The 144,179-nt window shown below is 43.8% G+C and overlaps 1 protein-coding gene across 1 annotated transcript; it reads left to right on the forward strand.

The window, feature by feature from the left end:
- The first annotated feature begins 50,082 nt into the window (after positions 1-50,082).
- LOC138481605 (vomeronasal type-2 receptor 26-like) lies at positions 50,083-119,464 on the forward strand. Its single transcript, XM_069613802.1, has 4 exons — positions 50,083-50,151; positions 53,344-53,571; positions 99,415-99,538; positions 118,563-119,464. The coding sequence occupies exons 1-4, from the start codon at positions 50,083-50,085 to the stop codon at positions 119,462-119,464; spliced, it is 1,323 nt and encodes a 440-aa protein (XP_069469903.1).
- The last annotated feature ends 24,715 nt before the right edge of the window (positions 119,465-144,179 follow it).

A 144,179-nucleotide genomic window follows, 5' to 3' on the forward strand; every position in this document is an offset into this window, starting at 1 on the left:
AGTGTGGCATATGCTAACAGTCACATTTCTGACATTCCATCTAAGTGTGGCATATGCTAACAGTCACATTTCTGAAATCCCATCTAAGTGTGGCATATGCTAACAGTCACATTTCTGACATTCGATCTAAGTGTGGCATATGCTAACAGTCACATTTCTGACATTCCATCTAAGTGTGGCATATGCTAACAGTCACATTTCTGTCTAGATTTGGCGCAGACTAAACTTGAGAAATTCCATCTAGGTGTGGCAAATGCTAACAGTCACATTTCTGAAATCCCATCTAAGTGTGGCATATGCTAACAGTCACATTTCTGAAATCCCATCTAAGTGTGGCATATGCTAACAGTCACATTTCTGACATTCCATCTAAGTGTGGCATATGCTAACAGTCACATTTCTGTCTAGATTTGGCGCAGACTAAACTTGAGAAATTCCATCTAGGTGTGGCAAATGCTAACAGTCACATTTCTGAAATCCCATCTAAGTGTGGCATATGCTAACAGTCACATTTCTGAAATCCCATCTAAGTGTGGCATATGCTAACAGTCACATTTCTGACATTCCGTCTAAGTGTGGCAAATGCTAACAGTCACATTTCTGAAATCCCATCTAAGTGTGGCATATGCTAACAGTCACATTTCTGAAATCCCATCTAAGTGTGGCATATGCTAACAGTCACATTTCTGACATTCCGTCTAAGTGTGGCAAATGCTAACAGTCACATTTCTGAAATCCCATCTAAGTGTGGCATATGCTAACAGTCACATTTCTGAAATCCCATCTAAGTGTGGCATATGCTAACAGTCACATTTCTGACATTCCATCTAGGTGTGGCATATGCTAACAGTCACATTTCTGACATTCCATCTAAGTGTGGCATATGCTAACAGTCACATTTCTGTCTAGATTTGGCGCAGACTAAACTTGAGAAATTCCATCTAGGTGTGGCATATGCTAACAGTCACATTTCTGAAATCCCATCTAAGTGTGGCATATGCTAACAGTCACATTTCTGAAATCCCATCTAAGTGTGGCATATGCTAACAGTAACATTTCTGAAATTCCATCTAAGTGTAGCATATGCTAACAGTCACATTTCTGAAATCCCATCTAAGTGTGGCATATGCTAACAGTCACATTTCTGAAATCCCATCTAAGTGTGGCATATGCTAACAGTCACATTTCTGACATTCCATCTAGGTGTGGCATATGCTAACAGTCACATTTCTGACATTCCATCTAAGTGTGGCATATGCTAACAGTCACATTTCTGTCTAGATTTGGCGCAGACTGAACTTGAGAAATTCCATCTAGGTGTGGCAAATGCTAACAGTCACATTTCTGAAATCCCATCTAAGTGTGGCATATGCTAACAGTCACATTTCTGAAATCCCATCTAAGTGTGGCATATGCTAACAGTCACATTTCTGAAATCCCATCTAAGTGTGGCATATGCTAACAGTCACATTTCTGACATTCCATCTAACTGTGGCAAATGCTAACAGTCACATTTCTGAAATCCCATCTAAGTGTGGCATATGCAAACAGTCACATTTCTGTCTATATTTGGCGCAGACTAAACTTGAGAAATTCCATCTAGGTGTGGCATATGCTAACAGTCACATTTCTGACATTCCATCTAAGTGTGGCATATGCTAACAGTCACATTTCTGTCTAGATTTGGTGGAGACTAAACTTGAGAAATTCCATCTAGGTGTGGCATATGCTAACAATCACATTTCTGAAATCCCATCTAAGTGTGGCATATGCTAACAGTCACATTTCTGACATTCCATCTAACTGTGGCAAATGCTAACAGTCACATTTCTGAAATCCCATCTAAGTGTGGCATATGCTAACAGTCACATTTCTGTCTAGATTTGGCGCAGACTAAACTTGAGAAATTCAATCTAGGTGTGGCATATGCTAACAGTCACATTTCTGAAATCCCATCTAAGTGTGGCATATGCTAACAGTCACATTTCTGAAATCCCATCTAAGTGTGGCATATGCTAACAGTCACATTTCTGAAATCCCATCTAAGTGTGGCATATGCTAACAGTCACATTTCTGACATTCCATCTAACTGTGGCAAATGCTAACAGTCACATTTCTGAAATCCCATCTAAGTGTGGCATATGCTAACAGTCACATTTCTGTCTAGATTTGGCGCAGACTAAACTTGAGAAATTCCATCTAGGTGTGGCATATGCTAACAGTCACATTTCTGACATTCCATCTAAGTGTGGCATATGCTAACAGTCACATTTCTGACATTCCATCTAACTGTGGCAAATGCTAACAGTCACATTTCTGAAATCCCATCTAAGTGTGGCATATGCTAACAGTCACATTTCTGTCTAGATTTGGCGCAGACTAAACTTGAGAAATTCCATCTAGGTGTGGCATATGCTAACAGTCACATTTCTGACATTTCATCTAAGTGTGGCATATGCTAACAGTCACATTTCTGACATTCCATCTAAGTGTGGCATATGCTAACAGTCACATTTCTGTCTAGATTTGGTGCAGACTAAACTTGAGAAATTCCATCTAGGTGTGGCATATGCTAACAATCACATTTCTGAAATCCCATCTAAGTGTGGCATATGCTAACAGTCACATTTCTGACATTCCATCTAACTGTGGCAAATGCTAACAGTCACATTTCTGAAATCCCATCTAAGTGTGGCATATGCTAACAGTCACATTTCTGTCTAGATTTGGCGCAGACTAAACTTGAGAAATTCCATCTAGGTGTGGCATATGCTAACAGTCACATTTCTGACATTTCATCTAAGTGTGGCATATGCTAACAGTCACATTTCTGTCTAGATTTGGCGCAGACTAAACTTGAGAAATTCCATCTAGGTGTGGCAAATGCTAACAGTCACATTTCTGAAATCCCATCTAAGTGTGGCATATGCTAACAGTCACATTTCTGAAATCCCATCTAAGTGTGGCATATGCTAACAGTCACATTTCTGACATTCCATCTGAGTGTGGCATATGCTAACAGTCACATTTCTGTCTAGATTTGGCGCAGACTAAACTTGAGAAATTCAATCTAGGTGTGGCATATGCTAACAGTCACATTTCTGACATTCCATCTAACTGTGGCAAATGCTAACAGTCACATTTCTGAAATACCATCTAAGTGTGGCATATGCTAACAGTCACATTTCTGTCTAGATTTGGCGCAGACTAAACTTGAGAAATTCCATCTAGGTGTGGCATATGCTAACAGTCACATTTCTGACATTCCATCTAAGTGTGGCATATGCTAACAGTCACATTTCTGTCTAGATTTGGTGCAGACTAAACTTGAGAAATTCCATCTAGGTGTGGCATATGCTAACAATCACATTTCTGAAATCCCATCTAAGTGTGGCATATGCTAACAGTCACATTTCTGACATTCCATCTAACTGTGGCAAATGCTAACAGTCACATTTCTGAAATCCCATCTAAGTGTGGCATATGCTAACAGTCACATTTCTGTCTAGATTTGGCGCAGACTAAACTTGAGAAATTCCATCTAGGTGTGGCATATGCTAACAGTCACATTTCTGACATTCCATCTAAGTGTGGCATATGTTAACAGTCACATTTCTGTCTAGATTTGGCGCAGACTAAACTTGAGAAATTCCATCTAGGTGTGGCAAATGCTAACAGTCACATTTCTGAAATCCCATCTAAGTGTGGCATATGCTAACAGTCACATTTCTGAAATCCCATCTAAGTGTGGCATATGCTAACAGTCACATTTCTGACATTCCATCTAAGTGTGGCATATGCTAACAGTCACATTTCTGTCTAGATTTGGCGCAGACTAAACTTGAGAAATTCAATCTAGGTGTGGCATATGCTAACAGTCACATTTCTGACATTCCATCTAAGTGTGGCATATGCTAACAGTCACATTTCTGAAATCCCATCTAAGTGTGGCATATGCTAACAGTCACATTTCTGACATTCCATCTAACTGTGGCAAATGCTAACAGTCACATTTCTGAAATCCCATCTAATTGTGGCATATGCTAACAGTCACATTTCTGTCTAGATTTGGCGCAGACTAAACTTGAGAAATTCCATCTAGGTGTGGCATATGCTAACAGTCACATTTCTGACATTCCATCTAAGTGTGGCATATGCTAACAGTCACATTTCTGTCTAGATTTGGCGCAGACTAAACTTGAGAAATTCCATCTAGGTGTGGCAAATGCTAACAGTCACATTTCTGAAATCCCATCTAAGTGTGGCATATGCTAACAGTCACATTTCTGAAATCCCATCTAAGTGTGGCATATGCTAACAGTCACATTTCTGACATTCCATCTAAGTGTGGCATATGCTAACAGTCACATTTCTGTCTAGATTTGGCGCAGACTAAACTTGAGAAATTCCATCTAGGTGTGGCAAATGCTAACAGTCACATTTCTGAAATCCCATCTAAGTGTGGCATATGCTAACAGTCACATTTCTGAAATCCCATCTAAGTGTGGCATATGCTAACAGTCACATTTCTGACATTCCATCTAAGTGTGGCATATGCTAACAGTCACATTTCTGAAATCCCATCTAAGTGTGGCATATGCTAACAGTCACATTTCTGACATTCCGTCTAAGTGTGGCAAATGCTAACAGTCACATTTCTGAAATCCCATCTAAGTGTGGCATATGCTAACAGTCACATTTCTGAAATCCCATCTAAGTGTGGTATATGCTAACAGTCACATTTCTGACATTCCATCTAAGTGTGGCATATGCTAACAGTCACATTTCTGAAATCCCATCTAAGTGTGGCATGTGCTAACAGTCACATTTCTGACATTCCGTCTAAGTGTGGCAAATGCTAACAGTCACATTTCTGAAATCCCATCTAAGTGTGGCATATGCTAACAGTCACATTTCTGAAATCCCATCTAAGTGTGGCATATGCTAACAGTCACATTTCTGACATTCCATCTAGGTGTGGCATATGCTAACAGTCACATTTCTGACATTCCATCTAAGTGTGGCATATGCTAACAGTCACATTTCTGTCTAGATTTGGCGCAGACTAAACTTGAGAAATTCCATCTAGGTGTGGCATATGCTAACAGTCACATTTCTGAAATCCCATCTAAGTGTGGCATATGCTAACAGTCACATTTCTGACATTCCATCTAGGTGTGGCATATGCTAACAGTCACATTTCTGACATTCCATCTAAGTGTGGCATATGCTAACAGTCACATTTCTGTCTAGATTTGGCGCAGACTAAACTTGAGAAATCCCATCTAAGTGTGGCATATGCTAACAGTCACATTTCTGACATTCCATCTAGGTGTGGCATATGCTAACAGTCACATTTCTGACATTCCATCTAAGTGTGGCATATGCTAACAGTCACATTTCTGTCTAGATTTGGCGCAGACTGAACTTGAGAAATTCCATCTAGGTGTGGCAAATGCTAACAGTCACATTTCTGAAATCCCATCTAAGTGTGGCATATGCTAACAGTCACATTTCTGAAATCCCATCTAAGTGTGGCATATGCTAACAGTCACATTTCTGAAATCCCATCTAAGTGTGGCATATGCTAACAGTCACATTTCTGACATTCCATCTAACTGTGGCAAATGCTAACAGTCACATTTCTGAAATCCCATCTAAGTGTGGCATATGCAAACAGTCACATTTCTGTCTATATTTGGCGCAGACTAAACTTGAGAAATTCCATCTAGGTGTGGCATATGCTAACAGTCACATTTCTGACATTCCATCTAAGTGTGGCATATGCTAACAGTCACATTTCTGTCTAGATTTGGTGGAGACTAAACTTGAGAAATTCCATCTAGGTGTGGCATATGCTAACAATCACATTTCTGAAATCCCATCTAAGTGTGGCATATGCTAACAGTCACATTTCTGACATTCCATCTAACTGTGGCAAATGCTAACAGTCACATTTCTGAAATCCCATCTAAGTGTGGCATATGCTAACAGTCACATTTCTGTCTAGATTTGGCGCAGACTAAACTTGAGAAATTCAATCTAGGTGTGGCATATGCTAACAGTCACATTTCTGAAATCCCATCTAAGTGTGGCATATGCTAACAGTCACATTTCTGAAATCCCATCTAAGTGTGGCATATGCTAACAGTCACATTTCTGAAATCCCATCTAAGTGTGGCATATGCTAACAGTCACATTTCTGACATTCCATCTAACTGTGGCAAATGCTAACAGTCACATTTCTGAAATCCCATCTAAGTGTGGCATATGCTAACAGTCACATTTCTGTCTAGATTTGGCGCAGACTAAACTTGAGAAATTCCATCTAGGTGTGGCATATGCTAACAGTCACATTTCTGACATTCCATCTAAGTGTGGCATATGCTAACAGTCACATTTCTGACATTCCATCTAACTGTGGCAAATGCTAACAGTCACATTTCTGAAATCCCATCTAAGTGTGGCATATGCTAACAGTCACATTTCTGTCTAGATTTGGCGCAGACTAAACTTGAGAAATTCCATCTAGGTGTGGCATATGCTAACAGTCACATTTCTGACATTTCATCTAAGTGTGGCATATGCTAACAGTCACATTTCTGACATTCCATCTAAGTGTGGCATATGCTAACAGTCACATTTCTGTCTAGATTTGGTGCAGACTAAACTTGAGAAATTCCATCTAGGTGTGGCATATGCTAACAATCACATTTCTGAAATCCCATCTAAGTGTGGCATATGCTAACAGTCACATTTCTGACATTCCATCTAACTGTGGCAAATGCTAACAGTCACATTTCTGAAATCCCATCTAAGTGTGGCATATGCTAACAGTCACATTTCTGTCTAGATTTGGCGCAGACTAAACTTGAGAAATTCCATCTAGGTGTGGCATATGCTAACAGTCACATTTCTGACATTTCATCTAAGTGTGGCATATGCTAACAGTCACATTTCTGTCTAGATTTGGCGCAGACTAAACTTGAGAAATTCCATCTAGGTGTGGCAAATGCTAACAGTCACATTTCTGAAATCCCATCTAAGTGTGGCATATGCTAACAGTCACATTTCTGAAATCCCATCTAAGTGTGGCATATGCTAACAGTCACATTTCTGACATTCCATCTGAGTGTGGCATATGCTAACAGTCACATTTCTGTCTAGATTTGGCGCAGACTAAACTTGAGAAATTCAATCTAGGTGTGGCATATGCTAACAGTCACATTTCTGACATTCCATCTAACTGTGGCAAATGCTAACAGTCACATTTCTGAAATACCATCTAAGTGTGGCATATGCTAACAGTCACATTTCTGTCTAGATTTGGCGCAGACTAAACTTGAGAAATTCCATCTAGGTGTGGCATATGCTAACAGTCACATTTCTGACATTCCATCTAAGTGTGGCATATGCTAACAGTCACATTTCTGTCTAGATTTGGTGCAGACTAAACTTGAGAAATTCCATCTAGGTGTGGCATATGCTAACAATCACATTTCTGAAATCCCATCTAAGTGTGGCATATGCTAACAGTCACATTTCTGACATTCCATCTAACTGTGGCAAATGCTAACAGTCACATTTCTGAAATCCCATCTAAGTGTGGCATATGCTAACAGTCACATTTCTGTCTAGATTTGGCGCAGACTAAACTTGAGAAATTCCATCTAGGTGTGGCATATGCTAACAGTCACATTTCTGACATTCCATCTAAGTGTGGCATATGTTAACAGTCACATTTCTGTCTAGATTTGGCGCAGACTAAACTTGAGAAATTCCATCTAGGTGTGGCAAATGCTAACAGTCACATTTCTGAAATCCCATCTAAGTGTGGCATATGCTAACAGTCACATTTCTGAAATCCCATCTAAGTGTGGCATATGCTAACAGTCACATTTCTGACATTCCATCTAAGTGTGGCATATGCTAACAGTCACATTTCTGTCTAGATTTGGCGCAGACTAAACTTGAGAAATTCAATCTAGGTGTGGCATATGCTAACAGTCACATTTCTGACATTCCATCTAAGTGTGGCATATGCTAACAGTCACATTTCTGAAATCCCATCTAAGTGTGGCATATGCTAACAGTCACATTTCTGACATTCCATCTAACTGTGGCAAATGCTAACAGTCACATTTCTGAAATCCCATCTAATTGTGGCATATGCTAACAGTCACATTTCTGTCTAGATTTGGCGCAGACTAAACTTGAGAAATTCCATCTAGGTGTGGCATATGCTAACAGTCACATTTCTGACATTCCATCTAAGTGTGGCATATGCTAACAGTCACATTTCTGTCTAGATTTGGCGCAGACTAAACTTGAGAAATTCCATCTAGGTGTGGCAAATGCTAACAGTCACATTTCTGAAATCCCATCTAAGTGTGGCATATGCTAACAGTCACATTTCTGAAATCCCATCTAAGTGTGGCATATGCTAACAGTCACATTTCTGACATTCCATCTAAGTGTGGCATATGCTAACAGTCACATTTCTGTCTAGATTTGGCGCAGACTAAACTTGAGAAATTCCATCTAGGTGTGGCAAATGCTAACAGTCACATTTCTGAAATCCCATCTAAGTGTGGCATATGCTAACAGTCACATTTCTGAAATCCCATCTAAGTGTGGCATATGCTAACAGTCACATTTCTGACATTCCATCTAAGTGTGGCATATGCTAACAGTCACATTTCTGAAATCCCATCTAAGTGTGGCATATGCTAACAGTCACATTTCTGACATTCCGTCTAAGTGTGGCAAATGCTAACAGTCACATTTCTGAAATCCCATCTAAGTGTGGCATATGCTAACAGTCACATTTCTGAAATCCCATCTAAGTGTGGTATATGCTAACAGTCACATTTCTGACATTCCATCTAAGTGTGGCATATGCTAACAGTCACATTTCTGAAATCCCATCTAAGTGTGGCATGTGCTAACAGTCACATTTCTGACATTCCGTCTAAGTGTGGCAAATGCTAACAGTCACATTTCTGAAATCCCATCTAAGTGTGGCATATGCTAACAGTCACATTTCTGAAATCCCATCTAAGTGTGGCATATGCTAACAGTCACATTTCTGACATTCCATCTAGGTGTGGCATATGCTAACAGTCACATTTCTGACATTCCATCTAAGTGTGGCATATGCTAACAGTCACATTTCTGTCTAGATTTGGCGCAGACTAAACTTGAGAAATTCCATCTAGGTGTGGCATATGCTAACAGTCACATTTCTGAAATCCCATCTAAGTGTGGCATATGCTAACAGTCACATTTCTGACATTCCATCTAGGTGTGGCATATGCTAACAGTCACATTTCTGACATTCCATCTAAGTGTGGCATATGCTAACAGTCACATTTCTGTCTAGATTTGGCGCAGACTAAACTTGAGAAATTCCATCTAGGTGTGGCAAATGCTAACAGTCACATTTCTGAAATCCCATCTAAGTGTGGCATATGCTAACAGTCACATTTCTGTCTGATTTGGCGCAGACTAAACTTGAGAAATTCCATCTAGGTGTGGCAAATGCTAACAGTCACATTTCTGAAATCCCATCTAAGTGTGGCATATGCTAACAGTCACATTTCTGAAATCCCATCTAAGTGTGGCATATGCTAACAGTCACATTTCTGACATTCCATCTAACTGTGGCAAATGCTAACAGTCACATTTCTGAAATCCCATCTAAGTGTGGCATATGCTAACAGTCACATTTCTGTCTAGATTTGGCGCAGACTAAACTTGAGAAATTCCATCTAGGTGTGGCATATGCTAACAGTTACATTTCTGACATTCCATCTAAGTGTGGCATATGCTAACAGTCACATTTCTGTCTAGATTTGGTGCAGACTAAACTTGAGAAATTCCATCTAGGTGTGGCATATGCTAACAGTCACAGTTCTGAAATCCCATCTAAGTGTGGCATATGCTAACAGTCACATTTCTGACATTCCATCTAACTGTGGCAAATGCTAACAGTCACATTTCTGAAATCCCATCTAAGTGTGGAATATGCTAACAGTCACATTTCTGTCTAGATTTGGCGCAGACTAAACTTGAGAAATTCCATCTAGGTGTGGCATATGCTAACAGTCACATTTCTGACATTCCATCTAAGTGTGGCATATGCTAACAGTCACATTTCTGTCTAGATTTGGCGCAGACTAAACTTGAGAAATTCCATCTAGGTGTGGCAAATGCTAACAGTCACATTTCTGAAATCCCATCTAAGTGTGGCATATGCTAACAGTCACATTTCTGACATTCCATCTAAGTGTGGCATATGCTAACAGTCACATTTCTGTCTAGATTTGGCGCAGACTAAACTTGAGAAATTCCATCTAGGTGTGGCATATGCTAACAGTCACATTTCTGACATTCCATCTAAGTGTGGCATATGCTAACAGTCACATTTCTGACATTCCATCTAAGTGTGGCATATGCTAACAGTCACATTTCTGACATTCCATCTAAGTGTGGCATATGCTAACAGTCACATTTCTGAAATCCCATCTAAGTGTGGCATATGCTAACAGTCACATTTCTGACATTCCATCTAACTGTGGCAAATGCTAACAGTCACATTTCTGAAATCCCATCTAAGTGTGGCATATGCTAACAGTCACATTTCTGTCTAGATTTGGCGCAGACTAAACTTGAGAAATTCCATCTAGGTGTGGCATATGCTAACAGTCACATTTCTGAAATCCCATCTAAGTGTGGCATATGCTAACAGTCACATTTCTGTCTAGATTTGGCGCAGACTAAACTTGAGAAATTTCATCTAGGTGTGGCAAATGCCAACAGTCACATTTCTGAAATCCCATCTAAGTGTGGCATATGCTAACAGTCACATTTCTGAAATCCCATCTAAGTGTGGCATATGCTAACAGTCACATTTCTGACATTCCATCTAAGTGTGGCATATGCTAACAGTCACATTTCTGTCTAGATTTGGCGCAGATTAAACTTGAGAAATTCCATCTAGGTGTGGCAAATGCTAACAGTCACATTTCTGACATTCCATCTAAGTGTGGCATATGCTAACAGTCACATTTCTGACATTCGATCTAAGTGTGGCATATGCTAACAGTCACATTTCTGACATTCCATCTAAGTGTGGCATATGCTAACAGTCACATTTCTGTCTAGATTTGGCGCAGACTAAACTTGAGAAATACCATCTAGGTGTGGCAAATGCTAACAGTCACATTTCTGAAATCCCATCTAAGTGTGGCATATGCTAACAGTCACATTTCTGAAATCCCATCTAAGTGTGGCATATGCTAACAGTCACATTTCTGACATTCCATCTAAGTGTGGCATATGCTAACAGTCACATTTCTGTCTAGATTTGGCGCAGACTAAACTTGAGAAATTCCATCTAGGTGTGGCAAATGCTAACAGTCACATTTCTGAAATCCCATCTAAGTGTGGCATATGCTAACAGTCACATTTCTGAAATCCCATCTAAGTGTGGCATATGCTAACAGTCACATTTCTGACATTCCATCTAAGTGTGGCATATGCTAACAGTCACATTTCTGTCTAGATTTGGCGCAGACTAAACTTGAGAAATTCCATCTAGGTGTGGCAAATGCTAACAGTCACATTTCTGAAATCCCATCTAAGTGTGGCATATGCTAACAGTCACATTTCTGAAATCCCATCTAAGTGTGGCATATGCTAACAGTCACATTTCTGACATTCCATCTAAGTGTGGCATATGCTAACAGTCACATTTCTGTCTAGATTTGGCGCAGACTAAACTTGATAAATTCCATCTAGGTGTGGCATATGCTAACAGTCACATTTCTGAAATCCCATCTAAGTGTGGCATATGCTAACAGTCACATTTCTGACATTCCATCTAAGTGTGGCATATGCTAACAGTCACATTTCTGAAATCCCATCTAAGTGTGGCATATGCTAACAGTCACATTTCTGACATTCCATCTAAGTGTGGCATATGCTAACAGTCACATTTCTGAAATCCCATCTAAGTGTGGCATATGCTAACAGTCACATTTCTGACATTCCGTCTAAGTGTGGCAAATGCTAACAGTCACATTTCTGAAATCCCATCTAAGTGTGGCATATGCTAACAGTCACATTTCTGAAATCCCATCTAAGTGTGGCATATGCTAACAGTCACATTTCTGACATTCCATCTAAGTGTGGCATATGCTAACAGTCACATTTCTGACATTCCATCTAAGTGTGGCATATGCTAACAGTCACATTTCTGACATTCCATCTAAGTGTGGCATATGCTAACAGTCACATTTCTGAAATCCCATCTAAGTGTGGCATATGCTAACAGTCACATTTCTGACATTCGATCTAAGTGTGGCATATGCTAACAGTCACATTTCTGACATTCCATCTAAGTGTGGCATATGCTAACAGTCACATTTCTGTCTAGATTTGGCGCAGACTAAACTTGAGAAATTCCATCTAGGTGTGGCAAATGCTAACAGTCACATTTCTGAAATCCCATCTAAGTGTGGCATATGCTAACAGTCACATTTCTGAAATCCCATCTAAGTGTGGCATATGCTAACAGTCACATTTCTGACATTCCATCTAAGTGTGGCATATGCTAACAGTCACATTTCTGTCTAGATTTGGCGCAGACTAAACTTGAGAAATTCCATCTAGGTGTGGCAAATGCTAACAGTCACATTTCTGAAATCCCATCTAAGTGTGGCATATGCTAACAGTCACATTTCTGAAATCCCATCTAAGTGTGGCATATGCTAACAGTCACATTTCTGACATTCCGTCTAAGTGTGGCAAATGCTAACAGTCACATTTCTGAAATCCCATCTAAGTGTGGCATATGCTAACAGTCACATTTCTGAAATCCCATCTAAGTGTGGCATATGCTAACAGTCACATTTCTGACATTCCGTCTAAGTGTGGCAAATGCTAACAGTCACATTTCTGAAATCCCATCTAAGTGTGGCATATGCTAACAGTCACATTTCTGAAATCCCATCTAAGTGTGGCATATGCTAACAGTCACATTTCTGACATTCCATCTAGGTGTGGCATATGCTAACAGTCACATTTCTGACATTCCATCTAAGTGTGGCATATGCTAACAGTCACATTTCTGTCTAGATTTGGCGCAGACTAAACTTGAGAAATTCCATCTAGGTGTGGCATATGCTAACAGTCACATTTCTGAAATCCCATCTAAGTGTGGCATATGCTAACAGTCACATTTCTGAAATCCCATCTAAGTGTGGCATATGCTAACAGTAACATTTCTGAAATTCCATCTAAGTGTGGCATATGCTAACAGTCACATTTCTGAAATCCCATCTAAGTGTGGCATATGCTAACAGTCACATTTCTGAAATCCCATCTAAGTGTGGCATATGCTAACAGTCACATTTCTGACATTCCATCTAGGTGTGGCATATGCTAACAGTCACATTTCTGACATTCCATCTAAGTGTGGCATATGCTAACAGTCACATTTCTGTCTAGATTTGGCGCAGACTGAACTTGAGAAATTCCATCTAGGTGTGGCAAATGCTAACAGTCACATTTCTGAAATCCCATCTAAGTGTGGCATATGCTAACAGTCACATTTCTGAAATCCCATCTAAGTGTGGCATATGCTAACAGTCACATTTCTGAAATCCCATCTAAGTGTGGCATATGCTAACAGTCACATTTCTGACATTCCATCTAACTGTGGCAAATGCTAACAGTCACATTTCTGAAATCCCATCTAAGTGTGGCATATGCTAACAGTCACATTTCTGTCTAGATTTGGCGCAGACTAAACTTGAGAAATTCCATCTAGGTGTGGCATATGCTAACAGTCACATTTCTGACATTCCATCTAAGTGTGGCATATGCTAACAGTCACATTTCTGTCTAGATTTGGTGCAGACTAAACTTGAGAAATTCCATCTAGGTGTGGCATATGCTAACAATCACATTTCTGAAATCCCATCTAAGTGTGGCATATGCTAACAGTCACATTTCTGACATTCCATCTAACTGTGGCAAATGCTAACAGTCACATTTCTGAAATCCCATCTAAGTGTGGCATATGCTAACAGTCACATTTCTGTCTAGATTTGGCGCAGACTAAACTTGAGAAATTCAATCTAGGTGTGGCATATGCTAACAGTCACATTTCTGACATTCCATCTAACTGTGGCAAATGCTAACAGTCACATTTCTGAAATCCCATCTAAGTGTGGCATATGCTAACAGTCACATTTCTGTCTAGATTTGGCGCAGACTAAACTTGAGAAATTCCATCTAGGTGTGGCATATGCTAACAGTCACATTTCTGACATTCCATCTAAGTGTGGCATATGCTAACAGTCACATTTCTGTCTAGATTTGGCGCAGACTAAACTTGAGAAATTCCATCTAGGTGTGGCAAATGCTAACAGTCACATTTCTGAAATCCCATCTAAGTGTGGCATATGCTAACAGTCACATTTCTGTCTAGATTTGGCGCAGACTAAACTTGAGAAATTCCATCTAGGTGTGGCATATGCTAACAGTCACATTTCTGACATTCCATCTAAGTGTGGCATATGCTAACAGTCACATTTCTGTCTAGATTTGGCGCAGACTAAACTTGAGAAATTCCATCTAGGTGTGGCATATGCTAACAGTCACATTTCTGACATTCCATCTAAGTGTGGCATATGCTAACAGTCACATTTCTGTCTAGATTTGGTGCAGACTAAACTTGAGAAATTCCATCTAGGTGTGGCATATGCTAACAGTCACAGTTCTGAAATCCCATCTAAGTGTGGCATATGCTAACAGTCACATTTCTGACATTCCATCTAACTGTGGCAAATGCTAACAGTCACATTTCTGAAATCCCATCTAAGTGTGGAATATGCTAACAGTCACATTTCTGTCTAGATTTGGCGCAGACTAAACTTGAGAAATTCCATCTAGGTGTGGCATATGCTAACAGTCACATTTCTGACATTCCATCTAAGTGTGGCATATGCTAACAGTCACATTTCTGTCTAGATTTGGCGCAGACTAAACTTGAGAAATTCCATCTAGGTGTGGCAAATGCTAACAGTCACATTTCTGAAATCCCATCTAAGTGTGGCATATGCTAACAGTCACATTTCTGACATTCCATCTAAGTGTGGCATATGCTAACAGTCACATTTCTGTCTAGATTTGGCGCAGACTAAACTTGAGAAATTCCATCTAGGTGTGGCATATGCTAACAGTCACATTTCTGACATTCCATCTAAGTGTGGCATATGCTAACAGTCACATTTCTGACATTCCATCTAAGTGTGGCATATGCTAACAGTCACATTTCTGACATTCCATCTAAGTGTGGCATATGCTAACAGTCACATTTCTGAAATCCCATCTAAGTGTGGCATATGCTAACAGTCACATTTCTGACATTCCATCTAACTGTGGCAAATGCTAACAGTCACATTTCTGAAATCCCATCTAAGTGTGGCATATGCTAACAGTCACATTTCTGTCTAGATTTGGCGCAGACTAAACTTGAGAAATTCCATCTAGGTGTGGCATATGCTAACAGTCACATTTCTGAAATCCCATCTAAGTGTGGCATATGCTAACAGTCACATTTCTGTCTAGATTTGGCGCAGACTAAACTTGAGAAATTCCATCTAGGTGTGGCAAATGCTAACAGTCACATTTCTGAAATCCCATCTAAGTGTGGCATATGCTAACAGTCACATTTCTGAAATCCCATCTAAGTGTGGCATATGCTAACAGTCACATTTCTGACATTCCATCTAAGTGTGGCATATGCTAACAGTCACATTTCTGTCTAGATTTGGCGCAGATTAAACTTGAGAAATTCCATCTAGGTGTGGCAAATGCTAACAGTCACATTTCTGACATTCCATCTAAGTGTGGCATATGCTAACAGTCACATTTCTGACATTCGATCTAAGTGTGGCATATGCTAACAGTCACATTTCTGACATTCCATCTAAGTGTGGCATATGCTAACAGTCACATTTCTGTCTAGATTTGGCGCAGACTAAACTTGAGAAATACCATCTAGGTGTGGCAAATGCTAACAGTCACATTTCTGAAATCCCATCTAAGTGTGGCATATGCTAACAGTCACATTTCTGAAATCCCATCTAAGTGTGGCATATGCTAACAGTCACATTTCTGACATTCCATCTAAGTGTGGCATATGCTAACAGTCACATTTCTGTCTAGATTTGGCGCAGACTAAACTTGAGAAATTCCATCTAGGTGTGGCAAATGCTAACAGTCACATTTCTGAAATCCCATCTAAGTGTGGCATATGCTAACAGTCACATTTCTGACATTCCATCTAAGTGTGGCATATGCTAACAGTCACATTTCTGTCTAGATTTGGCGCAGACTAAACTTGAGAAATTCCATCTAGGTGTGGCAAATGCTAACAGTCACATTTCTGAAATCCCATCTAAGTGTGGCATATGCTAACAGTCACATTTCTGAAATCCCATCTAAGTGTGGCATATGCTAACAGTCACATTTCTGACATTCCATCTAAGTGTGGCATATGCTAACAGTCACATTTCTGAAATCCCATCTAAGTGTGGCATATGCTAACAGTCACATTTCTGACATTCCGTCTAAGTGTGGCAAATGCTAACAGTCACATTTCTGAAATCCCATCTAAGTGTGGCATATGCTAACAGTCACATTTCTGAAATCCCATCTAAGTGTGGCATATGCTAACAGTCACATTTCTGACATTCCATCTAAGTGTGGCAAATGCTAACAGTCACATTTCTGAAATCCCATCTAAGTGTGGCATATGCTAACAGTCACATTTCTGAAATCCCATCTAAGTGTGGCATATGCTAACAGTCACATTTCTTACATTCCATCTAGGTGTGGCATATGCTAACAGTCACATTTCTGACATTCCATCTAAGTGTGGCATATGCTAACAGTCACATTTCTGTCTAGATTTGGCGCAGACTAAACTTGAGAAATTCCATCTAGGTGTGGCATATGCTAACAGTCACATTTCTGAAATCCCATCTAAGTGTGGCATATGCTAACAGTCACATTTCTGAAATCCCATCTAAGTGTGGCATATGCTAACAGTCACATTTCTGACATTCCATCTAAGTGTGGCATATGCTAACAGTCACATTTCTGAAATCCCATCTAAGTGTGGCATATGCTAACAGTCACATTTCTGACATTCCATCTAAGTGTGGCATATGCTAACAGTCACATTTCTGAAATCCCATCTAAGTGTGGCATATGCTAACAGTCACATTTCTGACATTCCGTCTAAGTGTGGCAAATGCTAACAGTCACATTTCTGAAATCCCATCTAAGTGTGGCATATGCTAACAGTCACATTTCTGAAATCCCATCTAAGTGTGGCATATGCTAACAGTCACATTTCTGACATTCCATCTAAGTGTGGCATATGCTAACAGTCACATTTCTGACATTCCATCTAAGTGTGGCATATGCTAACAGTCACATTTCTGACATTCCATCTAAGTGTGGCATATGCTAACAGTCACATTTCTGAAATCCCATCTAAGTGTGGCATATGCTAACAGTCACATTTCTGACATTCGATCTAAGTGTGGCATATGCTAACAGTCACATTTCTGACATTCCATCTAAGTGTGGCATATGCTAACAGTCACATTTCTGTCTAGATTTGGCGCAGACTAAACTTGAGAAATTCCATCTAGGTGTGGCAAATGCTAACAGTCACATTTCTGAAATCCCATCTAAGTGTGGCATATGCTAACAGTCACATTTCTGACATTCCATCTAACTGTGGCAAATGCTAACAGTCACATTTCTGAAATCCCATCTAAGTGTGGCATATGCTAACAGTCACATTTCTGTCTAGATTTGGCGCAGACTAAACTTGAGAAATTCCATCTAGGTGTGGCATATGCTAACAGTCACATTTCTGACATTCCATCTAAGTGTGGCATATGCTAACAGTCACATTTCTGTCTAGATTTGGTGCAGACTAAACTTGAGAAATTCCATCTAGGTGTGGCATATGCTAACAGTCACAGTTCTGAAATCCCATCTAAGTGTGGCATATGCTAACAGTCACATTTCTGACATTCCATCTAACTGTGGCAAATGCTAACAGTCACATTTCTGAAATCCCATCTAAGTGTGGAATATGCTAACAGTCACATTTCTGTCTAGATTTGGCGCAGACTAAACTTGAGAAATTCCATCTAGGTGTGGCATATGCTAACAGTCACATTTCTGACATTCCATCTAAGTGTGGCATATGCTAACAGTCACATTTCTGTCTAGATTTGGCGCAGACTAAACTTGAGAAATTCCATCTAGGTGTGGCAAATGCTAACAGTCACATTTCTGAAATCCCATCTAAGTGTGGCATATGCTAACAGTCACATTTCTGAAATCCCATCTAAGTGTGGCATATGCTAACAGTCACATTTCTGACATTCCATCTAAGTGTGGCATATGCTAACAGTCACATTTCTGTCTAGATTTGGCGCAGACTAAACTTGAGAAATTCCATCTAGGTGTGGCAAATGCTAACAGTCACATTTCTGAAATCCCATCTAAGTGTGGCATATGCTAACAGTCACATTTCTGAAATCCCATCTAAGTGTGGCATATGCTAACAGTCACATTTCTGACATTCCATCTAAGTGTGGCATATGCTAACAGTCACATTTCTGAAATCCCATCTAAGTGTGGCATATGCTAACAGTCACATTTCTGACATTCCGTCTAAGTGTGGCAAATGCTAACAGTCACATTTCTGAAATCCCATCTAAGTGTGGCATATGCTAACAGTCACATTTCTGAAATCCCATCTAAGTGTGGTATATGCTAACAGTCACATTTCTGACATTCCATCTAAGTGTGGCATATGCTAACAGTCACATTTCTGAAATCCCATCTAAGTGTGGCATGTGCTAACAGTCACATTTCTGACATTCCGTCTAAGTGTGGCAAATGCTAACAGTCACATTTCTGAAATCCCATCTAAGTGTGGCATATGCTAACAGTCACATTTCTGAAATCCCATCTAAGTGTGGCATATGCTAACAGTCACATTTCTGACATTCCATCTAGGTGTGGCATATGCTAACAGTCACATTTCTGACATTCCATCTAAGTGTGGCATATGCTAACAGTCACATTTCTGTCTAGATTTGGCGCAGACTAAACTTGAGAAATTCCATCTAGGTGTGGCATATGCTAACAGTCACATTTCTGAAATCCCATCTAAGTGTGGCATATGCTAACAGTCACATTTCTGACATTCCATCTAGGTGTGGCATATGCTAACAGTCACATTTCTGACATTCCATCTAAGTGTGGCATATGCTAACAGTCACATTTCTGTCTAGATTTGGCGCAGACTAAACTTGAGAAATTCCATCTAGGTGTGGCAAATGCTAACAGTCACATTTCTGGAATCCCATCTAAGTGTGGCATATGCTAACAGTCACATTTCTGTCTGATTTGGCGCAGACTAAACTTGAGAAATTCCATCTAGGTGTGGCAAATGCTAACAGTCACATTTCTGAAATCCCATCTAAGTGTGGCATATGCTAACAGTCACATTTCTGAAATCCCATCTAAGTGTGGCATATGCTAACAGTCACATTTCTGACATTCCATCTAACTGTGGCAAATGCTAACAGTCACATTTCTGAAATCCCATCTAAGTGTGGCATATGCTAACAGTCACATTTCTGTCTAGATTTGGCGCAGACTAAACTTGAGAAATTCCATCTAGGTGTGGCATATGCTAACAGTCACATTTCTGACATTCCATCTAAGTGTGGCATATGCTAACAGTCACATTACTGTCTAGATTTGGTGCAGACTAAACTTGAGAAATTCCATCTAGGTGTGGCATATGCTAACAGTCACAGTTCTGAAATCCCATCTAAGTGTGGCATATGCTAACAGTCACATTTCTGACATTCCATCTAACTGTGGCAAATGCTAACAGTCACATTTCTGAAATCCCATCTAAGTGTGGAATATGCTAACAGTCACATTTCTGTCTAGATTTGGCGCAGACTAAACTTGAGAAATTCCATCTAGGTGTGGCATATGCTAACAGTCACATTTCTGACATTCCATCTAAGTGTGGCATATGCTAACAGTCACATTTCTGTCTAGATTTGGCGCAGACTAAACTTGAGAAATTCCATCTAGGTGTGGCAAATGCTAACAGTCACATTTCTGAAATCCCATCTAAGTGTGGCATATGCTAACAGTCACATTTCTGACATTCCATCTAAGTGTGGCATATGCTAACAGTCACATTTCTGTCTAGATTTGGCGCAGACTAAACTTGAGAAATTCCATCTAGGTGTGGCATATGCTAACAGTCACATTTCTGACATTCCATCTAAGTGCGGCATATGCTAACAGTCACATTTCTGACATTCCATCTAAGTGTGGCATATGCTAACAGTCACATTTCTGACATTCCATCTAAGTGTGGCATATGCTAACAGTCACATTTCTGAAATCCCATCTAAGTGTGGCATATGCTAACAGTCACATTTCTGACATTCCATCTAACTGTGGCAAATGCTAACAGTCACATTTCTGAAATCCCATCTAAGTGTGGCATATGCTAACAGTCACATTTCTGTCTAGATTTGGCGCAGACTAAACTTGAGAAATTCCATCTAGGTGTGGCATATGCTAACAGTCACATTTCTGAAATCCCATCTAAGTGTGGCATATGCTAACAGTCACATTTCTGTCTAGATTTGGGGCAGACTAAACTTGAGAAATTCCATCTAGGTGTGGCAAATGCCAACAGTCACATTTCTGAAATCCCATCTAAGTGTGGCATATGCTAACAGTCACATTTCTGAAATCCCATCTAAGTGTGGCATATGCTAACAGTCACATTTCTGACATTCCATCTAAGTGTGGCATATGCTAACAGTCACATTTCTGTCTAGATTTGGCGCAGATTAAACTTGAGAAATTCCATCTAGGTGTGGCAAATGCTAACAGTCACATTTCTGACATTCCATCTAAGTGTGGCATATGCTAACAGTCACATTTCTGACATTCGATCTAAGTGTGGCATATGCTAACAGTCACATTTCTGACATTCCATCTAAGTGTGGCATATGCTAACAGTCACATTTCTGTCTAGATTTGGCGCAGACTAAACTTGAGAAATACCATCTAGGTGTGGCAAATGCTAACAGTCACATTTCTGAAATCCCATCTAAGTGTGGCATATGCTAACAGTCACATTTCTGAAATCCCATCTAAGTGTGGCATATGCTAACAGTCACATTTCTGACATTCCATCTAAGTGTGGCATATGCTAACAGTCACATTTCTGTCTAGATTTGGCGCAGACTAAACTTGAGAAATTCCATCTAGGTGTGGCAAATGCTAACAGTCACATTTCTGAAATCCCATCTAAGTGTGGCATATGCTAACAGTCACATTTCTGAAATCCCATCTAAGTGTGGCATATGCTAACAGTCACATTTCTGACATTCCATCTAAGTGTGGCATATGCTAACAGTCACATTTCTGTCTAGATTTGGCGCAGACTAAACTTGAGAAATTCCATCTAGGTGTGGCAAATGCTAACAGTCACATTTCTGAAATCCCATCTAAGTGTGGCATATGCTAACAGTCACATTTCTGAAATCCCATCTAAGTGTGGCATATGCTAACAGTCACATTTCTGACATTCCATCTAAGTGTGGCATATGCTAAAAGTCACATTTCTGTCTAGATTTGGCGCAGACTAAACTTGATAAATTCCATCTAGGTGTGGCATATGCTAACAGTCACATTTCTGAAATCCCATCTAAGTGTGGCATATGCTAACAGTCACATTTCTGACATTCCATCTAAGTGTGGCATATGCTAACAGTCACATTTCTGAAATCCCATCTAAGTGTGGCATATGCTAACAGTCACATTTCTGACATTCCATCTAAGTGTGGCATATGCTAACAGTCACATTTCTGAAATCCCATCTAAGTGTGGCATATGCTAACAGTCACATTTCTGACATTCCGTCTAAGTGTGGCAAATGCTAACAGTCACATTTCTGAAATCCCATCTAAGTGTGGCATATGCTAACAGTCACATTTCTGAAATCCCATCTAAGTGTGGCATATGCTAACAGTCACATTTCTGACATTCCATCTAAGTGTGGCATATGCTAACAGTCACATTTCTGACATTCCATCTAAGTGTGGCATATGCTAACAGTCACATTTCTGACATTCCATCTAAGTGTGGCATATGCTAACAGTCACACTTCTGAAATCCCATCTAAGTGTGGCATATGCTAACAGTCACATTTCTGACATTCGATCTAAGTGTGGCATATGCTAACAGTCACATTTCTGACATTCCATCTAAGTGTGGCATATGCTAACAGTCACATTTCTGTCTAGATTTGGCGCAGACTAAACTTGAGAAATTCCATCTAGGTGTGGCAAATGCTAACAGTCACATTTCTGAAATCCCATCTAAGTGTGGCATATGCTAACAGTCACATTTCTGAAATCCCATCTAAGTGTGGCATATGCTAACAGTCACATTTCTGAAATCCCATCTAAGTGTGGCATATGCTAACAGTCACATTTCTGAAATCCCATCTAAGTGTGGCATATGCTAACAGTCACATTTCTGACATTCCATCTAAGTGTGGCATATGCTAACAGTCACATTTCTGAAATCCCATCTAAGTGTGGCATATGCTAACAGTCACATTTCTGACATTCCATCTAAGTGTGGCATATGCTAACAGTCACATTTCTGAAATCCCATCTAAGTGTGGCATATGCTAACAGTCACATTTCTGACATTCCGTCTAAGTGTGGCAAATGCTAACAGTCACATTTCTGAAATCCCATCTAAGTGTGGCATATGCTAACAGTCACATTTCTGAAATCCCATCTAAGTGTGGCATATGCTAACAGTCACATTTCTGACATTCCATCTAAGGGTGGCATATGCTAACAGTCACATTTCTGACATTCCATCTAAGTGTGGCATATGCTAACAGTCACATTTCTGACATTCCATCTAAGTGTGGCATATGCTAACAGTCACATTTCTGAAATCCCATCTAAGTGTGGCATATGCTAACAGTCACATTTCTGACATTCGATCTAAGTGTGGCATATGCTAACAGTCACATTTCTGACATTCCATCTAAGTGTGGCATATGCTAACAGTCACATTTCTGTCTAGATTTGGCGCAGACTAAACTTGAGAAATTCCATCTAGGTGTGGCAAATGCTAACAGTCACATTTCTGAAATCCCATCTAAGTGTGGCATATGCTAACAGTCACATTTCTGAAATCCCATCTAAGTGTGGCATATGCTAACAGTCACATTTCTGACATTCCATCTAAGTGTGACATATGCTAACAGTCACATTTCTGTCTAGATTTGGCGCAGACTAAACTTGAGAAATTCCATCTAGGTGTGGCAAATGCTAACAGTCACATTTCTGAAATCCCATCTAAGTGTGGCATATGCTAACAGTCACATTTCTGAAATCCCATCTAAGTGTGGCATATGCTAACAGTCACATTTCTGACATTCCGTCTAAGTGTGGCAAATGCTAACAGTCACATTTCTGAAATCCCATCTAAGTGTGGCATATGCTAACAGTCACATTTCTGAAATCCCATCTAAGTGTGGCATATGCTAACAGTCACATTTCTGACATTCCGTCTAAGTGTGGCAAATGCTAACAGTCACATTTCTGAAATCCCATCTAAGTGTGGCATATGCTAACAGTCACATTTCTGAAATCCCATCTAAGTGTGGCATATGCTAACAGTCACATTTCTGACATTCCATCTAGGTGTGGCATATGCTAACAGTCACATTTCTGACATTCCATCTAAGTGTGGCATATGCTAACAGTCACATTTCTGTCTAGATTTGGCGCAGACTAAACTTGAGAAATTCCATCTAGGTGTGGCATATGCTAACAGTCACATTTCTGAAATCCCATCTAAGTGTGGCATATGCTAACAGTCACATTTCTGAAATCCCATCTAAGTGTGGCATATGCTAACAGTAACATTTCTGAAATTCCATCTAAGTGTGGCATATGCTAACAGTCACATTTCTGAAATCCCATCTAAGTGTGGCATATGCTAACAGTCACATTTCTGAAATCCCATCTAAGTGTGGCATATGCTAACAGTCACATTTCTGACATTCCATCTAGGTGTGGCATATGCTAACAGTCACATTTCTGACATTCCATCTAAGTGTGGCATATGCTAACAGTCACATTTCTGTCTAGATTTGGCGCAGACTGAACTTGAGAAATTCCATCTAGGTGTGGCAAATGCTAACAGTCACATTTCTGAAATCCCATCTAAGTGTGGCATATGCTAACAGTCACATTTCTGAAATCCCATCTAAGTGTGGCATATGCTAACAGTCACATTTCTGACATTCCATCTAACTGTGGCAAATGCTAACAGTCACATTTCTGAAATCCCATCTAAGTGTGGCATATGCTAACAGTCACATTTCTGTCTAGATTTGGCGCAGACTAAACTTGAGAAATTCCATCTAGGTGTGGCATATGCTAACAGTCACATTTCTGACATTCCATCTAAGTGTGGCATATGCTAACAGTCACATTTCTGTCTAGATTTGGTGCAGACTAAACTTGAGAAATTCCATCTAGGTGTGGCATATGCTAACAATCACATTTCTGAAATCCCATCTAAGTGTGGCATATGCTAACAGTCACATTTCTGACATTCCATCTAACTGTGGCAAATGCTAACAGTCACATTTCTGAAATCCCATCTAAGTGTGGCATATGCTAACAGTCACATTTCTGTCTAGATTTGGCGCAGACTAAACTTGAGAAATTCAATCTAGGTGTGGCATATGCTAACAGTCACATTTCTGACATTCCATCTAACTGTGGCAAATGCTAACAGTCACATTTCTGAAATCCCATCTAAGTGTGGCATATGCTAACAGTCACATTTCTGTCTAGATTTGGCGCAGACTAAACTTGAGAAATTCCATCTAGGTGTGGCATATGCTAACAGTCACATTTCTGACATTCCATCTAAGTGTGGCATATGCTAACAGTCACATTTCTGTCTAGATTTGGCGCAGACTAAACTTGAGAAATTCCATCTAGGTGTGGCAAATGCTAACAGTCACATTTCTGAAATCCCATCTAAGTGTGGCATATGCTAACAGTCACATTTCTGTCTAGATTTGGCGCAGACTAAACTTGAGAAATTCCATCTAGGTGTGGCATATGCTAACAGTCACATTTCTGACATTCCATCTAAGTGTGGCATATGCTAACAGTCACATTTCTGTCTAGATTTGGCGCAGACTAAACTTGAGAAATTCCATCTAGGTGTGGCAAATGCTAACAGTCACATTTCTGAAATCCCATCTAAGTGTGGCATATGCTAACAGTCACATTTCTGAAATCCCATCTAAGTGTGGCATATGCTAACAGTCACATTTCTGACATTCCATCTAAGTGTGGCATTTGCTAACAGTCACATTTCTGTCTAGATTTGGCGCAGACTAAACTTGAGAAATTCAATCTAGGTGTGGCATATGCTAACAGTCACATTTCTGACATTCCATCTAAGTGTGGCATATGCTAACAGTCACATTTCTGACATTCCATCTAAGTGTGGCATATGCTAACAGTCACATTTCTGACATTCCATCTAAGTGTGGCATATGCTAACAGTCACATTTCTGAAATCCCATCTAAGTGTGGCATATGCTAACAGTCACATTTCTGACATTCCATCTAACTGTGGCAAATGCTAACAGTCACATTTCTGAAATCCCATCTAAGTGTGGCATATGCTAACAGTCACATTTCTGTCTAGATTTGGCGCAGACTAAACTTGAGAAATTCCATCTAGGTGTGGCATATGCTAACAGTCACATTTCTGACATTCCATCTAAGTGTGGCATATGCTAACAGTCACATTTCTGTCTAGATTTGGCGCAGACTAAACTTGAGAAATTCCATCTAGGTGTGGCAAATGCTAACAGTCACATTTCTGAAATCCCATCTAAGTGTGGCATATGCTAACAGTCACATTTCTGAAATCCCATCTAAGTGTGGCATATGCTAACAGTCACATTTCTGACATTCCATCTAAGTGTGGCATATGCTAACAGTCACATTTCTGAAATCCCATCTAAGTGTGGCATATGCTAACAGTCACATTTCTGACATTCCGTCTAAGTGTGGCAAATGCTAACAGTCACATTTCTGAAATCCCATCTAAGTGTGGCATATGCTAACAGTCACATTTCTGAAATCCCATCTAAGTGTGGTATATGCTAACAGTCACATTTCTGACATTCCATCTAAGTGTGGCATATGCTAACAGTCACATTTCTGAAATCCCATCTAATTGTGGCATGTGCTAACAGTCACATTTCTGACATTCCGTCTAAGTGTGGCAAATGCTAACAGTCACATTTCTGAAATCCCATCTAAGTGTGGCATATGCTAACAGTCACATTTCTGAAATCCCATCTAAGTGTGGCATATGCTAACAGTCACATTTCTGACATTCCATCTAGGTGTGGCATATGCTAACAGTCACATTTCTGACATTCCATCTAAGTGTGGCATATGCTAACAGTCACATTTCTGTCTAGATTTGGCGCAGACTAAACTTGAGAAATTCCATCTAGGTGTGGCATATGCTAACAGTCACATTTCTGAAATCCCATCTAAGTGTGGCATATGCTAACAGTCACATTTCTGACATTCCATCTAGGTGTGGCATATGCTAACAGTCACATTTCTGACATTCCATCTAAGTGTGGCATATGCTAACAGTCACATTTCTGTCTAGATTTGGCGCAGACTAAACTTGAGAAATTCCATCTAGGTGTGGCAAATGCTAACAGTCACATTTCTGAAATCCCATCTAAGTGTGGCATATGCTAACAGTCACATTTCTGTCTGATTTGGCGCAGACTAAACTTGAGAAATTCCATCTAGGTGTGGCAAATGCTAACAGTCACATTTCTGAAATCCCATCTAAGTGTGGCATATGCTAACAGTCACATTTCTGAAATCCCATCTAAGTGTGGCATATGCTAACAGTCACATTTCTGACATTCCATCTAACTGTGGCAAATGCTAACAGTCACATTTCTGAAATCCCATCTAAGTGTGGCATATGCTAACAGTCACATTTCTGTCTAGATTTGGCGCAGACTAAACTTGAGAAATTCCATCTAGGTGTGGCATATGCTAACAGTCACATTTCTGACATTCCATCTAAGTGTGGCATATGCTAACAGTCACATTTCTGTCTAGATTTGGTGCAGACTAAACTTGAGAAATTCCATCTAGGTGTGGCATATGCTAACAGTCACAGTTCTGAAATCCCATCTAAGTGTGGCATATGCTAACAGTCACATTTCTGACATTCCATCTAACTGTGGCAAATGCTAACAGTCACATTTCTGAAATCCCATCTAAGTGTGGAATATGCTAACAGTCACATTTCTGTCTAGATTTGGCGCAGACTAAACTTGAGAAATTCCATCTAGGTGTGGCATATGCTAACAGTCACATTTCTGACATTCCATCTAAGTGTGGCATATGCTAACAGTCACATTTCTGTCTAGATTTGGCGCAGACTAAACTTGAGAAATTCCATCTAGGTGTGGCAAATGCTAACAGTCACATTTCTGAAATCCCATCTAAGTGTGGCATATGCTAACAGTCACATTTCTGACATTCCATCTAAGTGTGGCATATGCTAACAGTCACATTTCTGTCTAGATTTGGCGCAGACTAAACTTGAGAAATTCCATCTAGGTGTGGCATATGCTAACAGTCACATTTCTGACATTCCATCTAAGTGTGGCATATGCTAACAGTCACATTTCTGACATTCCATCTAAGTGTGGCATATGCTAACAGTCACATTTCTGACATTCCATCTAAGTGTGGCATATGCTAACAGTCACATTTCTGAAATCCCATCTAAGTGTGGCATATGCTAACAGTCACATTTCTGACATTCCATCTAACTGTGGCAAATGCTAACAGTCACATTTCTGAAATCCCATCTAAGTGTGGCATATGCTAACAGTCACATTTCTGTCTAGATTTGGCGCAGACTAAACTTGAGAAATTCCATCTAGGTGTGGCATATGCTAACAGTCACATTTCTGAAATCCCATCTAAGTGTGGCATATGCTAACAGTCACATTTCTGTCTAGATTTGGCGCAGACTAAACTTGAGAAATTCCATCTAGGTGTGGCAAATGCCAACAGTCACATTTCTGAAATCCCATCTAAGTGTGGCATATGCTAACAGTCACATTTCTGAAATCCCATCTAAGTGTGGCATATGCTAACAGTCACATTTCTGACATTCCATCTAAGTGTGGCATATGCTAACAGTCACATTTCTGTCTAGATTTGGCGCAGATTAAACTTGAGAAATTCCATCTAGGTGTGGCAAATGCTAACAGTCACATTTCTGACATTCCATCTAAGTGTGGCATATGCTAACAGTCACATTTCTGACATTCGATCTAAGTGTGGCATATGCTAACAGTCACATTTCTGACATTCCATCTAAGTGTGGCATATGCTAACAGTCACATTTCTGTCTAGATTTGGCGCAGACTAAACTTGAGAAATACCATCTAGGTGTGGCAAATGCTAACAGTCACATTTCTGAAATCCCATCTAAGTGTGGCATATGCTAACAGTCACATTTCTGAAATCCCATCTAAGTGTGGCATATGCTAACAGTCACATTTCTGACATTCCATCTAAGTGTGGCATATGCTAACAGTCACATTTCTGTCTAGATTTGGCGCAGACTAAACTTGAGAAATTCCATCTAGGTGTGGCAAATGCTAACAGTCACATTTCTGAAATCCCATCTAAGTGTGGCATATGCTAACAGTCACATTTCTGAAATCCCATCTAAGTGTGGCATATGCTAACAGTCACATTTCTGACATTCCATCTAAGTGTGGCATATGCTAACAGTCACATTTCTGTCTAGATTTGGCGCAGACTAAACTTGAGAAATTCCATCTAGGTGTGGCAAATGCTAACAGTCACATTTCTGAAATCCCATCTAAGTGTGGCATATGCTAACAGTCACATTTCTGAAATCCCATCTAAGTGTGGCATATGCTAACAGTCACATTTCTGACATTCCATCTAAGTGTGGCATATGCTAAAAGTCACATTTCTGTCTAGATTTGGCGCAGACTAAACTTGATAAATTCCATCTAGGTGTGGCATATGCTAACAGTCACATTTCTGAAATCCCATCTAAGTGTGGCATATGCTAACAGTCACATTTCTGACATTCCATCTAAGTGTGGCATATGCTAACAGTCACATTTCTGAAATCCCATCTAAGTGTGGCATATGCTAACAGTCACATTTCTGACATTCCATCTAAGTGTGGCATATGCTAACAGTCACATTTCTGAAATCCCATCTAAGTGTGGCATATGCTAACAGTCACATTTCTGACATTCCGTCTAAGTGTGGCAAATGCTAACAGTCACATTTCTGAAATCCCATCTAAGTGTGGCATATGCTAACAGTCACATTTCTGAAATCCCATCTAAGTGTGGCATATGCTAACAGTCACATTTCTGACATTCCATCTAAGTGTGGCATATGCTAACAGTCACATTTCTGACATTCCATCTAAGTGTGGCATATGCTAACAGTCACATTTCTGACATTCCATCTAAGTGTGGCATATGCTAACAGTCACATTTCTGAAATCCCATCTAAGTGTGGCATATGCTAACAGTCACATTTCTGACATTCGATCTAAGTGTGGCATATGCTAACAGTCACATTTCTGACATTCCATCTAAGTTTGGCATATGCTAACAGTCACATTTCTGTCTAGATTTGGCGCAGACTAAACTTGAGAAATTCCATCTAGGTGTGGCAAATGCTAACAGTCACATTTCTGAAATCCCATCTAAGTGTGGCATATGCTAACAGTCACATTTCTGAAATCCCATCTAAGTGTGGCATATGCTAACAGTCACATTTCTGACATTCCATCTAAGTGTGGCATATGCTAACAGTCACATTTCTGTCTAGATTTGGCGCAGACTAAACTTGAGAAATTCCATCTAGGTGTGGCAAATGCTAACAGTCACATTTCTGAAATCCCATCTAAGTGTGGCATATGCTAACAGTCACATTTCTGAAATCCCATCTAAGTGTGGCATATGCTAACAGTCACATTTCTGACATTCCGTCTAAGTGTGGCAAATGCTAACAGTCACATTTCTGAAATCCCATCTAAGTGTGGCATATGCTAACAGTCACATTTCTGAAATCCCATCTAAGTGTGGCATATGCTAACAGTCACATTTCTGACATTCCGTCTAAGTGTGGCAAATGCTAACAGTCACATTTCTGAAATCCCATCTAAGTGTGGCATATGCTAACAGTCACATTTCTGAAATCCCATCTAAGTGTGGCATATGCTAACAGTCACATTTCTGACATTCCATCTAGGTGTGGCATATGCTAACAGTCACATTTCTGACATTCCATCTAAGTGTGGCATATGCTAACAGTCACATTTCTGTCTAGATTTGGCGCAGACTAAACTTGAGAAATTCCATCTAGGTGTGGCATATGCTAACAGTCACATTTCTGAAATCCCATCTAAGTGTGGCATATGCTAACAGTCACATTTCTGAAATCCCATCTAAGTGTGGCATATGCTAACAGTAACATTTCTGAAATTCCATCTAAGTGTGGCATATGCTAACAGTCACATTTCTGAAATCCCATCTAAGTGTGGCATATGCTAACAGTCACATTTCTGAAATCCCATCTAAGTGTGGCATATGCTAACAGTCACATTTCTGACATTCCATCTAGGTGTGGCATATGCTAACAGTCACATTTCTGACATTCCATCTAAGTGTGGCATATGCTAACAGTCACATTTCTGTCTAGATTTGGCGCAGACTGAACTTGAGAAATTCCATCTAGGTGTGGCAAATGCTAACAGTCACATTTCTGAAATCCCATCTAAGTGTGGCATATGCTAACAGTCACATTTCTGAAATCCCATCTAAGTGTGGCATATGCTAACAGTCACATTTCTGACATTCCATCTAACTGTGGCAAATGCTAACAGTCACATTTCTGAAATCCCATCTAAGTGTGGCATATGCTAACAGTCACATTTCTGTCTAGATTTGGCGCAGACTAAACTTGAGAAATTCCATCTAGGTGTGGCATATGCTAACAGTCACATTTCTGACATTCCATCTAAGTGTGGCATATGCTAACAGTCACATTTCTGTCTAGATTTGGTGCAGACTAAACTTGAGAAATTCCATCTAGGTGTGGCATATGCTAACAATCACATTTCTGAAATCCCATCTAAGTGTGGCATATGCTAACAGTCACATTTCTGACATTCCATCTAACTGTGGCAAATGCTAACAGTCACATTTCTGAAATCCCATCTAAGTGTGGCATATGCTAACAGTCACATTTCTGTCTAGATTTGGCGCAGACTAAACTTGAGAAATTCAATCTAGGTGTGGCATATGCTAACAGTCACATTTCTGACATTCCATCTAACTGTGGCAAATGCTAACAGTCACATTTCTGAAATCCCATCTAAGTGTGGCATATGCTAACAGTCACATTTCTGTCTAGATTTGGCGCAGACTAAACTTGAGAAATTCCATCTAGGTGTGGCATATGCTAACAGTCACATTTCTGACATTCCATCTAAGTGTGGCATATGCTAACAGTCACATTTCTGTCTAGATTTGGCGCAGACTAAACTTGAGAAATTCCATCTAGGTGTGGCAAATGCTAACAGTCACATTTCTGAAATCCCATCTAAGTGTGGCATATGCTAACAGTCACATTTCTGTCTAGATTTGGCGCAGACTAAACTTGAGAAATTCCATCTAGGTGTGGCATATGCTAACAGTCACATTTCTGACATTCCATCTAAGTGTGGCATATGCTAACAGTCACATTTCTGTCTAGATTTGGCGCAGACTAAACTTGAGAAATTCCATCTAGGTGTGGCAAATGCTAACAGTCACATTTCTGAAATCCCATCTAAGTGTGGCATATGCTAACAGTCACATTTCTGAAATCCCATCTAAGTGTGGCATATGCTAACAGTCACATTTCTGACATTCCATCTAAGTGTGGCATTTGCTAACAGTCACATTTCTGTCTAGATTTGGCGCAGACTAAACTTGAGAAATTCAATCTAGGTGTGGCATATGCTAACAGTCACATTTCTGACATTCCATCTAAGTGTGGCATATGCTAACAGTCACATTTCTGACATTCCATCTAAGTGTGGCATATGCTAACAGTCACATTTCTGACATTCCATCTAAGTGTGGCATATGCTAACAGTCACATTTCTGAAATCCCATCTAAGTGTGGCATATGCTAACAGTCACATTTCTGACATTCCATCTAACTGTGGCAAATGCTAACAGTCACATTTCTGAAATCCCATCTAAGTGTGGCATATGCTAACAGTCACATTTCTGTCTAGATTTGGCGCAGACTAAACTTGAGAAATTCCATCTAGGTGTGGCATATGCTAACAGTCACATTTCTGACATTCCATCTAAGTGTGGCATATGCTAACAGTCACATTTCTGTCTAGATTTGGCGCAGACTAAACTTGAGAAATTCCATCTAGGTGTGACAAATGCTAACAGTCACATTTCTGAAATCCCATCTAAGTGTGGCATATGCTAACAGTCACATTTCTGAAACCCCATCTAAGTGTGGCATATGCTAACAGTCACATTTCTGACATTCCATCTAAGTGTGGCATATGCTAACAGTCACATTTCTGTCTAGATTTGGCGCAGACTAAACTTGAGAAATTCCATCTAGGTGTGGCAAATGCTAACAGTCACATTTCTGAAATCCCATCTAAGTGTGGCATATGCTAATAGTCACATTTCTGAAATCCCATCTAAGTGTGGCATATGCTAACAGTCACATTTCTGACATTCCATCTAAGTGTGGCAAATGCTAACAGTCACATTTCTGAAATCCCATCTAAGTGTGGCATATGCTAACAGTCACATTTCTGACATTCCGTCTAAGTGTGGCAAATGCTAACAGTCACATTTCTGAAATCCCATCTAAGTGTGGCATATGCTAACAGTCACATTTCTGAAATCCCATCTAAGTGTGGTATATGCTAACAGTCACATTTCTGACATTCCGTCTAAGTGTGGCATATGCTAACAGTCACATTTCTGAAATCCCATCTAAGTGTGGCATATGCTAACAGTCACATTTCTGAAATCCCATCTAAGTGTGGCATATGCTAACAGTCACATTTCTGACATTCCATCTAAGTGTGGCATATGCTAACAGTCACATTTCTGAAATCCCATCTAAGTGTGGAATATGCTAACAGTCACATTTCTGTCTAGATTTGGCGCAGACTAAACTTGAGAAATTCCATCTAGGTGTGGCATATGCTAACAGTCACATTTCTGACATTCCATCTAAGTGTGGCATATGCTAACAGTCACATTTCTGTCTAGATTTGGCGCAGACTAAACTTGAGAAATTCCATCTAGGTGTGGCAAATGCTAACAGTCACATTTCTGAAATCCCATCTAAGTGTGGCATACGCTAACAGTCACATTTCTGACATTCCATCTAAGTGTGGCATATGCTAACAGTCACATTTCTGTCTAGATTTGGCGCAGACTAAACTTGAGAAATTCCATCTAGGTGTGGCATATGCTAACAGTCACATTTCTGACATTCCATCTAAGTGTGGCATATGCTAACAGTCACATTTCTGACATTCCATCTAAGTGTGGCATATGCTAACAGTCACATTTCTGACATTCCATCTAAGTGTGGCATATGCTAACAGTCACATTTCTGAAATCCCATCTAAGTGTGGCATATGCTAACAGTCACATTTCTGACATTCCATCTAACTGTGGCAAATGCTAACAGTCACATTTCTGAAATCCCATCTAAGTGTGGCATATGCTAACAGTCACATTTCTGTCTAGATTTGGCGCAGACTAAACTTGAGAAATTCCATCTAGGTGTGGCATATGCTAACAGTCACATTTCTGAAATCCCATCTAAGTGTGGCATATGCTAACAGTCACATTTCTGTCTAGATTTGGCGCAGACTAAACTTGAGAAATTCCATCTAGGTGTGGCAAATGCCAACAGTCACATTTCTGAAATCCCATCTAAGTGTGGCATATGCTAACAGTCACATTTCTGAAATCCCATCTAAGTGTGGCATATGCTAACAGTCACATTTCTGACATTCCATCTAAGTGTGGCATATGCTAACAGTCACATTTCTGTCTAGATTTGGCGCAGATTAAACTTGAGAAATTCCATCTAGGTGTGGCAAATGCTAACAGTCACATTTCTGACATTCCATCTAAGTGTGGCATATGCTAACAGTCACATTTCTGACATTCGATCTAAGTGTGGCATATGCTAACAGTCACATTTCTGACATTCCATCTAAGTGTGGCATATGCTAACAGTCACATTTCTGTCTAGATTTGGCGCAGACTAAACTTGAGAAATACCATCTAGGTGTGGCAAATGCTAACAGTCACATTTCTGAAATCCCATCTAAGTGTGGCATATGCTAACAGTCACATTTCTGAAATCCCATCTAAGTGTGGCATATGCTAACAGTCACATTTCTGACATTCCATCTAAGTGTGGCATATGCTAACAGTCACATTTCTGTCTAGATTTGGCGCAGACTAAACTTGAGAAATTCCATCTAGGTGTGGCAAATGCTAACAGTCACATTTCTGAAATCCCATCTAAGTGTGGCATATGCTAACAGTCACATTTCTGAAATCCCATCTAAGTGTGGCATATGCTAACAGTCACATTTCTGACATTCCATCTAAGTGTGGCATATGCTAACAGTCACATTTCTGTCTAGATTTGGCGCAGACTAAACTTGAGAAATTCCATCTAGGTGTGGCAAATGCTAACAGTCACATTTCTGAAATCCCATCTAAGTGTGGCATATGCTAACAGTCACATTTCTGAAATCCCATCTAAGTGTGGCATATGCTAACAGTCACATTTCTGACATTCCATCTAAGTGTGGCATATGCTAACAGTCACATTTCTGTCTAGATTTGGCGCAGACTAAACTTGATAAATTCCATCTAGGTGTGGCATATGCTAACAGTCACATTTCTGAAATCCCATCTAAGTGTGGCATATGCTAACAGTCACATTTCTGACATTTCATCTAAGTGTGGCATATGCTAACAGTCACATTTCTGAAATCCCATCTAAGGGTGGCATATGCTAACAGTCACATTTCTGACATTCCATCTAAGTGTGGCATATGCTAACAGTCACATTTCTGAAATCCCATCTAAGTGTGGCATATGCTAACAGTCACATTTCTGACATTCCGTCTAAGTGTGGCAAATGCTAACAGTCACATTTCTGAAATCCCATCTAAGTGTGGCATATGCTAACAGTCACATTTCTGAAATCCCATCTAAGTGTGGCATATGCTAACAGTCACATTTCTGACATTCCATCTAAGTGTGGCATATGCTAACAGTCACATTTCTGACATTCCATCTAAGTGTGGCATATGCTAACAGTCACATTTCTGACATTCCATCTAAGTGTGGCATATGCTAACAGTCACATTTCTGAAATCCCATCTAAGTGTGGCATATGCTAACAGTCACATTTCTGACATTCGATCTAAGTGTGGCATATGCTAACAGTCACATTTCTGACATTCCATCTAAGTGTGGCATATGCTAACAGTCACATTTCTGTCTAGATTTGGCGCAGACTAAACTTGAGAAATTCCATCTAGGTGTGGCAAATGCTAACAGTCACATTTCTGAAATCCCATCTAAGTGTGGCATATGCTAACAGTCACATTTCTGAAATCCCATCTAAGTGTGGCATATGCTAACAGTCACATTTCTGACATTCCATCTAAGTGTGGCATATGCTAACAGTCACATTTCTGTCTAGATTTGGCGCAGACTAAACTTGAGAAATTCCATCTAGGTGTGGCAAATGCTAACAGTCACATTTCTGAAATCCCATCTAAGTGTGGCATATGCTAACAGTCACATTTCTGAAATCCCATCTAAGTGTGGCATATGCTAACAGTCACATTTCTGACATTCCGTCTAAGTGTGGCAAATGCTAACAGTCACATTTCTGAAATCCCATCTAAGTGTGGCATATGCTAACAGTCACATTTCTGAAATCCCATCTAAGTGTGGCATATGCTAACAGTCACATTTCTGACATTCCGTCTAAGTGTGGCAAATGCTAACAGTCACATTTCTGAAATCCCATCTAAGTGTGGCATATGCTAACAGTCACATTTCTGAAATCCCATCTAAGTGTGGCATATGCTAACAGTCACATTTCTGACATTCCATCTAGGTGTGGCATATGCTAACAGTCACATTTCTGACATTCCATCTAAGTGTGGCATATGCTAACAGTCACATTTCTGTCTAGATTTGGCGCAGACTAAACTTGAGAAATTCCATCTAGGTGTGGCATATGCTAACAGTCACATTTCTGAAATCCCATCTAAGTGTGGCATATGCTAACAGTCACATTTCTGAAATCCCATCTAAGTGTGGCATATGCTAACAGTAACATTTCTGAAATTCCATCTAAGTGTGGCATATGCTAACAGTCACATTTCTGAAATCCCATCTAAGTGTGGCATATGCTAACAGTCACATTTCTGAAATCCCATCTAAGTGTGGCATATGCTAACAGTCACATTTCTGACATTCCATCTAGGTGTGGCATATGCTAACAGTCACATTTCTGACATTCCATCTAAGTGTGGCATATGCTAACAGTCACATTTCTGTCTAGATTTGGCGCAGACTGAACTTGAGAAATTCCATCTAGGTGTGGCAAATGCTAACAGTCACATTTCTGAAATCCCATCTAAGTGTGGCATATGCTAACAGTCACATTTCTGAAATCCCATCTAAGTGTGGCATATGCTAACAGTCACATTTCTGAAATCCCATCTAAGTGTGGCATATGCTAACAGTCACATTTCTGACATTCCATCTAACTGTGGCAAATGCTAACAGTCACATTTCTGAAATCCCATCTAAGTGTGGCATATGCTAACAGTCACATTTCTGTCTAGATTTGGCGCAGACTAAACTTGAGAAATTCCATCTAGGTGTGGCATATGCTAACAGTCACATTTCTGACATTCCATCTAAGTGTGGCATATGCTAACAGTCACATTTCTGTCTAGATTTGGTGCAGGCTAAACTTGAGAAATTCCATCTAGGTGTGGCATATGCTAACAATCACATTTCTGAAATCCCATCTAAGTGTGGCATATGCTAACAGTCACATTTCTGACATTCCATCTAACTGTGGCAAATGCTAACAGTCACATTTCTGAAATCCCATCTAAGTGTGGCATATGCTAACAGTCACATTTCTGTCTAGATTTGGCGCAGACTAAACTTGAGAAATTCAATCTAGGTGTGGCATATGCTAACAGTCACATTTCTGACATTCCATCTAACTGTGGCAAATGCTAACAGTCACATTTCTGAAATCCCATCTAAGTGTGGCATATGCTAACAGTCACATTTCTGTCTAGATTTGGCGCAGACTAAACTTGAGAAATTCCATCTAGGTGTGGCATATGCTAACAGTCACATTTCTGACATTCCATCTAAGTGTGGCATATGCTAACAGTCACATTTCTGTCTAGATTTGGCGCAGACTAAACTTGAGAAATTCCATCTAGGTGTGGCAAATGCTAACAGTCACATTTCTGAAATCCCATCTAAGTGTGGCATATGCTAACAGTCACATTTCTGTCTAGATTTGGCGCAGACTAAACTTGAGAAATTCCATCTAGGTGTGGCATATGCTAACAGTCACATTTCTGACATTCCATCTAAGTGTGGCATATGCTAACAGTCACATTTCTGTCTAGATTTGGCGCAGACTAAACTTGAGAAATTCCATCTAGGTGTGGCATATGCTAACAGTCACATTTCTGAAATCCCATCTAAGTGTGGCATATGCTAACAGTCACATTTCTGAAATCCCATCTAAGTGTGGCATATGCTAACAGTAACATTTCTGAAATTCCATCTAAGTGTGGCATATGCTAACAGTCACATTTCTGAAATCCCATCTAAGTGTGGCATATGCTAACAGTCACATTTCTGAAATCCCATCTAAGTGTGGCATATGCTAACAGTCACATTTCTGACATTCCATCTAGGTGTGGCATATGCTAACAGTCACATTTCTGACATTCCATCTAAGTGTGGCATATGCTAACAGTCACATTTCTGTCTAGATTTGGCGCAGACTGAACTTGAGAAATTCCATCTAGGTGTGGCAAATGCTAACAGTCACATTTCTGAAATCCCATCTAAGTGTGGCATATGCTAACAGTCACATTTCTGAAATCCCATCTAAGTGTGGCATATGCTAACAGTCACATTTCTGAAATCCCATCTAAGTGTGGCATATGCTAACAGTCACATTTCTGACATTCCATCTAACTGTGGCAAATGCTAACAGTCACATTTCTGAAATCCCATCTAAGTGTGGCATATGCTAACAGTCACATTTCTGTCTAGATTTGGCGCAGACTAAACTTGAGAAATTCCATCTAGGTGTGGCATATGCTAACAGTCACATTTCTGACATTCCATCTAAGTGTGGCATATGCTAACAGTCACATTTCTGTCTAGATTTGGTGCAGACTAAACTTGAGAAATTCCATCTAGGTGTGGCATATGCTAACAATCACATTTCTGAAATCCCATCTAAGTGTGGCATATGCTAACAGTCACATTTCTGAAATCCCATCTAAGTGTGGCATATGCTAACAGTCACATTTCTGACATTCCATCTAAGTGTGGCATATGCTAACAGTCACATTTCTGTCTAGATTTGGCGCAGACTAAACTTGAGAAATTCAATCTAGGTGTGGCATATGCTAACAGTCACATTTCTGACATTCCATCTAAGTGTGGCATATGCTAACAGTCACATTTCTGACATTCCATCTAAGTGTGGCATATGCTAACAGTCACATTTCTGACATTCCATCTAAGTGTGGCATATGCTAACAGTCACATTTCTGAAATCCCATCTAAGTGTGGCATATGCTAACAGTCACATTTCTGACATTCCATCTAACTGTGGCAAATGCTAACAGTCACATTTCTGAAATCCCATCTAAGTGTGGCATATGCTAACAGTCACATTTCTGTCTAGATTTGGCGCAGACTAAACTTGAGAAATTCCATCTAGGTGTGGCATATGCTAACAGTCACATTTCTGACATTCCATCTAAGTGTGGCATATGCTAACAGTCACATTTCTGTCTAGATTTGGCGCAGACTAAACTTGAGAAATTCCATCTAGGTGTGGCAAATGCTAACAGTCACATTTCTGAAATCCCATCTAAGTGTGGCATATGCTAACAGTCACATTTCTGAAATCCCATCTAAGTGTGGCATATGCTAACAGTCACATTTCTGACATTCCATCTAAGTGTGGCATATGCTAACAGTCACATTTCTGTCTAGATTTGGCGCAGACTAAACTTGAGAAATTCCATCTAGGTGTGGCAAATGCTAACAGTCACATTTCTGAAATCCCATCTAAGTGTGGCATATGCTAATAGTCACATTTCTGAAATCCCATCTAAGTGTGGCATATGCTAACAGTCACATTTCTGACATTCCATCTAAGTGTGGCAAATGCTAACAGTCACATTTCTGAAATCCCATCTAAGTGTGGCATATGCTAACAGTCACATTTCTGACATTCCGTCTAAGTGTGGCAAATGCTAACAGTCACATTTCTGAAATCCCATCTAAGTGTGGCATATGCTAACAGTCACATTCCTGAAATCCCATCTAAGTGTGGTATATGCTAACAGTCACATTTCTGACATTCCGTCTAAGTGTGGCATATGCTAACAGTCACATTTCTGAAATCCCATCTAAGTGTGGCATATGCTAACAGTCACATTTCTGAAATCCCATCTAAGTGTGGCATATGCTAACAGTCACATTTCTGACATTCCATCTAGGTGTGGCATATGCTAACAGTCACATTTCTGACATTCCATTTAAGTGTGGCATATGCTAACAGTCACATTTCTGTCTAGATTTGGCGCAGACTAAACTTGAGAAATTCCATCTAGGTGTGGCATATGCTAACAGTCACATTTCTGAAATCCCATCTAAGTGTGGCATATGCTAACAGTCACATTTCTGAAATCCCATCTAAGTGTGGCATATGCTAACAGTCATATTTCTGACATTCCATCTAAGTGTGGCATATGCTAACAGTCACATTTCTGAAATCCCATCTAAGTGTGGCATATGCTAACAGTCACATTTCTGACATTCCGTCTAAGTGTGGCAAATGCTAACAGTCACATTTCTGAAATCCCATCTAAGTGTGGCATATGCTAACAGTCACATTTCTGAAATCCCATCTAAGTGTGGCATATGCTAACAGTCACATTTCTGACATTCCATCTAGGTGTGGCATATGCTAACAGTCACATTTCTGACATTCCATCTAAGTGTGGCATATGCTAACAGTCACATTTCTGTCTAGATTTGGCGCAGACTAAACTTGAGAAATTCCATCTAGGTGTGGCATATGCTAACAGTCACATTTCTGAAATCCCATCTAAGTGTGGCATATGCTAACAGTCACATTTCTGAAATCCCATCTAAGTGTGGCATATGCTAACAGTCACATTTCTGACATTCCATCTAAGTGTGGCATATGCTAACAGTCACATTTCTGAAATCCCATCTAAGTGTGCATATGCTAACAGTCACATTTCTGACATTCCGTCTAAGTGTGGCAAATGCTAACAGTCACATTTCTGAAATCCCATCTAAGTGTGGCATATGCTAACAGTCACATTTCTGAAATCCCATCTAAGTGTGGCATATGCTAACAGTCACATTTCTGACATTCCATCTAGGTGTGGCATATGCTAACAGTCACATTTCTGACATTCCATCTAAGTGTGGCATATGCTAACAGTCACATTTCTGTCTAGAATTGGCGCAGACTAAACATGAGAAATTCCATCTAGGTGTGGCATATGCTAACAGTCACATTTCTGTCTAGATTTGGCGCAGACTAAACTTGAGAAATTCCATCTAGGTGTGGCATATGCTAACAGTCACATTTCTGAAATCCCATCTAAGTGTGGCATATGCTAACAGTCACATTTCTAACATTCCATCTAAATGTGGCATATGCTAACAGTCACATTTCTGAAATCCCATCTAAGTGTGGCATATGCTAACAGTCACATTTCTGACATTCCATCTAAGTGTGGCATATGCTAACAGTCACATTTCTGAAATCCCATCTAAGTGTGGCATATGCTAACAGTCACATTTCTGACATTCCGTCTAAGTGTGGCAAATGCTAACAGTCACATTTCTGAAATCCCATCTAAGTGTGGCATATGCTAACAGTCACATTTCTGAAATCCCATCTAAGTGTGGCATATGCTAACAGTCACATTTCTGACATTCCATCTAAGTGTGGCATATGCTAACAGTCACATTTCTGACATTCCATCTAAGTCTGGCATATGCTAACAGTCACATTTCTGACATTCCATCTAAGTGTGGCATATGCCAACAGTCACATTTCTGAAATCCCATCTAAGTGTGGCATATGCTAACAGTCACATTTCTGACATTCGATCTAAGTGTGGCATATGCTAACAGTCACATTTCTGACATTCCATCTAAGTGTGGCATATGCTAACAGTCACATTTCTGTCTAGATTTGGCGCAGACTAAACTTGAGAAATTCCATCTAGGTGTGGCAAATGCTAACAGTCACATTTCTGAAATCCCATCTAAGTGTGGCATATGCTAACAGTCACATTTCTGAAATCCCATCTAAGTGTGGCATATGCTAACAGTCACATTTCTGACATTCCGTCTAAGTGTGGCAAATGCTAACAGTCACATTTCTGAAATCCCATCTAAGTGTGGCATATGCTAACAGTCACATTTCTGAAATCCCATCTAAGTGTGGCATATGCTAACAGTCACATTTCTGACATTCCATCTAGGTGTGGCATATGCTAACAGTCACATTTCTGACATTCCATCTAAGTGTGGCATATGCTAACAGTCACATTTCTGTCTAGATTTGGCGCAGACTAAACTTGAGAAATTCCATCTAGGTGTGGCATATGCTAACAGTCACATTTCTGAAATCCCATCTAAGTGTGGCATATGCTAACAGTCACATTTCTGAAATCCCATCTAAGTGTGGCATATGCTAACAGTCACATTTCTGACATTCCATCTAAGTGTGGCATATGCTAACAGTCACATTTCTGAAATCCCATCTAAGTGTGGCATATGCTAACAGTCACATTTCTGACATTCTGTCTAAGTGTGGCAAATGCTAACAGTCACATTTCTGAAATCCCATCTAAGTGTGGCATATGCTAACAGTCACATTTCTGAAATCCCATCTAAGTGTGGCATATGCTAACAGTCACATTTCTGACATTCCATCTAGGTGTGGCATATGCTAACAGTCACATTTCTGACATTCCATCTAAGTGTGGCATATGCTAACAGTCACATTTCTGTCTAGATTTGGCGCAGACTAAACTTGAGAAATTCCATCTAGGTGTGGCATATGCTAACAGTCACATTTCTGAAATCCCATCTAAGTGTGGCATATGCTAACAGTCACATTTCTGACATTCCATCTAGGTGTGGCATATGCTAACAGTCACATTTCTGACATTCCATCTAAGTGTGGCATATGCTAACAGTCACATTTCTGTCTAGATTTGGCACAGACTAAACTTGAGAAATTCCATCTAGGTGTGGCAAATGCTAACAGTCACATTTCTGAAATCCCATCTAAGTGTGGCATATGCTAACAGTCACATTTCTGAAATCCCATCTAAGTGTGGCATATGCTAACAGTCACATTTCTGACATTCCGTCTAAGTGTGGCAAATGCTAACAGTCACATTTCTGAAATCCCATCTAAGTGTGGCATATGCTAACAGTCACATTTCTGAAATCCCATCTAAGTGTGGCATATGCTAACAGTCACATTTCTGACATTCCGTCTAAGTGTGGCAAATGCTAACAGTCACATTTCTGAAATCCCATCTAAGTGTGGCATATGCTAACAGTCACATTTCTGAAATCCCATCTAAGTGTGGCATATGCTAACAGTCACATTTCTGACATTCCGTCTAAGTGTGGCAAATGCTAACAGTCACATTTCTGAAATCCCATCTAAGTGTGGCATATGCTAACAGTCACATTTCTGACATTCCATCTAACTGTGGCATATGCTAACAGTCACATTTCTGAAATCCCATCTAAGTGTGGCATATGCTAACAGTCACATTTCTGAAATCCCATCTAAGTGTGGCATATGCTAACAGTCACATTTCTGACATTCCGTCTAAGTGTGGCAAATGCTAACAGTCACATTTCTGAAATCCCATCTAAGTGTGGCATATGCTAACAGTCACATTTCTGAAATCCCATCTAAGTGTGGCATATGCTAACAGTCACATTTCTGAAATCCCATGTAAGTGTGGCATATGCTAACAGTCACATTTCTGAAATCCCATCTAAGTGTGGCATATGCTAACAGTCACATTTCTGAAATCCCATCTAAGTGTGGCATATGCTAACAGTCACATTTCTGACATTCCATCTAGGTGTGGCATATGCTAACAGTCACATTTCTGACATTCCATCTAAGTGTGGCATATGCTAACAGTCACATTTCTGTCTAGATTTGGCGCAGACTAAACTTGAGAAATTCCGTCTAGGTGTGGCAAATGCTAACAGTCACATTTCTGAAATCCCATCTAAGTGTGGCATATGCTAACAGTCACATTTCTGAAATCCCATCTAAGTGTGGCATATGCTAACAGTCACATTTCTGACATTCCATCTAAGTGTGGCATATGCTAACAGTCACATTTCTGAAATCCCATCTAAGTGTGGCATATGCTAACAGTCACATTTCTGACATTCCGTCTAAGTGTGGCAAATGCTAACAGTCACATTTCTGACATTCCATCTAGGTGTGGCAAATGCTAACAGTCACATTTCTGAAATCCCATCTAAGTGTGGCATATGCTAACAGTCACATTTCTGAAATCCCATCTAACTGTGGCATATGCTAACAGTCACATTTCTGAAATCCCATCTAAGTGTGGCATATGCTAACAGTCACATTTCTGAAATCCCATCTAAGTGTGGCATATGCTAACAGTCACATTTCTGACATTCCATCTAAGTGTGGCATATGCTAACAGTCACATTTCTGAAATCCCATCTAAGTGTGGCATATGCTAACAGTCACATTTCTGACATTCCGTCTAAGTGTGGCAAATGCTAACAGTCACATTTCTGACATTCCATCTAGGTGTGGCAAATGCTAACAGTCACATTTCTGAAATCCCATCTAAGTGTGGCATATGCTAACAGTCACATTTCTGACATTCCATCTAAGTGTGGCATATGCTAACAGTCACATTTCTGAAATCCCATCTAAGTGTGGCATATGCTAACAGTCACATTTCTGACATTCCATCTAAGTGTGGCATATGCTAACAGTCACATTTCTGAAATCCCATCTAAGTGTGGCATATGCTAACAGTCACATTTCTGACATTCCATCTAAGTGTGGCATATGCTAACAGTCACATTTCTGAAATCCCATCTAAGTGTGGCATATGCTAACAGTCACATTTCTGACATTCCGTCTAAGTGTGGCAAATGCTAACAGTCACATTTCTGACATTCCATCTAGGTGTGGCAAATTCTAACAGTCACATTTCTGAAATCCCATCTAAGTGTGGCATATGCTAACAGTCACATTTCTGAAATCCCATCTAAGTGTGGCATATGCTAACAGTCACATTTCTGACATTCCGTCTAAGTGTGGCAAATGCTAACAGTCACATTTCTGACATTCCATCTAGGTGTGGCAAATGCTAACAGTCACATTTCTGAAATCCCATCTATGTGTGGCATATGCTAACAGTCACATTTCTGAAATCCCATCTAAGTGTGGCATATGCTAACAGTCACATTTCTGACATTCCATCTAACTGTGGCATATGCTAACAGTCACATTTCTGACATTCCATCTAAGTGTGGCATATGCTAACAGTCACATTTCTGACATTCCGTCTAAATGTGGCATATGCTAACAGTCACATTTCTGACATTCCGTCTAAGTGTGGCAAATGCTAACAGTCACATTTCTGACATTCCGTCTAAGTGTGGCATATGCTAACAGTCACATTTCTGACATTCCGTCTAAGTGTGGCATATGCTAACAGTCACATTTCTGACATTCCGTCTAAGTGTGGCAAATGCTAACAGTCACATTTCTGACATTCCATCTAAGTGTGGCATATGCTAACAGTCACATTTCTGACATTCCATCTAAGTGTGGCATATGCTAACAGTCACATTTCTGACATTCCATCTAGGTGTGGCATATGCTAACAGTCACATTTCTGACATTCCATCTAAGTGTGGCATATGCTAACAGTCACATTTCTGAAATCCCATCTAAGTGTGGCATATGCTAACAGTCACATTTCTGACATTCCATCTAAGTGTGGCATATGCTAACAGTCACATTTCTGAAATCCCATCTAAGTGTGGCATATGCTAACAGTCACATTTCTGAAATCCCATCTAAGTGTGGCATATGCTAACAGTCACATTTCTGACATTCGATCTAAGTGTGGCATATGCTAACAGTCACATTTCTGAAATCCCATCTAAGTGTGGCATATGCTAACAGTCACATTTCTGACATTCCATCTAAGTGTGGCATATGCTAACAGTCACATTTCTGAAATCCCATCTAAGTGTGGCATATGCTAACAGTCACATTTCTGACATTCCATCTAGGTGTGGCATATGCTAACAGTCACATTTCTGACATTCCATCTAGGTGTGGCATATGCTAACAGTCACATTTCTGTCTAGATTTGGCGCAGAGTAAACTTCAGAAATTCCATCTAGGTGTGGCAAATGCTAACAGTCACATTTCTGACATTCCATCTAAGTGTGGCATATGCTAACAGTCACATTTCTGAAATCCCATCTAAGTGTGGCATATGCTAACAGTCACATTTCTGAAATCCCATCTAAGTGTGGCAAATGCTAACAGTCACATTTCTGACATTCCATCTAAGTGTGGCATATGCTAACAGTCACATTTCTGAAATCCCATCTAAGTGTGGCATATGCTAACAGTCACATTTCTGACATTCGATCTAAGTGTGGCATATGCTAACAGTCACATTTCTGAAATCCCATCTAAGTGTGGCATATGCTAACAGTCACATTTCTGAAATCCCATCTAAGTGTGGCATATGCTAACAGTCACATTTCTGACATTCCATCTAAGTGTGGCATATGCTAACAGTCACATTTCTGAAATTCCATCTAAGTGTGGCATATGCTAACAGTCACATTTCTGACATTCCATCTAAGTGTGGCATATGCTAACAGTCACATTTCTGACATTCCATCTAACTGTGGCATATGCTAACAGTCACATTTCTGACATTCCATCTAGGTGTGGCATATGCTAACAGTCACATTTCTGACATTCCATCTAGGTGTGGCATATGCTAACAGTCACATTTCTGACATTCCATCTAGGTGTGGCATATGCTAACAGTCACATTTCTGACATTCCATCTAGGTGTGGCATATGCTAACCATCGTATTTCTCTCTAGATGCGACGCGGGCTAAGCTTGAGAATTCCATGCAAGTGTGGCACATGCTAACAGTCACATTTGGCGCTTCTATCTAAGAGTGGACATGCTAACATTTAAAGATTTAAAGCTCTATAAAGAGTGGACATGTAAGTATTATGGCAGTCTATGTTCTTGGTAGGTAAGATAGAGTGGCAGGGGTTTTCTGGGGTAGAGTGATTGCTCTATTCCCCACCCATACCACACTCACGGTTTTTGTTGCTGTCTGTTGGCTGCTGGCTTCCTTGGCGTCCCCTGCAGACACCTGCAGACACATCTTGGGGCCGTCCTTAGCCTCGGGGTCCTTCGCCGCAGTGCTGCCGGGCAGAGGGCTGCCCTTGGATGTCCTTGAAGTGGTGTAGGGGGACCAATCCGGTTGGAGTGGGCGTGTTGGGAGGCGGGTACAGGGGAACCAGGAAGCGGGTGGGCTGGGGAGAGGAACCACGCGTCGAGTGCGCTATGGTGCTTTTAGGCACCTATGCAATATTACATTGCAGGGTTTGGGGAGGAGGGGGTCGGGAGACTCCTTACCTTGGCCTGGGTCACTGCAAATGGCGGGGACGTCGGCTGCAGACCCTCGCCACGGCCTCGTTATTTTATTTTTATTTTATTTTATTTTTTTTTCTATGGACCAATCCGGACAGTGGGGAGGCGGGCACAGGGGAGCCAGGAAGTGGGTGGGCTGGGGAGAGGGACCACGCGCCGAGTGCGCTATGGTGCTTTTAGGCACCTATGCAATATTACATTGCAGGGTTTGGGGAGGAGGGGTTCGGGAGACTCCTTACCTTGGCCTGGTTCACTGCAATGCTAAATAGGGAATGGGGCTTCATGTCTACTTCAAAGTAACATACACAGTAATTAACACCGCCTGCAATGTGAGTGTTTTACCACATAACAGCCACAGTAGCTCTTTTAGAGTGTTGTGGTAAGAGACAGTCCGCCAATTATCTGTAAATAAACCATCCGAATAGTGCTGGTAGAGAGAACACCATCTTACCGCCAGTTTTCTGAAGTGGCTGTGATCCTATAGCTCATCCTCCTGGGTTGGAGATGGTTTGTGCTGGGGGGTTAACCTCTGCAGCGGGGTGGTGCATTCTTTCCTTCATTCTCTCGATCCTGTAAAGCTTCTGGCTCAGAAGGTCTTCTGATGGCCTGTCTTCCTCTGCAGCATTGCACCCGCCTCTGAGGTGCATCTCACGTCTGTGTGCAGGCTCTTGAGCGTGTGTGTGTGTGTGTGAGTGACAGCTCGATCTCTGTGGCATATGCTATGTCGGTGGCGCTCCCGGCAATGTACCTTTGCATTACCGTGTCATGCTGCTTGTCAGTCCTTCTGTGCTATGTGGCCTGTGCGTGTGCAGCATTAGGCCCGTTGGATTGCTCTGATGTGCTGCTTGCATGAAGGAAACCAGACATGGAGGTGACACGTATTTGCACAGGTGGTATTTTAGCCTCTCTATGTTTGCCTGCACCCTGCATGATGTGTATGACTTTATGGTATTGCGTGAATTCTGCAACCCTTGCATGGCCATGTGTTGGGTTTGCAGAGGGGTTGGACTATGTCCATAGTACACTTGGGGGCTGAACGTATGCTCTGTGTGGGGGGGTGTACTGGTTGACATGTTTCTATGTTGCTCCTACACTTGTGTTTGTTGGGGAGTGTTTGAGGGTGTGTGTGTGTTTGTGGGTGGATGCGTGCATGCATGTGCATGTGTGTGTATGCTTGGTTGCATGGTACATGGGAAGAGTTGTTGGTGTCTCACTCGTCTGTGTATTGCTCCTGGTCTAGGCCTGTGACTTCCCAGTTAGATTAGTGGCAGCCCCTTCTTTTCCCGGGCGCCCATGCAATGGTACCAGCTCTTCCCTCGGTAATGCTGTCTTTGGCTTCCTGGGTCTTTGAGGTTGTCTTACAAGGTGTTGGGAGCACCCGACACGGACCCTTCGTGTGGCGATCACGCCATGGACAAAGGAGCGGGGATCACCCCACCCGCTCCGGATCACCGGAGCACCCCACATGGCTGGGATCACCCAGCACACGGCAGCCCCGGCTCTGGGAGCACCCAGGCCGGGGTTGCCCCATCTGCCATGATCACATGGCTAGTCTGCATAGAGGTCGGCGTTGCCCAGCAGGGGCGCCGGCCTCGTGGAGGACCCCGTCCCTGGGCCTACTCCACGCGGTGTGGCACCGGCCAGGTGCAGGACAATGAACACACCGAGCCGGAAACGGCTCGTTGCTTTTAATAGGTTGGTCACGTGGCTACGGCCACGTGACCTATTACAACTTCCTGGGAACTACCATGCTCCCAGGAGGGATGGCATGCAACACACAGGGCACACGTGAGGCCGTTCCATATAATACATAGGTCTGTTTCGTGTGTGCATTCTAGATACTTTAGCAGTACCATCCAAATGTTCTCCTTTCACTGGCACGTGCTTCATGGCACCAAGGTCTTCTTCCTCCACCAGCATCAAGTTGTCCCCCAACACCTGCAGCATGTATCAGTGCTGTCCACATGTTATTCGTTTCACTGGCTTTTGATGAATGTTTTATGGCACCAAGGAGTTGCACCCCCCCAACACCTGTAGTCCTGTGCACCTGCCGTGCTTCTGCCATTGTCCTTCTGGGACTTGGTGGCGATCTCCTCTGGTGCTTCTGGCAGCTTGACTTCCTGATGTGGTCATGCCAACGCCAGGTCGTGTTTGACGTCACTTCCGTCAGGGCTTGGACCAGTGCTGGAAGGTGTACCATGTGGCTTCTTCCAGCAGTGGTGGGGAGCCATCCTTGCGTTGATAAGTGCACCATCGTGCATGGCCCGCTGTTCTGAGTTCCAATGATGTTGCGCTGCGGCGGTGCAAAGGTCATGATCCAGCGGTTCTCCGTCAGTGGCCAGCAGAAGTCTTCATTGCTGGACTTCTGCTGGACTTCACACGAGAACCCAGATGAGCTCCATTCTGTCTTCAGACCCGACCCGAAAGCTGCCAGAATAAGAATCTATTCTTCATGTTTACACACATTGTAGAGTGAGAGTGTTGTGAAGATTGAAGTGGGCACCAAGCCCAGTGTGCATTGTGTTCTTAGTTATTCAAGCACGCGATCCTGCTGACACAGGCCAGGGTGGGTCAAATAACAAAGGCCTGCGGTCATGGTCAAGTTCCCAGAATGCTCTTGGATTTTATGGACAGAAAGCTGGAATCCTCCCACCTTCTCCTCGGTGATTTCAGAAAGATCCCAGGGGAGTGCATGCGTCTGTACATCCTGACATGATAAGGTATCAGGGAAGAGTCTATATGGCCATTCCTGGGGGTGATAAGGTGCTCCGCTCAGCAAGAATCGGGTTACACTCCTATTATGACTGCAATACATAGAAATGCACATTGTAACATTGTAAAGCGGGCCAAGTTACCATGTTGGTACTAATAATTCATGCTCCTTTTTGTTTGTTTTGTAAAAGCTACTTTAGACACAGTCCTCCCCCATCAAGTTCAAGGTTTTTTGGTGGGTCTAGCAAGCAGGCACCTAACAGCACCCCTCTCACCAAAAAGAGAGAGACACAGACATAGGGCCCGATTCATGGAATTCTTGGCACGAGCAAAATGACTTTGCACTAATGAAAAGTGACTTTGCACTGCCGACACAAACCCTGAGTCATGGAACTGTGCAAAGTGTATTTTTGGATTGCAAAGTCCTGGAAAAGTCATTTTGTACTGCAAAAAAGACTATGCACTGACTTTTCACGGACTTTGCACTGCAAAAATAGACTTCACACAGTTCCATGAATCAGGGCTTGTGATGGCAGTGCAAAGTCACTTGTCATCAGTGCACCGTGCAAAATATTCCATGAATCGGGCCCATAGTGTGAGCCAGAAAGAGAGTAAAAAGAGAGAGAGAGTGTAAGTGTGAGAGAATGAGGGCAAGCACGCGAGAGAGAGTGCAAGCACGAGAGAGCGAGGGCAAGCGTGCGAGAGATAGTACAAGCGCGAGAGAGCGAGGGAAAGCGTGCGAGAGAGAGTGCAAGCGCGAGAGAGCGAGGGCAAGGTGGTAATGATGAAATGCCAGGTGCTGCGAGCGCCATGTATCTCTCTAAGAGCTTTGGCTCATATTATTGTATAGTTCCGGTAGTTACGCACTGCACTCTAGTGCAATACACGTTTTCCTAGTGCCTTGAGTGTGTGTCTTAGTGTCCTGCACTCTAGTGCAATACACGTTTTCCTAGTGCCTTCAGTGGTTGCCTTAGTGTCCTGCACTCTAGTGCAAAACACGTTTTCCTAGTGCCTTCAGTGGTTGCCTTAGTGTCCTGCACTCTAGTGCAATACACGTTTTCCTAGCGCCTTCAGTGTTTTCCTAAGTGTCCTGCACTCTAGTGCAATACACGTTTTCCTAGCGCCTTGAGTGTGTGCCTAACTGTCCTGCACTCTAGTGCAATACACGTTTTCCTAGCGCCTTCAGTGGTTGCCTTAGTGTCCTGCACTCTAGTGCAATACACGCTTTCCTAGCGCCTTGAGTGTTTGCCTTAGTGTCCTGCACTCTAGTGCAATACACGTTTTCCTAGCGCCTTGAGTGGTTGCCTTAGTGTCCTGCACTCTAATGCAATACACGTTTTCCTAGTGCCTTGAGTGGTTGCCTTAGTGTCCTGCACTCTAGTGCAATACACGTTTTCCTAGTGCCTTGAGTGGTTGCCTTAGCGTCCTGCACTCTAGTGCAATACACGTTTTCCTAGTGCCTTCAGTGTTTGTCTAAGCGTCCTGCACTCTAGTGCAATACACGTTTTACTAGTGCCTTCAGTGGTTGCCTTAGTGGCCTGCAATCTAGTGCAATACACGTTTTCCTAGTGCCTTCAGTGTTTGCCTAATTGTCCTGCACTCTAGTGCAATACACGTTTTCCTAGTGTCCTACTGCCTTGAGTGGTTGCCTTAGTGTCCTGCACTCTAGTGCAATACACGTTTTCCTAGTGCCTTCAGTGGTTGCCTTAGTGGCCTGCACTCTAGTGCAATACACGTTTTCCTAGTGCCTTCAATGTTTGCCTAAGTGTCCTGCACTCTAGTGCAATACACGTTTTCCTAGTGCCTTGAGTGTTTGCCTAAGTGTCCTGCACTCTAGTGCAATACACGTTTTCCTAGTGCCTTCAATGTTTGCCTAAGTGTCCTGCACTCTAGTGCAATACACGTTTTCCTAGTGCCTTCAGTGGTTGCCTTAGCGTCCTGCACTCTAGTGCAATGCACGTTTTCCTAGTGTCCTATTGCCTTCAGTGTTTGCCTAAGTGTCCTGCACTCTAGTGCAATACACGTTTACCTAGTGCCTTCAGTGGTTGCCTTAGTGTCCTGCACTCTAGTGCAATACATGTTTTCCTAGTGCCTTGAGTGGTTGCCTTAGTGTCCTGCACTCTAGTGCGTTTTCCTAGTGCCTTCAGTGGTTGCTTTAGCGTCCTGCACTCTAGTGCAATGCACGTTTTCCTAGTGTCCTATTGCCTTCAGTGTTTGCCTAAGTGTCCTGCACACTAGTGCAATACACGTTTTCCTAGTGCCTTCAGTGGTTGCCTTAGTGGCCTGCACTCTAGTGCAATACACGTTTTCCTAGTGCCTTCAGTGTTTGCCTAAGTGTCCTGCACTCTAGTGCAATACACTTTTTCATAGTGCCTTCAGTGGTTGGCTTTGTGGCCTGCACTCTAGTGCAATACACGTTTTCCTTGTGCCTTCAGTGGTTGCCTTCAGTGGTTGCCTTAGTGTCCTGCACTCTAGTGCAATACACGTTTTCCTAGCGCCTTCAGTGTCCTGCACTCTAGTGCAATTCACATTTTCCTAGCGCCTCCAGTGGTTGCCTTAGTGTCCTGCACTCTAGTGCAATACACGTTTTCCTAGTGCCTTCAGTGGTTTCCTTAGTGTCCTGCACTCTAGTGCAATACAGGTTTTCCTAGTGCCTTGAGTGTTTGCCTAAGTGTCCTACACTGTAGTGCAATACACGTTTTCCTAGTGCCTTCAGTGGTTGCCTTAGTGTCCTGCACTCTAGTGCAATACACGTTTTCCTAGTGCCTTCGGTGTTTGCCTAAGTGTCCTGCACTCTAGTGCAATACACGTTTTCCTAGTGCCTTCAGTGGTTGCCTTAGTGGCCTGCACTCTAGTGCAATACACGTTTTCCTAGTGCCTTCAGTGTTTGCCTAAGTGTCCTGCACTCTAGTGCAATACACGTTTTCCTAGTGCCTTCAGTGTTTGCCTAAGTGTCCTGCACTCTAGTGCAATACACGTTTTCCTAGTGCCTTGAGTGTTTGCCTAAGTGTCCTGCACTCTAGTGCAATACACATGTTCCTAGTGCCTTACGTGGTTGCCTTAGTGTCCTGCACTATAGTGCAATCCATGTGTTCCTAGTGCCTTGAGTGCTTGCCTGAGAGTCCTGTGGTTTCTGATTCCAGGTGCTGCCCTACGTGAGGCGTGTGCGCTTCAACACCAGCTCTGGGGAGGAACTCTTCTTTGATGAGAACGGGGACGTGCCACCGGCTTTGGATTTTATAAACCTGCAGATTTTCCCTGATGGCGCTGACCGGCTGGTGAAGGTGGGGACGTACGACTCAAGATTCCCAGAAGAGTCCCAGATCAGGATGAAGGCTGGTTCCATGATGTGGAACACAGGAAGCACCCAGGTAAGATTATGGGCGGGATTCCTTCATGGGGGTGGCACACAAGGAGCAGAAAGATAGAAGCAAACCCTTCACACGCATTGATTCCTGTTCCATTTGATGGAGTCACAGTGACGGTCCTGTGAGAATGGGTGACACATTATTAAGGCAACACATCCTAAACACTTTTGTTTCAGTGTGTCTTGGCAAAACTTCTCTAAACTGCTCCGTACACATTTCCAAATCCATCACACCATAACCAGGAAGGTTATGCCAGCTCTGGGAATGAACAGGAGTGTAACTTATGGAGCAAGTAAAACATCTGCACTAGGGACTGGGCTGTAATGGGGGCGTGAAGGGGGCAAACTGCCCCGGCCTCAGCCTTGTGAGGGAACTGGACCTCTGAGTTTCAGGCAGCACAGTGCCAATGGGCCTCATTAGTTACACAGGGGACTGTGGTGCCTTTCTCTCCGCAGGGGTGCACGAGCCCCAAAACACATTTTGTGTTTGTTTGTTGTGGATCCTTTTGGGCCCCACAAGAAGCATATGAAGATAATGAGAGACGCCACCTCCCATTATTGTGCTGACAGCGTAGACACGTTGATTGACAGGAGATGACTCCTCTCCCGCCCACCAGCATATTCACATTGCATAGAGGAGGGTCACCCGGTCCTCTTCCAGGGGGGTGCAGGCATGTGTGGTGGCTGTTAAGCTGCTAGCAGGTAAGAAAGGTGTCATTTGTTTTTGTAAAGGTCTATGAATGTACATGTATGTGTTCACGTATTTAGGGTTGTTGTTTTCATGAATGTGTGCATGCAAGAAAGAGTTGTTTGAATGATGTCTGAATGTGTGGATGAAAAGTTTTGTACGTGAGTTTGTGTGTGCTAGTTCTCACCCTTATATTTAGCCGCCCCGCTAAAATTAGGGGTGGGGGGTGCTGGGGGCCTTGGTATTCTCTTTTAGCTTTACCCTTGATGCACAGTGCTGTGCATCAAGGGTAAAGCACACATGACAAATCAAGTGTTATTACACGACTAGATAGTCTAGCAATGTAATAACTCTTATTTTCCCTTTACCCTTCATGCATGGTAACCATGTATCAAGGGTGAAGGAAACACAGGTGTTATTTTTTGGTTACATTGGCCTACATTTAATGTAGACCAGTCTAGCTACCTAGTGACAATGATACTATGCACCAACGTTAAAGCAAACCTCCTAAGTTTTATTACATGGCTAGAGTGGCCTACATTCAATGTATGCTTTACGTCATGTTTTCTTTACCCTTGATGCACATTAACTGAAGCTCCTCGGACTGCTATATTGCTGCCTCAATGCTGCACACCATCTTCGACAGATGCTGCTCTAACCCTCACATGTATCTATTAGTAAAGCCCACATTATGTGACGGGCCCTCTTCTTAGCGCTTCAGCGGAACATAGCGCATGTGACAGATGCTGTTCATACATTCATATTGGTCTATCAATACAGCACACAGTTTAATATACACACTCACATTGGCCCCCTGTGGCAGCCTACTGTATGTGGCAGGCACTGCTCTGACCTTCACATTTGCCTCTGAGTTCAGCACAGAGTTGTGATAAACCCTCACATGTGTAGCTCAGTATGGCACAACGTATGTGAAAGACCTTGATCCCTCGCTGAAGGGCACTGCATGCGACAGATGGGACTCTGATCGCTCAGAAAAGCACACTGTGTGATAGACCCTCACATAGGCCCCGCAGTGCAGTGCACTGCATGCGACAGATGGGACTCTGATCGCTCAGAAAAGCACACTGTGTGATAGACCCTCACATAGGCCCTGCAGTGCAGTGCACTGCATGCGACAGATGGGACTCTGATCGCTCAGAAAAGCACACTGTGTGATAGACCCTCACATAGGCCCTGCAGTGCAGTGCACTGTATGCGGCAGATGGGACTCTGATCGCTCAGAAAAGCACACTCTGTGATAGACCCTCACATGGGCCCCGCAGTGCAGTGCACTGTATGCGCAGATGGGACTCTGATTGCTCAGATAAGCACAAAGTGTGTGATAGACTCTCACATAGGCCCCGCAGTGCAGTGCACTGTATGCCGTAGATGGGACTCTGATCGCTCAGAAAAGCACACTGTGTGATAGACCCTCACATAGGCCCTGCAGTGCAGCGCACTGTATGCGGCAGATGGGACTCTGATCGCTTAGAAAAGCACACTCTGTGATAGACCCTCACATGGGCCCCGCAGTGCAGTGCACTGTATGCGGCAGATGGGACTCTGATCGCTCAGAAAAGCACAAAGTGTTTGATAGACTCTCACATAGGCCCCGCAGTGCAGTGCACTGTATGCCGTAGATGGGACTCTGATCGCTCAGAAAAGCACACTGTGTGATAGACCCTCAAATAGGCCCTGCAGTGCAGTGCACTGTATGCGGCAGATGGGACTCTGATCGCTCAGAAATGCACACTGTGTGATAGACCCTCACATAGGCCCCGCAGTGCAGTGCACTGTATGCGGCAGATGGGACTCTGATCACTCAGAAAAGCACACTGTGTGATAGACCCTCACATAGGCCCCGCAGTGCAGTGCACTGTATGCGGCAGATGGGACTCTGATCGCTCAGAAAAGCACACTGTGTGCTAGACCCTCACATAGGCCCCACAGTGCAGTGCACTGTATGCGGCAGATGGGACTCTGATCGCTCAGAAAAGCACACTGTGTGATAGACCCTCACATAGGCCCCGCAGTGCAGTGCACTGTATGCGGCAGATGGGACTCTGATCGCTCAGAAAAGCTGTGATAGACCCTCACATAGGCCCCGCAGTGCAGTGCACTGTATGCGGCAGATGGGACTCTGATCGCTCAGAAAAGCACACTGTGTGATAGACCCTCACATAGGCCCCGCAGTGCAGTGCACTGTATGCGGCAGATGGGACTCTGATCGCTCAGAAAAGCACACTGTGTGATAGACCCTCACATAGGCCCCGCAGTGCAGTGCACTGTATGCGGCAGATGGGACTCTGATCGCTCAGAAAAGCACGCTGTGTGATAGACCCTCACATAAACTAAACTAAACTAAACTAACAGGCCCCACAGTGCAGTGCACTGTATGCGGCAGATGGGACTCTGATCGCTCAGAAAAGCACAAAGTGTGTGATAGACTCTCACATAGGCCCTGCAGTGCAGTGCACTATATGCGGCAGATGGGACTCTGATCACTCAGAAAAGCACACTGTGTGATAGACCCTCACATAGGCCCCGCAGTGCAGTGCACTGTATGCGGCAGATGGGACTCTGATCGCTCAGAAAAGCACACTGTGTGATAGACCCTCACATAGGCCCAGCAGTGCAGTGCACTGTATGCGGCAGATGGGACTCTGATCGCTCAGAAAAGCACACTGTGTGATAGACCCTCACATAGGCCCCGCAGTGCAGTGCACTGTATGCGGCAGATGGGACTCTGATCGCTCAGAAAAGCACACTGTGTGATAGACCCTCACATAGGCCCTGCAGTGCAGTGCACTGTATGCGGCAGATGGGACTCTGATCGCTCAGAAAAGCACACTGTGTGATAGACCCTCACATAGGCCCCGCAGTGCACTGTATGCGGCAGATGGGACTCTGATCGCTCAGAAAAGCACACTGTGTGATAGACCCTCACATAGGCCCCGCAGTGCACTGTATGCGGCAGTTGGGACTATGATCGCTCAGAAAAGCACACTGTGTGATAGACCCTCACATAGGCCCCGCAGTGCAGTGCACTGTATGCGGCAGATGGGACTCTGATCGCTCAGAAAAGCACACTGTGTGATAGACCCGCACATAGGCCCCGCAGTGCAGTGCACTGTATGCGGCAGATGGGACTCTGATCGCTCAGAAAAGCACACTGTGTGATAGACCCTCACATAGGCCCCGCAGTGCAGTGCACTGAATGCGGCAGATGGGACTCTGATCGCTCAGAAATGCACACTGTGTGATAGACCCTCACATAGGCCCCGCAGTGCAGTGCACTGTATGCGGCAGATGGGACTCTGATCGCTCAGAAAAGCACACTGTGTGATAGACCCTCACATAGGCCCCGCAGTGCAGTGCACTGTATGCGCCAGATGGGACTCTGATCGCTCAGAAAAGCACACTGTGTGCTAGACCCTCACATAGGCCCCGCAGTGCAGTGCACTGTATGCGGCAGATGGGACTCTGATCGCTCAGAAAAGCACACTGTGTGATAGACCCTCACATAGGCCCCGCAGTGCAGTGCACTGTATGCGGCAGATGGGACTCTGATCGCTCAGAAAAGCTGTGATAGACCCTCACATAGGCCCCGCAGTGCAGTGCACTGTATGCGGCAGATGGGACTCTGATCGCTCAGAAAAGCACACTGTGTGATAGACCCTCACATAGGCCCCGCAGTGCAGTGCACTGTATGCGGCAGATGGGACTCTGATCGCTCAGAAAAGCACACTGTGTGATAGACCCTCACATAGGCCCCGCAGTGCAGTGCACTGTATGCGGCAGATGGGACTCTGATCGCTCAGAAAAGCACACTGTGTGATAGACCCTCACATAAACTAAACTAAACTAAACTAATAGGCCCCACAGTGCAGTGCACTGTATGCGGCAGATGGGACTCTGATCGCTCAGAAAAGCACAAAGTGTGTGATAGACTCTCACATAGGCCCTGCAGTGCAGGGCACTGTATGCGGCAGATGGGACTCTGATCGCTCAGAAAAGCACACTGTGTGATAGACCCTCACATAGGCCCCGCAGTGCAGTGCACTGTATGCGGCAGATGGGACTCTGATCGCTCAGAAAAGCACACTGTGTGATAGACCCTCACATAGGCCCAGCAGTGCAGTGCACTGTATGCGGCAGATGGCACTCTGATCGCTCAGAAAAGCACACTGTGTGATAGACCCTCACATAGGCCCCGCAGTGCAGTGCACTGTATGCGGCAGATGGGACTCTGATCGCTCAGAAAAGCACACTGTGTGATAGACCCTCACATAGGCCCTGCAGTGCAGTGCACTGTATGCGGCAGATGGGACTCTGATCGCTCAGAAAAGCACACTGTGTGATAGACCCTCACATAGGCCCCGCAGTGCACTGTATGCGGCAGATGGGACTCTGATCGCTCAGAAAAGCACACTGTGTGATAGACCCTCACATAGGCCCCGCAGTGCAGTGCACTGTATGCTGCAGATGGGACTCTGATCGCTCAGAAAAGCACACTGTGTGATAGACCCTCACATAGGCCCCGCAGTGCAGTGCACTGTATGCGGCAGATGGGACTCTGATCGCTCAGAAAAGCACACTGTGTGATAGACCCTCACATAGGCCCCGCAGTGCACTGTATGCGGCAGATGGGACTCTGATCGCTCAGAAAAGCGCACTGTGTGATAGACCCTCACATAGGCCCCGCAGTGCAGTGCACTGTATGTGGCAGATGGGACTCTGATCGCTCAGAAAAGCACACTGTGTGATAGACCCGCACATAGGCCCCGCAGTGCAGTGCACTGTATGCGGCAGATGGGACTCTGATCGCTCACAAAAGCACACTGTGTGATAGACCCTCACATAGGCCCCGCAGTGCAGTGCACTGAATGCGGCAGATGGGACTCTGATCGCTCAGAAAAGCACACTGTGTGATAGACCCTCACATAGGCCCCGCAGTGCAGTGCACTGTATGCGGCAGATGGGACTCTGATCGCTCAGAAAAGCACACTGTGTGATAGACCCTCACATAGGCCCCGCAGTGCAGTGCACTGTATGCGGCAGATGGGACTCTGATCGCTCAGAAAAGCACACTGTGTGATAGACCCTCACAAGTATGTGATAGATTAAACTCTCCCCATCCCCTGATTCCCTCAGTGTGGCGCTGGCCCTTACATGGTTCCCATCAATGTGTGATTGAACAGGCACTAGACCAATACATGACCTCAGGCTGAGGTCACGCGCATGCTATGGTTTATGTCGGACAGATGGTGCCACCCGTCCCTCGTCCTGGAGACTGACACAACTGAAGTAACTGGCCAAAGTGTGTTGGGGGCGATGGTGGTTTGGCGTGGGCGATGGGGAGTACTCTTTTTATTAGTTGCTGCATGTTCTAGGCCATGAGTACTCATTAAGTGGCCCACCAGATGATTTGGACTTCAACTCCCATTAGGCCCTCTGACCCTTCCTAGTGACACCCCTGGGGGTGACCAGGGGTGTCTCAGAAAGACTGTCTGGATGTGGACTTGTTTAATGTTTGGAGTTCAGTGATATGGTTTGTATATATTTCTCACCTGTGGCACTCCTCAGTGTGTTACTCCTTTACTGTTCTTTTCTCTTTAATTGAATCACTGCTCTCACAGTGTTGAGCCTATTGTCCCTTCATGCGAGGATTGTCCTGGAACTTTATATAAACTCCTGATCAATTAGCGTCAATGTGTTGCTTTCTTCTCATTTTGCTCATCTGCTCTCTTTATATGGTAGATTGATGTATTGGTAGATTGATGTATGGGTAGTTTGATGTATGGGTAGATTAAGGTATTGGTAGATTCATGTATGGGTAGATGAATGCATGGGTAGATGAGTGCATGGGTAGATTGATGTATGGGTAGATTGATGTATGGGTAATTTGATATATGAGTAGATTAATGTATTGGTAGATTAATATATGGGTAGATTGATCTATGGGTAGATTAATCTATTGGTAGATTGATGAATGGGTAGATTGATGTATGGGTAGATTGATGTTTGGGTAAATTGATGTATGGGTAGATGAATGTATTGGTAGATTAATATATGGGTAGATTGATCTATGGGTAGATTAATGTATTGGTAGATTGATGTATGGGTAGATTGATGTATGGGTAGATTAATGTATGGGTAGATTGATGTATGGGTAGATTTATGTATGGGTAAATTGATGTATGGGTAGATTAATGTATTGGTAGATGAAAATATGGGTAGATTGATCTATGGGTAGATTGATGTATGGGTAGATTAATGTATGGGTAAATTGATTTATGGGTAGATTAATGTATGGGTAGATTGATGTATGGGTAGATTTATGTATGGGTAAATTGATGTATGGGTAGATTTATGTATGGGTAAATTAATGTATGGGTAGATTGATGTATGGGTAGATTAATGTATGGGTAGATTTATGCATGGGTAGATTGATGTATGGGTAGATTAATGTATGGGTAGATTTATGTATGGGTAGATTGATGTATGGGTAGATTAATGTATGGGTAAATTGATGTATGGGCAGATTGATGTATGGGTAGATTTATGTATGGGTAAATTGATGTATGGGTAGATTAATGTATTGGTAGATTAATATATGGGTAGATTGATCTATGGGTAGATTGATGTATGGGTAAATTAATGTATGGGTAGATTGATGTATGGGTAGATTAATGTATGGGTAGATTTATGTATGGGTAGATTGATGTATGGGTAGATTAATGTATGGGTACATTGATGTATGGGTAGATTGATCTATGGGTAGATTTATGTATGGGTAAATTGATGTATGGGTAGATTAATGTATTGGTAGATTGATGTATGGGTAGATTGATCTATGGGTAGATTGATGTATTGGTAGATTGATGTATGGGTAGATTAATGTATGGGTAGATTGATGTATGGGTAGATTGATCTATGGGTAGATTGATATATGGGTAGATTGATGTATGGGTAGATTAATGTATTGGTAGATTGATGTATGGGTAGATTGATCTATGGGTAGATTTATGTATGGGTAAATTGATGTATGGGTAGATTAATGTATGGGTAGATTGATGTATGGGTAGATTGATCTATGGGTAGATTGATGTATGGGTAAATTGATGTATGGGTAGATTGATGTATGGGTAGATTAATGTATGGGTAGATTGATGTATGGGTAGATTTATGTATGGGTAGATTGATGTATGGGTAGATTAATGTATTGGTAGATTAATATATGGGTAGATTGATCTATGGGTAGATTAATGTATTGGTAGATTGATGTATGGGTAGATTGATGTATGGGTAGATTTATGTATGGGTAAATTGATGTATGGGTAGATTAATGTATTGTAGATTAATATATGGGTAGATTGATGTATGGGTAGATTGATGTATGGGTAGATTGATGCATTGGTAGATTGATGTATGGGTAGATTAATGCATCTGTAGATTGATGTATGGGTAGATTGATCTATGGGTAGATTGATGTATTGGTAGATTGATGTATGGGTAGATTAATGTATTGGTAGATTGATGTATGGGTAGATTGATCTATGGGTAGATTGATGTATTGGTAGATTGATGTATGGGTAGATTAATATATTGGTAGATTGATGTATGGGTAGATTGATCTATGGGTAGATTGATGTATTGGTAGATTGATGTATGGGTAGATTAATGTATTGGTAGATTGATGTATGGGTAGATTTATGTATGGTAAATTGATGTATGGGTAGATTAATGTATGGGTAGATTGATGTATGGGTAGATTGATCTATGGGTAGATTGATATATGGGTAGATTGATGTATGGGTAAATTGATGTATGGGTAGATTGATGTATGGGTAGATTAATGTATGGGTAGATTGATGTATGGGTAGATTTATGTATGGGTAGATTGATGTATGGGTAGATTAATGTATTGGTAGATTAATATATGGGTAGATTGATCTATGGGTAGATTAATGTATTGGTAGATTGATGTATGGGTAGATTGATGTATGGGTAGATTTATGTATGGGTAAATTGATGTATGGGTAGATTAATGTATTGTAGATTAATATATGGGTAGATTGATGTATGGGTAGATTGATGTATGGGTAGATTGATGCATTGGTAGATTGTTGTATGGGTAGATTAATGCATCTGTAGATTGATGTATGGGTAGATTGATCTATGGGTAGATTGATGTATTGGTAGATTGATGTATGGGTAGATTAATGTATTGGTAGATTGATGTATGGGTAGATTGATCTATGGGTAGATTGATGTATTGGTAGATTGATGTATGGGTAGATTAATGTATTGGTAGATTGATGTATGGGTAGATTGATCTATGGGTAGATTGATGTATTGGTAGATTGATGTATGGGTAGATTAATGTATTGGTAGATTGATGTATGGGTAGATTGATCTATGGGTAGATTGATGTATTGGTAGATTGATAGATCATCACCATAATAGATGATGTCAAAATAACCTATGATAATACTCGATTGCCACACTCTTGTAAAAAAACTGTGAACAAAGATACATGTTGCTGTGATTAATGTAATATAAATATACACATGTACACACTCTTTCAAATGTCTTGCATAACATAGAAATTACACAAAATTAGCATGATGACACATAAGCAAGCTGCTTAAAAACGTGTTATTGAAAGTTTCATCCAAAACGATTTACAGTAAAGTGTGATAAATACAGAGGTCACTGCTCATTACACTGACAGGTATGACCCCAGAAAAAGCGATCTATTTGCTGCATTTGAATGCCATTATGTAGACCCAGAAACGGCTATTGCAAAAACACAACATATGATAAATACCTTCTAAATGTAATGAAATACTGGAATTGAATTCAATGGAAGGTGAGGATCAACATGTTTCGGTTGATGCCCTCCATCAGGAGCAGCAGTGGCTGTACAAAGAATACATGTCAGACTGCAAGTAAGAGCCAATCCACAAGAAGCACATATCAGGCGAGACATTGACAGGCAATAGCCAAATTATATGGTATTAAAAAAACAATATGTTAACAAAAATGCCTGATTCTATACAGAGGCAATGAAATCTCAAATGTGCTTCAACAACAAAAGACTAGTCTATAAAATAACCAACTGCAGAATATGTGCTTCTTCATAATGGGCAATAGTATCAAAACTCGATTGAGCATAAATATAAAAAATAGAGATACAAGTATTAAAGTTAAATTAAGAATCAATACAATCCATCAAGAATGTTAGCCCTCTACAGTATCAATATAAAAGAAAAGCAACTTAGTGCCCTCAATACAAGAACACAGAACAGAGCCTGTGCTCACTGGAGCCGAATCTGCAACATACGCATGATGAAGGGATGTCAAGGCGCTGCATACAAGAAACTATGGCGATACAAGAAACACAACCTTGAGAGCTAATACTGTGCTTGGAATAAATGGTGTGTGTGACGGGTGTGAAACTAATCAGCACCGTGTCGTTAAGCTGTATAATGTCTCAAAAAACAGTGTCACACAATAAAAACTCACAGGAACAGAATACAAATGACCAACCCTGTGAAGTTAGTAAAATACATGAGGAAAGATACCAACAAATACACAGTAAACAAGGACTAAAAAGACAGGCATAACCAACAGGGATAAACACAAAAGTAGACTATTGACAATGAAAAAATTAAAAGAAGACCACCCACAGAACTAGAACATGAAGGGTATACATCTAGTTCCCATGCAGTAACAAGTACTTAATAAGTGAGCCAGTGAAAAGAAGGACACAAAGCAAAGGGAGAAGGAAGGAGAACAGGAATTGTAATGAAGAAAGAAAGCAGAGAAGGGAATAGAAAATAAGAACAATAACAAAAGAAATAAAAACTAAAATCAAATGAAATTACAAAATGTAGGAATTTAAAATCAATTATAAAGTAATAATAAATGAGACAATGATAAAGAAATGCAAAATAAATATGAACATTATATTCAAAAATTAGAAAGAGGAATTAAATGATAGATAAAATTGAAATGAAATAAACAACTATAAAAGGCAGGTACAAGAAAACAAATATATATAGACAATAAGAACACATCTAAATATATCACCCTAAAATAACTACTGAAGGAAATAAATTATGCAAACTCATATTTACTTACGAACGTATCTATCTATCTATCTATCTATCTATCTATCTATCTATCTATCTATCTATCTATCTATCTATCTATCTAAGTTTGTTTTTACATAGCTCTTTATCGCCCATAGGCCTCAGAGCGCATACCAATACAGACAGACATTGTATGTAAAAACATTAGTGCAGCAGGTATCTTGTGATCTAAGAGCTGAGGGGGGGGTGACAGTTGCTTAAACTGTTCCCTCATCAAACAGCCAGGTCTTAAGTTGTTTCCTGAACGTGACAAGAGATAATCAGTTCTTAGTAGGGAGCGGAAGGGACTTCCAGACCATAGGTTCCCAGAAATTAAAGTTAGTGCCACCAACTCTTTGAAGGAGTTGTCCGGGTTGGAATGAGTCATGATTATTATTGGACCGAAGATGTCTTCTGATGGGTGCTTTCTTTATCTATCAGTTAGGTAGTAAGGAGAGGTACCTGCTAAACATGGCTGCACCTTTGATTTTATCCTTCACACTCACCTCCTTGTCTTCGGACTATTCTCTGCCCAACGGGCTCTCAGTTCTGCTAAGGCGTACGCCACACGTCCGCAACAACTGAGTGAAAGAAGGACGGGGGGCGTGGCCCAGCCCACGTTATGAATGGCGCCAGGCTCATGGTCAAGGGCTTACCTGAAACAGACCATGCTGCTAACTTACCTGAGGCAGACCATGCTGCCAGTGACCAGAAGTCAAATGAGGCCTAGGAGGGACTATTTTTCCCTAGGAACTATTTTTTACTCGGGTGAGGCCTACTTCGAAGGCTATTTAAACCACGCCCTGACAGCAACCCATGCTTCGCGTTATTCTGCACCTGCAGGGTAACGCTCACCGTGCCTGAAGCAGCTTCCAGTCTTCAGCCATGCCCGCCTAGATGCCGGAGCTCCTGAAAACCTGAAAGAAAGCAAAGGGAAGGTTAGAACCGGAGTTTTACCTGCAATCCTTACCTGAATCCTGAATCTTCTTGGCTCTGACTTAGAAGGAAGAAATCATCAGACGCGCGCCGCTTCGCATCCTGCAGCGCTGTGCGGGAACTCACCTGAAGCAATCCTCTGCATTCCATCGTGCTTTTCAGCATCCAGCGGCCGCTCTCCAACACCTGTGGAAATAAAGACAATAAGGTGAGCAAGGGAGCATTCCCAGACAATAAAGGCAATCCCCAGGACTTACCTGATACCACAGGGAGTACTTACCTCATCTCAGGTCGGCGCGGCCTCCACAGCTTCTCTGCCGTACCCCAGCCCCAAAGGGGAAACTAAAGCAACACAAAAGCGCAAGTAGGGGAAACCGAATTCCGCTACAGACTTACCTGGTTACTGCCTGAGGCCGCAATCACCGGAACCTCCACCGATTCAGCGCCTGCAAAAGGAAAGGGTCACAGGTTAGACCAGGTCCTCATTATCGAACTGAACAGAATCCATAAACACTTACCTGCATCTTACTGGTTGCCACTTGGAACTCTTCTCAAGAACTATTAAGGCAACCTAGGGAATTTGGACAGAGTGAAGGCCAGACGTTTTTGAACTCTTTTTCTAACTATTTCCTTACGGAGTCAATACCGTTCTGCAACTCTCCAACATCCCACACCAGTGAAGTAACTGGTCATCTACGCGCCCCTGCGCTTGAGGCAGGATGGAGAGCTCATCTTTCCAAAATATCAGGTGAGAACATAGCAAGAGTTCGGAAGTAATTTGTGGGAAGAGATCGCAGGAGTGGGGAAAGGTCGGGTTGGCGCCCAGTCCGCGCAGGTGGCTAATTCCCTTTTCTCCATTACAGAAGAATATTCATACAGGCAAAACAAGCTAAACTGGGTGGTCCGGTCCAGTCCATCATTTCGGCGCCCCGTGTGTCGCTGGAAGAGGTAACAACAGCCCAGTTCAGATTGACGCCCCCGTGGACACCAGGTGAGCGTAATAGAACGCAAAGCCTACCCACAAAAGGCCACCTGGGCGTTATGGAGACCTCAGAGATGGATCAGTTAGCCCAATTATTAGGGGAGCTAAGAGCTGAAGTGCACTCCGCCCGCCAGGAAACTAATGCCCTTAGAAGGGAACTGATAGTTTCAAAGGAACGGACAGATGATTTGGCCAGACAGTTATTGCAAAACCAGGCGGGGCAAACACCACTACCTGGACTCGGGGTTAGTCCAGCTCCTGTACCATCAAGTAACCCAGTACAAATAAATTTGCCAGGAACTGTTGCATTGGCTCCCCCGAACATTTTGCCGGAGACCCTAAAAGGTTTGCCGTATTCATGAATCAGTGCCACTTACACTTTTTATGCAGACCTGCAGCATTCCCAAGTGATCAAGCCAAGGTAGCCTTTGTACTGTCCTTTCTCAGCGGCAGTGCAGCAGATTGGTCCATTCCTCTAGTTAATCAGGATGACCCAATTCTTCGGAATTTCCAGGGGTTTCAAACAAGCATGGAAAGACTTTTTGCCCGACACTCCCAGGGTCAGGCCCTGGATAACGAACTTTTGTCCCTACGACAGGGGAATCAGGATCTTCTTTCTTACATTGCAACCTTTAATAGACTAATAGTAGAAACCGAATGGCCTGAAGTTAAACAAATCACATTGTTCCATCGAGGGCTTCGAGGAGCACTCAAAGATGTCTTGGCCCAAATTGTAAACCCGCTTCAAGATTGTGCGGAATACATCAACCTAGTGGTCCAACTAGATCACAGACTTCAAAATAGGAAGGCCGATCGAGCCAAGTTTGAGAACCGAGTGTTGGTCAAGACCCACCTCGGTTCCAAGGGAGCAGAAGCCTCAGAACCTATGCAAATCGGTGGGGTGAGAGGACCCTTGACTCAAAAAGAGAGAGAAAGGAGACGGCAATTGCAGCTATGCTTATATTGCGGGAATACTGGTCATTTTCTGCAGAACTGTCCTATAAAACCGCCTAAGAAGGTCGTGGGGGCAGCAGATAAAAACTCTGACTCGGGAAACGATCTCGCCCGGCAAGCGTAGAGGTCCGCTTACCGTGCTTAAAGAAGGACGCTCAGACCTCGTTTTTCATCATTCCAATGGTCCTCGTAGATCCAGAACAGCCATCTCGAATGCATGCGGTAAAAGCATACGTAGATAGCGGAGCCATAGGAAACTATGTGGACCGTGAATCGGCTTCTAGGATGAACCTACCTCTCGCCCAAAAAACCACCTTATATGTCATCACCACAGTTGATGGAACGGAAATTTCCTCTGGTCCCGTAACTCACTCCACGACAGAGATGACATTGTTGGCGCAGGATGGGCACCGAGAGGCTTTGGTGTTTGATTTAATCAAGGCCCCACAGTTCCAAGTATTACTGGGGATACCTTGGTTGGAAAAACATAATCCCTGCATTGATTGGCGAGAGAAGAGAATCACCTTCCCAGAATGTGCGCACACCTGTTACCCCAGGAAATCTCAGAACACAGCCCTGGCTTCTGTAACCCCAGCTGCCATGCAATTACCTGCGGAATATCAAGAGTTTCAACATGTGTTCCAAAAAGAACAGGCAAACACTGTACCTCCGCACAGATCGTATGATTGCCAAATAGATCTCATCCCAGGCGCACAACTCCCTTGCAGCAGAATCTATGCCCTTACGGAGCCCGAAAACCTTCACCTACGCCAATACCTGGACCAGTACCTTGCTAATGGTTTTATTCGCCCGTCTAAGTCCCCTGCATCATCCGCTTTGTTCTTCGTGCCCAAAAAAGAAGGTGACCTCAGAACATGCATAGACTATCGCGCACTAAACCAGCTAACCATTAAAAATCAGTACCCGTTGCCTTTGATCCCAGAATTACTAGACCAAGTGAAAGAAGCTTGCATTTATACTAAACTCAACCTCCGGGGGCATATCATTTGGTACGTGTCAAAGAGGGCGATGAACGGAAAACAGATTTTCGCACTAAGTACGGACTATTGAGTGCCAGGTGTTGCCTTTCGGACTGTGCAATGCACCAGCAGCCTTCCAGTTCTTCATGAACGATGTCCTTAGAGAACTCATCAATGTTTGCGTTGTCGTTTATATTGATGACATCCTAGTATATTCTTCATCAGAATCTGATCATATCAAACACGTCCGAGCAGTTTTAGAAAAATTACGCCAGCACAAACTTTATGCCAAATTGGAAAAATGCATTTTTCACACCACCGAAGTGGAATTCCTAGGATTTGTCCTAACCCCGAGAGGAATCAGGATGGATACACGAATGGTGGATGCAATTCTCAAATGGCCTTCGCCAAGTTCTGTCAAAGGTGTGCAAAGCATGCTCGGCTTTGCCAACTTTTACCGCAGGTTTATCCCAGACTTTTCGCATATTGTTCATCCCATTACGGCGCTCTTACGAAAAAATAAACGCTTTATGTGGACAGACGAAGCGGAAAGCGCCTTTCAAGAGCTAAAGGCTAAATTCACATCTGCACCAGACCTAAGGCACCCACGTCCTGAACTCCCGTACATTGTGGAGACTGATGCATCCAGCTTGGCAATGGGAGCCGTCCTCTCTCAAAAGGACCCCGAAACTACCCAGATTCACCCAGTGGCCTTTTGGTCAAAAAAGTTCTCGATTCCTGAATTAAACTATGCCATTACTGATAAGGAGCTGTTAGCTATCAAGTCCGCCTTGAAGGCTTGGCGGCATTATCTACTCGGAGCCAGACATACCATTACAGTCATCACCGATCACCGAAATGTACAATATCTAAAGACAGCTAAGGCCCAGCCTTAGCGCCAACTCCGTTGGGCAAATTCTTCGAATTTGATTTTGTAATAACCTATCGGCCCGGTTGTAAGAATGGTAAAGCAGACGCCTTATCCCGAATAGGGATGGGAGAAGCAGAAGTGACCCTGGAACCCGTACCTATAATTCCTGAACAGCAAATTCTTGGCATAATATCTGTACAGACGCTGGAAGACATTCAAGGAATTATCCAACAACTCTTTGATCCTCTTGCCTTACAAGACTGGGCTAAGAAAGGCCCAGACTTCTCCATCACCAATGAGCTACCATATTACCGAGGACGTCTATTTCTGCCACAAAAGGAACTACAAGAGCTAGTCATCTCTCGTTACCATGACACGTTAATGGAGGGGCATCCTGGTATTACAAAAACGGAAGCTAAAATCAAGAAACAATTTTGGTGGCCCACCTGGCGAAAGGACATTAATTCATTTGTCCTATCTTGTGGCATTTGTGCCCAAAACAAGAGTCAAAAAAGAAGACCAGCTGGTCTATTACAACCTATGGACATCCCACCGATTCCTTGGTACACCTTGTCATTAGACTTTATCACGGACTTACCCCCATGCTATGGTTTCAACACTATCCTAGTTATTGTGGATCTTTTTTCTAAAATGGCCCACTTTATTCCATTAAAAGGGATACCTTCAGCTGCAGCCCTGGCCAAGGAGTTCCTTGAAAACATTGTTTGCCTACACGGCTTCCCATCCGTGTTAATTTCCAACCGAGGGAGTCAATTCATCTCACACTTCTGGAGAAAATGTTGCCAACTGGCACAAATAGATGTTAGGCTTTCAACTAGTCACCACCCCCAGACCGATGGTCAAACTGAGAGGACCAATCAGACTCTTGAACAGTACCTGCGTTGTATGCTACATCAGTCTGAGAGCAATTGGAAAGACATTTTATGGATGGCTGAATATGCGTACAATAATTCAGTACACTCAGGAACTGGACACAGCCCCTTTTATACTATATGTGGACATCATCCTCGAACCTCAGACTTGGATTCGCCCCAACGTTTGGAGATGCCTGCAGTAGACCATCTCCACACCGTCATTACACAAACCTTCAAGGAAGCAACAGAACATTTACAGAGAGCTAAGGATAAAGACAAGAAAAACGCTGATCAACTTAGGAGATAAGCACCACAATACCAGATAGGAGACCAAGTATGGCTATCTACTAAACACATCCCACTCAAGGGAACACAAACCTTTAATCCTAGATATTTGGGACCCTACTCGATCAAGACCATTATCAATCCAGTGGCCGTCAAGTTGGACCTGCCCGCCCATATGCAAATTCATCCTGTCTTCCATGTCTCTCTCTTGAAACCAGTCCAACCAGGAACTAGATTAACCAAACCACCAGATCTCATCCTCATTGACGGGGAACCTGAATTTGAAGTTAAAGACATCTTGGACTCCAAGAGGGTTAGGTCAAAACTCTTTTACCTAATCGATTGGAAAGGATACGGACCCCAATAAAGGTCCTGGGAAAGTAGTGACCATGTGTACGCACCCCAATTGGTGAAGAAATTCCACCGGGAGTTCCCTAACAAACCAAAGCCCAGAGGAAGAACGACTTTAGGAGGGGCCTTGAGGGGGAGTGCTGTCACGATGCCTGCCCCGGGAAACCAGGTTTGGCCCAGCTACCCCGGAAGCAGGCATCATGCCATTTAATGCAAGCCCATGAACCCCAATTAGGGGCTATTTGGGTGCAGTCCTAGCGCCTATGGCGCTGGCCCTAAAGTTCAGAATCAGTCCTGGCGCCATGGGCACCAGGCTCATGGTCAAGGACTTACCTGAGGCAGACCATGCTGCCAGTGACCAGAAGTCAAATGAGGCCTAGGAGGGACTATTTTTCCCTAGGAACTATTTTTTACTCGGGTGGGGCCGCGGAAGGATACTTACTTGGAACTACTTCCAAGGCTATTTAAACCACACCCTGACAGCAACCCATGCTTCGCGTTATTCTGCACCTGCAGCGTAACGCTCACCGTGCCTGCAGCAGCTTCCATTCTTCAGCCACACCCGCCTGGATGCCGGAGCTCCTGAAAACCTGAAAGAAAGCAGAGGGAATGTTAGAACCGGAGTTTTACCTGCAATCCTTACCTGAATCCTGAATCTTCTTGGCTCTGACCTAGAAGGAAGAAATCATCAGACGCGCGCTGCTTCGCATCCTGCAGCGCCGCGCGGGAACTCACCTGAAGCAATCCTCCGCATTCCATCGCGCTTTTCAGCATCCAGTGGCCGCTCTCCAACACCTGTGGAAATAAAGACAATAAGGTGAGCAAGGGAGCATTCCCAGACAATAAAGGCAATCCCCAGGACTTACCTGATACCACATGGAGTACTTACCTCATCTCGGGTCGGCACGGCCTCCACAGCTTCTCTGCCGTACCCCGGCCCCAAAGGGGAAACTAAAGCAACACAAAAGCGCAAGTAGGGGAAACCGAATTCCGCTACAGACTTACCTGATTACTGCCTGAGGCCGCAATCACCGGAACCTCCACCATTTCAGCGCCTGCAAAAGGAAAGGGTCACAGGTTAGACCAGGTCCTCATTATCGAACTGAACAGAATCCATAAACACTTACCTGCATCTTACTGGTTGCCACTTGGAACTCTTCTCAAGAACTATTGAGGCAACCTAGGGAATTTGGACAGAGTGAAGGCCAGACGTTTTTGAACTCTTTTTCAAACTATTTCCTTACGGAGTCAATACTGTTCTGCAACTCTCCAACATCCCACACCAGTGAAGTACCTGGTCATCTACGCGCCCCTGCGCTCGATGCAGGATGGAGAGCTCATCTTTCCAAACTATCAGGTGCGAACATAGCAAGAGTTTGGAAGTAATTTGTGGGAAGAGATCGCAGGAGTGGGGAAAGGTGGGGTTGGCGCCCAGTCCCCGCAGGTGGCTAATTCCCTGTTCTCCATTACAGAAGAATATTCATATGGGCAAAACAAGCTAAGCTGGGTGGTCCAGTCCAGTCCATCATTTCGGTGCCCCGTGTGTCGTTGGAAGAGGTAACAACAGCCCAGTTCAGATCGACGCCCCCGTGGACACCAGGTGAGCATAACAGAATGCAAAGCCTACCCACAAAAGGCCACCTGGGCATTATGGAGACCTCAGAGATGGATCAGTTAGCCCAATTATTAGGGGAGCTAAGAGCTGAAGTGCACTCTGCCCGCCAGGAAACTAATGCCCTTAGAAGGGAACTGATAGTTTCAAAGGAACGGACAGATGATTTGGCCAGACAGTTATTGCAAAACCAGGCGGGGCAAACACCACTACCTGGACTCGGGGTTGGTCCAGCTCCTGTACCATCAAGTAACCCAGTACAAATAAATTTGCCAGGAACTGTTCCATTGGCTCCGCCCAAACGTTCTGCTGGAGACCCTAAAAGGTTTGCCGTATTCATGAATCAGTGCCGCTTACACTTTTTATGCAGACCTGCAGCATTCCCAAGTGATCAAGCCAAGGTAGCCTTTTTACTGTCCTATCTCAGCGGCAGTGCAGCAGATTGGTCCATTCCTCTAGTTAATCAGGATGACCCAATTCTTCGGGATTTCCAGGGGTTTCAAACAAGCATGGAAAGACTTTTTGCCCGACGCTCCCAAGGTCAGGCCCTGGATAACGAACTTTTGTCCCTACGACAGGGGAATCAGGATCTTCTTTCTTACATTGCAACCTTTAATAGACTAATAGTAGAAACCGAATGGCCTGAAGTTAAACAAATCACATTGTTCCATCGAGGGCTTCGAGGAGCACTCAAAGATGTCTTGGCCTAAATTGTAAACCCGCTTCAAGATTGTGCGGAATACATCAACCTAGTGGTCCAACTAGATCACAGACTTCAAAATAGGAAGGCCGATCGAGCCAAGTTTGAGAACCGAGTGTTGGTCAAGACCCACCTCGGTTCCAAGGGAGCAGTAGCCTCAGAACCTATGCAAATTGGTGGGGTGAGAGGACCCTTGGCTCAAAAAGAGAGAGAAAGGAGACGGCAATTGCAGCTATGCTTATATTGCGGGAATACTGGTCATTTTCGGCAGAACTGTCCTATAAAACCGCCTAAGAAGGTCGTGGGGGCAGCAGATAAAAACTCTGACTTGGGAAACGATCTCGCCCGGCAAGCGTAGAGGTCCGCTTGCCGAGCTTAAAGAAGGACACTCAGACCTCGCATTTCATCATTCCAATGGTCCTCGTAGATCCAGAACAGCCATCTCGGATGCATGCGGTAAAAGCATACGTAGATAGCGGAACCATAGGATACTACGTGGACCGTGAATTGGCTTCCAGGATGAACCTACCTCTCGCCCAAAAAACCACCTTAGATGTCATCTCCAGAGTTGATGGAACGGAAATTGCCTCTGGTCCCGTAACTCACTCCACCACAGAGATGACATTGCTGGCGCAGGATGGGCACCGAGAGGCTTTGGTGTTTGATTTAATCAAGGCCCCACAGTTCCAAGTAATACTGGGGATACCTTGGTTGGAAAAACATAATCCCTGCATTGAATGGCGAGAAAAGAGAATCACCTTCCCAGAATGTGCGCACACCTGTTACCCCAGGAAATCTCAGAACACAGCCCTGGCTTCTGTAACCCCAGCTGCCATGCAATTACCTGCGGAATATCAAGAGTTTCAAGATGTGTTCCAAAAAGAACAGGCAAACACCGTACCTCCGCACAGATCGTATGATTGCCAAATAGATCTCATCCCAGGCGCACAACTCCCTTGCAGCAGAATCTATGCCCTTACGGAGCCCGAAAACCTTCACCTACGCCAATACCTGGACCATTACCTTGCTAATGGTTTTATTCGCCCGTCTAAGTCCCCTGCATCATCCGCTTTGTTCTTCGTGCCCAAAAAAGAAGGTGACCTCAGAACATGCATAGACTATCGCGCACTAAACCAGCTAACCATTAAAAATCAGTACCCGTTGCCTTTGATCCCAGAATTACTAGACCAAGTGAAAGAAGCTTGCATTTATACTAAACTCAACCTCCGGGGGCATATCATTTGGTACGTGTCAAAGAGGGCGATGAACGGAAAACAGATTTTTGCACTAAGTACGGACTATTGAGTGCCAGGTGTTGCCTTTCGGACTGTGCTATGCACCAGCAGCCTTCCAATTCTTCATGAACGATGTCCTTAGAGAACTCATCAATGTTTGCGTTGTCGTTTATATTGATGACATCCTAGTATATTCTTCATCAGAATCTGATCATATCAAACACGTCCGAGCAGTTTTAGAAAAATTACGCCAGCACAAACTTTATGCCAAATTGGAAAAATGCATTTTTCACACCACCGAAGTGGAATTCCTAGGATTTGTCCTAACCCCGAGAGGAATCAGGATGGATACACGAATGGTGGATGCAATTCTCAAATGGCCTTCGCCAAGTTCTGTCAAAGGTGTGCAAAGCATGCTCGGCTTTGCCAAATTTTACCGCAGGTTTATCCCAGACTTTTCGCATATTGTTCATCCCATTACGGCGCTCTTACGAAAAAATAAACGCTTTATGTGGACAGACGAAGCGGAAAGCGCCTTTCAAGAGCTAAAGGCTAAATTCACATCTGCACCAGACCTAAGGCACCCACGTCCTGAACTCCCGTACATTGTGGAGACTGATGCATCCAGCTTGGCAATGGGAGCCGTCCTCTCTCAAAAGGACCCCGAAACTACCCAGATTCACCCAGTGGCCTTTTGGTCAAAAAAGTTCTCGATTCCTGAATTAAACTATGCCATTACTGATAAGAACTGTTAGCTATCAAGTCCGCCTTGAAGGCTTGGCGGCATTATCTACTCGGAGCCAGACATACCATTACAGTCATCACCGATCACCGAAATGTACAATATCTAAAGACAGCTAAGGCCCAGCCTTAGCGCCAACTCCGTTGGGCAAATTCTTCGAATTTGATTTTGTAATAACCTATCGGCCCGGTTGTAAGAATGGTAAAGCAGACGCCTTATCCCGAATAGGGATGGGAGAAGCAGAAGTGACCCTGGAACCCGTACCTATAATTCCTGAACAGCAAATTCTTGGCATAATATCTGTACAGACGCTGGAAGACATTCAAGGAATTATCCAACAACTCTTTGATCCTCTTGCCTTACAAGACTGGGCTAAGAAAGGCCCAGACTTCTCCGTCACCAATGAGCTACCATATTACCGAGGACGTCTATTTCTGCCACAAAAGGAACTACAAGAGCTAGTCATCTCTCGTTACCATGACACGTTAATGGAGGGGCATCCTGGTATTACAAAAACGGAAGCTAAAATCAAGAAACAATTTTGGTGGCCCACCTGGCGAAAGGACATTAATTCATTTGTCCTATCTTGTGGCATTTGTGCCCAAAACAAGAGTCAAAAAAGAAGACCAGCTGGTCTATTACAACCTATGGACATCCCACCGATTCCTTGGTACACCTTGTCATTAGACTTTATCACGGACTTACCCCCATGCTATGGTTTCAACACTATCCTAGTTATTGTGGATCTTTTTTCTAAAATGGCCCACTTTATTCCATTAAAAGGGATACCTTCAGCTGCAGCCCTGGCCAAGGAGTTCCTTGAAAACATTGTTTGCCTACACGGCTTCCCATCCGTGTTAATTTCCAACCGAGGGAGTCAATTCATCTCACACTTCTGGAGAAAATGTTGCCAACTGGCACAAATAGATGTTAGGCTTTCAACTAGTCACCACCCCCAGACCGATGGTCAAACTGAGAGGACCAATCAGACTCTTGAACAGTACCTGCGTTGTATGCTACATCAGTCTGAGAGCAATTGGAAAGACATTTTATGGATGGCTGAATATGCGTACAATAATTCAGTACACTCAGGAACTGGACACAGCCCCTTTTATACTATATGTGGACATCATCCTCGAACCTCAGACTTGGATTCGCCCCAACGTTTGGAGATGCCTGCAGTAGACCATCTCCACACCGTCATTACACAAACCTTCAAGGAAGCAACAGAACATTTACAGAGAGCTAAGGATAAAGACAAGAAAAACGCTGATCAACTTAGGAGATAAGCACCACAATACCAGATAGGAGACCAAGTATGGCTATCTACTAAACACATCCCACTCAAGGGAACACAAACCTTTAATCCTAGATATTTGGGACCCTACTCGATCAAGACCATTATCAATCCAGTGGCCGTCAAGTTGGACCTGCCCGCCCATATGCAAATTCATCCTGTCTTCCATGTCTCTCTCTTGAAACCAGTCCAACCAGGAACTAGATTAACCAAACCACCAGATCTCATCCTCATTGACGGGGAACCTGAATTTGAAGTTAAAGACATCTTGGACTCCAAGAGGGTTAGGTCAAAACTCTTTTACCTAATCGATTGGAAAGGATACGGACCCCAATAAAGGTCCTGGGAAAGTAGTGACCATGTGTACGCACCCCAATTGGTGAAGAAATTCCACCGGGAGTTCCCTAACAAACCAAAGCCCAGAGGAAGAACGACTTTAGGAGGGGCCTTGAGGGGGAGTGCTGTCACGATGCCTGCCCCGGGAAACCAGGTTTGGCCCAGCTACCCCGGAAGCAGGCATCATGCCATTTAATGCAAGCCCATGAACCCCAATTAGGGGCTATTTGGGTGCAGTCCTAGCGCCTATGGCGCTGGCCCTAAAGTTCAGAATCAGTCCTGGCGCCATGGGCACCAGGCTCATGGTCAAGGACTTACCTGAGGCAGACCATGCTGCCAGTGACCAGAAGTCAAATGAGGCCTAGGAGGGACTATTTTTCCCTAGGAACTATTTTTTACTCGGGTGGGGCCGCGGAAGGATACTTACTTGGAACTACTTCCAAGGCTATTTAAACCACACCCTGACAGCAACCCATGCTTCGCGTTATTCTGCACCTGCAGCGTAACGCTCACCGTGCCTGCAGCAGCTTCCATTCTTCAGCCACACCCGCCTGGATGCCGGAGCTCCTGAAAACCTGAAAGAAAGCAGAGGGAATGTTAGAACCGGAGTTTTACCTGCAATCCTTACCTGAATCCTGAATCTTCTTGGCTCTGACCTAGAAGGAAGAAATCATCAGACGCGCGCTGCTTCGCATCCTGCAGCGCCGCGCGGGAACTCACCTGAAGCAATCCTCCGCATTCCATCGCGCTTTTCAGCATCCAGTGGCCGCTCTCCAACACCTGTGGAAATAAAGACAATAAGGTGAGCAAGGGAGCATTCCCAGACAATAAAGGCAATCCCCAGGACTTACCTGATACCACATGGAGTACTTACCTCATCTCGGGTCGGCACGGCCTCCACAGCTTCTCTGCCGTACCCCGGCCCCAAAGGGGAAACTAAAGCAACACAAAAGCGCAAGTAGGGGAAACCGAATTCCGCTACAGACTTACCTGATTACTGCCTGAGGCCGCAATCACCGGAACCTCCACCATTTCAGCGCCTGCAAAAGGAAAGGGTCACAGGTTAGACCAGGTCCTCATTATCGAACTGAACAGAATCCATAAACACTTACCTGCATCTTACTGGTTGCCACTTGGAACTCTTCTCAAGAACTATTGAGGCAACCTAGGGAATTTGGACAGAGTGAAGGCCAGACGTTTTTGAACTCTTTTTCAAACTATTTCCTTACGGAGTCAATACTGTTCTGCAACTCTCCAACATCCCACACCAGTGAAGTACCTGGTCATCTACGCGCCCCTGCGCTCGATGCAGGATGGAGAGCTCATCTTTCCAAACTATCAGGTGCGAACATAGCAAGAGTTTGGAAGTAATTTGTGGGAAGAGATCGCAGGAGTGGGGAAAGGTGGGGTTGGCGCCCAGTCCCCGCAGGTGGCTAATTCCCTGTTCTCCATTACAGAAGAATATTCATATGGGCAAAACAAGCTAAGCTGGGTGGTCCAGTCCAGTCCATCATTTCGGTGCCCCGTGTGTCGTTGGAAGAGGTAACAACAGCCCAGTTCAGATCGACGCCCCCGTGGACACCAGGTGAGCATAACAGAATGCAAAGCCTACCCACAAAAGGCCACCTGGGCATTATGGAGACCTCAGAGATGGATCAGTTAGCCCAATTATTAGGGGAGCTAAGAGCTGAAGTGCACTCTGCCCGCCAGGAAACTAATGCCCTTAGAAGGGAACTGATAGTTTCAAAGGAACGGACAGATGATTTGGCCAGACAGTTATTGCAAAACCAGGCGGGGCAAACACCACTACCTGGACTCGGGGTTGGTCCAGCTCCTGTACCATCAAGTAACCCAGTACAAATAAATTTGCCAGGAACTGTTCCATTGGCTCCGCCCAAACGTCTGCCGGAGACCCTAAAAGGTTTGCCGTATTCATGAATCAGTGCCGCTTACACTTTTTATGCAGACCTGCAGCATTCCCAAGTGATCAAGCCAAGGTAGCCTTTTTACTGTCCTATCTCAGCGGCAGTGCAGCAGATTGGTCCATTCCTCTAGTTAATCAGGATGACCCAATTCTTCGGGATTTCCAGGGGTTTCAAACAAGCATGGAAAGACTTTTTGCCCGACGCTCCCAAGGTCAGGCCCTGGATAACGAACTTTTGTCCCTACGACAGGGGAATCAGGATCTTCTTTCTTACATTGCAACCTTTAATAGACTAATAGTAGAAACCGAATGGCCTGAAGTTAAACAAATCACATTGTTCCATCGAGGGCTTCGAGGAGCACTCAAAGATGTCTTGGCCTAAATTGTAAACCCGCTTCAAGATTGTGCGGAATACATCAACCTAGTGGTCCAACTAGATCACAGACTTCAAAATAGGAAGGCCGATCGAGCCAAGTTTGAGAACCGAGTGTTGGTCAAGACCCACCTCGGTTCCAAGGGAGCAGTAGCCTCAGAACCTATGCAAATTGGTGGGGTGAGAGGACCCTTGGCTCAAAAAGAGAGAGAAAGGAGACGGCAATTGCAGCTATGCTTATATTGCGGGAATACTGGTCATTTTCGGCAGAACTGTCCTATAAAACCGCCTAAGAAGGTCGTGGGGGCAGCAGATAAAAACTCTGACTTGGGAAACGATCTCGCCCGGCAAGCGTAGAGGTCCGCTTGCCGAGCTTAAAGAAGGACACTCAGACCTCGCATTTCATCATTCCAATGGTCCTCGTAGATCCAGAACAGCCATCTCGGATGCATGCGGTAAAAGCATACGTAGATAGCGGAACCATAGAATACTACGTGGACCGTGAATTGGCTTCCAGGATGAACCTACCTCTCGCCCAAAAAACCACCTTAGATGTCATCTCCAGAGTTGATGGAACGGAAATTGCCTCTGGTCCCGTAACTCACTCCACCACAGAGATGACATTGCTGGCGCAGGATGGGCACCGAGAGGCTTTGGTGTTTGATTTAATCAAGGCCCCGCAGTTCCAAGTAATACTGGGGATACCTTGGTTGGAAAAACATAATCCCTGCATTGAATGGCGAGAAAAGAGAATCACCTTCCCAGAATGTGCGCACACCTGTTACCCCAGGAAATCTCAGAACACAGCCCTGGCTTCTGTAACCCCAGCTGCCATGAAATTACCTGCGGAATATCAAGAGTTTCAAGATGTCTTCCAAAAAGAACAGGCAAACACCTTACCTCCGCACAGATCGTATGATTGCCAAATAGATCTCATCCCAGGCGCACAACTCCCTTGCAGCAGAATCTATGCCCTTATGGATCCCGAAAACCTTCACCTACGCCAATACCTGGACCAGTACCTTGCTAATGGTTTTATTCGCCCGTCTAAGTCCCCTGCATCATCCGCTTTGTTCTTCGTGCCCAAAAAAGAAGGCGACCTCAGAACATGCATAGACTAGCGCGCACTAAACCAGCTAACCATTAAAAATCGGTACCCGTTGCCTTTGATCCCAGAATTACTAGACCAAGTGAAAGAAGCTTGCATTTATACTAAACTCAACCTCCGGGGGCATATCATTTGGTACGTGTCAAAGAGGGCGATGAACGGAAAACAGCTTTTCGCACTAAGTACGGACTATTGAGTACCAGGTGTTGCCTTTCGGACTGTGCAATGCACCAGCAGCCTTCCAGTTCTTCATGAACGATGTCCTTAGAGAACTCATCAATGTTTGCGTTGCCGTTTATATTGATGACATCCTAGTATATTCTTCATCAGAATCTGATCATATCAAACACGTCCGAGCAGTTTTAGAAAAATTACGCCAGCACAAACTTTATGCCAAATTGGAAAAATGCATTTTTCACACCACCGAAGTGGAATTCCTAGGATTTATCCTAACCCCGAGAGGAATCAGGATGGATACACAAAAGATGGATGCAATTCTCAAATGGCCTTCGCCAAGTTCTGTCAAAGGTGTGCAAAGCATGCTCGGCTTAGCCAACTTTTACCGCAGGTTTATCTCAGACTTTTCGCATATTGTTCATCCCATTACGGCGCTCTTACGAAAAAATAAACGCTTTATGTGGACAGACGAAGCGGAAAGCGCCTTTCAAGAGCTAAAGGCTAAATTCACATCTGCACCAGTCCTAAGGCACCCACGTCCTGAACTCCCGTACATTGTGGAGACTGATGCATCCAGCTTGGCAATGGGAGCCGTCCTCTCTCAAAAGGACCCTGAAACTACCCAGATTCACCCAGTGGCCTTTTGGTCAAAAAAGTTCTCGATTCCTGAATTAAACTATGCCATTACTGATAAGGAGCTGTTAGCTATCAAGTCCGCCTTGAAGGCTTGGCGGCATTATCTACTCGGAGCCAGACATACCATTACAGTCATCACCGATCACCGAAATGTACAATATCTAAAGACAGCTAAGGCCCAGCCTTCTCGCCAACTCCGTTGGGCAAATTCTTCGAATTTGATTTTGTGATAACCTATCGGCCCGGTTGTAAGAATGGTAAAGCAGACGCCTTATCCCGAATAGGGATGGGAGAAGCAGAAGTGACCCTGGAACCCATACCTATAATTCCTGAACAGCGAATTCTTGGCATAACATCTGTACAGAAGCTGGAAGACATTCAAGGAATTATCCAACAACTCTTTGATCCTCTTGCCTTACAAGACTGGGCTAAGAAAGTCCCAGACTTCTCCATCACCAATGAGCTACCATATTACCGAGGACGTCTATTTCTGCCACAAAAGGAACTACAAGAGCTAGTCATCTCTCGTTACCATGACACGTTAATGGAGGGGCATCCTGGTATTACAAAAACGGAAGCTAAAATCAAGAAACAATTTTGGTGGCCCACCTGGCGAAAGGACATTAATTCATTAGTCCTATCTTGTGGCATTTGTGCCCAAAACAAGAGTCAAAAAAGAAGACCAGCTGGTCTATTACAACCTATGGACATCCCACCGATTCCTTGGCACACCTTGTCATTAGACAGACTTACCCCCATGCTAAGGTTTCAACACTATCCTAGTTATTGTGGATCTTTTTTCTAAAATGGCCCACTTTATTCCATTAAAAGGGATACCTTCAGCTGCAGCCCTGGCCAAGGAGTTCCTTGAAAACATTGTTCGCCTACACGGCTTCCCATCCGTGTTAATTTCCAACCGAGGGAGTCAATTCATCTCACACTTCTGGAGAAAATGTTGCCAACTGGCACAAATAGATGTTAGGCTTTCAACTAGTCACCACCCCCAGACCGATGGTCAAACTGAGAGGACCAATCAGACTCTTGAACAGTACCTGTGTTGTATGCTACATCAGTCTGAGAGCAATTGGAAAGACATCTTATGGATGGCTGAATATGCGTACAGTAATTCAGTACACTCAGGAACTGGACACAGCCCCTTTTATACTATATGTGGACATCATCCTCGAACCTCAGACTTGGATTCGCTCCAACGTTTGGAGATGCCTGCAGTAGACCATCTCCACACCGTCATTACACAAACCTTCAAGGAAGCAACAGAACATTTACAGAGAGCTAAGGATAAAGACAAGAAAAACGCTGATCAACTTAGGAGATAAGCACCACAATACCAGATAGGAGACCAAGTATGGCTATCTACTAAACACATCCCACTCAAGGGAACACAAACCTTTAATCCTAGATATTTGGGACCCTACTCGATCAAGACCATTATCAATCCAGTGGCCGTCAAGTTGGACCTGCCCGCCCATATGCAAATTCATCCCGTCTTCCATGTCTCTCTCTTGAAACCAGTCCAACCAGGAACTAGATTAACCAAACCACCAGATCCCATCCTCATTGACGGGGAACCTGAATTTGAAGTTAAAGACATCTTGGACTCCAAGAGGGTTAGGTCAAAACTCTTTTACCTAATCGATTGGAAAGGATCCGGACCGCAATAAAGGTCCTGGGAAAGTAGTGACCATGTGCACGCACCCCAATTGGTGAAGAAATTCCACCGGGAGTTCCCTAACAAACCAAAGCCCAGAGGAAGAACGACTTTAGGAGGGGCCTTGAGGGGGAGTGCTGTCACGATGCCTGCCCCCGGGAAACCAGGTTTGGCCCAGCTACCCCGGAAGCAGGCATCATGCCATTTAATGCAAGCCCATCAACCCCAATTAGGGGCTATTTGGGTGCAGTCCTAGCGCCTATGGCGGCTGGCCCTAAAGTTCAGAATCAGTCCTGGCGCCATGGGCACCAGGCTCATGGTCAAGGACTTACCTGAAGCAGACCATGCTGCTAACTTACCTGAGGCAGACCATGCTGCCAGTGACCAGAAGTCAAATGAGGCCTAGGAGGGACTATTTTTCCCTAGGAACTATTTTTTACTCGGGTGGGGCCGCGGAAGGATACTTACTTGGAACTACTTCCAAGGCTATTTAAACCACACCCTGACAGCAACCCATGCTTCGCGTTATTCTGCACCTGCAGCGTAACGCTCACCGTGCCTGCAGCAGCTTCCATTCTTCAGCCACACCCGCCTGGATGCCGGAGCTCCTGAAAACCTGAAAGAAAGCAGAGGGAATGTTAGAACCGGAGTTTTACCTGCAATCCTTACCTGAATCCTGAATCTTCTTGGCTCTGACCTAGAAGGAAGAAATCTTCAGACGCGCGCTGCTTCGCATCCTGCAGCGCCGCGCGGGAACTCACCTGAAGCAATCCTCCGCATTCCATCGCGCTTTTCAGCATCCAGCGGCCGCTCTCCAACACCTGTGGAAATAAAGACAATAAGGTGAGCAAGGGAGCATTCCCAGACAATAAAAGCAATCCCCAGGACTTACCAGATACCACATGGAGTACTTACCTCATCTCGGGTCGGCACGGCCTCCACAGCTTCTCTGCCGTACCCCCGCCCCAAAGGGGAAACTAAAGCAACACAAAAGCGCAAGTAGGGGAAACCGAATTCCGCTACAGACTTACCTGGTTACTGCCTGAGGCCGCAATCACCGGAACCTCCACCGATTCAGCGCCTGCAAAAGGAAAGGGTCACAGGTTAGACCAGGTCCTCATTATCGAACTGAACAGAATCCATAAACACTTACCTGCATCTTACTGGTTGCCACTTGGAACTCTTCTCAAGAACTATTAAGGCAACCTAGGGAATTTGGACAGAGTGAAGGCCAGACGTTTTTGAACTCTTTTTCAAACTAATTCCTTACGGAGTCAATACCGTTCTGCAACTCTCCAACATCCCACACCAGTGAAGTAACTGGTCATCTACGCACCCCTGCGCTCGAGGCAGGATGGAGAGCACATCTTTCCAAACTATCAGGTGAGAACATAGCAAGAGTTTGGAAGTAATTTGTGGGAAGAGATCGCAGGAGTGGGGAAAGGTGGGGTTGGCGCCCAGTCCCCGCAGGTGGCTAATTCCCTTTTCTCCATTACAGAAGAATATTCATACGGGCAAAACAAGCTAAGCTGGGTGGTCCAGTCCAGTCCATCATTTCTGCGCCCCGTGTGTCGTTGGAAGAGGTAACAACAGCCCAGTTCAGATCGACGCCCCTGTGGACACCAGGTGAGCGTAACAATGAGCATCATCAAATAGATGGATACACACAAGTTAGCTGTGTCGTGAAACAGTGAAGAGGTTAGAGACTGATAGATATGTTTTGTTTGTTTGATTTTAGAGATATATCCCGGAAGACATCATTCTTTCTGTTATAGTGGGAACCCAGAATTGTGGCTCTCAGATCCTGAGGAAGGTCGGAGAAACAGTGGACCTACTGGGGTCCTTATGTAAATCTGATAGAAAGCAATTGTAGCTATTGTGTAAATGCCAGATGCACATTTACATACAGAAGAACAATACTGAAATTGATGGGATTGTTTAATGTTCATGTGTGATTATTTATGTTGCAAATTTTTTGTTGAAATAGATGAGATATTCGTGGTATGTGTGGAAGTATGCGAGAGTAGAGACTGATGTTAAGAAATGTATGATGTATACGTATGTTTTGAACAAACACCATTTAAACTGTTTTTCAATATAAAAGGAAATATTTTTCTGATATCATGTTATAAAAAATGGTAATTCTGAAAGTATTTTCTCTAGCCTCATTTATGCCTAGGTCCATTGTTTTCTTTGCTGTTCTCTAATGGCCTGCTAGTGTTTTTCCGTTTTATGAGTAAACCCGCCATGTATGGCTTGACATCATGCATTGCTCACATGTTCCTGTCAACTAGCTGGGGTGTTTTCTAACTCCTGCAAAATAGAGAATATCTCTTTTGGCTGGGATTTTGAGTGTCGAATTCTGTCATTACATTTTTGGGCTTTGGCATTGAGAATAGTATGTTTATAGGTTTTTACGGCCTGTTTATAGCTCGAGAGACCTTTTCCCCAGAGACGCTCCGCTTTGTGCTTAATTCTCCTAGCTTCTAGAATTTCCTCAGAAAACCATCTATTTAGGTCTGTAGATTTGTTTCTCTTGGCAGGTTTAAGGGGGGCCAGGGTATCAAATGCCTGATTAGTGGCCTTTCTAAACAGATGAGCGAAATTATCAAGGGCGATATGGTCCTGTAAGGGTGGTAGGAGCAGTGTTACTTGCTCCTTAAAAGCCTCACCGGTCACATTTTTGTAATTTTGCCAGGTCTTAAGTGGCTTATTCCTGGCTAGTATTGATGCCTGAAGTCATTGTATGGGGAAAGTAAAGTTTATGAGACAGTGATCGTACAAGCACATTCTGTAATTGACGAAACTATAACTTCTTGGTGCTTTGCCACTATCAAATCTAGGGTATTGCGACCGTTGTGTGTTGCGGTTAGGACCAGTTGTTTAAAACCAATGGATTCTAGTGACATTTTCAGGTCCTTGGCCTCCTCATCTAAGGGGTTGTTCTCCCAAAGATTAAAGTCACCAAGGACAATACATGCTGCAGAATCCTTGGCAGTATTCCCTATAATGGCCAGTAGCTGTTCCTCAGACCAAGGGGTAGACCTTGGTGGGGGACACAGTAGTAGTAAGCTAGTAGAAGAGACTGGATTAACATTAAGTTTCACCAATATTGCTCCACCGATTTCAATATCTGGGGTGCTAGAGGTGGAATGTTTCGGCATTTGCTTGAAAATAGTAGCTACCCCCCTCTACTCTCCTCCCAATCAACATGAAGGGCTGAATATCCATCTGGAGTAGCCAAGAACATGGCCTGATGTGTGGATTCGGTCATCCAGGTTTCTGTAAAAACTAAATATCTAGATTTTGCTCCGAAATCATGTCTGAGATTTCTATGGCATGTTTTATCCCGTGGGCCTTGTAAGCTACCACACAGGATAGGAAGTCACAGGTATTTGAAGGTGTTATAGGGGCCGTTTTGCTGAGGTATAATAAGTGTAGGCGCCTGGCACTGTTTGCTGCTATCACCCGTACCAGTTCCTTTGAGGCTAATGTCCACTGTCCTGGCCATTAGTTGGTCTGTTCTGTGAGGTTTACTAACAGCCTCAAGGGCCGGAACAATTTCTGAACAGGCTGGTGTGGATGATAAGGTGGGAATCTGGTGGCCATTTCTCAGGATATTTTCCAGTTTTTGCCTATGTAGCCTAAAGGTACTGGATATTTTAGCCCGTAGGGTGTTACTGCTTGCTTCAGATTCTTCATGGGCATGTTTTATTGCCTCTAGAACCTCTTGCAGTCCATTATTAGGCGAGAGACAGCGTTTGTGGACTGTACCTTCCCGGACCTTTCTTTGAACTGTTTCAGACCATCCCAGACACGCCGCCGCTGACGCGCTTGTCGGGTGAACTTATTGGTCTAATAACTACAAGATTCTTGGGACTTGTAGTTTTTTCAGTTGCTGCACCGTAGTATGGCAGTACCTCCTGGGATGTTACTTAGTGCAAAAAAACAATATTTCACAATGAAAGTAAAAGCAGGCTAAGATCGCATGACTAAAAGAATGCAATAATAATTCCAAGCAGCACTATATCCACATTAAGTAAATGTATCCTCCAGCAATGTGCAGCGTCTCCAGCAGCGCAATGCCAACCTAGTTAACTTACATGTTAACAACTAAACAACTAAAAGCAGAAATATTAACCTTGAATACCCGCATAGTACCCACATAGTACCCGTGTAGTAAATAACATAAAGCCAAATAAGACACCTCAAGTTCAACCCATATGGCCAAGGAGATCACAATCCATCAATCCACCAGGCTTCACATCACATGGGGGGTGGGGGAAAAGTACCTTGAATAATTTCATCTGTAGGACGGCTTGGCCTTTACTGATAACATACCTGATAAGGGGAGATTTTACGTTTTCTGACTAAATGTTTAAGTACTGTATATTCTAATCAATCTTGGCTTTGTGAGTTGTCTGACTAATGTAGTACAAGCTGCAGAGGCAACATATGGAATAAACAACAGCTGCAGAAAAGCAAATAGTTTACGATTTCAAAGTAATCTCTTCTCCAGTACATGGGTGATAACCATTGCTTCCCTTATATATTGTAGTACAGTTTTGACACATTAAGCATGCGAGTGTGAAAAAAAACCTTTGATTTGTGTTATCTGTCAGCTCTGCCTTCAGAAGGACATTCCCTGTAGTTTCCACTCTCACAACATGGAAAAAGCAGGTGATGAGGAGTAAAAAGCAGGTGACGAAGAGTAAAAAGCAGGTGATGAGGAGTAAAAGCAGATGATGCACAGTAAAAAGCAGGTGAAGAAGAGTAAAAAGCAGGTGATGAGGAGTAAAAACAGGTGATGCACAGTAAAAAGCAGGTGAAGAAGAGTAAAAAGCAGGTGATGAGGAGTAAAAACAGGTGAGGCACAGTAAAAAGCAGGTGATGATGAGTAAAAGCAAGTGATGCAGAGTAAAAAGCAGGTGATGATGAGTAAAAGCTGGTGATGAAAAGTAAAAAGCAGGTGAAGAAGAGTAAAAAGCAGGTGAAGAAGAGTAAAAAGCAGGTGAAGAAGAGTAAAAAGCAGGTGATGAAGAGTAAAAAGCAGGTGAAGAGGAGTAAAAACAGGTGATGAGGAGTAAAAACAGGTGATGAGGAGTAAAAAGCAGGTGATGAAGAGTAAAAAGAAGGTGATGCAGATTAAAAAGCCGGTGATGAAGAGTAAAAAGCAGGTGAAGGAGAGTAAAAAGCAGGTGAAGAAGAGTAAAAAGCAGGTGATGAGGAGTAAAAACAGGTGATGCACAGTAAAAAGCAGGTGAAGAAGAGTAAAAAGCAGGTGATGAGGAGTAAAAACAGGTGATGCACAGTAAAAAGCAGGTGATGATGAGTAAAAGCAAGTGATGCAGAGTAAAAAGCAGGTGATGATGAGTAAAAGCTGGTGATGAAAAGTAAAAAGCAGGTGAAGAAGAGTAAAAAGCAGGTGATGCACAGTAAAAAGCAGGTGAAGAAGAGTAAAAAGCAGGTGATGAGGAGTAAAAACAGGTGATGCACAGTAAAAAGCAGGTGATGATGAGTAAAAAGCAGGTGAAGAAGAGTAAAAAGCAGGTGATGAAGAGTAAAAAGCAGGTGAAGAGGAGTAAAAACAGGTGATGAGGAGTAAAAACAGGTGATGAGGAGTAAAAAGCAGGTGATGAAGAGTAAAAAGAAGGTGATGCAGATTAAAAAGCCGGTGATGAAGAGTAAAAAGCAGGTGAAGGAGAGTAAAAAGCAGGTGAAGAAGAGTAAAAAGCAGGTGATGAGGAGTAAAAACAGGTGATGCACAGTAAAAAGCAGGTGAAGAAGAGTAAAAAGCAGGTGATGAGGAGTAAAAACAGGTGATGCACAGTAAAAAGCAGGTGATGATGAGTAAAAGCAAGTGATGCAGAGTAAAAAGCAGGTGATGATGAGTAAAAGCTGGTGATGAAAAGTAAAAAGCAGGTGATGAGGAGTAAAAACAGGTGATGCACAGTAAAAAGCAGGTGAAGAAGAGTAAAAAGCAGGTGATGAGGAGTAAAAACAGGTGATGCACAGTAAAAAGCAGGTGATGATGAGTAAAAGCAAGTGATGCAGAGTAAAAAGCAGGTGATGATGAGTAAAAGCTGGTGATGAAAAGTAAAAAGCAGGTGAAGAAGAGTAAAAAGCAGGTGAAGAAGAGTAAAAAGCAGGTGATGAAGAGTAAAAAGCAGGTGAAGAGGAGTAAAAACAGGCGATGAGGAGTAAAAACAGGTGATGAGGAGTAAAAAGCAGGTGATGAAGAGTAAAAAGAAGGTGATGCAGAGTAAAAAGCCGGTGATGAAGAGTAAAAAGCAGGTGAAGAAGAGTAAAAAGCAGGTGATGAGGAGTAAAAACAGGTGATGAGGAGTAAAAACAGGTGATGCACAGTAAAAAGCAGGTGAAGAAGAGTAAAAAGCAGGTGATGAAGAGTAAAAAGCAGGTGAAGAAGAATAAAAAGCAGGTGATGAGGAGTAAAAACAGGTGATGCAGAGTAAAAAGCAGGTGATGATGAGTAAAAGCAAGTGATGCAGAGTAAAAAGCAGGTGATGATGAGTAAAAGCTGGTGATGAAAAGTAAAAAGCAGGTGAAGAAGAGTAAAAAGCAGGTGAAGAAGAGTAAAAAGCAGGTGATGATGAGTAAAAGCAAGTGATGCAGAGTAAAAAGCAGGTGATGATGAGTAAAAGCTGGTGATGAAAAGTAAAAAGCAGGTGATGAAGCGTGTGGCCAATTGAGAATCGATGCCAATGTCTGTTCAGGAAACAGTAATGGAGTGTCTATTGCTCTAAAGTGGGCAAATTCGGGTTTATTATCTTCACCCACCTGTCTGCAAAATGTCTCTGCCACAAATAACTCCTCAAACATGAGGCTCGCAAGGGACACGAGTTTCTGCTTGAGATGTAACACAAGTAAACAAGTGTTGTTTTAAAAAGTGAGACATCCATCAGAATATCTAAGAGTCCTCTAGATAAGCGCCCAGCAGGTCTGATCAAAGCACAAGGGCTTCCCGGTGGATACTTGTTACGGGCAAGTGCCTGAGCTCCGAACCAACAGCATTGCTACTAGTTTTCAACTAAAGCCAAAACTGTTTTTAAGGAATATATATTGTGCTATCTGAATCTGGTAAATGTTTGCTCTGTCTTATACACATAGTGCTGGGCCTCCCATGTTGCCTGTGAAACGTGCTTCTTGGCTTCAGTTGCTGTCTGCCTATCTGGGCAGGCACCCTCTTCATTCACACAACTCAACTCATCAAGACAAAAGTCAAAACCAAACCTATAGAGTCATTTGTCCAGCTTGGAAAGTTTTTGCTTTCAATCTAAAATTTAATCCAAGAACCATAATCATAGATTGTAAAGCATTAAGTTTGAGATTGTGAGCTGACCAACAATATTAAGGGCATGGCTACCTCCAAAGTCGTAATGAGGCACCAGAAGTGGGGCTTTAGAGTAAGGTGGGGAACAGAAAACTGTTGACAGAGGTGCTGAACCCTAAGATAAAAAAGGTGCACCGAAGAAGACAAAGAACAAGGCATGGATTTAAGGGGATGAAACTTGAAGTGAGATGCTGGGAGGAGGGAGAGCTTGGACGAGGTGGCTGGAGGAGGCAAACCCTGACAGAGAGGGAGGAAGTAAGGGGTGTATGGAGAACCCTGCTCCAACTTTGTTACAACCTCCTTTCAACCTCTGACTCTAGTCCATCATAGGAAGACCTGCCACTCACAGGCCCACTTCCAGAATCCGTCCACCAGTACAGGGACCACACCTGGACTGAGACCCTAAGAACTGTGAAAGCTAGGTTGCGAGAATCCCTTAAAACCCAGGAAAGTGAGTTCACAGGAATCGTGTGGATTTTTCCAGGGGGCATCCAGTCCCTGAATTCACGAAGCTCTTGAAAAACAATTTGTTGGAACATTTTCCTTTAAAAAGAGGCAACCTCTTTTGAAATGTTTTCCCACAGCACTATGCCAATGACTGGGAGACTCATCCTGACAACATTTAATTCAGCTCAGAGCCAATTTGTTTATTTTGGCCAATCCGGTGCTCATTAAGTAATAACATCTTTTTTTTAGCCCAATTCCATGCTCTGGCCTATACGTCAATCGATGTTTGCTGTGTCACAGTAGATAATGGATAGAAAGTACATATTAAGATGATGTCATCAGGTGGGTTCATATAAGGGCACATCCCTGATATTTGATGATGTGGGTGGAACAAGATTGGAATGAGAATGGCAGAGCGAGGGTTGGACTGAGCTCTTACCGAAGGACAAATCCATGGGAGACAGATTAGAGGTCTTGAAAAGCCAACATGCTAAGTTTGGCCGTCCTGTGGGAACTGCCAGGTGGCTGGAAAATAGAGGACATAAATCCATCAGAATAGGTCCCTGGAGAGAGCAAGGAGGTGTACCATGGGAGGGCAACTGTTAAGGGGGGGAGCGAGGAGCAGAACATCCCATGATTTGTGATTCCAAGAGCAAGGGTTGATGCCAACAAATATCGTCTGCAGCTGGTACGTCTGGTATGAAGAGGATTGCACTATATATAAAAGTGTCAATTTGGCCTTGGAATTATCCACTGTGTTCATGTGACTGGGTGCACACCTTGTGACTAGGCCGATGGGGCGGCTAACATTCCAGGTAAACTCGCCAATCCAGTAGCTGGGAACCAAAGTGACAGAATGGGGGGACCACATGTTAGAGGGTATGGGTAGATTAGGATGTGCCAAATCAAGGTCAGTCAAGGGACTATAGAGGATTGGGAGTATGTATATAGGTGATAGCCAATGAGGGAGGAGCGATACCACTGTATATCGTTTACATCATCATTGATGATTTCCATCTTTAAAAACCTCATACTTGCTTTGAACTAAGAGAGAGAGCAACGTGTCACTTTGGTTCTATGGGACCTTCTGACACCTGTTTCCTTTTTGTATGCAAAATACATTTTGTTTTCCTTGCAAAGTGGTGCACTGAGCCTTTTCCCTAGAGGAGTTTTTTTACTGTCTGGTTGTCTGGAGGTCTTGCCTTGGAGAGGCTGGGTGCCTACCCAAGCCAGAAGACAATGAGATCAGGGAGTAAAAAGGAGTAACCCAGGGCCATTCTTCCACTGTCCAGGCCACTTGGCAGGAAACAATCAACTGGGACTAACATGCACACTCCCCATAGCGGGTCTAATGTTATCAGGCCACTCCTGCACACCAATCACACATAACAACATACCCTTTCCAAAAGCAGCATGGAGAGGAGCCTAATGAGGCCAACGTGATTGCAGAAGGCCCATCTGGGTCCGTGGATCAGCCTACATGATTCATGGTTCATTACACAGGTCTTTGTCTTGTTCAAACATGCTGGTCCAAAGTAAAACATGAAAGGGAAATAGAAAAGAAACCTTGACAAAATGTAGTTTCATGAAAGATGTTTTCCCTGATCCATTATGTACAGGATACTTCCAAAATGGCGGTGCAGGTCTCTTGACATCTACAGCACCAGCTCTGCAATGGAAAAAAGCAGGTTCAAAGGTCACATGTGCCTTCCTGACTACTGATGGAACACAACGTTTATGCACTCATAGGTGGCTTTTTATTTCTTATGTACAGCTAAATTGTATAATTGTATGCCCTAGCCACTCTGGTGAAATATTAGCCATGAGTGGTTGCGGCATAAGCCCTAATAAAAGCACACAACTATAGATCCACAGCAATTTGATAACACACCAGTGTCAGCTCGATGAGCAGTGCATAACTATGACATCACTGATGTATAGTTGTGTCAGGTCTGACTGTCTCCACTACAGATATGTGGAACAATAGCCAGGATAGTGCCTCACTTTTACTCCTTTAAGAAGGGTAACACCTCCCTTAGGGCACAATAACTCTCACCAGGAGATCTCCACAGAGTTTGTGATTCAACGGCTACAGTAACATAACAAAGCCACATTCAATCCAGGGTTCGACCACTGGCATCCCTTTGAACTCGCTAGGAAAGGGAGGTGGTAGAGTTAGAGTAGCCAGAAACAGAATGCAGGCCAGCAGAAGGATCTCACCATCATGGTTTCTGTTAGCACTCTCTTCCTTTTCCTCTCTCCTCCATTTCCTGGAGGCAAGGTATTCTGAGCGTGATGTCATGAAGACAAAGGACACTTGTTACAAGAACATGGATTGGACCCCTTAGAGGAGGCTTACATTAGACCAATCCCATTGGCATTTTTCTATTAAAAGGAAAGGGGCACCTGCTCAGGCCATGATCTATCTTCGGAGGGATTCACTGGACCTCTGTCCTCAATATGTCAAAGTCCCCTTTCAAAAGAGGTGACGACAGAAGATATCCAAGGCAGAGGAGAGCTGCCCCTAACCATCGCCGGGGAACAGTGGGGTGACTACTGTTGCACCAAGACCCCACTGCTATTTGTACTGGAATGAAGACTCAGTTCACTGGAAGTGAAGGACCCTCTGTAGGTACCAGCCCATCTCCCTGGAGTAGAAGTACAACTAAAAAAACGTACCTTTTCCGGGATTCCTTGGACTGTGACTCCCAGCAACCACAGAGTCAAGAAAGTGACCCCTCGCTCTTCCTTTATCTCTGTTACCACTGCATTACTGCTGTTTTACTGCACTGACATACTACAACTTTGGCAGAGGAAAAACCTTCAAAAGAATGCTGGAGTTAATTCTGCTGCCTTACCACCAAACATTGCCAACATCAGCAGAATTGCTACCTGCTGTAATTCCACATGAATCTGCATGCAGTCCTCCGGACTCCATAAATGGGGACTTATATCACACACCACCACTTGTAATTGGTAGTAATTCTGCTGAACAAAGCGTCAGTTGCAGAATTTCCATTTGGTTGTATTCTGACAGATTTACCACCAGAATACCACCAAACATGTATTAAGGAACTTTGTCTTCTCTTGAGACATATGTTGGAGTTCTCTCTGCAAATTCTGCTAGTTTTCCAAGGATGATCGAGAGCTTTTCTCTTCCAGTTTCACTTTCAAAGACATAATTTTTTCGAAGATGTTGAGCAATAAGAGTCCTGAATGTCTTTGTATGCAGGACAGTGAGTGCCAGAGAAAGTGACTCTCATTTTCGTCTTCTAATTCTCACTGCTGACAGACCCTGTCCTCACTTCATCCCTTCATTGAGCTGTTTTGGCTGGTCTCTATTTCCACATTGTGGTCACTCAGTTTGTGTATGGTGATTGTTTGCCTGGGCCTCTGTTTATCTGCATGTTATGAAATACCCACATATGACTCAAAAGAGAGTTGGCTTGATTAAAGGTTGAGGGGATCGTACCCAGAGCAAGAATGAAAAACCACAAAATGATTCCGACAATACTGTTTTCAAAACATTTTTGGTGACTACGTATTTGGCATGGAGCATAATCCTAGTCGTCTCTCGACAGGTCCTGTTCTAAAAAACATTATTGTTGTTGTGGAGGGCCTTGTCTACCACGATTAGCTCGATTAGAGATCCCTAGACTCACCAAATTGCCTCTTATTCTATTTTGAAAACAACCCTGATTCCTAGTATATTGTTGGGCTCCTGTGTTGGATGTATTATCATCACTTGAAATTGCAGAGCTATATGAGGTATTGACAAAAAGCACTTGTCTTTGTTGTTGAAATGGTCCAGATTGGCTTACAGAAGTATCATAACCATCTTGGGTACATTTTAATGCCTTTTCATGTGAAACAATAGACATATCCTTTTTCATACTTTTTATCCGTTCACGTGTGGATAAGTCTTTAAACTCAGCTATTTCTTAGAGTATTTCTTCTAACCTTTTTTTAAAAAAAATGTCCAACGGTACTCATTTTTTTGATTTCATCTTCCATTGTCAGCAGATCACCCGTTATTTTGTATGGCATCTCCTTTGTCGTGTTCATTATAAGGATCTCCCAGTCATGGCCACATATGTTTGCTATATGACTCCACTGGATAATTAAGTTCTTATTGTCCAAAAACAATCTAGTTTCATTGCAAACAATTATCCCATTGCGTCAAAGTTCCTCTTCAAAGATATTCAATCATGATAGAACCATGTAAATCAGTACGTATAAGACTTTTTTTTCATTTGGAGGAGTTGATCCGAGTTACTCAATTTTGAAATCAGAGACCCTTCTCCTTCAACCTGAAAAAACAGAGGATCTTGCCAAAAGTTCAGTAACATAGTTGTCATCATAACTCTTAACTCTTTCCATAGCCAAATTCTCTTAAACAACAAACTCTCAAACAACTGGGAAAGACTCAGGAAAGAAAATATACTCACACTCACACCAAAGAAACAATCGTGAACACAGGTATGTGACCTGACACAAAAATAGTCTCTTGGTAGGTGCCGCGCAAAGCTCATATATGACTCAAAAGAGGCTTGGGGTGCTTAAAGGTTGAGGGGATCGTACCCAGAGCAAGAATGAAAAACCACAACAAGATCCTGAGAACACTACACTGTTATCAACAAACACTTTTTAAAGGAATGACTAAGTAAGTACAAATTGGACTGATCTAATCAAACATCCACCATAACTTATAATTCACACGGGTGTATTCAATTTAAATGGGACTAAAGGTCATAAGATATATTTTGATTGAATTTTACAGCATAAAAAGTTATAAAAAATACATTTAATAAATCATTTAAAGTGACAAGTGCATCATAACATCAATTTAATACATATATTTAGAAAACTTTTTTAAAGGATTTCACATTTAGAACTTTGGTAGGTGCAAACTCCCACACCAAAACGTCAGTATTAGAATAGTAAGTACCTACTAAAGAGCAATTTTACTTTAGAGAAAATGGTTTTAAAAGCAATGTATTTTGTGGCTCCTATAGACGTAAATGCAAAAATGATTTTACTGCTAAATATTGTAGTAACCAAAAACCAACATGTTTCGTTCTTTAACATGTTTTCATACAGATGAAAGAACTTCTTTAGGGGATTTAATTCTTATAACTTCATAGACTGTTCTCAACATTCATCTTTCTTAAACCAGACATCCACTTCCAAAGGTTCGGGAGATAAATTCCTCACTCCTATGGCGTCAACTCACCTACAAAACAGTGCAAACAATCTTTATTAGTGCTGTTCATCAATTCATGTGATACTCATCCAGAAAGTAAATCATTCGAAGAGCACTTACCGCAAAGTTTTCAGTGTTTTCATAAAGCAATGGGTCAGGGAGCCTTGATATTAGACGTGTACCTTTATTCACAGATAAGGAAAAACAAAGGTGTGGTGAGCAAACCGCTCACCTTTTAGTCCACAAGCATTCTCATCATTTTCTTAAGCATGTAACAAGGTCCTTAGGAGAAACAAACTATGTTCTCTTCAAACACTCTGACAGCAGTCGTCATCCCTTAGGAGAAACAAACTATGTTCTCTTCAAACACTCTGACAGCAGTCGTCATCCCTTAGGAGAAACAAACTATGTTCTCTTCAAACACTCTGACAGCAGTCGTCATCCCTTAGGAGAAACAAACTATGTTCTCTTCAAACACTCTGACAGCAGTCGTCATCCCTTAGGAGAAACAAACTATGTTCTTTTCGAACACCACAACAACAGTTGTCATTCATTTAAACTAACAACATCTGTTGATTATAACACCTATATTCTGATTGCACAGGCTGGATAGAGTCTCTTCAACCATGGGAAACATTACTTTGTAATTCAAACAACACACGGCTCGTACATAGTTTGCAATTATTCTAACTTAAATTCTACAATGGCGTGTTAACAACACATTGTGGTTTTGGAAAAAACAGTGAGTGCACTTACTCGTTGTTCTGAAATTAACTTGGAACAGTTATGTCTTCGATTTTTAATACCACACCATATACTTGATTTGCAAACTTCCCAAATATTGACAACTGAAACTGTCGGAAGGTCCAAACACAGGGGACATTCTTTAGTTAAAACATTTCTCAATCTGATGAAACTCATTCTACTTCAGTATTAGTATTGCCATGGCGAATACCTAGTATTACCTTTTACATTGGCGTCTCATAAAGTGATTTTCCATAGTCAGTGGAGGTAGGGCTGATTTAACCTGAGTTTGCAAGTGTAATTGTCTCTTTCAAGAGAGAATACTGGTTGTTAGGGAGACCAGCTTGCGTTGCAAGTTGTATATTAATACCGCTATGGTTATTGACTACTACAGAGACGGCCATCTTCAAATGGAGTGTGGATGCCATATGAAAGATCCCCAAATGCAGTAATGGTCTCTCGTTTTTTTTTAAACATGTAGTACTCTGAATTTAAAATATATAAAATCACAATAGTACATAACAAAAGTATGCTAGATCCCAAAATGTGTCAATAGTAACTTACACAAAAGAATCCATCCCAGGACAAAGGGTTTCAAATCTTTGTCTGCAAATTTAGAGAGGAGCTCGAGTATAGACCGTGACCAAGATACTATTGTACAACCTGGTGGGTTAACACGTGAGTTGTGTATTTTTGCCAACGCATACAATTTAGGAATACTAGGGGACTTAGCTTTAAAAAAAGTCCTGTTCCTATTTACAGATCCAGCCCTGGTTGTGTGCTTTTTCAGCTTTTGTATTAATTAATTAACAGCTCTAACCTGGTCTAGAATCTTCTTTAATCTCCTCATAAAATGACATGTCCTTCAGCTGTCGATCACATTCATCAATATAGGGGTGTGGTTACAGCATCACAATCGCACCTCCTTTGTCTGCTTTATGTAGAATAATTGTACCATTATTGGGTAGACATTTAATTGCCAAACATTCATGTCTTGCTAGGTTTTGGAATATTTTGTGCCTTTCTGAAGATTCTAGTTGTCTAAGTCACCACAGCCTCAGGTGTGTGACTTGCAATAGGTGGGTATCTTAAGTGTGTTGTGCTTTGCTTATTTAGATCCTACTCTAAGTCCCTGGCCTAGAACTCTTCTTCTCTGGGTTAGGACATTTTAGGACACTGCGGTTGAATAACTATTTTTCAAAGCATTATTTCAAGGTCCCAGGTATTGGCAGGAGTGTTGGGTACGGCCCCTGATATTTGACGTTTCCATGCCCCCAAAATACCCGTTTGCAGAGCAGCAGGTGCTGGATTTCTGTGTGGATATTTGTCCCATTCTGCATACTGGTTTATAGGTTTAGGATCCTGCACCGCTCTCATAACAAGTAGGACGAGGGCAGCAATGCTGTGATACTTGCTTCTGTGTGCTATAGTTTAGCATAAGCTCTGGATGCACATGTTTTGAGACCTAGCTATGTGCCGTCTGTAGCATATGCTCAGCTTCTGCGCCTTAAGGAATAGATTGTACTTGTTTCTGCTGTTTTTTGCTATATTGGGAGACACTACGATTTGAGTGTTTTTAGGTCCACCTCTTGCATTATTCTTTGAAGAGGTTTAGATTGTATTTAAGGCCTTCTTTGGTGGGTTGCAGTAGGGCCACCAGTCATTTTATGTTTGAGCCTTTTGCTCTCAGAGCTGGGACCCAGGGTTTCTATAGCAACGTAGGGGCATCGTTGAGATAGAGATTGAACAGGGTTAGGGTAAGGTTGCCCCTTCTCTACTCTCGAAGCTCAGTGTTAAAACTTGCAGTTGATTGAGTTGTACATGGATTGGATGATTCCAAAAGGCCTCTATTCCAGGCATAGTGCTTGGTGATGGATTGAATCAAATGTTTATCAGAAACCTATAATCGAGCACACATTTTCTCTGGTTTTCTGTTCGCATTTGCTTGCCAAGACTGCACCATAAAGTTATAGTCTGTGGTTCAGTGTCTTCCAGAAGTGTTCACCCACGTTCCTTGCATTCCTCTGCCATTCATGTAATTCCCCCCAATCTGTCTCATTGTTCTCCAAGAATCCCCCTCCCGCTCCCCTTGGACCGGCTGTTTGCCTTTTAAAGACACCTGCTCCACACTATTTGAATCCCACTCCAATCGCTGACGGCCATTCTTTGCTAGGCACACTGGTGTAAGCTGGTGGCGGGTATGCACTGGTGTGAATTCCACATTGGTGAGCACTCACTCCACATGCACCAGGCGGAGGCAATCTATTCCCATTCTTGCCGATGACCTACATCAGTGCCCCTATCCCACTGCCACCAACACTGACACTGACTGCTCTTAGCTCATGCAGGGTTCTGGGTCTACCTTACTCTTTGCATTCGGCACCCCACTGGGCTCATGTGCTGGTGGTGGGCGTTCTTACAATCTTGCGGCTCCCGCACTGCTAACAAACTTTGTTCTCATCTAACCTTGTAAACTAAAATGTAAGGCTGGCAGGAGGGCAATACGCAGCTGTGCCACTCACTGCTCTTCTTTTCCTTATAACCAACACTATTGCATAGTGACACCTTCTGTACTGTGTTTCCATCTCTCACCCCCCAAAGAGTGAAGCACCCAATGGCTCCTTGACTTCTGTCTATCTCCCTCAGAACGCGTCCATCACGGGTTGCCTGGCAGAAGTCCCACCTTGCCCAGGGAAAATAAGTGGCCATCTTGCACGCCTCCGAGAAATCTAACGCTCCATACCACCCCCAATCACCCCCCATCGCCCCCCATCGCCCCACCCCTCCCCCAGCCCCGGCCGTGTCCCTCATTGCGGTCTCTTCTTATGGATGCTTGAATGCACCGCTCTTTACTGCTCTTTAGGTCTAGGTGTATGGCAACAAAAACTCCTAACTACATGGATAATAACAACTAGTGAATATTATGAATGATACTTTTCATTTTTGTTAATAATAATACTAATTATTATAATACAAATAACAATGGTACAAATATACCAGTATTAGTGTTGTTGTTATCATTGTTGTTATAATAATAATAATAATAATGATACAATTATAGTAAAACATACAAGCAGTGATCATTATTGTCTACTACTACTGTGCTTCCTATATTTCAGAGAGGGTCTATGTATAACCAATTCACAAACAGAGGAATGTGTTCCCTGCCTGGCGTTCATTCTCTCTGTGTTGAGGCTTTCCTCGCTTACACTCTTCCTTGTTCCTCCATCAGGTCCCCAGGTCCGTCTGCAGTGAGAGCTGCCCCCCTGGCTACCGACAGTCTCCGAGAGAAGGGCAGCCCCACTGCTGCTTCGACTGTGTCCCCTGCCCGGCCGGCGAGATATCAAATGAGACAGGTTAGAATTATTGTTCTCTTTTTATGGAGGGCTTCATGTGCTCCCCCTGCATTCCCTATGGTGTTGGGTTGCCGGTACTATCCAGGGCCCACTTATCCTTTTAGCCAAAAGACTGCAGGACGAGGATGCAAGAATCCTAGGGGTTGCACGTCACATGTGTTAGGGAGAATTCTCCAGCATGGCTAATTTCCCTTACCTACTGAGTCCCTCAGCAGCTTTGCTGGATTTCTAGGATTTATTTTATTCACCTGGTAAGAGTGTGAGCCTTTTTTCCCACTCTTACATGTGTTTTGCTGTGTGTTTCACATTGTTGTGTTCATAGACTGTGGAGCCTCACCTACTCCACAGGCATCATCTTTTTACTGTGTGTTACACAGCACCTTCAGTGCAGTGACACAGGGTTGTCTTTTCGACTTCCCAACTCAGACTCCATTTTCTGGGACTGACTACTGTCTCCCAGAACATGTAAAGTTGCCATTGACTTTATTAGTCTTTTAAATCCACAGACCAAGTACAAACTATCTTACATAGAGTTCTGGAAAGGGTTACTAGTTATCCCTTTTGTCTGTTTCTCATGGAACATTGTTTTGTTCCCTTTTCATTAAGATTTGGCTGGCGGCAGTGGTAATTACACTAGTGTTCCTACCGAGATTATTTTTAATAGCCCTGGTATTGTTTTAGGCTATTTTGGAAGCCTCGAACTTAAACCCGCTAGACCATATTTACTTTTATACGCTTCCGGCTGGCTTCATTCGCCATTTCATTTTGTAAAAGTCTTTCTCGTGTTTTACTCTGCACACCAAGCCAGGTTTGGTTCCTTTGTTCGCCGTCCTTTGGCGGGCATCTGCACAGAAGCCCTCCTTCGGTGCCTGTATGTCTGCGGGGGACAGGATGTGAGGGAGAGGTTTGAGACTTCCTGCACAGGGTCTCCTTGGAGACCCATGTCGCACTCTGTATGATTGGCTGTGGTGACTGTCCCGGCGGGACAGCGACCCTGCTGTGTGATTCACAGCCAGGCTATGTGAATGGGGGAAAACTGCATAAAAAGCAGGTCTCTGAGACTAGGAAGCCAGAGTCACCACTGGATCGATAGAACCGAAGAGAATCTGACAGAAGAGGACCTCTACCACATCTGAACCTCCCGGTGAAGCCCTGCTGCATGTCTGAATCTTCAAACTTCGACGACAGGGAAGATCTGCAAGGAATCTTCTCCCCTTGAGCTGGTGGGAACAACCAGTTTGCCAAACTGCAAGCAGGCCGCCCTCCTCTGGTCGAATTTGCTGTGCACAGCTACAGTGAACCGGATAGCCAGGAAGGTCGGACCCTGCTTGGGTTTTAAGGCACGCACCTTTTATTTGTCGCTTTGCTCCGCTGCTGGTTTCTTCCCTGGGCAGTGCAGGACCCTCCAGTCTTCCTCCTTCTTGTCAGTCCGACAGTCGCTTCAGGAACCGTGAGCCTGCAGGACCTGCCAGGAACGTCTGCCTCAGCTACAGCATTCTTCTGCTCTAAAGGTACTGTGCTAACTCGGTTGTTTGTTTCGTCCAGCTGCGGTGAAAGTCTGTGAAATATTTTGCCAATCCGAGGGCTTGTCCTTCTCTATTCTTTAAAGTAACTTTTCGTCTGAGCAACTTCATTCTGAACTCTTGGCAAAGACTTAACCACAAACTACCCTGAACTGTGTGATCCTCTGCAAAGACTTTGGTCCACTGAATTTGGATCTGGCCGCTTCATTTGAATTCCTCACTGTAGTTCCTTTTTCTAGATTGACCTGCTTACTTACTTGTGGGTGCTGCTCAACTACTGTCTAACTTTGTCTTTCCATCCGTTTTGAATTACTAGAGTGCTATTTTGCTCACACTTCATTTTGAGCTTAACTTGTCCAGATTTCATTGGGTGTTGTGTAGTATATTAAGTGTATGATTTTCTGCTGCTTTACTTTGTGAACTGTTTTACAACTGATGTGTAAATAAATGTATATTCTTTTACTCAGAAACCTTGAGTCAGTGTTTGTTTGAACCATAGCAATTGTTGTCCTTTGTGTAACTTCTGATACTGCTCACTTTACTCTTGAGATAAGTCTGGCTGCTCAGCCATCGCTACCACTTTACTGTGTAGTACAGGCTTGTACCAAAGGTGAATTTGTACTGTCACTTGTAGTCCTAATTGTGTGTGGTGTTCCCAAAGGGTACTGCATATAATTCTACCTAACAACATGGGCCATTCATGTCGAGTTAGGCGGCTGAGGTACACACTGAAGGCTAGCACCCTTTTCAGAATGTCCACCGTGCCACAGCCTATTCGGAAAAAAAACAAGAGGGGTCCTGGGAGTGCCTCTGCTGGACATTGGTCCTGGTTATGAGAGCCTTACCCAGATTATTTAGCTCACTATCTTTCAGAGAGGAGAAATATCCAAAACATATCAGTCTTTGTCCTGCCCTGGGGCAGTCCAGCACCGAAATGCAAGGCAATTCTCCTCTGAACAAGAGTACCAACAGCAGCCTCAGACATGTGTTTCGGCCTGGTTGGACCTCATCAGTTGGGTGGTGCTATGCCTCTCTAAGAATAGTGAGCAAAGGGCCCATGTCTGGATTCCCCCAGTAATTTAGGATGAGACCCAAAGTTACTTAAATTATGCTAAATCTTCACACCGATTCAGTTGGTTGTCTCCATGATCATCAGTCTGGCTTCAGAGCTGGAAGAAGCATGGAAACTGCTCTCCTGAACATCCGTGAAGATCTGCTTTCCAACCTTGACTCTAGTATTCCCTCTGTCCTCAGCCTACTCGATCTCTCCTCTGTCTTCGACATGGTCAACCATACCATCCTGCTCAACCATCTCTGTGACAACCTGGGTATCACTGTTCAGGCTCTGGCCTGGCTGACCTCTTTCCTCTCTGATGGACCCTCCCAGGTCCAACTTGGGTCCTTCCTATCATTTATCTTCCTCTCCACTTCTGGTGTTCCCCATGGGTCTAACCTCTCCTCTCCCCCTGGCTTTTTAACCAATACCTGGCAACTCTTGCCTGTTGTATTGCCATTTTCTGCTCAAACTTCCAGTGCTATGCAGACGACACTCAACTCATTTTTAGGCTGCCCTCGGCCACCTCCTCAGCCTCTCTCATCACTGATTCCCTAACTGCAATCCAATATTGGAATGCTGCCAACTATCTTTGTCTGAATGCCAGCAAGACAGAGATCCTCCTTATAGGCACACCATCACCTTCCTTTCCCCTCACTCTCTGGCCGGCCTCCCTTGGCCCTCCTCCTACCCCCACCTGCGAGGCCAAGAACCTCAGTGTCACCTTTGATTCCACACTTTCCTTCTCTTCCCACATTGCTGATGTATCAAAAGAGTAAAACTTTTACTGCACCTCCTCAGAGGTACTCTGCCTTTTTTCTCCTTCCCCCAGAACCTTACTGTCTCCCAAGCTCTGGTTCTCTCCAGGTTGGACTATTGCAACAGTCTCTTTCTTAATCTACCTGCCTCTACTCTCCGCCCTCTGCAACTGATCCAGAACAGGACTGCGAGACTTGTCCTTGGCCTCAAGCCCTGGGATCATATATCTCCAGCTATGAAATCTCTCCATTGGCTCCGAGTGGAAGCAAGGATTAAATTCAAAACCCTCTGCATTGTCCTCAAGGCTTTCTGGGGCCTGGGTGCAACATACCTTCAGCTATCCCTCCACAAATACCTCCTATCTCGAGCACTCCGCTCCTCTACCTCTAACTCCCTCAGTGTCAGTCGTTTTTCAAAGAAACGAGCTGGGGGTAGATCTCTGTCTTCGGCTGGGGCCTCACTCTGGAACAGCATCCCTGTCAATCTGAAACTTGAGGAGAACCATCTCTGGTTCTGGATGCACCTCAAGACCTTCCTCTTTTCTTCTGGCGCCGCCCCCTCCCCTCTACTGTAGATATGTTTCTCTCTGGGCACCATGCCCCTGGCCACCCTCTGTCCTCCGGACCCAGGTGCCTGCTCACCCTGCCACCCTCATGCACTGCCTCTGGGTCGCCCCTTACACTGGGGTCTGTATCTGTACCCATATAGTCAGTGGGCCTCATTATGAGTAGTCCGGCAAAGGCGGGTTCATTACCGGGCTCGTATGAACCTGCCAATAGCGGGTGATTATGAGTGCACGAGCATGCGCAAACCCCCATGCCAGTAATGGCAATACCGGCATGCCGCTAAAGGCCCTCCAACCCCCCTATAGCGGCATTGCGGGGCCCGCCGATACCATCACCGCCTCGGAGCAACCCCTAAATACCAGCACGGTAATACCACCATGCTAATACCGGGTTCGCAAAACCGGACCCGGAAATAACGTCATTGCGCAGGAACTGGAAATGGGCTGGCAGCCATCTTTAAAAACACAATCTATTGCCATCCTCCCTAACCACCAGTCTTTTCGTGTCGTGCTGTGTCAGAAAACCCTGAGGATGTCCAAGGCCACCCGGAAGACGACCCCCCCGGAAGCGCAAACAGCGTATCTCTGACGCTGAGCTAAACATGCTGGCGGACACTCTGGCTGCACATGCAGACATAATCAAGTCAAATGACATGAAGCATGCTGCCCAGATGAAGAAAAAGCAAATCTGGCAGGAGGTTGCCCAGAGGGGGTCGGCCGTGGGGACCACCCCACGAACTGTGCGTGACTGCCGCAAGAGGTGGGACGACCTCCGCTTGAGGGTGAGGAACATCCTGGCAGTCAGCAGAGCTGATGCCCTGGGAGGAGACTGCCTGCTCATTCATTGATCCCGAGTCAATAGAGGGATTTGGAGAGGTGGAGATGAGCGCTGCATCATCCCCAGAAGGAGGTGAGTGACCCTGCACATCCCTGTAGGGGAAGCCATGACGTAGCACAAGTGACGTGGAAGTGAGACTAGACAAGCCAATGCATGTCCCAGATCCACATCAACATATCCAAGTCAAGAATGCGTGCCACACCCTACCACACACAAATGCATGCTGAGTACCAATCCCAATACCAACACACGGGCAACATAACACGACCGTGCCCATGTAACCCAACACACAGACCCCATATCAATGGCATGCCACCTGCCATGCATTGATAGCCTACATGCCCCCTCAAAACACCAATTGCCACACCCCTGTAATAAATGGATGCATGAATGTATGAATATATCACAGCGCAATAGTATGTCGCTGGCATGTAACACCATCACTGATGACCTGCATCTCTTCTAACCCCCAGGCACCCATGAGGAAGATGCCAGTCAGGAGAGGGCCGCAAGGGTATCAACATCACGCCATGGGACAAGGGCCACCACCACCCCCAGCCAGAGAAACAGGCCAGACCAACAGGCAGTGTGCCAGATCGGGTTGAAACCCAGAAAAAAACACCTGCTGCCAGTGTGGGCCACACATATCAAGACCAGCAGAAGCCACCCACAACAGTGGGAGGGGTTTCCGTTCCTGCACCACCAACCACCGCGGACGTTGTGGATGCACATGTGGACACCGAGGGTGTCACAGTGGTGTCCACTACACCCAACCCAAGCCCCCTAACCACCTCCCCACCCCGTATGGAGGGCGACAGCAGTGACAATCCCTGCCTCCACAACTCCGACCTCAGAGATTCCGACATGTGCCTCTTCGAGGAGGACAGCACCCTGGATGTGGGCCCCATGCATGCACCATCCACCACTCCGGCTGCCACCACCCCGGCTACTACCACTCCAGCCACTACCACTCCAGCCACCACCACTCCAGCCCCCACCACTCCAGCTACCACCAACACCTTTGAGGCTCGCCTGTCGAGGGTGGAGGCACGACAGGAGTCAATGCTTGATCTCATGCGGCAGTATATTGCCGATGGGGAGGACACTAGGAGGGCCATTGCTACTGATATTGGGGAGACCACAGCGGCCATTGCTGCGAACACTGCACCGTTAATGCGTCTGCAATCCTCATGAGGGACTGTCTGGGGGCAGTAACGCAAGTCCTAACGTCCATCCTGCTCCATATGCAGCGGCCACACCTTGGAGCAGGCGTGGAACCTGCCTCTGACACATCCTCTGCTACAACACCTGCAACCTCAGCCCCCACAATCCCTGTCTAGATGACCCGGAGGAGTGCACGGCCCTCGGAGATGCCACCCCCGGATAACAAAAAGGCCAAGAAGTAGAGTGGCCAACCAATGGGAGTGGGACACATGGTTGTTGGTGAAGGGTACAATCATTTGAGTACATTTGGGGTTTGTAGGGTGGGTTAGGGAGTTCACTGTGGGTTGGGGGGGAGTGTTCACACACTGTTGCTCATTTGAAAAATACACCTGTTGTGTGGCAAAAAGACAATGGCTGGGCATTCTTCATTTTGTGCATGTTCATTTAATGTGTGATGGTGTTCAGTGGCCAACTTCCAACAATACAAGTGTGCATGTCCACATGGAGCCAGTGTGTCACTGACACATGTCTATCATAGTCCCTGTGTTCCAGAAGTATTCATGAATTAGTGCTTGGCGTACAGCATGGCCATCCCGTGCATCACGTACTTGCAGGGGGGCTACTTCACCTCCGTCTCCATCCTCATCATCCTCAACCGGGCCATGCATGTCAATGTCAGGTGGAAGTGGTACATTCCTCCGGATGCACATGTTGTGCAGCATGACACAGGCCATGGTGATCTTCCCCACCTTCTCAGGCCTATATAGGAGTGCCCCACCAGACCTGCTGAGGCAGCGGAACCGCGCCTTCAACAGGCCAAAGGTCTGCTCAATCACAACACGGGTACAGGTGTGCACACGATTGTACTCCTCCTCATGGGTGTTCTGCGGGTTCCGCACAGGGGTAAGTAGTCACAGCCTCAAGGGATATCCTCCATCACCTGCAAGCAGATACAAATAGGTGTGTGTCACTCTGAACTGCCACCTTCAGGGAGCACAGTCATGGCGGCAGCTATTTGGTGTGGGCATGCACATGTCCCTGTACGCATGCAAATGTGTCACCTGGATGCAATCTATACTCTCATGAGGTGTGGTAGTCTGGATGGGGTTGAATAGATGATGCAGGGTGTAATCATGCATGCTGAGGCAGATGTGCTGTGGTAGTACGACAATGTTTAGCCTCCAATTCATGCTGTTCATTCTTCACTATGCATGGTCACACTGACCACATTGCCTCAGTTGCCATCCTGTTCATTCATGCATTGCTTGCCATCACCATGGTGGCCTGGTTGTGCCTCTTACTTGTTGTCATCGATATGCATAATTTGTGAAATGTTGCCCAGTGATGTGTCATGTTACATTTGGCCGAATCAGGTCAGGAATGTTTAGCTCTGCATGCATTCTCCAATTACCGGCAATTGCCACCCAGGTGGAGTATGCCCCCCTTTCTCACCCAGGTGGAGTATACCCCCCCTTTCCTACCCAGGTGGAGTATGCCCCCCCTTATGCGTCCTTACACATCAGTACCCCAAAGCACTGCCATGGGACAGTTTCACAATTCACCAAGCAGCCAGGCATGTGGTCCAGCATGTCGCTCCATGTGACGGGGTAGCGTGGAGTTGCGCAGTACCATGGCATCATGTGTGGATCCAGGAAATCGGGTGCAGCAATGTGTGATGATCTTGCTGGAGTCTCATACCATTTGCACATTGATGGAGTGGTATTGCTTGCGATTGCGGTACACCACCTCTACGGCATGGGGGACTACCAATTCCACATGGGTGCAGTCGAGGACACCAACACAATTGGGCATGCCTGCCAGTGCATGGAAGCCTACTTTGGAGTCGGCTATCTCCTGGGCAGTCCGTGGTAGGGATATGTGGCTGCTTGCGTGCTTCAGGAGGCCATCCAGAACTTGGTTCAACATGCGTGAAAATAGTGGCTGTGAAATGCCATGCAGCTGGCCCACTGTGTGTTGGTAGGAGCCCGTGGCCAGGAAGTTGAGCACATACACCAACTTTAGTAGTGGGGGGGATGGCAGTGCGTATTTCTAGAGGCTGGCAATGTCGTTCTGTATCATGTACACTATGGTGGTGATGGTGTCACGGTCCAACAGGTACAAGGTGTGGATCTGCTCAGGGGTTAGGTTAAAAGGGCTGGGTCTGGTGCGAGGGATTGCTGGTTGCCTACGAGGCACTGCTAGCTGCGCTGGTGGTAATTGCTGGGCCTGTCTCACCATCCTTCTCCTCCTGTGTCTCCTCTGTGCTGCCTGTTGTTGCTGCTGTAGTTGTTGTTGCTGTTGTTGCTGTAGTTGTAGCAGTATGGGCATGTCCTCCAGCGCCATGATTGCAACAGCTAGTGGTAGCATGTTGGTGTTGGAAGGGGTGTGGTGTGTGGGTGTGCTCATTTTATACTGGCCCAGCCTCCATTGACTCCACCTGTAGGGATTGTGTGCACCTGTGGCAGTTGCCTTGTATCCTGATTGCTGTTTGCGGGTGGTCTGCGATGCCTGTATGGGCAGCATTGTGCAGCCCGTGGATACTGGCTTCGTGATGCCGGTATTTGCATGTCCGCGTGGGTTGGGATTACCTCCTATTACCGGCATGCCGGTATTTGCTCCCCAGAGGTGCGTGTGTACGCGGCCATGCCACTATTAATGGCACCGTTATTTAGGGTGCTGCTAATAGCGGGTTGACGGGTCGTTATACACCAGAGCGGTAAGCGATGCCGGTTAGCCATTACCGGCATCGTTTTTCGCTTACCAGCAACCTCGTAATGAGGCCCAGTACCTTTTTCTTCCAGCACTTTTCAGACCTACCCCTGCCTGCTGCCTTAAACCCACCACTTGCCACTTGCTGGCTGCTCTACCATTGTTTGTTGCCTTTATTATTTATAAATGTATTATTATTTATCTGTATTTCACCTTGCTCCACACTCTCTTTTTCTCCCCCCTTCCATGCACTTCTCCCCCTCCGCCTCTCCCATGCACTTGCGTGTTCTCAATTTCACTGGGCCTAGTAAGATCGTTGTTTTTGTTCTCCCCTGTTTCCTTTTCCTTGCCTTGTCGTGCTCTGAATAACTTGTGTATGAGCGCGATAGAAATAAAATATCAATATCAATATCAAAAACAAGGGAGGTCCTGGGAGTCCCCCTGCCAGACATTAGTCCTGGTTACGAGAGACTAACCCAGAGTCTTTAGCTCACTATCTTTCACAGAGAAGAAATATCCCAAACATATCAGTCTTTGTCCTGCCCTGGGGCAGTCCAACACCAAAATGCAAGGCAATTCTCCTCTGAACAAGAGTACCAACAGCATCCCCAGACACGTGTTTCGGTCTGGTTGGACCTCATCAGTAGGGAGGAGCTGTGCCTCTCTAAGAGTAGTGAGCAAGGGGTCCACGTCTAGATTCCCCATGTAACTTAGGGTGAAACACAAAGTTACTTAAATTATGCAAAAAAAGGGGGGATCCTGGGAGTCCCTCTGCCGGACATTAGGAGAAATATTTAAAATACATCAGTCTTTGTCCAATTCAGGGGAGAATAGCCAGCCAAGCACCCCAAAACTGCTTTCTTTTTGTCATTTTGGGTATCGGCAAACATCAATATGGGTACCTAAACCTTTAATACTGCCTACTAGGTACACTGAGCCATTCTTAATAGTATAGAGGAGGAGTCGAAAGCCTCTACCGGAAGACCTGCCACTAAATTGACTATATGTTGGGAATTGAAAATAGTGACAAGAAAAGACACATGTAATGATGCCAATAACATGAGCAGCCCTTGAAGCAAAGTATCCATTTAGAAAATATTTCTTTATGTATACACGAAGAGCTGAAAGTCTCTTGGGGAAGATCTCTGAAGAGCAAGAGAAGAGGGACGAAAGAGCTAACTGGTGATGTCACATGACATAAAGTGACACACTGAGCAGAGAATAACAGAAGAGAAAGTAAAGAGAACAGACAGAATTTGGTGACGAAGTAAGAATTGAGGAAACTTTCACATGCAAAATGAAGATTACATGTGAAAAAATGCAAACCATTTTATAACTGTACAGATGCTGGAAACGCAAGTAGACTTAATCATAAAGGCTGGCTATACATAGTAAATACATTGCAGCGATGCGCAAAGGTATATATATATATGCAAATGAAATCTGGATGTTCCACATAATGTTTTAGCAAACTGAGACCCCATGAGCTGAGAAGCCGAAAGTGTGACGCAGTTAATAAAAGTAGCTGACGAGCAAGAAAGAATCCAAGAGGGCTTGGTTGGTCCAGTGTCAAAAGGCCAGTGCAGCCAAGAACTGGTTGTCGAGCTTCAAGAGATACAATTAATTCAAGAGACGGGCTGAGCCCCTGCCAAGGCACAGCAAAAAGACAATGAGTGCCAAGTAGTATTCATTTTAAAAACCATTAAATACAGAGGAGAAGCTCGAATTCTGGTCTCCAGTCACGTGACCTAGATGGAAATAGACTTGGGCAGATAACGTTGAGACACTCCCTTTTTATCACCAGGAGTTGTGCAGTTTGCAAGACCATGTTCAACGGCTAATTGAATGACAGAAAGTAAGAGTGGTGATAGATGTTGGGCTAATTGGGTGGGGAGGCATGGTCAAGCCCAACCCACTAACAACTGGGGCACCAGCTTGCGTGCTGCTAGCAAGTGGAATATTCCAGAAGGGTACAAGCGTGTCACATATCAAAGAGCCCTATTGTTTGTGAACCAATAAATCATTGTGTATGTTATGACGAGGAAGATGACTTGTACTAGAGAAGGGCTTAGTTGCCCACCTGATAATAGAGACCCAATCATAACCACACACCCCATAGAAAGTATATGTAGATGTTTCACATAGACCAACCACAATCCTCTTAGTGTGACCTCAGTGATGATGAGGTTTTACTAGAAAAGTGTATGTTTTTATGAAACTCAGTGAGACCTTGCCATGAGACGTCCGTTGATGTCCGTTGCACTTCCTGTTTTAGATAATTGTTAATAAAACAGCCAAGTATTTGGCAACTTCCTGAGTCTATATTTTTATTAATGTTTGAGTAACTTCTGCATGCCCATCCAACCCATCAGTCACCTCGTCTTAGAGGGCCCATGCGGGTTCAACATCACTTCATTTCACTCAGGGCCATTAAGTCAGGATTTCCAGGCACCTTATCCCTGGCAGGGGCATAGTCAAGGAAGGCCAGAGGCGACACAATCACCCAAAACCTTTAAGTGCCCACTCAGCAATCCTGAGGCTTTAGAGAAATAGGGAATTAAAACACTTGTCGAGGACTCTCATGCATTATATCCTGATATAAAAACGTGTTAGGAATTATCTAGTAAAGTGGAGCAATAGAACTTAGAGACAAAACAAGTGGATAATCAGAGAACCTCAACTGAACCATTAGGTGTTACCCACAGATTGACCAGAAAGAAAGCCAATTGTGGACAACTGAACTTACAGACAAGTTGTGAACTCAATTATTGTGTCTAAAGAGTGAACATTACCTTAACAATTGTTTTTTTCGCTATCCATTAAAAGTATTTTCACCATCACAAGTCTAAGCCTATCATTTCAGAAAAGAGCGCAATCCTTAGACCTCAATTCTTTTTTTGCAGGAATTAAAACATATGTCTGTATGTGTGCATGCACATGTGAACATCGTATGTATGTATGCATGTATGTATGCCTGAGTGCATGTGAGGGGTTGTCTGTGCAAGTGTGGGCATGTGAGTGAGAATGCAGTGTAATTGGTCTTGGTGCTTTTGTGAATTACTGAGTGAGAAGCTATAAGGCTGCCTGACTGGTGGGTGAATGTGTGTGTGTGTGTGTGTTCATGCACGTGTGAGGCTGATGATGGTTAGTGGGGGATCATTGAAGACGGCCCAAAAAAGTCCCAACTAGCCCAGAGGACATGTAGTCAATCAAAACCGGACCCAAAGACGAAGTAGACAAAGTGCGTGGGTAAATCCAGCTTTATTATCAGTCAAAAAAAGCAGGGACACCAAACAAGCATTACAATCTCGCTGCTCTCAGCAAATCCTTTACAGACAACGATTTAAGTAGTACAACTTCATCATGAGTGACATCATCACATTTTATCAGTCTACGGAATCCTACGGAAATCTACGGGGAATGGGAATTGGTTAGTGGTGATGGCTACATATGCACTCTATAGGTCTTCATATTTCTATTGGCTCCACCTCCAACTGTAGCGCTTATGCGAAAAATGTGCTAAAACAACATGGCGCCAGAGCGCCCATTTTGGACATTAACTTCCATCACTGCAATGAATGCCTACGTTTTCGTGGGCTCAGTAAGTAAACGTGCCTTTTTGCAGCAGAGGCAGGGTCACATAATGCTGTTAAATAAACCAACAGTGGAGAATAGTTGTTGTATTGTCCGCTGATGGACGAGCCAGAAAGAGAGTGGGAGCGCTCTGCAGGTGCAGTGATAAGGGGTACTGGGAACAAAGGCAAGGAAGGGACGCTGGGTTTTTCCACTTCTAGCTGGATTTTGCCACTCTGTGGTCCTTATGCTTGTGATCTGGTCTTTGGCCGAGGGCAGTCATAAGCAAAAGGGGCGGGGATTCCCCCATAAAGAGAAGAGGTATTCCTCTTGGAAATACATGAAGAATTTGGACCCCCGGGTGATGCAGTCTCGCTGAGAGGGCGGTCTCTCTGCTCCAGACACCGTTAACACGAGTGATCTCTCTGCCTACCTGCTCTGGGACGAAGCAGTGTTGAGGTGGCTGTGATGCAGGTGTCTTCTGCAACTATCCTAACAGTGATGCATTTTCTTTATGTATAAATGACTTTATGTTATGTGTTAGTTGTTAGTTATGTGGTATGTATAAGGTGTGAATAAAAGGCCTATAAGGAGCCATTTTCTTTTCCTATAACCATTGGTCTAAGTATGATTTCTTGCCTATCTGAGTCCAATAACTTGTTTTGTTAGGGTCTAGGGGGGCGTACATTTGAGGTCCCTCCACGTGGCCAAGTAAAAACAAAACAGCAACCTCTTCTAAATGTATCAAAGTAAAATACATTACCTCTACAATGGGTTATTGGTTGGCACCTTATTTCATGGGCGGCACAACACCAAGGACTCTGATAGGTTGGCTTTCTCCTACCCCAAAATTGGACAATTGAAAGGCCATCAAGACATGAGCCACATGGAGGGTAGGGGAAAGAGGTCCAAGATTGCTTTTCTTCCAATTAAAAAAGTTACCATCCCACATTCCTAGGCCATGAGCCAGTGTGATCTATTTATACTTGGCCTGTGTAATGTGTCGTGTCTGTGTGCATGTGTGTGTACGTGTGGGGAGTACAACAAGTGTCCTATCTGTGTAAGTTTCCAATGAATAGATAACATTTTCCAATTGTGGGTCACGTGTGATGGGACCATGTTTGCAATAGATGTCTCCTGTATCTATTGAGAATTTAGCTAATATTTATATCAATGTCGTGTTTTCTGTTGCCACTGGAGACGCTCTTCAGTTATTTTTCATGCTGTCTTTTGGCTTGCTATTTTACTGCACCTGACTAACAAAGACTGGTTGTGCTCTTAATTAATCTGGGAGTATACATACTGGGAATTGCTATCTCGTACCTTCTCTCTGCCGTTCCTAACCTCATGTATTCCACTGTAACCTTGGCTTGGGTTGTTAGCTAATGTCTGAGCTCTACAAGGATCTGTATTGCTGTGGATTTAGCTATTTTAAGTCTCTAGAAGTCCTAGGGCATTCATTTAATAATCGTGTGCTGCGGCTTCCATTTTGGAGTAGATGGTTGCCCCATGATATATTTTATCTATGTTAGTGAGCAGCATTCACATGTCTTTCATGTTGTGTTCAATTTATACATTGGTTATGCTAGTGCTCTTCGTGCCTAGTGGATGCTATGTTAGTATTCTTCATGCATGAATGCATATATTACCTATCGCTTATGGTAGATGTTCTTCATGTTGAGTGCATATCTTCTTTGTGTCTAAATGCGTGTATTGTTACAATGTTAGTTTGACTACTTTGCCATTCTCAGCTTAGATTGTTTCCATATCCTGCTGTTCTGCCTGGTATAAGGGTGGTACGGTTGTCTTAGTGACTAATGTTTTTCACCTGTGCAAAAGTTATGGATGACGTATTCATCTGCCTCCCAACCTTTCCCACCTCTGCTTGAGTTCTCGCACACACTCTCCCTTCTGCTCTCCCCCTCATTGGGCTCTTTGGGTATCCATATTTTAGTCATCCCCCTCAAGCTGCCTGCATGTCTCACATGGTCGGCCAAACACCAGGTCATACAGCAGTATTCCCCATTGGAATCACAATATACCCAGTGCTAAGTGGACTTGTGAGGGTCCCGAGGACGTATACATTTTGACCCTGGAGGGATGATAGGGCTTTCCATTGCTTGGGTATGGGGGAAGCCATCCATTTGGCTATTCTTGTGCACATGAGTATCCATTTGTATCGCTATTGTCATTCCTATTGCTATCTTGGCTGTCTTTTTGCATTGGCTTATTGATAATCTTAGAACACAGAAAGCTAGTAGTACCAGTACCAATATGGCTACTGGTATTTTGAAGGTGTTAGCTAACCAAGTGGGTATTCATGAGAACAGGTAGGTAAACCTTTCTTCATCTACAATATTGACCACCTCTTACTCCGGTTATGTGTGCACTCCTTTCAGGGTGGCTATTGCCTCTTTGAGGGTCCCATTTTCCTCATTGTGGGAGGGTGGGTATGTGCAGCAAGACGGCCTAATTATTGCACACAATCCAATCTCCATGGCTGTAATAAGATCAAGGACATACCTGTTTTGGAGAGTTATGAGCCTGTCTGCTCTCAGTTCTTCCCTTAAGGCATTCAAACCTTTCATAGTGGTATTTATCATCTGCAGCAGTTCTCACTGTGTTATCTGCAACCACTGGGCATTTGCATGTGTTTGCAACCCAGCAGTGAGGAAGGAGGTGAAGTACATTTCTGTTCTACTTAACAATTTATTTTAATCTGGTATGGCGTCATATGCATTGGCTGTGTTTACCAAAGAATAGTTATCCCTTGTTCAGTGTTGACGGGTAAGGGACCTTTCATTTCTTAGGTTATGTTATGTTATTTGAATTTGTATAGCACACGGCCCCCCAGGGGCATCATGGTGCTGGTGAGGAAAACTGCTTACCGAAGGGAGAACCAATAAAGAGAGAACGAGGAGGCTAGAATAGGATGAAACCGAAATGGTTAGGAGTGCTTCTGAGTGACAGTGGACGATTATTCCAGAGTTTGGCGGTGGCAATGGAAAAAGCCCTGCCACCAACCCTTTCACGGTTAAAACTAGGGACAGTAAGAAGATTAGTGGTGCAGGAGCGTAAGTCACATTCAGGGGTATAGCGAAGGAATTTGGACTGCAGAAACTCAGCTCCTTGGCTGTGGAATGCACGATGGACGATACAGAGTGACTTAAAATGGACACGTTGGGCCACTGGAAACCAATGGAGTCAATGGAGCACTGGCAAAATATGAGCGCTGTAGGGAGAGCCAGTGGCTAACCTGGCCACCAGGTTCTGCATGCGCTGAAGCCGCTGTGTAAGGCCGATCGGTTGCGATAGATAAAGAGAGTTTCAGTAATCTAACTGCGTAAGGACTAATGCTGCCACCACGGGGGGCAGATGGCTTCTGGTATCATGGGCAAGACCCTCTTGAGGATTTTAATCTGATCGTGGGCAGACTGGCAGACAGCAGTGACATGGTTCGACATAGAGAGGGAGGCAGAAAGAATGACACCTAGATTTTTGACTTTGCTCACTGGGCCAGGAAAAGGACCCAGAGACGTGGACCAGAAAGCAGGGGTCCACAGTGAGGAGTCCGAAGGACAACCCACCACCATTACCTCAGTTTTATCACCATTAAATTTAAGCCAGTTCTGGTCCATCCAGTCCCCAACCGCCTTCAGGCAGTCATGAAGGCATGACGAGATCCCAACCTGATCTTGGTCTAGACGGATCAGGATTTGGGTGTCATCGGCATGAGAATAACAATGACCAATGCCCAAATATAGATATTCAACAGGAACGGGGAAAGTGAGGACCTTCCAAGTCCTGGGAAGAATCAGAGTACGGGGGGTAGGTAGGTCACAGTGGTACTTACCTGCCCCTAAACTCCCTTTATTATTAGTATGCTTTATTTATTGTGTTTCAGTATAAACCTTACACAAAAAGGTTAAAAGAAAACATTCAACAACATACAGAATATATATTCAACTCTATTGCATATCATATACAATCTTACATATAATCACATGCATAAAAGCACTTAAATGATATCACTAAAATCACAAGAGAAGAGGGAACGGAAGAATCCCAGCAGATGTTAAACATCACTTCTTTGGGAGATTGCAGCTACCACTCCTGTTACTCAAGTGTCATCACATCATTTAGCTACAATAATACTTGCACTCCACATTCCCATCTAACCAGCACAGCTAATTCACACATATTAGAGAGCTCCCGCCGGCTCCGCCAGCGTTTCCTTATCCAATCGACCGCAGTCTGTAAATGTCCGTCGGCAGCTTTTTATTTTGCGTATTGCAGCATCATCTCCAGAAATCGTCTGTAGTAATGGAATAAAGCTCTGAGACATACTCCCCCAAATATTTTATATATGTAATATAAAATCCCTTTAAATGTTTTCCTAACTTTTATAAAACCTTCGCTATAATATGGCTTTCCCATTGCTGGCTTGCACAAGCATTCCGAAAGTTGCGGACACTTCTATTAGTTATAATACACTGGTCCTCATTACGGCTTTGGCGGTAGCTATGCCGCTATTGGCGGCATGGCTGCCTCCAAAACCGGGTCCGGGTTCCCTGAATGGGGAATTACCGGGCCATTCCGAGTTCGGAGGGCCCGGTAATTCCTCCCTCAGGGAACCAGGCCTGGACCTTCCCCATTCCCATCTGAGCCCCCATAGGGCACAATGGGAATGGGAGAGGGAGCTAACAACAGGCCGATTACAACCGGCCTGTTGTTAGCTCCCTGGACCCCTCGCGGGACCCGGTAAGGACGCCTGGTTTTACCAGACGTCCTTACCGTGTCCCGCGAGGGGACCTCGTAATCAGGCGGAATTGGAATAAGGGGCCCGCATCCATTAGCGGACCCCGTTAACCCATTCCGCCTGACTTGTAATGAGGCCCACTGTCTTCTAACCCTTGGAACTGTTCACTGGGCCCCAGAGACCCTATCTTCAATTTTTCCTGCACCACAGACTGTGTTGGAACTTGCCTGAACTTTGGGGAATAAGGCCGCAGAGAATTTAGGGAAGGACATTTGAAGATAGAGTTAAGTCTCTGTGAATCTGTAGTACCTAACCTAATCTGCACTTTCTTTTACAGGGGTTTGATTTGCGTTATGCTCTACTTCAATGACTGTATATATGTAATCTATTATTAGTGGTTTTGTGATACTTCAACCTGTTAGTGGTCATTTTTCATAGTGATATGTGGCCATAAATAAATAACTGCATTTGTATACATACAGTCTGAGTGTAATTTGTGATTACCATTGTATGTGCTCATTATGGACCCTTCACAAGCTCACCACCTCTTGAGACTTAGCCTAGATCCCCTGTCGCTGCTACCTTGATCTGGTTTGGCTACAGCTTCCCAGGGTTGTTCCTGTCACAATAGGGGTTGGCCTTCTATAGATCTGTCCACCAGGCCCGAGTATAGAAAATCAGTCCTTACAGTAACATGTTCCAGAGATAGGGTGCACAGCAGGAAACATCTATTCCCTAGTTATTGGCCACTTAGAGTTCTTTGGTTCCAGTGTGGTCAGATTATTTGTGGATGGAGACAAGGGAATCAGACAACGAAATGGTGGTGTTGAGTTAAAAATACATATATGGGGGTTTTTCAGAGGTAGAAGTAGAAAACGACAGAAAGGGAAGGGAGCATGAAACAGCAAAGTAATCGAACCAATCTAACAATAAAGGGGGTCAGGAGCAAATTATGTTTACATCAGTATGTTCAGAGTATTTCCCTGGTGAGTGGAAGAATGAACACTTTTGTTAGAACTTATATTAAAGTGTCATACACAATAACTTTCAAAGGAGCATTGATTATGCTCCAGTGTAAATCCAAATCACACAATCTATTCCTCTAGTCACTTAACCTCTCAATCAGAACACACCTTCATCACTAGATCACACCTCTTCCACTAGTCCATGTTTGTCATATAGACCACCCCCATTCTGCTAGGACATATTTTCTCCATTTGACTGGACTTCCCTGCATTGACACACCTCAACCTATAGGCTTCACTGCGTTCATTAGACTGAACAACTTTAACTAGGACTCCTCTTCCATGTCACCAGAATGTTTCCTCCAGGAAATACAGACCACTACTCTAACACTAGTCCACACCTCACTGGCTAGCTCTCTTCTTTTCCACTAGACCATACAACATCCACTAGAAAACAGGTTTAATTTGACCATACTCTCTCCACTAGGTGACACCTCTCCTACTAGACTGCATCTCTTCCACTATTTCAACGTTGCTTCCTGTCTAAACACCCTCCTAGGCATTATAGATTACCATACCACACCTCCTCCAACAGGCATTGAGCTAGAGGATAGCTCAGGGGCAACACACTCCTCTTGAGAACAATTGATAGCCTAAATCCCAGGTCCAGCGCTTATAAGCTGGTGCTAAAGCATTAAGTGCAATATAAATGAGAAATAACAGATGTCTAGAAGACACTTCATCCACATGACCATGTCTCCTCCTCTAGGCTACAATGGTTCCTCTAGAACACCATTACAACACAACAATATCCACTTGGGCACACCTCTTTTACTAGACTGACCCATCCTCCACTATATCACACATTCTCTACACAATACATCCTACCTCTTATACTGCAGCACACATTCTCCCCCAGACAAAACCTTCCCAAAAAAGCCACCGACCTCGACTAGCACTCCTACTCAACTAGTCATTAAATAATCCTGAATTTATGTTTATTGATTTGTCAAAATATCATTTCTTTTGAACAGCTCTGTTTTCTAATTGAGGGATTGTAACGAATGTATTTGGGTATTGTAATCATTAAGGAACATCCTTATTTTCACACCTAGATTCAGTCGACTGCTGGAAATGTCCTGAAGACCAGTGGCCAAATGAAGGACAGACCCAATGTGAACCAACAAGGGTCCAGTTCCTCGCCCCTGAAGAACCTTTGGGGACAGCTCTATCATGCTTAGCTCTACTCCTCTTCCTGAGCACCTTTTTTGTTCTATGGGTCTTCAGAAAGTACAAGGACACGCCAATCGTCAAAGCAAACAACCGAGAACTTAGCTATCTTCTTCTAATTGCCCTCATGCTGTGCTTCCTCTCCTCCTTTGCCTTCATTGGCCATCCCCTGAGCGTAACCTGCATGCTGCGGCAAAACTCCTTTGGTATAATTTTTGCCATCAGCATCTCCACCATTCTGGGAAAGACCTTAACTGTGATAATAGCATTCAATGCAAGGGATCCTCGCAGTCGCTCTACAAAATGGGTTGGAACCAGAGTACCATACGGGGTAGTCTTTTTTTGTTCATTGGTTCCAATACTCATATGTGCAGCCTGGTTGTTTCTTGACCCCCCATTTCCAGTGAAGATACAGATGGGGGACACCACTATCCTCCAGTGCGACGAGGGCTCTGTTCTCTTCTTCTACTTGATGTTGGGATATCTGGGATTGTTGGCCAGCATCAGCTTTGTGGTTGCATTTCATGCCCGTAATTTGCCCCAGAGCTTTAACGAGGCCAAGTTCCTGACCTTTAGTATGCTTGTGTTCCTGGCCGTCTGGGTCTCCTTCATCCCTGCTTACCTGAGCACGCAGGGGAAGTACATGGTGGCCGTGGAGATCTTTGCCATCTTGTCTTCTGGTGCTGGACTTCTCGGCTGTATCTTCATTCCCAAGTGTTATGTTATCCTTTGGAGGCCAGACATGAATACCAAGCAACACTTAATTCAAAGACCAGCTTTCAAATAAAAATAAAATATTGTTTGGGCTTGTCCCTTCTTAACAACCCTTTCTTTTAGTATCATTATTACTTTTCTTATTATCTCTGCACGGCCACTTAACAGCACTTCTGGAGATCACATCCCTCGGAGAAAAACAGGACTAACCTAAGTAGACTAGCCTCCCAATACAAAAAAGACATTACCTTAGCCAAACATACATCCTATAGCACCTGTATCCTACAAGCCAAATCTAACACCAGAGAACTCTTTACTATACTAAAAGAGGTTGAATCTCCCGTCCCAGCGCCTGACTCGTGCCTCAAGGACAAAAACTGGTGCATGGGAATACAAAATGCCTTAGCCAACAAAATCTCCTCCCTCAAGACAAAGATAAACACCAAAAAAGATTCCCTCCTCTCTTCTACTAAGCACAGTAGTCTCACCCCCAAAATGACTCACCCTACTCAGACGCACACCCAGGATCATAATCCCCAATTCAACTTCCACAGAGTTTCTACCAAAGAGGTAGAAAGGGTCCTTCTCTCTCTAAAACCATCGAACTGCCATGGGGACATAGGTCCTGCACAATTGATTAAGGATGCAGCTCGTGATCTAGCACCATTTATTACCAAACTAATAAATGCGTCATTCACATCAGGCACCGCACCCAACAATCTGAAACAATCATGGGTCCTCTCCTTGCTCAAAAAAACAAATCTTGACCCTTCCACTTCTACTAATTACCACCCCATCACCACTGTACCGTTCCTTCTTAAAATCATAGACAAAGTAGCATACCAACAAATCCAACACCACCTCGAGCACTTCCAGCTTTTAGGAGTCAGACAATCGGGCTTCAGGCCTCAACATGGCACAGAAACTGCACTCATAGACCTCAAGGCACAGATAGATGAACTGAGAGATCAGGGTAGGACCGCAATCCTGCTACTTCTTGATCTATCAGCTGCCTTCGACCTGGTCGACCACGAGATCTTATGTGATCACCTTCAAAAAGCAGCCCATTTCTCTCAAGAGGCTACTGACTGGATCCAATCCTTTCTAAACAACAGCACAATGAGAGTCTTCTCACCTCTAGCAGCAGGCGACCCTACGCCCATCACCTGTGGCGTGCCCCAGGGTTCATGCGTTTCCCTGACACTGTACAACATATTCACGAAGCCCCTTTTTGATGATCTAGATGGCCTGGGTATCACCTACACCAATTATGCCGATGATACCCAGATCCTCATCCGGCTGATGGGGGATTATGATAAGGATTTGGCCTTCGCCAATGGAGTGTACCTCATCATTCAGGCATGGATGGCCTCACACGGTCTATGCCTGAATGATGACAAAACATAACTCCTCATCTGGGATCGCCACATAACCTTAGCAAATTGGACCAAAATTACTCCTCCTTTGCAATTGACAATAACAAGATCACGGTAGCCAAGGAGGTCAAAACCCTCGGCTTCTACCTAGATTCTACTCTCACCCTCAAAAAACAAGTTAATGCCATGGCCTCCGCCACAGCGTATACTTGCAAACTCATCAGAGCAGCCAAACCTTTTCTCTCCCCTTCCAACTGCATCACACTAGCCAGGGCGTTGATCCTGTCCAAGCTGGACTATTGCAACGCACTATATGTAGGCTGCAACAAATATATCACTAACAAAATACAAATCCTTCAAAATAATGCCCTAAGAGCGTCCCTCAGCATCCCGAAGAAAGCCCACATTTCTGACTCTAGAAGATCCTTCAATTGGCTATCCATGAAAGACAAAATATTCCTCAAATCGGTATCCCTGACTCACAAATGTCTCCACCAAGCAGCCCCTCAATACCTTATCACTAGATTCACCAGACCTACTTCCTCTCGCCCCTCCAGGATGGCCAACTCTAATCTCCTTCTGGTGCCTAGGTTTAAACGTACTATGTCAGGAGGAAATAGCTTTCCGGTAAAAGCAGCACAATTATGGAACTCCCACCCTCCCATCTGTAGGGAGGACCTTCCCTACTGCCAATTTAGATCTAAAACCATCCATTGGCTCAAGACTCACAACATATAAACGACCACCTGCTCTCTTGCTGCCCTGATGCTCCAGGCTACTATGTTTGTAAATATGTACATTTAGGTTGTCACCTGCTTTGACGTAGACATCGGTCATGTGAGAACCTGCTCCTTGTATATAATATTGCCTATATTGTTTTTATTTGTATGTTATGCCTCCTCGGCATGCATTGTTTCCATCTTTACGCGTCCAGCACTGTAACCACAGCTGGACCGCGTACCTTGTATGTAACCAAGCTTTGCAAACCTCTTGTTGCCTCTGCGCCTTGCTACCTCCCGGTTAGGTGCGCAATATAAATAAATAAAATACAAATACAAATACAAGTCTGCCGCAACCTTGAGATCATCCCAGATTGAGATAAGAGTGGTTTCTGTTCCATGGCGCGGCCTGAAGCCTGATTAGTGGGGTCGAGTAGTTTGTTGGATTCTGTGAAGTGGTTGAGGTGAGAGTACGCAGCGCGGTCAATGACTTTTGCCAAGAATCGGTGTTTGAGATCGGCCTGTAATCTTAGGCTCAAGGGAGTCGAGAGATGAAGTGGGTGGAGAGAAGCCTGTTTTAGAAGTGGTTTGACATGCACTATTTTAAAAGCCTTGAGAAAGATCCCAGTGGTGAGGGAGTCATTTAGTATGGACCTTGCTTGTTCTCCTGCACAAGTCGAGGAGAATATTTCTTTCCGAAGAGAGGCGAGACCTGGGCAAAAGGGGGATCCGCAGGGTCCGGATAGTAGATCAAGGAACTCGTCTCTCGAAATGGGGTTCAAAGAGTTGAAAGATGGTATTGCGGTAGTCGGAGCAATGGAATCGGGAGGGGCAGGTGTGAGGCAGGGGGTGAGGGTGGAAAGTTTGGTATTAAGGGTTGCCATCTTGTCTAGTGATGTGTTGTAGAAATGCAGCGAGAGAGAGTCGCAGAGAGTTTGCATGGGCATGGTCTGGGCAGTAGTGCAGGTGGGTTTCACAAATTCAGAGATGATCCTGTGGAAGTCTTTGCTGCTATTGCAAGAGTTCAGGATTTGTTTATTGTAATAGTCCTTTTTGGCCTTTCTGATCTCGAATTTGTAATTACGGTGGTGGTGGGTGAATATAGATCTGCTGAAAGTGGTTTTAGAAGTTCACCATTTGCGCTCAAGAGAGTTATTTTTGCTTTCGAAAGTCTTCAGGTAGGGCATGAACCATTTGGGGAACGGTCCTTTGCGAGAGGCCGCGGGGTGTGAGAGGGTGAGAGGAAGTAGTGATTCTTTAAGCCAGGAGTCAAAGGATTCAATGGTTAAGGGTGTATCTGAGGTGGGTGGTGCTGGGAGACTGTGTAGCAGGGCTTCAGCTTGGTCAGGGAGTTCCTTGACTTTGTTCCAGTATTCATGAGTGGGGGTTGGGTTGTTGGGCACATCAAACCGGATATTGAAGTCCCTCAGTAGTGTGAGTGGTAGGTGGTTACCCTGAATGGTAGCTAGTGAGTCACAGAGGTTGTTGGCAAAATGTCTGTCATATCCAAGGACTCTGTATATGAGTGTTGCTGGTAGAGAGAGTTTTACTAGAAGTAATTCACAGTTAGCATTGTATGTCAGTGTTTCGCTGAGTGAGATGGCGAAATGAGGTTTGTAGAGGATCGCTACTCTGCCACCTCTGGAAGGTCTGTTGTGGGGGATAAGCGAGTAGCCAGGGGGAAGGCTTCATGCGTCACTGGTGCAAAATCGTCTCAGAACCAAGTTTCAGTGATGAAAATGAGATCAGGATTGTCACAGGAAAGGAGGTTGAAGATGCTGTGTCTGTTTCTCGCCATGGAGCGGGCACTGAAAAGGGGGCAGGTGACTTCATGAGGCGTGGTGGTTTTTTTTATGTTCGTGGCTGGGAGGCCTCAGTTGGATTGAGGGGGAGGGGGTAAGGAGTCAGTCGATGCGATGGAAGGTGCGGTCCGGTCAGTCTCGGTGGCTGTGACTGTCTGGGGGGTGGTAGTGTGGGTTGGTGCTCTTTGAGAGGGGGGTTGAGAGGGTTTGGTCGATGGGAGTGGGAAGAGTCATGGGTGCACTTGCAGGTCTAAAGGGGGGTACTAAATCTTTGCTGCAAGTGAGATTGCCTCCCTGATGACGTGATAAGCGCAGAAAGCGGTCGGAGGAGAACATCAGTAGCTGTGGCGGTGAATTGTGCAGGGAACCAAGTGTGCACCTTCCATCCAGTGCTATATATATATATATATATATATATATATATTAAAAAACAATAAAAATCCTACTACGGGCAGGCAGACCGGACTCTGGGTGAAACGGGATGCCACATCAATTAGAAAGATTACTAAGATAAAAATAGCTTGGAATGTGTTTATTGGTTCAACACAGCATGCAGAGAGCACACGGGAAAAGGCTATGCGTTTCGCGCTTCCATAGCGCTTGATCACACAATGGCTGCAGTGTAAAGTACACAATAAAATAGAGTACAGAGTCCTACTTCTATGTCAGTTACACATTGAAATGGTAAGGTCAGTTAGTAGATCACAACAGCAGGCATCTTAGAAAAAAGGGTCAAAATCATGGTTTATGCACATTTATAATGACAAATAAATACAAGAAGAAAGCACGCTGGTCAAAAAGATTGTAGGTAAGCATATTTTGTTCATCAAGATCAGTATAAAATCGACATGAGACTGGAACAAATAATCTTAAAGTGCATGTGCAATTAGCAAGGTAAAAATACCAATAAATAATAGTCATAAGGTGCAAATGCAAGCAACTAGCGGCCATGTAGTTATAGTTAAATTGCTCAACTTGGAGGAATATCAGTTTTTGGGTGGCTTATAACTGACGCTGTTTAGCGAATCCTCACCAAACATTGCAATAAAAGTATATGGTCACCTTGCAAAGGCACTGGTATACAAAATGACAACATGAACTAGAAGGTATTTAAGAACTTATCACCTTGTACGAATTTCAGGAACGCTTGTATTAATGTGACTCCGACACACGGATGGACTACACAAAATGGGGTCCCACCGCTCCCACCCAGTTATTTTGACACCTTTCCCCTCATTTTGCCCAACCAATACCAAATATGTAGGGCAACCTTTGCCACCCATCCACCAGGCACAAACCCAACACCGGGACCAGAGGTGTTTCACTCCCAACCCCCACCCCCACGGTCCCACCCAAATCTACGCACACCAGATTTTCCTCACAATCTGTCCACTGTACTCCTCAAACACACATAATGGACCCCGCTCCAAAGTTAACATAGATGAGTAATGCACATGGATTTCCAATGACCAAATAGTATCAACATCTGAAAGATGGGCATAAAGGCCAGCCGCATTAGACAATCCAGAGTTAACAGGGAATATCAACATGGCAACCATAACACTAACCCTCAGGCCGCCAGTTCACATGGTTTGCAATGTGATGACCCCTTCAACCTATATACTAATAGGGTATTAGTAACCCAGGGCCAAGATGGCATCATTCAACCAGTACCGCGGATTACTGCACAACCGAAACATCAGCCACATGAAACAAGCAGTAACCGGCAAGGTAAGGAGCACATGCTCGCCCCTGGTAGAAGATCGCAACTCAGACTGGGGAGAAATCCAGAACCCAATTCTGCCCCCGCTACCCCAGACCAAAACATTTTCCCCCGGCAACAGCCTCACAATGGCCTCCTTGCAGGACGTAATGCACTCAAGCTGAGAATGTTTAGATAACCCGGCCACACACGTAGAAACCTGATCCAAGAAACCACTAGTGGCACAATAACTTGATAACAAAGGAGTAACCACAAAAGCTGTTCAATCAAACAAAAAAGGCAAATATAGAGTTCCTGTGGGGGCCAACATTAGGAACCTTCCTCTAGTCCATCACATTAATAAATCAATCTATTGTATTTTCTGCAGATACCCAAATCCAGCAGCCCACCCTATTGAGGCAAACAACCTACCACATGGCCAGCTAAAGAATGACTTACAGTTCCTAACAGGTAACACCCACCCCAACCACTGGTTACTCCAATAATGGACAGGGTCACTCGCCCACTAAACACAGACCTGCATGCCATCCACATCTCATGACCGCTGTAAGTGACACACACAATGCACTAGAATGCAGGTGAAGTACCAGTAAACTGGTACCCCCACGGGGTGGAATTCCTACTACAGGGCTACCCAACCAGCAAGCATAGTAACCACCAGGAGACCAAACCACAATTCATGTATCACCGGTGCCAACCACCATATATATGTACCACAGTGCAGCCGGCCACAAATCGCAGCACTCGGGCCATAATTATACACCACTCCAAACCCTGCTGGAGGTCCACCCTTTGTAATATGCACAATGAACCGAGCCACTAAGATGGTAACCACCACTAGTTCAGAATGCAACCACTTCCTGTTACTTAACCCAATCATAATCCAACCCCAACTCACTTGCTAAATGTTCTATTCTTTCCCGCTCTCTTCCACAGATGACATTAATTCTAATGTATTTTCACTAACGCTTGCCTACCATGCATGTTTGAAAAAAGTATGATTAATATGTTGTACTTATTAAGAAAGAGTTCAAGTGTAAAGAAGTAGGCCAATTGGGTCAAACACAGGTACCATTAGAAACCTGCCACACAAGCCCAGAGAAAGCTATTTGATTGGCAAAATACAACCGCACGTGTTGGCTCATGCATATTCACTGTATGTAACCCATATATGAATGTCACACAAGTCACATACTTAAATCTGTGTTAAAACATGGGGTATGATGCAATATTATTTTAACCAGACATTGGTAACACTCAATTAAAGGTGTAACTCTTTCATGTTGGCAATACTAGACACTGAGCGCACAATTGTGGGGAGATAACTTTTCTTACACATTGACCTAAATCTGACTGGTAGGTGTTACAGTCTTCCCCCACCTGTTGCAGACAGTGTAGTCCCCATCTGATACACTTAGATAATACCCTAATAGGGTTGGTGCAACTATACTTGGCAACACTGACACAAACAAACCAAGCCACCTTCCATGTTGTAGGCTGCAAGACCTGTGGGGGCTATTATAACAGATGGAAGGTTATTTGTTAACTCTTGTACACATTTCCCGATTATTTGAATTGGGATTTTTTTGCCAGAAACTGCTTCACCACTTACATACAAGAGCAGAGGTTTATAATTTTTACAGCTGCAATTTTTAGTTTCATGTTTTAGTCCGTGTTCAATTTCTTCAGTGACTTCTAGGTAAATGGTGAGTTGTTCACCATTTAGCTGTGATTTGAGCACTGGCAAGTCTTCTTCGTGTTGTTTAGAATGATACACAGTATTTTCTTGCTCAGTAATGGCTATTTCTGCTTCATTAAGAACGAGTGGTTCTCCAAGTGGTTCTTGGCTTCCTGTAAGGGAAGGTTGACTGCCCTCAGGAGTATCTTTATCTTGTCGAGTTTCAATGTATTCCTCCTGTTGGTGTTCATTGTCCAACATTTGTTTGTATTGTTTAAAATTGACATTTGTTATACTGCTTTCATTTGCCTTGAATGCAGATTCAAATGTGTCATGCTCACCTAACAATTCTTCCTCTTTTCCCTAAGGTTTGAATAGTTGTAGTAGGGGCATGCAATACAGTTCTCTTAGCTATGAAGATTTAAAGCATAACTTTACATGATTAATTAGGCTGGGCTTGGTAAGTTGTACTGGGTGTCCTTCTTAAGTTGAGACTGAATATTTGCCAGTTGTCTCATCTGGCTTAACATAATTTTTGTAGGAGTAGTTTTGTGCTATGTCATAGAGGCACATGTTTTGTAAAGTTGTACCTCTGTTTGGATATTATGTGTCAATTAAATTGATTTATAAATATCCTGGCTGTTGCAATCAGTTGTGGCTATTGTTTCTACCTCTTAGTAGGATTTAGTACTCTTTTCGTGATGAAGCTGGACCAAGGTGTAGACAATGTTTTTAGATTTCCCATATAAGGCTGTACATGTTAAATAATATTTGCAGCTTTGTAGCACCCACATTCTCTATGTGACAGAATTTTGATATCAAAGCTGTAACATTTTTGTGACAGGATTTTGTTGAATTAAATGTCATCACAAAGGCCTTTTAGCTCAGTCTTCTCAGTTTTGCCTGTGACATATCTTGCAACTGTAGTGGAATTGTCTGCAATGTATTGAATGTCTATTTTTTTATTCCTCAAGAGGGCAATGACCCCGGGCTGACGTGTGCTCTACAAATCTGAATAAATAAATAAATAAATAAATACATTGATGTACTTTGGTGGAAACCTGTCTAGAGAAGCCAAAGCGACATTTGGTGTATATTTACCTCTGTTTGTATATCGACGTCAGCAGTATTTGCCACATTTATGTCTTTAGTTACTATGTGTGGTTTCTCAAGGGATGTCACAGGTAATGTATTTTTCAATAGATTGTAAAATAGTGGCACAAAAGCATGTGGATGTGTGGTGTTCCTCAAGAATGATATTCTTTTCTGCAAAAGAAGCATCCTACATCTCCTAGTTGAGGGGTAGTTTTATTGCAGATGAAATTCAGCATGGCAATGAAGCGATGGTGAAAGTATCTTAAAACATTATCAGGGTCAAGAGAAGAAAGTTCTCCTGGAGTTACTATGTCTATTCCCTCTTTATTTTGCTTTGCAATGCATAGAAAGTCATCCCATGCATATTCTGCACAAATTAAAGTAACAAACCATGTGGGCAGGACTAGGTTCCTTTGCATACACTGTACATCAGTGTCACATCAGAACCAGTATTCTTTTGTACCACACATGTTTGTGATACTTGACTGCTAAAATTCATTTTTGTCTTTTATCTTTTGAAGGAGTTGGTTACCTGACATGTTTAAGAAATGAGAGCCTGTTTTAATGTGTGTTGAACAATGTAACATAGAGTTGCTAGTTCACTTTCGAACAAGAGGTGGAAAATGTATTCTACATTTTGCCTGAATCTTTGGTCTTACACAAACGATCTTCTGATGCACTAATTTGTGTGGCTCTTTCATTGTATCTTCCTTCCTTTCCTGTAGGAAAAAATAGAGGAACTCAACTCTTGCTCAACTCTCGCTCTGCTGTCAAACACTCCTCTGACATCTGCCACCTGCTTGGAGAACTAGACCTTGATGTCCTTGGTCTTACTGAGACATGGTTCACAGCCAGCTCTGGCACAAGCTTTGACACTCTCTTCCCTGATGGCTACAAGATCCTCTCAGCACCCAGGTGGGGGTGGGGGGTAGCCCTGATCTTCCCTGAGTGGATTCCTGCCTCTATCATTCCCACTCAGACCTACTCCTCTTTTGAATGCCTTGCTTGTAGGCTCTCTCTCTCTCCTACCCATTCTTTTACTGTGGCTACCATCTACCGGCCGGTGTCCAGTCAATTGGTCGAAAAAAAACTGGTCGACTGCAATTTGGTCGACGCAATTTGGTCGAAAACCAAATGGTCGCATTTTTTTTTTATTTATATATTTATTTTTCGGGTTTTCGTTTTGTAAAAAAAGGGGGTTTTAGAGAAAAAAAGGGGGCTGGGGGGGACCCCCCCAAAAAAATAAAAAAAAGGGTTAAAATAATAAAAAAAGAAATTCGACCATTTGGTTTTCGACCAAATTGGTTCGACCATTTGTCTGGTCGACCAATTTTTTTCGACCAAATGTCTTGTAACCCTACCGGCCTCCTGGTCAAATCACCTCATTTCTCTCTGAGTGGGTGGACCTCTCCTCCTCCCTCCTGGCCTCTACCACTCAACTCCTCCTCCTGGGTGACCTAGATATCCATTTAGACTCTCCTTGTTCCTCCTCTGTACTCTTCCGTGACCCATTTGCGAATCCCTCTCCTTTTCCATCTTCCCCTCTGGCCCGACTCACTCTGCAGGGCACACACTCAATGTCTTGATCTTCTCTGACCTCCCCCTCTCCATCACTCTGACCACTCCTCTCTCCTGGAGCGATCACTCGCTTCTCTCCTCTCATCTCTCCCTCTCTTCCCCCCAAGCCATGTCTACCCCACACTGCCACCTAGCTTCTCGGACATCCGGCCCATGAAGTGTGTGTCAGTTGAGTCTTTCGCTGCCACTTTCTCACCCCCCTCCTCCACCTCTGCTGTCTCACATCCTGACACAGCACTGCTCTGCTCTACTCTTCAATTTCTGATACTCTTCATGCTCTTGCCCTCGTCATGAGGATCCGTTTGAAGTCCAATGCCAAGTGCAATTCCTGGTATGACTCTTGCCTAGCTGCACTTAAACGTAAGTGTAGGGCGGCTGAGAGGATCTGGAGGGCTTCTTGTTCATCCTCTGACAAACTGGCCTGTCGCCTGCTTCAAAGACAATACCGACTCTCTGTCCTCGCCAAGAAGAGAGTTCACATTCCCGCTCGTGTCTCTGTGGCATCTAACAACTCGGCCGAACTCTTTAAAAACTGTCAGGAGCTGGCCGACCCTGCTTCAGTCTCTACCCCTCCAGTTGACTCCCAGGCTCTTTGCAATGCACTTGCCTCTCACTTTATCTCAAAAGGCCAGGACAACCTGTCCCCCTATGCACCCCTACCCGTCCTCTCCCCTCTCCATCTGTGCTTGATGACCCTCCTTCAGCCACCCCCCTATCCTCCTTCTCGTCCTTTCCTCTTTTCTCCCCTGACAAGTTTGATCTATGAAAGCCTCGTCAAAACAGGTTCATCCCTGTTCCTCTAAAACCATCAAGGACCACATTGACACCCTCGCTCTGGCCCTTTCTGATTTTTGCAACCACTCCTTTGCCTCAGGATCCTTCCCCTCCCCTCTGAAGCACTCCCTTGTGCATCCTCTTCTCAGGAAACCCACAGCTGATCCTTCTTGTCCGACTAACTATCACCCAATTTCCATTACTCCCTTTCTGGTCAAACTCCTGGAAAAGTTGGCCATCTCTCATCTTAACCTTCATTCCAATTCTGTTGGCTGTCTCCATGACCACCAGTATGGCTTCAGAGCTGCCAGAAGCACAGAAACTGCTCTCCTGAACATCCTTGAAGATCTGCTCTCCAACCTTGACTCTAACATTCCCTCTGTCCTCATCCTCCTCGATCTCTTTTCTGCCTGCCTTCGACATGGTCAACCATACTACCCTGCTCAACCCTCTCAGTGATAACCTGGGTAACACTGATCAGGCCTGGCTGACCTCTTTCCTCTCTGATCAACCCTCCCAGGTCCAACTTGGGTCCTTCCTATCATCTATCTTCCTCTCTACCTGTGGTGTCCGCAGAGGTCTAACCTCTCACCCTTGTTCTCAACCAATACCTGGCAACTCTCGCCCACGGCATTGCCATTTTCTGCTCAAATTTCCAGTGCTATGCTTACAACACTCAACTCATTTTTGTGCTGCCCTCGGCCACCTCCTGTCCCTCTCTCATCTCTGATTGCCTAACTGCCATTCAAGATTGGTGTGCCGCCAATGATCTTTGTCTGAACGCCAGCAAGACGGAGATCCTCCTCATCGGCACACCTTTACCATTTTTTCCCCTCACTCTCTGACCGGCCTCCCTTGGCCTTCCTCCTACCCCCATCTGCAAGGCTAAGAACCTCAGGGTCATCTTTGACTCCACACTTTCCTTCCCTGCCCACATCTCTGATATCTCTAAAAAGTCAAACTTTCTACTGCACCTCCTCAGAGGTACTCTGCCTTTCCTCTCCTTCTCACAGAAGCTCATGGTCTCCCAAGCTCTGGTTCTCTCTAGGTTGGACTATTGTAACAGCCTCTTTCTAAATCTACCTGCCTCCACTCTCCGCCCTCTGCAACTAATCCAGAACAGGATGCAAGACGTGTCTCTTGGCCTCAAGCTCTGGGATCGTATCTCTCCATTGGCTCCCAGTGGATGTAAGGATTACATTCAAATCCCTCTGCATTTTACACAAGGCTTTCTGGGGCCTGGGTCCAAAATACCTTCAGCTTTCCCTCTGCAAATACCTCCCCTCTCGAGCTATTCGCTCCTCTACCTCTAACACCTGTCAGTCGTTGTCTTCGGCCTCCCTCTGGAATAGCTGTCTTGAGGAGAACCATCTCCAGTTCCGGAAGCACCTCAGGACCTTCCTATCTTCTTCTGTCTTTGCTCCCCCTCTCCCCTGCTGATCTGTTTTCTCTTGGCACTCTGAACCTGGCCACACTCTGTACTCCAGGCCCAGGTACCTGCTCACCCTGCCACCCTCCTGCACTGCCTCCGGGCCACCCCTTGCACTGGGGTCTGTATCTGTACCCATACAGCCCCCCTTTTCTTCCTGCACTTATCAGACCTACCCTGTCTGCTGCCTTAAACCCAGAACTTGCCAATTGAAGGCTGCACTCCCACTGTGTGTTGCCTTTATTATTTATTTATCTATTTATTTATTTATAATTATTTATCTGTTTCTTCTTTGCTCCGCACATTCCAATTTTTCCCCCCTTCCCTGCACTTACCCCCCCACCCCCTCCCATGCACTTGGGTGTTCTCAATGTCACTGGGCCTAGTAAGATCGTTGTTTTGTTCAACCCTGTTCCCCTCCCTTGCCTTTATCGCGCTCTGAAACACTTGTGTACGAGCGCAATAGAAAAGCAATGTCAATATCCACATGAAAAGGAAAAGAACATGCTTCTACACTTTTCTCCTATATGCTCATTGGAGATCCTTTAGCTTGACACATTTGATATGTTTGTAATATATCTTTTAAAGTGTCTTTGGAATGTAGTGGGTGAATTGTATAGTGGTCTAAAATGTTTGCTGGAGTAACAGGATCCACACCTTCAAATTGGCCAGTTTTTGGTGAATCTTCAATTATGTGGGTGGTTTCTTTTAGGTTTTCCTTTATGTTTATATCTCTGTTTTGTTTAAGATATTCTAGGATTTGTATAACTTTGTTTAAGTCGAATAGTTGTTAGCACATTGTTTTGTCATTTGTTGGTACACCATTAACCAGTACAATCAAAGAGTGTTTTATTGGCTTTCCTACTCATAGCATTTCCATATTTTCTTGAAGATCTAATGTCAAAGATACTATTTTGCCACAAATGCCTTTAAATGACTCAGATGGAGGCAATTTGGCAGTTTTGGGTCAATGTGTATTATAGCTTGAAATAGGTGTACTGTCTGGATTATAATGCTCTCATACAAGTTAAGTTGTTGGAGACCTTTTGGAAGTGGGAACATTCCTAATTTATATTTGATAGTACGTGATGGCATTTGGTTGTTGGCAAGCTTTGTATTGTAGTATTTGCAAACTATTGAGGGGTCAGTAATTTTGTATTTTGTGTTCTGCTGTTAGAGATGAAGCTAATTGGAACCATTGGGATTCCTCGCTGTCTTCTATTTTGTAGGCCATATCTGACATTCATTGTCTGGTGTTGAAGTACATGTGTTTTGAAACTTTGCTATTTCTTTCTTGCATTTGTTTGTAAGGAGGTTGCTGTTGGTGAGGTATTCGCTAATATGTTCTAAAATAAATGAATTTAAGAAGTCAACTTCAGTTACAAAATATTTAGTTTGGATATGTTCTATTTCTCGAAGGAGTTCTTTGGCTGTTCCATGTAGCCGAATGTTATTTAATTTTTGGAGTTATTGAGCAGGACTTTTTGCACTGTATATAGTCTATGCACGAGATTCCATATAGCAGAATTGTGTGTTGCTAACATTTTGATGTGAAGGAAGGTGTTTTTGCAAGCAGATCCACAAATGCAGGCTAATGAATGTGCTCACAGTCCAGTGTGACTGCACTTCTCAGGAGTCCATGGTTTGTAAAGTGTTAATTCTACTTGTGTCTTTTAGTTTGACATAGTGATTGAGGAATTGTCGTAAACATTTGAATGACTGCTGGCGTACTTTACATATTAAACTGCAAGTCCATTTATACACTGGACAAATTGTTTGGATAAAAGGAACATTTGGTTGAAAGTTTGTTGGGGAAGATTTTTCTATAAGTGTTTCTTTTGCCATAATGGCTCAGTGTACTAACACTCCATAGCCTCACCCATGATTGTCAATGGCAATTGGATTTGTTTGTTTCTGTTTGTAAGAGAAGTTCTCTGCTGGTGTGATACCATTCACTTGCACAGAAGTTTGAAACGGTCTCTATATTGACATTGCACATGTTTCCAAGTAGCCTTTGTAGTTTGTTGATTAATTTAGTCAGTGATTTAATTCTGTTTAAAATCACAATGAAGAACTTTCTCTTTAGTTTAAATGTGCTCTCAATGAGAGCTTGAAGGATCTGTTTTCTGCTTTTGTTTTTGAGCATAGAATGTGACTTCTTAGATTTTTCCTTAGAAGATTGCTAAGAACTCTACGCTGGAACATTCTTTGTAAAATTGATGTTTTCGAATATTTTACTGTGGGTAAATTAGCATTGCTAATGTGTGAGGTTCATCTTGAGATCTAGTTTCCTACTACATATTTTTTTAGTTTTTTTTTTAAAGACGGTGCTTGATTTTTGCGTTCTAATTTGAGTGCTGACTGGTTTAGCTTGCTTTAGCAAGGTTACTAGCTCTTTTTTTTAAATGTTTTCTATACATTGTTTTAGTGGCAGCTGAGTATATGGCTTGGTTGTATTGTTATCTGCTCGATCGTCTCTTTGTTTTCTATGGAGTTGCATTTTAGTAGGCATTCTTTTGTGTCTGTTAGAAAAAAGAAAGTGTGTGTTTTAAAGTTGTGGAATGTTTATGTGAGTGCTATTGTATAAAGATGATGGGTGTGTGGTTGTAATTGTCGAGGATTGAAACAGACTGCTGTGTGACTGTGCAGTGGGATGAAGTTGGGAGGGTGTTAAGCTGCGCGTCTCTGGTGCGCTGTGTACCTGAAGTTTCAGTCGCTGGTCTCGCCGGTGACGCCAGACTGGTAGACCTTAGAAAGCTGAAATTGTAACGCTAGGAAGCGACCCCGACCCAACCCTAATGAAACAGGGATGGATAGGAATCACCTCCCGACGCCACTGGCTCACCTCCCTGCGGATTAAAGTGACGCCGGGACAGTGCACGCACTGACAGGGAGGTGATGAGGTTGTATGGTCCGGAAGTTGTTCACAAGCAGGAGGATGGAGAAGATCTTCGAAGAGTCCAGGCACGATCCTCCAAGGCAGTTGATATCAGGAGGGCTGGCACCCAGGACCAAACAGGCAAGGGGATTCAGACAACCAAGGGATCCAGGAGAGAGGGAACCCCAGAGAACAGGAAGGCCAAGGAGAGGGGAAATAAACAGGTGGGAACCCACAACTTCCTAAGGGCCGCAGAGCCAAAGGCAACTAATCCCAACAGAATTGAACCCAGGTCGGAAGGGAAAGGCTGGAAGGCGGGAACCACAAGGAAGGGACTAACCAGGAGGTAAGGCAGCCCAAGGGACCAAGACAAGGAAGCAGGAGCCAAGGAGCAGGAACCAGGTATTGAGGCACCAAGCGACGGCAAGTGGAAAACAAACCGCGTTAAGACGTGATCTGTAAAGGGCCGGACGCTATTTCCAGCGTCCGGCACGAAAGCGAGGTTAGGAACGCTAGCGGGGCTGCGCATGCGTAGCGGCCGAGTGGGCACCAGAACGAGGCTTGGAACACAAGCTTGTCTGACCGTTCCTGGTTACCCGCGAGGTTCGCGTATGCAAGCGAAAGTGTCGAGCGCCGGCCCGCTGCCAACAGCCGCGCTTCCCAAGCCGGTAATAGGGGTACAACTGCCATGTCCAGGGGCGGACGTGACGAGAAGGCCAGGTAAGTGTCCTAACAGAGGGGTTGTTTGGAACAACTGTGTGTATGTGATGGGGAATGTGTGATAAGGTGTTTATAGTGCAATGCCTTGCACAGTAGTTGTGTTAGTAAATATGGGAGAGTGGTGTTATTGAATAAGGAGGGATATTGGGCTGTGATGAGAAAAACAGCAGTTGCTGTAATGGTGTGACTTTACAAGTATGAGGGTTGTGTGGGTATAATTGTAAAGGTGTGAGAAATATTGTGTATGTGTGTTAATGTGTGTTAATAGTTTGTAATGCAATGAATGTGAACATTTCTGGTTTGATTTCAGGAGTTGATGAGGTGATGGTTATGCAAGAATAACCTCAAGTCTCTCATAAACCTTCTGCTACAGAAGGTTTATGAGAGACAGTTGTGCTGTTAGACAAAAAGGGACTGGTGGTTGTGAGGTGTCAGAAATGTGAAACGGACACAAAGGTATAGTATTTGCAATCTTTGTCATTTATTAAATGGAAAAGGGTGAGATAAAGGTCTATTTTTCCATATCCTAACAAGGATGTCCCTACCTAGCAAATTAAAACTAAAGAAACATGACCTACTGTTCAAAATGTCTCTGACCCTCACACTAATACAAACAATAAAAGTATACAAGGAATATTTGGCTGTCTTCAGCACAACAAAACAATGTGAAAGTTCAAACTCAGAAGTACTCCGTGTGACCAGGGTTGGGCTCCCTTCCCCTAGATCAATTCAGGAATACCCTTGGAAAAGTTCTGGTCAATTAAATTCTGTTCAGTTCAACATAAAATGTCTTTTTCCCCCACTCTGTCCTTCCACTTGGTAAAGTAAATGTCTCTATCGCTAACACTTGTTCAAAAATCAAAGCAATTGGTGTCTTCCACAATATCCTTCTTGGTAAGGCAAATGTCTTTCTCACAAAACAAAAGTTCATACACCAAGGCAATTTTTCTCCTCGGGATGTAAAGCAATTACTAGCATATCATACTTATTCTTACAATGGAATACTTTTGTCAGGGAAGCACAGCAACTACCTCTGTTGATGCAAATGTTTGTCAAAATGACAGCAGAGTTAACACGTAATTACCTTCACACCTTTTTGCTACAATCACACTGCTTCAAAACATCTTTTTCTTTTCGGTCCACTCGCCCACCAGGACTAACAACTTCTGATCCCTTTCCTGGTTTACTCACCTGCCAGGATGAAAAACGCCTACAACTACAACTGATCTCACTGGAAATATTGTTTCCACAATTCTCCACACCAGTTTCTTATGTGAGGAGGGCTGACCAATGGCTGCCTTTTTTTTATAGTCTCTTGACTCTTGGCAATGTGGGCAATTGTGCCCTTGTTGCCTCTTTTTCTTTGTTTGGTATTCAACGTTATTTTTTACTGTCAAATGTCCAGCTCAGAGCGTCCCAGGGTCACCTTTGACCCTTTTGATCTCCACCTTCTCTTCTAACTTTATGCAGATGCCATTCAGGCTTCCCTCAGCCCCCCTCCCCTTCATCTCTCATTCCTGACTGTCTATTTGTCACTCAGGAGTGGTGTGTCTCCAATGATCTTTTCCTTAATTCCAGTAAGACTGATATCCTTCTCATTGAGACCCCTGCTCCTGCTTTCCCTCTCTCACTCTAGCCACCCTCCTTGGCCCCTCTACCATCTCCTTCCTGTAAGGCAAAAAACCTTGGTTTCATCTTCACTCTCTCCTTCTCTCTTTACATCTTAGACCTTGCCTAGAAGGACCACTTCCAGCTGCACCTCCTTAGAGGTATTCTACATTTTCTCACCATCCCTCAGAATCTCACTGCCTCCAGAGCTCTGGTCCTCTGCAGGCTGGACTACTGCAACAGCCTCTTTCTCAATCTGCCTAACTCTACTCTTTGTCCCCTGTAACTAATCCAGAACAGGACTTCAAGACTTGGGACTGCATCTCTCCAGCCTTGAAATCCCTCCACTGGCTGCAAGGATCAAGTTCAAGACCGTCTGCTTAGTCCACAAGACTTTCTGGGGCCAGGGTCCTCACTATATCCAACTCTCTCTACCTAAATACCTCTAACTCTCTGATGGTAAGACACTCCTCCAAGCTGAGAGTGGGGGTAGATCTCTCCCCTCCGCAGGTGCCTCCCCGTGGAACGGCCTTCCTGCTACTCTCACACTTGAGCCAGACCACCTGGAGTTCCGGAAGCAGCTCAAAACCTTCCTTTTCCGCCCTGTCTACTCTCTCTCGCTTCCTTGCTAATTTATCTGTCTGCTGCACCGACTGGTTGCTTGGTACCCTCAGAGTCTCACTGGTACTAGGCTTCCCCATGCCCAGTCTACCCTGCACTGCATCCTGGCTTACCATGCACTTAGATTATGTAGGTTTAACCTCTACAGCCCCCTCCCTTCTTGCACTTGCCCAGAGCCATGCTGAGTCTGATCACACTCCCCCTACCATTTCCCCCTCTCCCTTCCCCCAGCACTTCTCGTTGTCGCACTTGCACGATCCAAATGTCACAGGGCCTAGTAGGATCATTTGTCTTGTCTTCCCTCTGTCTCCTTTCCCTTGTCTTGTGACACCTAGAAACACTTGTGTGCAGGCGTGTTATAAATATCGTATCATATCATATGATATGCATGTTTTACCTTTGAATAAATTCCTACTAAAAATAAGCAATCCCAAGCGCAACACTTTTCCTTACATATAAAGGACTGGTGTTTTCCAACCACTGCTATAAGATACCAGTTACTGAAAACATAGTTAACATACGTCAGTACCCCACACATAATAAACCTTGTATTCACTCCCTGATCCACTACAATACATATTAAACTACTCCAACATTACCACATATAACAGCTAACTTTTGTTTACAATTACAGAAAAAAGATTGACACAGTTACCGAACAAAGAACACTCTTCACGTGCTTGAAAGTAAGTACATTAATATAGCATGTATGTCTCTCTAATTCAAATAATGTAACTTCACTACGTATTAGCCTAAATCATTCTTTTCCATTCAACAGTATTGTATTACATTCTTACTCCTTCTTTTCCACCAGTCACACTATTTCCAATCCCATCTCAACATTCCTCCATATTCAATGCACCATGTGTTGAATCCTGCTGAGTCATCACTGAACCTCATCCTAGGATCTCCTCCCATGTGGCCAGGGGAAGGCAACCGCTACCTGATCCTAACCCTGGGGGCAGCAACTTGAGGGAGGATCGCATTGGAGGAGATGGCTGTAGGGGCAAGTGTTGACTCCTTTGGTAGAAATGCAGTATTTCATCTTCTTGTGAGGATGAGAGTCCTGCAATTCCCAAATACCTAAAGGCATGCTGTCATTGCACAAGCCCCTCCCATGAAACTACCCAAAGAACATGCTATGAAAAGTCATCTAACAGAATAAGGTTTGTACCTTGGGAGTTCAGGAACTAAATATCACATCCTCCAATAGTCATGCATCTGTTTTAGGTAGAGGTCCGAACCCCAATGTTAAATCACAAACCTTTTACACAATATTCCCTATCTCTGACAACTCTCAGTTCACAAAACAATCAAAAATAACAAAATATCAAAGACCCAAAACAACTATCGGCTTCAGGATCCAAAATGCCGGTGAGACTAAGATGAGGAAGAAGGGCCCAGAGTTAGTAAGGATCAAACGTGCTAATGACCAGAAAGACCAGTCTAGTTGTTATGGAGTCAGACACCTAAGTGTGACAGTTAAACTCAGGGAAGGGTTTGTTTGTTTCTTTGTTTGTTTATTTGATAATGCGCACCAAGCCCATGGGCAGACGGGCGCAGCGGTACAAGAATACTCGAAACTTAGTTACAGTGTTACATAGTTGGTACGTGTATAAATTACCTTACAGTATGAGAGAACAAATACATTGCAAGATTCAGTATAGACAATAATTGTAGAGAGAAGTATAATACAGTAAATGAGGTGAAGCATCAGATGGGTGGCCTGTGGTTGCACTTGTAAGAGCGAGGACGGTGAGTCATAGGAATTAGGATGGTGCAGGTCAGGAAAAGAAAGGCAGGCAGAGAAAGATGTTATAGGTCATTCAAGCGAAGCCATTTGAGGGCGTTGATTCTGAATCTAGAGTACGGGAGAGGGTATCTAAGGTCAGTGGGGAGTGTGTTCCATACTTGTGCAGCTTTGACTGGGAAGTTGGTTCCTCCAGCCGTGGCAAGTTTGAATCTGGGAATGTCAAGCAGGAAGGTGTTAGCAGATCTCAGTGGTCTGGCGGCAGTTTTGCTAGTGATTTTTTCTGAAAGGTAGGGTGGTGATAGGGTGTTGAGACATTTGGAGGTGAGGGATATCGTTTTGAGGAGGATTCTGTCTTTTATTTTTAGCCAGCGGGCCTCTTTCCTAAATTCAGAGATATGCTCTCTGTGTGGTATGTTCAACGCTGCTCTAAGAGCGTTGTTTTGCAGCCTTTGAAGTTTGTCAGTGACATACTTGTTGGCTCCTGAGTACAGGGCGTTGCAATAATCAAGTCGGGACATGATGAGCGCATTGGCCAAGGTAATGCAACTGGCGCTAGACAGGAATGGTCTGGCAGCTCAGATTCATGTGCAAGTGTAGGCAGTGGTAGAGGAGAGAGAGGTAACTTGCTTTTTTAGGTTGAGAGAGGAGTCCAGGTAGAATCCTAACGTTTTTTCCTCCGTCAGGACCTTGATGATGTTGTTGTCAATGTTAAAGGATGTGTAGTTTGAAGTTAGTTTTTTAAAATTAGAATTGGATCCGAGGAGTAGAATCTCAGTCTTATCGTCATTCAGGCAAAGGCCATGGGTTGCCATCCATGCCTGAATGAGGGTGTATATTTTGTTCACCATAGCCAGGTCCTCTTCATAGTTGCCCGAAAGAGGTATGAGGATCTGGGTGTCATCTGCATAATTAGTGTAGGTGACACCCAGTCTGTCCAACTTGTCGAATAGTGGTTTAGTGAAGATGTTATATATCGTGTGGGACTCCGCAGGAGATTTGGATGGGATTGGCGCAGGCGGAGGTAGAGAAAACTCTCATTGTGCGATTGGCTAAAAAGGATTGCACCCAGGCAATGGCTTCTCCTGTGAAGTTGGCAGCGAGTCTTAAGTGGCTGCATAAGACTGCATGGTCCACTAAGTGAAAGGCTGCTGACAAGTCCAACAGTAGTAGCAGGGTGGTTTTGCCATTATCCTTTAGTTCCTCGATTTTAGTCTTGAGGTCAAGCAAGGTAGTTTCAGTGCCGTGGAGGGGGCGGAATCCTGATTGTCGTGATCCTAGCAGGTGATTAGTTTCAAGGTAGTCTTGAATTTGTAGATAAGCTACTCTGTCAATGATTTTAAGTAAGAAGGGTACAGTTGTAATGGGTCTGTAATTGGTAGGTATTGAAGGGTCAAGGGTTTGTTTTTTCAGTAGGGGGAGGACCCAGGATTCTTTCAAGTTAGTCGGTACCGTATTTGAGTTGAAGGAGGAATTAATTAGCTTTGAGATGAATGAGGCTAGGTCTCTAGCTGCATCCTTGATTATTTGTGCTGGGCAGCTGTCGCCCTTGCAATTGGAAGGTTTCAGGGAGAGAATAACCTTTTTGGTGTCAATGATTGAGATAGTCTTGAAGCTAAATGGTGGGTTAGTGTTGTGCTCCGTAGGTAATAGTGGTGGATGGTGGTCAGTCAGCAGGGAGTCTTTTGAGTTGGAGGGAGGAGATTTTGTTGGTTATGGCACTCTGTATATTGGTACACCATGTCTTGTCCTTAGGGACAGTGTCAATTGGTTGTATTGGGTTTTCCATTTCACGGAGGATGGAGAAGAGTTCTTTTGTACTAGATTGGGCCTTCTTGATTCTGACATTGAATAGGTTTTTCTTTGTGATTGTAATTTCTTTCTTATAGTGTTTAGATAGTTGGGTTAGTTTAGCTTTATTGCTGTCAGTAGGCGATTTACGCCAGGTGGCTTGCAGTTTTCTGTTTTCTGAGTTCATTTAGTTGGGGGGTGAACTAGGCATTCAGGTGCCCTTCTTGCTTACTTTTTCGCAATTTTAAGGGGGCAATGGTGTCTAGTGCCTTAGTCATATCTTGCTTAAAGGCATCCACTAATGTGGCTGGATCGGTGTTATTCTCCAGGCCATTAATGGCGGGAGGAGAAGTGGGATGAGTTTTTCAGCAGAGATGTCTTTTTTACTTCTAGTGGGTAGGGAGGGTATCATGTTGATACTTTTGGGAGTAAGGAGATCGAGTGAGGCAGTGAAATTGATTAAGTAGTGGTCTTTCCAGGGTTGAGGGACAATGTCGGTGATGGTGATGTTACAATTAAGTTCATATACCCAATCAAGGGTTCTGCCCTTGATGTGGGTAGGTGAGAGGATTTTTTGGGTGAGCCCATGGTCGTTGAGTAAGACAGCTATAGAGTGGGCATGCTTGTTGTCTGGGTCGTTAAAACCAATGTTAAAGTCGCCCATCAGTAGGGTTTGCGAGTGATTTTGCGTGTTATTCGCTATAAGGCTAGTGAGGTCCTCCTCGAATGTTCCTAATGGTCCTGGAGGCCTATAAATCAGATGGATGGTCATTGTGCGGTTGTTAGAGAGTTGCAGTTTGGCTGTGAGTATTTCACATGATGAGCAAGGTGGTGAGTCGTCAGTCTGATAGGTATGGTATTATTGGAGATGATGGCTAGGCCACTAACTTTAGTTTTAGGTCTGTCAGCTCTAAGTATCTGGTATTTGTCAGGTTCAGCTAACATCAGCGTAGGGCCTGCAGCTTCATGGAGCCACGTCTCAGTGATGGTGAGCAGGTCCAGATTGCCGCTGCTTAGAATGTCAGAGATTTCCGAGGCGTGGATCTCGCGTTAATGAGAGACCCTGTTAGTGTCAAGGAACTTTTTAGGTTACAGCTCTGTGTAGGTTTAATTGGGCGTTGGCTTTGGCTAAGGTGCTTCTTAGTTTGGACTTGGATAGGCATCAGGTTTGGAGCTTCTTTATTAGTTGCTTGAGCGCACTTGGCTAAATGGTGTGAAGTGGAGTGGGGTCCAATAGTAATGTTATTTCTTTTAGGTTCGTAAATACGGGTAATCTTGCCCATAGTCTGTTGTTTCTGTCCACAGGAGGGTTAGCATTAGAGGAGGCGGCTGCCATGATGGTGAGGAGCGCCATCGTGAGTAGGATGGACTAAGTGTTAGGGTTTTTGCTCATGATGTGAGGTGCGCCTAAGTTCAGGATCATCTATAGTGGTAGGAGTGTGCAAATAGATGCGGAGTGACTAAGGTTATCCTGATTAGATTCCCTAATTACGCTGGGAGGCTACTAAGGTATGTGCAGATAGATGCAGTTAGGCAGTAAGGTTTCCCTAGAGTCACTAGGTCACGTTGGTCTGGCGACTAGCATGTAACAATAGCGTAGTGGGGTTGCAGCTGAGGAGAGACACGGAAAAGAATAGCTGAGGCAGAGGCAGTCTGAAGTGCTGGGATTGCCGAAGAGGCAGAAGGAAGCGCGTCAGCTGTTGTCAACACGAGAAATGAAGGCGTACCACATTGCAGAGTGCGTGCAGCAGGAAGTGGCATCAGAAAGAGAAGCCCAGCTGAATGGTAGACATGCTCCAAACCCGACGTGTGGAGCTTCAGTGTACGGGAGGAAGCGGAAGACCAATGGAGCTGGCAGAGCTCTGGGGAAGGGCCGCAAAGACCACTAAAATGATGCGCGAGCTGGCAATGGAGAAATCAGTACACAGGAGATCTGCCGTAGCTGCAAACAGTAAAGTGGAGACAGTAAAGTCTTCCAACTACCTCAACAGATGTTATAGGTAAGGCAGGGGGGATATTCTCTTTCCCTCTGCCTCTGTTTCCGACTCCTCCGACCATGGGTTTCACCTTAGGCCTAGCCTTTCTCTTAAGCTTGGCTAAAGCAGCCTGATTTTGAGACCTAGTGCTTGAAGGGTCTGGTGAGGGCCTATCAGGACCTTAGTCTTGAAGACTCAACTCAGCCAGCACTCTTCTAGGAACCACTCCCCTCATATTGGCAGATGCCCTGATCATTTCTCTATTCACAGTTTGAATAACTGCTGTTACTGGAACATTAAGAGAGAGCCTACCAGCAAACTGAGTATCCCCCACAGGAACTCTGGCAAGAACCTGTGGGTTTACCATGAAGGAAGCTACTTCAGTAGGACTGGGCCCAGTGTTACCAACAGTAGAGGTAGTTACACCTCCTACCGAACACTATCCGCACAAGAATTATAACTATGCAATAGGACTGGGATGGCAGCCAAGGCTCCAGCACTGTTACTTTCCAAGGAATATAGACTAACTCAGACTCTGAGGGAATTCAGACTAAAGGGAAAGACACCCCTGCCATCTCTTCTTCCTCATACTGAGAGAAGGCCAGACAGGCAGAGAGGACCCCCAAGGTCTTACCCTTACATATGAGGCCCCCTTCATGTGGTCACTTGCTCCACAGGTGTAACAAGTCCCACTGGCACTTGACACAAAGAGAGTTTTAGGGGAGGCACTTACTTGCTTGGGAGGGTTAGTCCCACTAACCTGACCTGATTCTGATGACTTTCCCTTATTCAACCTTTTGTGGGCCTTCTTGGGAATAGTTTTATCAGCACCACCCCCCTTTCTCTTTCTGCTTCCTTCTCTCCTCCTGCTTACCTGAAGCAGGCTTGTCCTCATGGGACACTCTATGTGAAACCCATAAGTCAGCAGCCATGCCTAGCCTCTTTGGATTTAACTCCTTAAAGTCAGCCAAATGCTGCTTTAGCTCTGGGGAACAAGAGGAAAAAATATGTTCAAGCTTGACAAAATGTATCATGCCCTCAAAGGTGGTTACCTGATAGCCTTCTTTCCAGCCACTCAAGTTCTTCAAATAATCAGCATCAAAACTTACATAAGTCATATATTCTTTCTTTCTATATTCTCTAAACCTCCTCAAGTATTGGGCAGGAGTCTTCCCAAACTTGAGGATCAGAGATTGCTTCACTTTTACAAAGTCTAACCTATCAGCCTTTGACATTTCCACAATGGCGATGCAGCAAGAATGGGGCAGCC

The sequence above is a fragment of the Ambystoma mexicanum genome, chromosome 5p (genome assembly GCF_040938575.1).
Source record: "Ambystoma mexicanum isolate Mex_15411 chromosome 5p, UKY_AmexF1_1, whole genome shotgun sequence".
Classification (NCBI taxonomy): Eukaryota; Metazoa; Chordata; class Amphibia; order Caudata; family Ambystomatidae; genus Ambystoma; species Ambystoma mexicanum.

What these genes read in the sequence shown, in the direction of transcription:
- LOC138481605 (XM_069613802.1), top strand. Translation starts at nt 50,083, where the DNA reads ATGGTCAAGTTCCCAGAATGCTCTTGGATTTTATGGACAGAAAGCTGG. An exon ending in GGAACACAGGAAGCACCCAG is followed by an intron (nt 53,572 to 99,414) that starts GTAAGATTATGG and finishes TTCCTCCATCAG; the next exon opens with GTCCCCAGGTCCGTCTGCAG. An exon ending in CGAGATATCAAATGAGACAG is followed by an intron (nt 99,539 to 118,562) that starts GTTAGAATTATT and finishes TTTCACACCTAG; the next exon opens with ATTCAGTCGACTGCTGGAAA.